This window comes from Lissotriton vulgaris, chromosome 12 (assembly GCF_964263255.1).
Source record: "Lissotriton vulgaris chromosome 12, aLisVul1.2, whole genome shotgun sequence".
NCBI lineage: Eukaryota > Metazoa > Chordata > Amphibia > Caudata > Salamandridae > Lissotriton > Lissotriton vulgaris.
The window spans coordinates 729,970,091-730,114,269 of record NC_141700.1 but is presented as its reverse complement, the minus strand read 5'-3'; the positions used below and the strand labels follow the sequence as shown (position 1 = coordinate 730,114,269).

Below are 144,179 nucleotides of genomic sequence, written 5' to 3'. Positions count from 1 at the left end.
ACAAGATGGTGGCACGCTTTTGACGTTGTACGGGGAGGCTCTCAGCACGATGATGCAGCAAACTTTGCAGAGTAACTTTTCTGACGTGGAGAAAGCGTCACAGAAGAAGATGGGAAGGCATAGGAGGTACGACAAGGCGGAGGTCAGAGTGCTCCCGCTGTGTGAGTGCAGGCAGTGGGAGGCTCGAGCGAAGTTTTGCAAATGGCAGGACGGTTCAACTGCCACTGTGCGAAGGCACAAAGAAAAATATTAAAACATGGAAATAAAGTGCCCCCGCTCACCGGATGGTGTAGAAACAGAATCTGGTGCTGAAAGCATATGCCGGCTCACCAGAGGTACCGCAGCACACACGAGAAATACTCTGGCAGTCACTCTTGAGAGGAGAATAGGCACACCTGGGGTGCAGTTCCTCCTGGGACTGATCGCTACATTTGAGTCCAATAGACTAGACTTGTCCTATGTAGGCTGACGACAATGCAGGAAATGTAGCGTAATGTAGCTTGAATTGACCAGACAGCAGGGCAAGTAGGCAGCACGGCAGACTGGCAGAATATGGCAAGCAGGCAGTAGAAAAATGTAGAGGCAGACAAAAGGCAGCAAGGCAGGCAGTAGAGAGGAAAACCAGGCAGGGACTGGCGCACTGGTATTGATGACGACTGGTGTCGCAGGAGCTGGCATGCAGGCAGGAACTGGCATGCAGGCACTAAGTGTGGGAAGAAATAAGAAGGCAGCATTATCTGCAGGAAGGAAGTGGCACTTTGAAGTTGAGGGCGACTGGTGGAAGGTCACTGGTGGAGCTCGTAGTGCCAGATGAGTTGATCTGCTGTTTCAGAATTTTTTTATCTTGAGGAAGCTTTATCTTGAGGTTCCTTGGAAGGTGAAGTGCAGGGCCTTACCAAATCGTCACCAAATGTAATGGAAATAAATGCGGGTAGTCCATTCTATGTAAATTCATAGATGGTATTTATTTAAGTAGTAAATAAGGAGAGCCCCACCAGGAGCATTCTGTGCTCTGCTCAGCCCATTCAGCAACTGGCCAAATCATACCAACATTCTAAACTTCAACATTCTAAAATACACACATCCTGGCTGAGCAGCATACCTCAAATGGTGAGTAACCACTGACTCAGAAACCCAAGCGCAAAAGTTGAAAAGGACGTGGATTTCTGTATATAAAACTCACGAGTCTAAGAAAATCCTGAAATCTTCAAAACTAGGTCCTTTCATAAACTTGTCTTTATTTAAAGCAAGTGTAGTTGTCGATGGGTCCCGAACCTCCATAATTGACCAATAACTTGTATTACTCGTCGCAATATTGTGGTATGGTCCATAATAAAGAAGAGTTCTTGGAAGCTGTAGGTGTATGTATTCCAAAGTTGGGATTTGTTCCAGAAAAGGACCCACACCGCCTGTCACAGCAGCAGGATAGCAAATGAGGCATAACTGTTATATTCACGTGCATGTGTTTTGTTTAAACTTGTCTACGTTTAAGCTTCTCACGTGCCTGCTAGCGGTGAGTATGGATTCCAACAGCAGTTGATTAATTCAGTGTTGGGATCACAACTGGCCGGTCTCAGAGCGCCCTGGACGTTTGATACTGGAATAAACGACTTCTCTTCAACATCATGGTGTAACGCCTTTCATTACACACTGTTCGAGATGGTTACTTAACTTCTCCAAATATCCAGCTTCCTCGACTAGTCCAAACGGCCACTCATGCTTTGGAGAAGTAAACATGACAGCACGAGGCACGAGCAGCTTATCACGTGACAATGAGCTGTCGTTAAGGAGCATTCCTCTAATAGGAACTAGCCACTACCGTAATCATTGGATGAAAAACGTTCCGCATGTAGTAATAACGGTCTAAAATTAACAGACGACGTATTTCGGTCTCGGGGGAATTCTAAGCAGGTGACCGCAGCTTGGGCGCACGGCTGGGCAACGCGTAGAACCAGACCAAGCTGTAAATTATAATTATGAGAAAAAAAAACTCAGACACACAGCAAGTGTCGGTGCATTGTATGTGGGGAATATAGAACCCAAAATTGTTTGTGATCTGACTCCATTTCGTAAGACGTGGTAACAGCGCGGCCCGGACCCTGAGTCCCCCATGAAAAGGTGGCGGCGGCCCGGGGGAGACCCTCCCAGACCAAGATGGCCGCCCGGCTCCCTGCGAGCGGGGCGGGATTACAGGGCCTTGTTTTCCGTGTCCGACGAGTCAGGTGATCCGCCCAGCACGGAGAGGAGGCAAGACATGGTGAGGGGGCCGTAGCAGCAGGGGATGCTGCTGGCGGGGGTGTAAGGGGTGCCACAGTAGGGGGTATAACTGGCAGGGTTAAGAGGAAGCGCCATTAAGCGTAAGTGCTGTTAGGGAAATAGCTGAGCAAAATTCTGGGTACTGGAAAAGTGGCAACTAGCCCTGGCGGGGGTCATTGAGCGAGAGTGAAAGGCATTGAAACACCAGTGGGACCTGAGATGAAGCTCCCTTGTGCCGGAGCTCGAGGCACTGGAAGTTATAGGGGTGGAGCACTGATTACTTTATTGGCACCAAAAGGTGTTGTGCACATTTCTTTCTTTGTAGATTGATTATTTTAATGATTTATTTATGCGTTTTTATATAGCGCGGACATTACCGAGAGTTGTCAGGGCGCTTTACAATAGAGCGAAAGAACGTTACATGAGATATTTATATAGTTAGTAGGTGACTATACTTATATCTACTACAGTTACTCATGGTGACGGCTACGTATTTACAAATTACATATTCATTACAAATTACATATTTAGAAAAGTTAAAGCAATCAGGGTTACGTAAATTAATATTTACAGAGTTGAAACAGAAGGGTCGTATAGGCTCTTGAGGGTGTAATATAACAGTCAGGGTCACGCCATTAAATGTGAGGGTGTGTGTCTGGTGGGGAGCTTGGAGAGGAGTGTTGGTGAGAACAATTTCTTTTTGTAAGAGAAAAGTTTTAAGGTCCGTTTTTGAAGATCCAAAAAGAGGTGGTGGTGCAAAGATTTTAAGTAGTGCGTTCCATATTCTAGTTGAATTACCCGAGGAAGATTGCACCATGAGTCTTTCCCTTTTTACGGTGGAGATTCGAGCAACAGATTTTCAGTATTTCTTGAAGGTCTACAGCCACCTGATATCTTGAGATTATTTTCTAGGTAGCGTGGGGTAGAATGGGCGATATAAGCAGTCATGCATATACTCCTGGTTTCAATATGAAGCTGAGTTAGCAGCATAGGTGTGATATGGTCAGTTCTTTTAGCCCTGCAGACGAAACATGCAGTCTAGTGGAGAAGGGATTTAAAAGAGATAGGTGGGTCTTTGGGAGGCCTGCAAGGAGAGAATTACAGTACTCCAGTCTGGAGAGTATCAAAGACAAGAATGTAACGTCCGATTCCCCGAGGGAAGGCACAGCTGGAAGCTTGGATTCTGGGCCATGGTGCGGATTTGGAATTGGAGGTTGTCTTTTGCCCCGGATGACATGTATGGATTTGGCACTGTCAACAATGTTTAGCAGCCCTTATATTTCAGGCAGTTGTAGCTGGTTCACTTAAGTTCATCCAGTTGAAATAACCCACTTGAAAACAACAATATTTAAAAGAAAACTCTGCAATGAAGCATCGCAGCCTTGCTGATATGATATAGAATTTGGTAGCATAATAGGAGGGGGCTCTGTGCCAGCTCAAAGCTTCATTTGGACCCATGTCATCTGTGACACCCTGAAGCAGCCATAGCTTTTTAGAGAGCCTTGGTGTTAAACCTTGATGTTCAAGCTTATACGTTTAATGTCCATTAAAGTCCTCTACATTACTCTTCAGTGTAACATGCCTTAAGCATCAGGATTGGTGGACTGTAACACATTACATGGGCCTTTTGGAGCTATGGCAGCGTAGGGAGTACTCAGTGTTTTGTTTGAGGAAGAAATGGAATACCTGAGCTGGCACATGCCCTAGTGAGGCCTACTCTGGAACAAGCAATGTGGTCCATTTTCAAGGCAGGAGATGCAAACTAAAGCCAGAATCGGACACGTATGGTTGTATTCAACCAGTGGAAGTTACAAACTGGTTACTGACTTTAAGTGAGGATGCTAGACTGTTTTGCTATCGGATTGTTAGGGTGTGGGTGACATAACAAGGGTCGCTAGTTTGGGAGTGTCACAGCATGTCTGAAGTGTTTAAGGGGCTGCCAGTCTGCACCCATATCTCTTGAGGAGATGTCAAATTACAATTACACTTGAGTTGTGGCAATGCAAAACCTAACCGAACAGAGCATTGAAATAGTGGAACAATGGGAATTAGACAGTCACACAGGGAGGGATTTCCAGAACTTGTAGTGGTGCCAAAATGAGGAGCTACTAAATTCACTTTAAATGTTTTTTATGTTGTGTCTAAGGCTTCCACACTTACTCTTGGACTGGAGCGCATTCCTGACCAGCAGGGCTACCTGATCATCAATGAAGAAGGGGTCATAGCTGTAAGTACAGGATCGCAAGGGGATGGGGCTGTTTAGGAGACCTGACCAGTGGTAAGTTAGGGTCCCAGTGGCGTGTAGGAAGCTGCTCAGATGTTGTCAGGAGTAATCACTGTGATACGGAATTCACAAATATTGCATTTTATTTAGGGATACAGGGATGCAAGCGACAGCTCCTACTTATAAATGCCTGGCGTCCTCTTCCCCAGTTTACATCCTTCTTTCACTCCAGATCAGCACAACATGACCTATTCTTCATGTTCATATGTACACACATACATATCTCTGAGAAACACATTCACACAGTCAGGCGCCTGGATTTCCACACAGCTTTTGACAATTTTTTTAGATCTAGCCTTCCAGACAGTACAAGCTGACTGATTGAAGACCTTTTATGAACTCAACAAAAACCTAAGTGGACTTACAATCTGCCCACTCTTTATCACTGGTTGACTTTATTCATTTACTTGTTTCTTGTTAAGTGGTTTGTCTGCCTCTCCTTGTGTTTGTCTTCGCCTGCCCCAAAATAGCATAACATCTTCACCATTCTATTGATTGGATGCCTTGTATCCTTCCATTGATCACTTTAGGAAACTACTTTTTCCTTTAGGTTAGGCACTTCATGAGAGTGCATGCACTCTCATGAAGCGAAGCTCTCCCTTTTGTATTGTAATTGCATTTATATAGCGCTTACTACCCGTGACGAGGCGTCGAAGCGCTTTTTCGGCGAGTAGCACGCTACTCCGGGACCCATTGAGGATTAGTGTTGAATTAGTGTAGTGAAAAATGCAAGTACATTTTAAGTGGTGGATAGGTTAGTCAGTTATTTGGATTTGGAATGATGGCAGAAGGATAGAGGAGGACAAAGGTTTGTATTTATATAGCGCTTGTTGACTCACGCTATTCAGGAAGCCTACAAAGGATTAGTGGTGAATTAATATGGTGAAATATGAAGTAATTTCAGTGGTGGATATTAGTCAGTTACTTAGAGTGAGAAGGATAGCGGAGGGATAAAAGGGGAAGAAAGATTTGCATTCATATAGCACTTGTTACCCCTGATGGGTGTTGAATCGCTTTCCTGGCGAGTAGCACGCCACTCCGGAACCCATAAAGGATTACTGTTGAAAATTAGTATAGTAAAAAAAAAATTAAGTAATTTGAGTAGTGGATATGTTATTCAGTTATTTGGGTAGTATATTAGTATAGTTTAATATGGAATTTGATTAGTGAACATGTTAGTCTGTTAATTTTAATTGAAAAGGATAGTGGAGGGATAAAAGTGAAATATTATTTTATTTTTTAGGTCTTAGCAATAGGAGGAGGCCTTAGGATGAGTAAAAAGGAGTTTTGGAGGGGAGGACTCAGAGGAAAGAGTTTAGAAAGGTTTGTTTTAGGGGATCGGTATAGTAAAAGAGGTGTCAGATGATGCAAGGAGGGGTAGAGTAGGAGAGAGTCCTTGAAAGGGTTATTTTGGCAATCATAGTAGTGGTATGGGGTTTGGGATAAATGAGAGTGGATGTAGAGGATATATTGATAGATGTATAGGATGAGAGATAGGGTAGCGCATTGGAAGGAGTAGTAGAAGTTTGAGATGAGTCAGAAGGTTGGGCTAGAAGATATATTGAGCGAAGTATAGGCTGAGAAATAGGGTAGTGCATTGGAAATGCTAAATTAGAAGAAAGCAATAAATATATAGATCCATAATTATATTGAAAGTATATAGATACATAAAGGAGGTAAGTATATGTAGATTAAAGATATTGATAGAGGCACAGGATGAGAGATAGGGTAGTGCATTGGATATGCTTTTTCAGGAGAAAAGTAACAGACACACAGATCCAAGTACATGAAAGGTATATAGATGCACAATGGAAGTATGTACATGTAGACCAAAGATGATATTTATTATTATTTTTTCTCTCAACAACATAATTATTTTACATGTTTATACAAAGTAATACACAAAGATAGGTACATATCTATAGTGAAAAAAAATGCTTGTATACAGAGGGATATGCTGTAAATTTCTGTTTGCGTATGGTGCTTATGTGGGGAAGAGCCACATTTTGAGTAGTTTTCTGAAGATAAGGTGGTCGTCGGTGGACCTTATGTTGGGGGGTAAAGAGTTCCATAGTTTGGCTGCTTGAACAGAGAAGGATATGCCACCCATTGTTTTTTTTCTTGTATGGTGGGATTTTGAGGCGAGATGCTCCTTTAGAGCGGAGGTTCCTTTGTTGAATGTGTTTGGTGATTTTATTCCTGATGAAGAGCGGTCCCATTCCATGTGTTGCTTTGTGGGTGATACAAAGCAGCTTGAACGTGGATCTTCTGGCAACCGGTAACCAATGCAGGGCTTTCAAGGCAGGGGAGATGTGGTCTCGTGGTTTGATATGCAAGAGTAATCTGGCAGCCGAGTTCTGAATCCGTGGTAGTCTTTTCATGGTCGTTAAAGGTGATCCGTGGTAGAGGCTATTAGTGTAATCGAGTTTGGACAGAACAAGGGAGATGGTAGCTTGGACCTTGTGTGGAAATCCCAAATGAGGGAAAATTAGTCGCAGCGTTTTTATAGTAGCAAAGCTTGATCTTGCTAGTTTATCCATTTGGTCATTCATCGACAGCTTGGAGTCCATGGTCATTCCGAGGTTTCTTACTTACTTCGATACTTTAGGCAGTGATCCCAGTTCATCAGGCCATGTGGCAAGAGGGTTGTAATGTTTCCAATCGCCACACGTGAGTATTTCAGTTTTTGAAGCATTCAATTTGAGATGGCTCCAGGTCATCCACTGATCCACGGCTCTGAGACAGCTGAAAATTGGTGATTTTCCAATGTCTTTGGGGCATTCCAGTTGAAGTAGTATTTGCGTGTCATGGATGGGGAGATAGGTCTTGGGACGTAGGGTCAGCTGGACCATATAATACCTTAGGGAAAAACAGAGTGCTGGCCCTACCACTACTTTCTACAAGCTCTTAAATTCGAGCGACAAATCAATCTTATTTCAGATTTGTACGGTATTATTTATTTATACCATTTACCTTTTCTTTACTTTGTTGTTTTATCAAACAAATCCAATTGCATGAAAAAGATACCACATTAACATTTACAGTTAGAACATTAACATAAGACATTAACACAACAATTCATTATATATATATATATATTACCTACTGGCTATCGCCAGTAGGTATATATAGTTAGGATTTTTTCTCTATGGGATTTTTGAAAATTCTATGTCTAATAACTTTGGCGTTTGTGGACGGAATCGGCTGAAATTTTCAGGACAATGGCACATTTTGTTTCTGAGCAGCCCCTGAAAATTTGGTGGGGTTTCGTCAAGGGGGGGCTGAGAAAAAAGGGGGGTCCCAAAACGCGTTTTTTACATTGAGTTTTCCATAGGGCGGTTGGACTCACTTTTAGCTCGAACGGCTGAATGGATTTGCACGAAACTTGGCAAAATTGTAGGGACTGTTAGCCCGATGTGCCTTTGCTAGGTCTCAATATATGTGCTTCAGTGGATTTTGAGAAATTAACGTTTAAATCAAGATATATATCTGTAACAGTGCTCCGGGCAGCGATCCGGTCCGCTTACTTTTCGCGTTTCGGAACTTTGCGCGTAGAAAGCTGATTGGCTCTCCGGTGTCTGTCAACATTCTAAACAGTCCGGAGCGGCCGCCATCTTATCTCTCGGTAGGATCGAGAGAGAAGAGGTGAAAAACGAAGGGGGAATTTATTGAAAGGGTGCAAGGTATACCCCTCTTGACCCCCTAGGATTGTTGTTGGGGTTATTAAAGGGTCCCGTGGGGAAAATAAAAAAAAAATTATTTTTCACGGTAGAAGCGTTTCCCGGGCCGCGAACTGGGCCGCAAACTGGTAGCGAAACGGGAATTCGCCATTTTGTGCTTCGTTTTAATTGTTTAGAGACAAAAATTATCGCCGCACATCGGCCACAATGCATGAATATCGTTGAAAAGTCAGCGATATTCATGCATTATCCAGCAAATGCTCTTAGCCGTGTTATCCACCTTCCATTGGATAACATGGTTAAAAACTGCTCTGTGCGTGAGCTTTTTTTTTTTTTTTTTTTTTTTTGCTGCGTGACGTTTGTTAACGTTCGATTCGATGGAAATCAGGAAGTGTTGACCACCATTTTGTCACTGCGAGTAAATATTTTGTTATAAATGAATCCTTATTGATAAACATTGTCTGCGCCATCTTGCGTTTTGTCCAATGCCACAATTTTGTCGTGCACGGCAGCCATTTTAGATGCCTTGACCAGGGCCACTCTCTGCACGCCGCCGATTCTCAGCATGGCTCCCCACCCTCGCACGCATCTCCCCCACGCAATGGTCACCCCCGCTCTCTCTCTCATGCATGGGCCATATACTTCCCCCATCTGCGCTGCTCTTCTCTGAGAATCACACCCTGTGCCCGCTCGACACCTCCCTTTCACCCTATTCACTACCGCACCCTCTGACACTCCTCTTCCTCTGTGTCCGATTGTCCAGGCCGGACCTAGGCTATCACCTAGCCCTGCGGATGTAGTTTATGGCCCCAGCTGTAGAGTATCCAGACATGCCAACCCTCCCGATTCAGGCGTGAGACTACTGATTTCAGCGCTAGTCTTTCGCTTCCCGATTCCTGCAAGGAAAAACCCGGGGGCATATTACCAACAACTAGCGGTAATTTTTGTCTCTAACTTGTTTAGAGACAAAAATTATCGCCGCACATCGGCGAATTTTATCGCACATAAACCTTGCTATTAGCAAGGTTTATCGCAAATGCGATAAAAAACGGCCGCAATGCATGAATATCGTTGAAAAGTCAGCGATATTCATGCATTATCCAGCAAATGCTCTTAGCCATGTTATCCACTTCCCATTGAACAAGCGCATGGTCTTTTAAAGATTTGTGAAGTACTCGGGGCGGCGGTGTGTGTGTGCCCTCTTTCAGGAGCGGGCGGGGGGGCACTGCCAGCAATTTGCAGGCCAGGCAGTGTTCAACACGTGCATCACCCTTTCTCTGCCTGCTATTGCGCTCCATGCTTCGGAAAGGTAAGAAAAAGAACGTGCATTTGAGTTTGAAATGTCCGATCTTGTAGCAGTACACTTGCAAAGCCCACACATGACAATAACCCGATTCAAGGCCCCATTCACCCGATTTTTAAAAAAAATATAGTACTCCAAGACAGTTACATTTTAAAACTTTATTAACATTTAAATATAACGAACGCAACAAAAACTGTAAATATATTTAACCATTTTTTGAAATTAACCAGAACTATAACGATAACAACAACATCAACAATAATATAACTTTTATGCCTAAATTACGCAAACATTTAGCTAATCTGCTAAAGGGGGGAGTCGCAATTTCTTTACAATAATCAATAATGAAAAATCCACATCAATAGGGTTGCCCGTTTTCTCGATGCAGCACTATAGTGCAATATACACAGCACCTGGGGTGTCAAGAGTGAACAGGTCTTTCTTTGTTCCTTAAGATGTTATCTCCGAGAATGCTGATGCATTGGTGTCTGTACACTTCTTTGTCAATTCTGTCAAGATGATAACTGCTTTATAAACAGACGATATCTTTGTTTAGTCATTAGTGTTAAGTGTGTCTGAAACTACAGTGCCCTTCTGTTTTTTTTTCTTCAGGCTCTACAGAGTTTTGTGTGTTGTTCTTTTGAGCGACAATTATTCCAGAGGTTTCAGGTTCACTTGTTTTGTCCTGCAGTGAGTTAACAGCTTTAGAGAGTTCATGTTTATTTGCTATGTCCTGCTGTTCGTCAACTGCTTCAGAGACGTCAGCCTCATTTTTTATGTTTCAGTAGATCCTGGACCTGCCCGGCCGCGCCCAAAATGGCGCCGGTGTGAATGGGACTCGTAACTGCTTGTTCTGTACTGGTTGCCCAACCTTGATATCACGAGATACATATGCAGTTTTGAAGCACATGGCGGAGGCTTGTCTGCTGTAGTGGGGCGCCCCTTTATCGTTTCAGTCGCCATTCCGCCCGCTTTTGCTACACTGTGCCTTTTCCGCCATTCAGCTGTTTAGCGCCCGCTCTTACGGCTACAGCGTCTCGCTCACCATGTAGTTGAGTTGCTCCCACTCTTGCGGTGCAGCGATAGGCGGCTGCCACAGGACTCTTAAAATGGCGGCCTTCTCTTCGGATTTGGGCCTGGTCCAGTAAAATGGCCCTGGGATACCTTGGAACTCGGACGCTTGTCTGCCAGGGCTTGGGTTCCATTCTCGAAAGCGTCCCCTCAGCCTTGAAGATTGTACAAAAGTCTTGGGGGCCCTCGACTCCCGCAGGCTTCCGGTGGGGAGCGGCTGCCATGATTGCTTGCGGAATGGCCACGACGGAGCTACGAGATGGTGGTGCTCTCATGGTGACGCCAGCTTCAGTCTGAAACATCCAGAAACAAGGTGGGGCTTTCATCGTTTGGGGAAAAAAAATGTTTTAATCCAATGAAAAGTGTTATTTTTAGGTCACATGACCTAGTCTTACATAATTAGGAAAAGAAAAGTAAAATGAACCAATGAAAAGTTTTATTAACAAGTCACATGACCTGTTATGCTTACGTTACGCGCTGCGCGGCGCGCTCTGGATCGTTTCCGGGAAGCTGCGCCTTGCGCACCGGAGCACTTCCGGGTGCGCTAACGCGTCGCGTCATATGACGCATTACGCGACAATGCAGGTGCAGAATATAGTCAAAATGTCTCCACCAACCAGCGGTCGGAATACAACCGCTTTCAGCAGTCCAAAAAGTTCGGTCAAATCTTAAGAGCGGGAGCAACTCAACTACATGGTGAGCGAGACGTTGTAGTCGCAAGAGCGAGCGGTAAACAGCTGAATGGCGGAAGTGGCACAGAGTACCAAAAGCGGGCGGAATGGCAACTAAAACGGTAAAGGGGCGCCCTACGACAGCGTGTCTTCAGTCTTCAGGTGAAACGGATTGTGGGACAAGGTCCAGAATGAAAGATTCTTCAAAAGGGAAAAAATTCCGCCGGACCCCGGGAGCCGGCCGCCTATGCCGGGGGCGATCTCAGGCCTCACCAGGGCAACACGACTTGGGGAGGGGGCAGGAGCCAAGCGCCCCCTCTCAGTCCGCGCCATCTCACCGCCTCTCGGGGGCCTCCGTCAAGCGGTTTAGGGAGGCACCGTATCACATTGTTTTCCAATGCAGTCAGGTCCACAAATGGACCCCACTTACTTTGAATAGTGAAGCTGCAGCAGGTGCAAATAAGGTTTAAACAGTGTTACAAGAGCTGCTTAGAACTCTGAAGTATGGCACTCTACAACCAGGACTTATGCCATTTATGTAAGGCAGTGACATGGAAGCAAGTCAGGGACAAAAAGCATGAACGAACATTCACGTATGAAAATCTTATTTGGAGAAGGGGTAGAATCCAAACGCCCCCTGCCAGTTCGCGCCACTACACCGTATGTGGAAAATCTGAAGCCATCATTCTACAAACTCTCAACGCTTGTTATCAGTGCATGAGTTTCATGCTCGATCGATTGAGCTAGCCGGATCGGGCAATAAAAAGTATAAAATAGTTATGTAAATAGTTATTTAATAAAATGTTTTACTCTGTTTCTTTGCTGGTATGTTGTGTATATTTATAATATTTGCATAGGGTTTGCCGTTATTTTGGGCGGTGTGGGTGGCGGAGTCGAGCTGTTTTGCAGCCCTCATGGTGTGGAGCTCAGTTCATTTCACTATTTTCGTATTTCTCATGAAGGGTTATTCCTAATGTTTGTATTTTACCGAGGTCAAAAAGAGATCGAATTAGTGGTCTACTGATTTTGCTCGATTACTTTTATTTTTTTTACACGATTTTTCACTATCTGCAAAGACTAAACAGAGTATTGCGACTTTGTGCTTGTTTGTAAATAGAGAATGATCCAAAGAGAACCAATTGTAAAACAGTAAATGCTTGGATAATAATCAATCAAATGGAGAGACAAGCAGGTACGACGGATTACAACAGGGGTAAAGGTCTGAGTTAACTACCGTTCACTATCTGCAAAGAGAGAGTACTACTAAGAGAAAAGAGGGGAGTGGGGGGGGGGGGCAGCGTTCAAAGCACATCAGCGTGCATAAACACGAAAACGTTTTTACCTATCACGTACTTGACATTTGACAGCTTTTGATATTTGCTATTAAAAAACCATTGAAATTCACAGAAAAAACCATAGGTTATACTCCATATATAGTTAGGAATTTGCATTTACAAAACCTTGAAAATTCAATGAAAAAACCATTGGTTGTAGGCCATATATAGTTAGGGATTTGCATTTAGAAAACCTTATTTTACTCGCATAAAACCATTGAAATTCCATATATAGTTATAAGCGCTAACTATATATCGCGCACCCGCAATCCACTGCTGATGATGTCACATATTACATCATTCATGACATGGTTAGTGACATCACTGATGACATCACTGATGACATCACTGATGACATCACTGATGACATCACTGATGACATCACTGATGACATCACTGATGACATCACTGATAACATCTCATTTGACATGACTGATCACATCACTGATGATATCATTCATGTGATAATACCATGAACCTCTTCAGACTCTAATATAACCTTAGATACAATCAGTGTAAACAGACAGTCACTCATCCATGGAGTTACTCACACACCTAGTCAGTTATGCCAAAAATTAATCACACCTCCATTTTCTCAACTATACAGTTATACACACCTTACTTATTCAAACATATACTAACACATATTTACTTTACTCTTATACAATCTCTGATACATGTTCACAATGATCCATACAGCCACTCACACATTCACTAGCTCTTATGCACAGTTATTTATAGATGTCAACTCTCACATGTACTGTGTTTTACATATGTACTTAATTTGACATGTAGCACTGAGATATCCATTCACTCACTAATACACTCATGCACAGTCAACCGCCCATACAGCTGTTTCCACATGCAGTTTTGAATCTATACATATAGTGAATCAACTACTCATACATCTATGTACAGAGTCACACACCTCCCAGCCACCCATACACACACACTCAGTTTCCCATACAAATACTTGGACAACCAATCAATAACCCATACAGTTACTCATATAGCTACTGATCAACATATGCAGCAGTTTGTAGAACAACAGATATAATGATGCACAAATTAAAACAGTTTAGTCACTAACCCATGCACTCAGTGAGACACATTTAATCACTCACTCAATCAGTCAGTCATGCACCTAGTAAATCCTTCATCCAGACACTTATACATGCACTCATTCTTCAATATGTAAAACATGTTTTAACTTTACAGAAACATACAGTCACTGGATGTTGTAATCAGTGATGTCATCAGTGATGTCATCAGTGATGTCATCAGTGATGTCACTAACCATGTCATGAATGATGTAATATGTGACATCATCAGCAGTGGATTGCGGGTGCGCGATATATAGTTAGCGCTTATAACTATATATGGAATTTCAATGGTTTTATGCGAGTAAAATAAGGTTTTCTAAATGCAAATCCCTAACTATATATGGCCTACAACCAATGGTTTTTTCTTTGAATATATATATATATATATATATATATATATATATATACATATACATATTGCACCATTGCTATTTAATTTAAATTTAATTGCTGGTTTATATAGCGCTAGGATCGACTCCCGGAGGAGTATCTCCGCGCTTCGACCGCTGGGGAACCCGTCCTGGCTCACCATGAGAGATGGTCCCTAATGGGTATCTCTAAGGTGCGACCAAGCATCCCCGGCGGTCTGGGGGGGCCGTTGTGAAGATGAGGCAAGCTAATGCCCAGAGTTGCCGAGTGTGGTCCCTGACTGGAGTAGGCACCGAGGCGAGAATTATCGAACCCGCTGACCCTGGTCCACGACCCTGCCGCGTCGGGAATCGAACCCTGGTCCCGGGCCGTCCTCTGCTTACGGGTCTGCCGCCTCTAACCAGTGAGCCACACTACTTCGCTATGAACTGTAAATGTTAATGTGGTATCTTTTTCATGCAATTGGAATTGTTTGATAAAACAACAAAGTAAATAAAAAGTAAATGGTATAAATAAATAATACCGTACAAATCTGAAATAAGCTTGATTTGTCGCTCGAATTTAAGAGCTTGTAGAAAGTAGTGGTAGGGCCAGCACTCTGTTTTCCCCTCATCTGCATAGTTATAGCACGTGAGGTGAAATTTATTGATCAGTACTGGTAATGACTTCATGTTGATGTTGAACAGCATGGGCAGCTGAGAGGTCCAAGAGGAGTACCGCAGATACCCCGTTGCGGTCAACTGTATTCTTTAGGTCATCCCAGATGGCAAGGAGCGCAGATTCAGTGACTCTTCCCGGACGGAATCCTGTTAGGAAGTCTGAAAGTATGTCATTCTCTTCAATGAATTGTGACATCTGGGCGAACGCTGCTCTTTCTATCAGTTTGCCCAGGAACGGTCCATTTGTAATGGGTCTGTAGTTGTCAGGGTTCAGCGGGTCCAAGTTTGTTTTCTTCAGTAAAGGCAGTATATATGACTTTTTGAGTTCTTCTGGAAATATTCCAGTAATTAAGGAATCGTTGATGATTCTTTTTACTGGAGTGGCAGCAGAGGTTGTTAAAAGAATTGTCTTGAAAGTTTGTGGTGGACAGGTGTCAGAAGGGCTGCCGTTAGGGCTGCTTGCTATGACCAGGTCCATAAATTCATTGTGTGAGATGTGTTGAAAGGAACGGAGAGGCTTCATTAGAACATTCTTGGATTGTTTTGTACAAGGGTTAGTGCTGGTGCGTTGTTTCTGTTTTAAGTACGATTCCAATGTGTCTGCTTTGTCTGTGTAATGATTTGCCAGTTTCTGTGAAATCTTGAGTAACAGGATGAGTTCCTTCTTTGCAATTTGGTTTGCGAAATTCATTGAGTATTTTATAGAATTCTTTATTTGCACATTTAGCGTTTTGAATTCGGTCTGATAGTACCTTTGCTTAGCTTTTTTCGATAGCAGACTTGTATAATCTGTTAATTTTCTGTAGGTGAAGTTTGTCTTGTTTGGCGTTTTTGTGCCAGGTACGTTGCAGCTTTCTAATTTGATTTATGTCTTTTATTTCTATGTTTATCCAAGGCGCTTTTTTTTCTGTTCTGTTGTGTGGTTTTGAGTGGTATCAGGAAAACTTCCTGTAGCCATTCATACAGATTTTTGAACAGAATTTATGCTTTTCAGATTTGTACTGGATGTTGGTTGTGTTTCCAAGTGTTCCAAATTGATTTTGTTCCACGGCCGATAGGTGGATGGATGTAAGGTAGTTTTAGGTGAGTCGCTTAGCGCTGTTTTATGTTGGAAGGCAAGCAAGTGGTGGTCTGACCATGTGACTGCCAAAGAACCCCAGTGCTCTGTGTTTGCTCTTTCCTTCATGTGTTGCTCCCCCTGCCCCATGTTGGTCTAGCTTTCATGTGCTGCTTCTCCTCTCCTCCCCCACCAGCCTCTATTAGTATTTTATTCCACTCCACTCGCTGTTCCTTGACCCTCCCTTTTATACATATATACATATATATTGTTTATTTCATAGGCCCAGGCAGCAAATTGCTGCCAGCCCCTCTGCCTTAAAAAAAGCATGTTGACACTCACTGTATTTTTTATTTTTATTTACTGATCACCATGGATTGGTAAAAAAAAAGAGGTGGTCAGCGTGTTTTTTTTTTTTTTTTTTTGCATAGTATCTTCAATGTCAGTAGGTCCAAAAGACTAGACCGGTTTGCTTTGCCAGGGCATGCTTTTATCTGCCAACTTTAAGCACCTTCTATTGGTGCCTGGTAGCATCTCAAACATAAACAAATGATTGACTGACTGCACTTTTATAGAAATCACTACCGCAGCACTGTCTCTTGGTGCTGGTCTTGGAGAGCCTAATTACCAAACAAGCAAACTGTACTTTCACTCTTTTGTAAAGACAGTAAGTGAGGTGGTCTGTCTTAACCTCAGCCATGCGGTGCCGATTTACCCCCGGTGCTGGGCCCTAATGTAAATGGGTGTGGTCATGACGGAACGGTTCCGTCATGAGCACAGCTCGACCGATGCTCATGACGAAACCGTTCCGTCATGAGCATCGAAAGGGTTAAGTCAGTTGGGAGACTTCAGGACATGAATAGTTTGGACCAAAAAGGAGCAGTCACGTCACTTCACGTTGCGAGACAAAACCTTGAAACTTCTAGCAAACCTTGATTATTGCTGCAAGGTCTTTGAGCGGTGCATACTCCTTCAATTGGGTGGATAAATAAACTGGGACTAATTGATTGAGACATTTGAAGGTATTCTATTTTGAAAGTAATTCATGCTGCGTGCAGAAGCCATTGGAATGATTTCTGGAATATATGCCGGATCTTCCTTTCTCTGGAAAAAAAACCTGCCATGAATGTTATATTCTGCGTTAGCTGTAACTGGCCTGTTAGAAGGCCTGAATGTAAAGGCATTACATGAGTTCAAAAGTTAATGTATCAGTTTTCCAACCAGAGCTGCTCTGTTCGAGCTCTGGAGGGGGAATCCATCAGATTATTTTCAGTTACAAAGAAGCATGACAGATGTGATCTTGGGAGGCAGGGGCATGTCAGCAACTAATATAAAGTCCATGTTTTTAACTTGGACATCTGGTTGTAGAGTCCGACTGAACGTGGGACTGCTGGGGTTGGAGGCAGTTGTTCTACCTCTATCACTAAAAGAGATTGCAATCTCTTGGAGAGCATTCAAATCCATCAACAGTTTGATTTAGCAGGGAGTCCAGTGCTATAGCAGAGTCCGAGTTTCAACACAACCGGATGTACTGAGAGATTTAATTGATTTAGGATTGTGCATTGACTCCAGAGCCCTGGAAGAGTATAAAGAGCGGACATAGATAGATGTTAAAAAAAAATAAGTGATGAGGGATCCCGAAGGCACCTACTGACCTGGTTTATCACTTCAAAGAAGAATGGGCCAAAGTTTGACTCTTTTAATCCAATCCTGCAAAGAGGAATTAAATCAGTTGATGCTGTAGGTTGAAGCCTTTGGCACGAAGGACAAGGGGTGCATTATGATGCTGTGGCCTACCGTATCAAAGGCTGCTAACAGGTCTAGCATGACCAGAAACACTGCCTTTCCTTCAACTGAAAAGTTTTGTGTGTCATCCCAAAAATCTAGAAGATAGTCTAAGTTCCATGCTTGGAACTAAATCCAACTGAATTGGGGATAGATGGTAAATGTCTAGTTAATTTTGAAGTTGTTGGGTTACCAGTTTTTCTAAGATTTTTAGCGGATCTGGCAAGTTAGTAATGGGCCGATAACTGGATGGGTAGAGGCGAAGATCTTAGAGAGGGTTGAGTATATTTTCTTAGCGTTTCCTTGGAATGCATCCATCATAAAGAGATGCATTAATCAGGTGAAGAAAGATGGAAATGAAAGCAAGAGCGTTCAGGACAGAACAGGACCTCCAAGTGAAACGGTGAGTTTGAGGTTTTCCTGCAAGGGTAATCTGTCAATATTTGGCTGGTCTTGTTCTGTAGATATCCCTCTCCGGGTAATCTAAGGCTGCTTGTAGGGTGCTGCTCTATTTTTGCTTTCTTGACATATAGAATTTGTTACATAATTTAAATATCTTTTGTAACTCGTTGTGTTGATCTAGAAATAGGTTGGGAAGGCAAACCCCACTAGGTGTTAGAAAAAGCTGTAGTTGGAATTAAAAGTTCATTGGGAAAAAATGACAACAAAACCCTGTGCCTTCAGCTTTAGGTGACGGGGAGTAGATGCAGCAGTCTCCTTTGTCTCATTTTTTTCAGTGGCTTCCCTGGGGATGGGAATTGCTGGAAAGGATGTATGTGACAAGGGTTCTCTTATCCCTGAAACTTCAGAACAGCAAAAGGCTCCATCGTTAGGAATGTGCTGGCTAAAACTGGACGTCCCCCCCACTCCCACCCAGTGTATCCTTCTCAATCCTGTCTCTCATCTCCTTCTTAAGCAAATCCACCTCCCTGCCTGTGGTGTGATCAGGAAGGATTTACTCCTATAATGGACAGGAGATTGTAGAGATGTTCTGTTTCCAGAAGGCTGGCCCAATGTTATCTACCAGCCCTTCTCATCATCCTCTAGCTGCCTAGGGTGGCGAATCGTCTTGCTCTCTCCATTCTGTTTCCCCATCTTTCTAGTTGGCCATATCTTTGTAACGTCAGCTTTGTCAATGACACCATCTTAGGAGAGGGGATGTGCCCGCTTTCCATCACATTTCTGCGTTTTGTCATCCCCTGCCTTTGTGGTGGTGCTCCTCTGAGGCACATTTTGCTCATCATACGCAATGTTAGGACTGTAATGCTTGCCGTAGCATCTGTACTTGCGACTGTTCAAGGTTTAGGCTGGCTACTCCCCATTTGTTTTGGTTTGTTGGGCTTTATCCAGCCCAATCATTTCCTCCACTTCAGTGCAAGTTAAAGGAAATATTAGATTGCTCCATTTTTTTCTTCTAAATCTCTCTAACTGTTCTTAAATGTAAGCATGTATTGCGTTGGCATTTGTATTGGTCTTTTTACCCTTAAAATACCCACAGCTCCAAGACCACCCGCAAGCTTTGGTGTCTCCATAAGTTCCCTCAGCAGAGCATTGGCATAAAGCTTGATAGAAGCCAATAAAAAAGAGCTTCTGCATTAGCAAGGTCTGACCTCTTTGGAGGGCGTACCATCAGGAACAATTGGATTGGTTGTTTAATTTTAATTAGTATTTGCCAGTGAAGTGGGATCAGTAGCCAAAATAAAGTGTTTACCAAAGAAGTATTAATGGAAATAATCTATACTCCATTTAGAGACAAGGCCTTCTCCTCTTCTGTGAATTTGGAATGCTCTCTGGGAAATACCTTTAGGGCTAGACCGTCTGATCCATTAACATTTGTTGACAAAACAGCAAACAAGCCTGTCATTGAAGCATCAGACTTGATAAAAATCTAGAATTAGTCAAAATCGTCCTCCTCATGGAGGGCAGATTAGAGATGTTGAAACCCTATATTGGGCGTCTGTCAATTAAAAAAAAAAACCTTCTCTCCGCAGGAGGGTTAAGACTTTTACTCAGGAAACTTGGAATTTAACATCAAAAGCAGTTGCATAATTATTTCTTGTTTTGAAGTCTGTACATTGATAGAATTGCATTTACCCGGGCTTCTTGTGCTTGTAATTCAGTTAGAAACTCAATAGCCAAACTGCATGGGTTTGGGGACAGGAAACAATTGTTAAGACTGGCTACGAGAAGTCTGGTCCAGATGCATCACACTATCACCTGAATCAGATAGTTCTCTTTTATTTTAGCAAGTATTTTGAGTTTAGTGTTCAGCAGAGAAATGGGCGGTACAACGAACAGTGTTCGCCCTTTACAGTGTTTGTATAGCAAAACAATAGAAGGTAATTTTAAGTTGATTGGTAAACTATCCTGCTGCCTTCAGCATATCTAACAGCAGTTGAGTGTTTAAATTAATTAATCTTATATATAGTTCTTTTGTTATGGAATTGGTTTACCTGGCTGATGTTGCGTGATTGCATTTTCAACTTTGTCAAAGGTCTTTGTCAAGTTTAGTATTTGTTCCTTAGATATTCGTTCCATTTTACAGTCTGAAACAAAGTTCTCTAGTTCCACCATATCGCACCTCATTTTAGAGTCATAAAAGTGTTAAAATGATCTGCAGAAGCATCTGTCTTTGAGTGTATGTGCTCTGTATTGTCCTCTTATATGCTAAGGCAGGCTATTAATTTCCAGCTTTTATTGCCCGTTTCGTTAAGGTGTTTTGCGACCTAAGGTAATTTGCCCAAACGTGTTATTTTTTTAAAAAAAACTTTATTTATCATTTTCCAGAAAGAGAACAAGGTGTCAGGAGACTGTAGAACAGAAGATTAGATATGAGAGAAACACATTTTTTTTTCAAAAAACATAAGTCAGCAGCAAACACCAAAGAAAAAAAGAGAAAGGGACGAAGGATGTACATCAGATAAATATAACCAAGTCCATGAGCATCATAAAGAGGAGAAAGGGAAAAAAGGTTAGAAAATACAATAGACTAATTTTTAATTAGAGAGCCAATTCTCAAAAGGTGCCCAATTCTTAGAAGCAAACAAACGCCTTCTCCTCCCTCTCAACAACTGGACCGATGACTCTACTTTATACCATGCAAGCATCCTTGCTTTCCAGTGACAAAAAGTGGGAGGCTCAGCACTCAACCATTGTGATGTTATACATAATCTGATCATAGCCATTGCAATAAACCGAAACGCTTGTGTATATCTCGTTCTTACAGAGGCCATTGAATATTCGTACCCAGTTATTATTAACTCCGCTGAGATCTTAACAGGAGTTTGAATTAACTGATTAATAAAAAATTCAATTTAATTTAGAAAAGAACATAGATCAGGACATGCATAGAACATGTGAATAGAGTCAGCAGAAAACAATTTACATCTAGCACAAGAGGTCCCTTTGGCGCCTCTGGCAACTCCCCAACTAGCTAGTTTGGCAGGGGTATGGTAGATATTAAACATATAGCTTTGAGTGCGAAGCGTGCTAGAAACTAAAACAGATCTGGCTAATTCCAATGGAAATTTTAGATCTATAGATGGGACCCCAATTTTACCAGCCCACTTACTATTCTGAACAGCTAGATCATCAGGGAGTTCAGACAGAAGACATTAGTAAAGAGCACCTATTCTAGACTTTCTCCGTATTAATTTGACAATAGTAATTTTATCGAACATATTAGAATTTCTAGGGAGATTCTTGTCAAGGAAGCTTCTGACCTGTAAATATTTAAAGAAGTGATTAGATTGTAAATGAAACTTCTCCTTCAAATAGGAGAATGAAGCCATCTGGCCTAACTGAGCCAAATCCCCAATTTCCTTCAAACCAATAGAACTCCATTTGATAATCATACCATCTTGAAATATTAGGGGTAATAGTCCTGAAGCATTAAATGGGGTATAATAATTGAGCTTTGAGATGAGAAAGTGGCGACGGATTCTTTGCCAGACCGAGAATAAGGCCCAACAAACCTTATACTTTGTTTTTTTAAAGTAGCTTGATTCGAGGACCCGAGTTAGAACTCCATTGGCAGCATCGCCAAGCGGTATTGCATATATAGATGGGGACATATGCAAAGGAATATCAGCTGAGACGCCCAGCAGGGGGATGCCAAAATGTTGTATCAGAACTGTCCAACCGCCACGCTCACGAGGTAGACCAGTCCACTTTGCCGCCCTTCTTGGTCTGCGATAGCCCCATAAAAATCGTTGGCATATCCTTTCTGCTCTTATTAATGTTACCTTGGGAATTAAAAGTGGGATAGATCTAAAAAGATATAGAAATTTCGGGAGGACAAGCATTTTTAAGATGTTGCAACGTCCGAAAAGAGAGAGATGTAGATGGTCCAATCTCTCTAACTTAATATGAAGTGAGTCAATTATAGGAGAGTAATTCAGATCAGGGATCTGATCTACATCAGCAGAAATTTGCACACCTAAGTATGTAGCCTCTTGAACTACAGGAGCCTGTGACGGGGGCATGGCTATAGATTGAATAATTTGTGCCTTTGCGACATTTAACTTGTAGCCAGATATGGCACAGAATCTGGCCGAAAGGGTCTCTAAGGCACTAAACAAAGGACCGACATTGTCAGTTAATTCAACAATGTCGTCGGCATATGCCAATGCCTTGTACTCCACCCCCTGGACGCTAACTGGAGAAATACCCTGGGACCTTTCGATCATACTGAGGAAGGGGTCAATAAACAAGGCAAATAGGAGGGGAGAACAGGGACAGCCTTGTCTAGTCCCCCTGCTGATGGAGAAGTACTCTGATTCCTTCCCTGAGATTCGGATTGCAGCAGTTGGAGCCAAGTAAAGGGCCTGAAGGGCCTGGATAAATTCCGCAGCAAATCTTTTCCAGCGCATAATGGCCCATAGGAATCCCCAGGAGACCCTGTCGAACGCCTTCTCGGCGTCCAACAGGATCACCCCGAGAGACGAACCTGTGGCCTTAGCCCAGTCAAGGAGGGCAATAACACGCCGAATATGATCAGTTGTGTCCCTGCCGGGAATAAACCTGTGTTGACGAGCTGAGACCAAAGGGACTATAATTTGAGCTAATCTAAAAGCTAGGATTCTCGAGTAAATTTTACTATCGGTGTTAATAAGTGCTATTGGTCGGTATGAAGAAGGATTCAACTCGTCCTTGCCTTTCTTCTTATAAAGAACAATTATCGCCCGTCGCCAAGAGTCGGGAACGATCCTGGCTTGAGCAGACCTGAAAACATCAAGCATTTCTTGCTTAAATACTGATGAAAAGGTCTTGTAGAACTCTAGATGAATATGATCAGGACCAGCTGCTTTGCCATTGGCAAGGGATTTCATAGCATATTCAACCTCCTCCCAACTAATAGGTGCCGAGAGGGCTTAATTTTGTTCTTCTGTTACCCACAGAATGTCTAAAGGGTAAAAAAACTGATCCAAACTTGCTTGTTGTTGTTGAGTAATAGTGGGGTCTTCTGTATATAAGCTAGAATAAAAATTCACAAACGTGCATGACACCACTAGGAGTTTCCTGGACGGTACCAGACTGATCCATAACTCGGACAATCTGATTAGCCATAGCCCTCTGTTGTAGTCTCTTCGCAATTACCTTTCCTGAATTTTCCCCAAATTCATACATTAGAGTTCGAAATTGGGTATATTTAACTGCAAGATCTTTATACACTAGTTCGAGCATATTAGACTTTGATATTGCAACCACTTTCTGACTGCTGGACACGTCTTGACCCAACCGAATATTGGTACTCAGATCGGATTCTGCTTGTCGTAGTACTTCTAATCTATACTTGATTTGCTGCTGCGCTTGCTTCCACCGATAAGAAGCGAATCTTTTAGTTTCTCCACGCAAGGCAGCTTTGAATATGTCCCAGACAACACAGTCAGGAGCGGTCCCCCTATTGATATTCATAAATTCTACAATCCAAGCAGCCATCTGTTCCTGATATTGCTCATCTAAAAGCAGCTTTTTTTCAAAAGTCCATGATCTGATCTGTTTGATAGGGCGTTCCCATAAAAGATTAACAGTAATAGGGTTGTGATCAGATATGGTCCTGGGGGCAACTTCAATTCTAGCAGACCCAACAGATTGATCAGACATAAAAACATAGTCCAAGCGCACCATTTTATTGTGCGGGATGGAATAGAATGTGTAGCCGTCCTTATTTTGGTAATGATAATGCCACACATCAGTCAGACCATGTTCTACAAGAAGGGTCTGAAGGGCCTTAAATACTTGGGGCTTCCGACCAGCATAACCGTGATACGTTAATATATTAATTTGACTGGATATATTAATGTTGAAGTCGCCACAGAACAACATTGGATGGGGCCAGCCTGCTAATTCCACATTTAAATTCCTAAAGACTTGGGGGTCTCCAGGTTAGGAGCGTAAATCGAACAGATCAAAAGAGGACGGTTATTTACCACCAATTCAAGAACAACCCATCTTCCAAGATTGTCTTCTTTCACTCTTTTAACCGACCCGACCCCTATTTTTAACAAGATGGCCACACCCCTGATCGTGGATGTTTGGCGAGAGCAGGCAACTAAGTCATACCCGGGAGATCTTAAATATCCTCGACTACTCCAAGGGATATGGGTCTCCTGCAGACAAATTAAGTCTATCTGCATAATTTGAAGAATTTTATGAAAGATCCTGCGTTTTTTAGGGTCATTCAGCCCACAAATGTTCCAAGTCGCACAACTGAGCCTATCCCCCCCCCCCCCATTCGAGATTTGCAAAAACCAGCAGCCTAAGAAACCCACTTTACTAGTATAGCAAATATTTAATTCTCTAAACATGAATTTGCACAATGTTTCAATTAGCACCGTATAGAATATTTCGAAGCTTAAGCATGATCCTAAGAAAAACAAGCATTTACAATGCAATGGTCTCGGCATTATTAAAGATAGAGCTATTGGCATTGCTCATGATTTTTTTTTTATCATAAATAAATGGCATTGTCATTTACAATGCCAATAGTTTAATCGTTAAATAAATGGCATTGTCATTTACAATGTCAATAGCTTAATCGCTCGCTTGCAAGCAAATGCATGACCTATTGCATTTACACCCACACAGAGCCACACGCACAAAGCCACCCACACACACATAAAGAGCCACCCACACAGAGTCATTCACATAGAGCCACCTGCACAGCCACCCTCACACAGACAGAGCCATCCACACAGAGCCACCTACCAAAAATCTATCCACACAGAGCCACACACACATCCACACACAGAGAGCCACACAGACAGCGCCACACACAGACAGCGCCACACACAGACAGACAGAGACACACACACACAGACAGAGACAGAGACACACACAGACAGAGACACACACAAACGCACAAATGCAAATTACATCCATGCTGGAGGCCCTCGAAGCACAGCATGTAAGGCCCTTTTGTCTGAGAATTTCCTATGAAACCCCATGATGGTAAGGTGTTACTGTTCTTATATTCTTAGGCGCTAGCCTGTAGGGACTGTCTGCTCGGGCCTAGATCTCACCCAGGGAGTGGACACTTCCCAAGAGTTGGGGCTTGTCACAGGTTATTGGAGGGAGAGCTGCCTCCAGCAGGGGGCCCGGGGTCCCAGCAGCCTTCCTTCCTTCTGGCCCGCAAGGGAATGCTTGTATATGTGTATTACAGATTGCATCTCGATGTGTATGCTGGCTTGCTGAGGTCACATAAGAGTAATGCAATGAAACCAACAATGTTATCTCTAAAATAATTAGTCATCTGCAACTACCTCAGCGGGCATTGATGATCAGGGGCCCATCCAAGGGATGAGCAGCATGTGTATATTAGTTTACTCCCTCTGGTATGTGTGGTACTGGGTATTGGTTATTGGAACACCAGCTATCATTATCGGCTGCCCATAGAGAGCCTTCGCATTTGAGCCACGGCCGGATCTCAACAGGGCACTAGGTTACTTGAGGGACAGTTGTTGATCTGGGCTGAGCAACCAACCAACCTGTGATCTGAACATTCCAGTTGTATCGATCAGCTGCCGAAAGGCTTCTGGGGTCCTAGACCTGAATGGATCGGGTACAGCTGCATTACAAAATGCACATAACACTCACCCACCTGCATAGGATCCGCTCACGGTGCCATGGGTCACTGTAGAGGAGGCACGGTTTGTAAAAGTGTATATCGAAAACACGGTATTAAAAAAAGATGTGAGCAGTCTAAATAACATTGTAAAAAATGGGAATCTGGGGTCTCCCAACCAGACATAATGTCATGTTGAATAATGTAGTGCCTCCGAGACAGTGAGTCGCGATATAGCGACATATAACCACATAAAAGGAGATCAAACCTGAGTGTTGAACTGAACTGCACATCAGTATGTGCATTTCTGAAATCTAAACCCTAGGAAGATTGCTGGAGGAATCCAAGAATACTACCCAATATTCACAATGCGTCTGCTTGAACTGCACAGAACCGTACCCAGCTGAGACACTGCTTTAACATGGACTGTTCTCATTCTTCACTGGGAAGGCATGATCAGGCGGTATTGACATCTTGCCTGCGAGATTCGCGCATGCGTGTGTGCATTTCCTCTCTAATTGACTTTAGAAGAGGAACGGTTGACGCAAACTGAATTCCCAAGTTTGTGTGTGTTTTTAAAGTTTACAAATATGGTTTGACGCGGCACCGATGCTATTCCATACACAAAAAACGTAGAAAGAGCGCTGCTTTATATGGTTAGCCAGTGTTTCTGAAAGGCTTCGCGGTGTGCGCTGCTGGAGAGAAGGTTGAAGCAGGGCCACAGGGAGAATGTTCGAATTTTCCTCCGATTTCTCTTTGAGTATTTTCCTGGGCGCAGTCTGAGCTGTGGGTGGTGAGTCGTTGTACCCCAGCATGTCGAACTAGGGAGATTACGGTAGGGGAGGTAGTACCTGGCCGTACAGATGAACCGGGGCGAGCATAGAGCGCTGCCAGGCAGGCACAGTACCGCAGATCTATCACAGGGCACTCTGCCAGCCAGTGCCCCCTCCCAGCACGCGTTTGCCTGGAGTCTACACTCTGACTGCTCGCTGCCGCCGCAGAGTTGTGGACTGACTGTGATTCGGGGCCTGCCTGCTCTCAGAGGGTGAAACATTACTCTGCCCGGTGATGTGATAAGCTTTATACACTTCGGGTCCGTCTCCCAGGCCTGTGCCGGCATGTTTGCCTGCACGCTGAACCTGAAGGCGTGCTAATGTCATGCGGGGTGTTTTAGCATATATTGCACAGCTTATTTGCATGGGCTTTCCTGGAAGATGTCGGTTGAAGCAGCGTGTGCTGTTGTGTGCCAGGGGCAGTGATCAGCAGTCGTGTTGGTATCCCACAACTCCGAGCCTGGCTGCTGTTTCACTGCCTCTGGATAACATGTTAATACAAAACACTGCCCAGAAACAAGCATGGTTAACACCAAAAGTGGATGCCCACGTGCCTAGAAAACCGCCACAACACAGACCTCTCCAGTTTAGTTTGCAGAAGCCTGTTTAATTAAATCGCATAGGCAAATTAACCCGTTCCTGGCAACTTGGCTTAGCAGCACCTTTTCCATCAATGGATTCGGCTGTGCTCCCAGTAGAGTTTACCACTGGTTGTGCCTCTGGGTACAAGTACCAGTTTGCGGTCTTGCGAGGACAGCCCGGGCAGAAGGCGAGAGTCGGCGTGCCCTGGGCATAGGCTCTGTGTCAGATATGGCCGTGCCAGGGAGAACTGTTTAGTGCTTGTGCACATAATGCAGATCCGCGTTTGTGCATTTCCGTGTCGGTATACGTTTATATGCACGTGTGTGCGTTTGGGTGGCTCCGCGAGTTATAGTGTCTGAGCTGCCAGCAGTTGGGCATCCACTCCCGTGATGAGTTTGTGACCCGCTGGTTCTAGCAGGGGTCCCATGCCGGGCGCGCTGCTCAGCCTCCCATGCTTGCAAGGTCGGTAACGTAGATTACACGTAAGAAGGTGTTGCCGAGGCCTGTGGTCGTGCCTACAGCAGGCCGGGGGAGGGGCTGACAAACATGATGGGTAGGTGGAGTGTGGTGAAATCGGAACTCGCGGGGTGCCCGGTTATTTTGCTTTTTTTATTTCCATGTCAGTGATCGGACAGACGAGTAAACCGCACCACTGGGGTCACATGCAACAAGGCAGGGGAGGGAACTAATCGACCCCAGACTCATTCTATCAGCCTCGGAAGAGTGAAATGCCGCGTTTGCCTGTCTTTTGACGTCACTAGCAGACCTCAGCAAAGCATTAGCACACGGAGCTACCTTAGCAGATGTTGGCGTATGCCCCGCCGCTGTTAATCGTGAACTCGAGTTCTACTCTGGGGTTGGTGCACGGGCCATGCACAAGGTTCAGTGAGTCTCTTCTGGGACACGGAGGCAAACATGGGGAGGTGGGCCCCACGGGCCGGCGTCCATCCGGTGAACAGCTGATTGCTCATCTGCCGCCGGTCGCGCTCTAACTGTGATACATCTCACCTGTAATTGATATAAATGTGTGTGGCACCCGCAGAATTAGAGCACTCAGATTGTTTTGACATAGCTCAGTGAGCTGAGCGCCAGGTTCAGAGATCTCACCCTCACCAGCTTGTCAGATTTCAAATCCCTGCGGCACTGACTCAGCCCGTCATCTTTCAGACATCAGGCTGGCTAATAATGCTCTTTATTCACACAAGGCAGAAGCCAGTAGTGGGCACCATCAGAGGCAGGCGTGGCGGTACCAGGTGCTGGCCCAGCAGTTGTCACACAGACTAGTGATATAAATGGGCCCATATGGTCGCCTTTCTTCCAGCCCCGCCTCACTACAGATTGGGTTCCAGTTGGGAACCGCGCCGCCATGTTGGATAAGAGAGCCCCAGCTGCTGGGGGGAGGGCTTTCCTGGCAGGCCGTGGGAGGGGCTGACAAACATGATGGGTAGGTGGAGTGTGGTGAAATCGGAACTCTGCAACAAAGCAGGGGAGGGAATTAACCGACCCCATACTCATTCTATCAGCCTCGTAAGAGTGAAATGCCGCGTTTGACTGTCTTTTGACGTCACTAGCCGACCTCAGCAAAGCATTAGCCCACGGAGTTACCTTAGCAGATGCTGTGCTCTGCGGGACAGCCATGTAGCGTGGAGGACAGAGCGACGGGCTTGTCCGCTCTTGGTTTTGCTGTTCGGGGCATCGGCAGTTTGAATTTGCATTTAGAGCAGAGATGTCTTGTTCTTGTTTTATTTCCATGTCAGGGATCGGACATACGAGTAAACCGCACCGCTGGGGTCACATGCAACAAAGCAGGGGAGGGAACTAACCGACCCCAGGTACCCGTCATCTCTCCCTCTCTCTCGCTCTTGACACGCTGCCGGGAATCCATCTCCAACAAATTCTGGGTGCAAGATTATGTGCAGGGGATATTTGGAAGATCCGTGAGTTGCTGTGTCTCAGGGCCCTGCTAACGGCACACTCGTGAATACTGGCAAGATGATCACAATTAAGAGGGCTGTATTCAGGAAACAGTTGGGACAGTCATCTCTATGCGGGGCCGCGGGGAGGGGGGTCGGCCACCCCGGCCCATAGTACTCTTCGTCATCGTCCCCCCGGGAGGCACCAGGGGGCCAGCCGCAGCCACCCACCCCCAAACCCATTGAAAGAAGAGAGAGCGGAGAGCGGGAAACAGACAGGGGAAAGAACACGGACACACGGACAGCGAAAATACACGGAGACCGGGAGGGGGGCGGGAAACAGACAGGGGGCGGGAAACAGACAGGGGGAAGAAGGCACAAACACACACGGACAGCGAAAATACACAGAGAGCGGGAGGGGGGCGGGAAACAGACAGAGGGAAGAAGGCACGGAGGCAAACAAACACGGTCTTACCTTCACTGCGAAGGATAGAAAATGGCGGACACAAGCTTCCGGATTTTGAGGATTTGGGGGCGTGGTTTTGCTGTCCTGAGTGACGGACGACGTCACAGGGCTAAAGAATGCAAAAAATCACGCCCCCAAATCCGAAAAAGACGGGGCTTGTTTGAAGTGACGCATCTCTCCTCCAATGGCTGGCCTCCGTTTAGGAAGCCAGCCAATGAAGGAGAGAGGGGGCACGGAGGAGGGACATTCACCGCTACTCAGACTCATTAAATCTCCGGCCTAAGACTGCGCAAGCGCAGCCTTTTAGGCCTTCGACCTAAAAACAGTCTCCTGTCCACAACCCTCCCCAGTGCAAACACCCCTCACCCCCCATGTGGAGCAGCAGGACCATAGTCCTTATGATGGTTAAGTTGGTGAGCACCCACGCTCCGCTATATCCATGGTCCCCCCTCCCTGGAAATTACAGATGACCCTGCCATCAAGAATGAAAATACTAATCGAATATACAACAATCAGGTCATCTTATGTCTCTGCAGATTTCAAAGATGTTCCTATCCCAGTTTAATGAGTTACATGAGACCATTTGAGCTAGATAGAGTCCAAGAACTCCTTTGCAGGTATCTCAGAGAGAAAGTACTTTGTTTGGACTTTGAAGATAACTTTTAGCTTTGCTGGGAAGAGCAGGAAGACCTGGGCTCCCTTAGCCTGAAATAAAGATATCCGCTGGCAAAGATGCCATCGCCGGTCAACTGTTTCTGAGCAAAAGTCAGGCCGGACAAAAAATTGACACTTCTTGGCCATGCGCTTCTTGTTTGGTCTAGCTAGGTCGAATATTTTCTCACGAGCAAGAAAGTTGTTGAAACAAACCAGAATAGTTAGAGGATAGGCATTTAGTGCTGGATGAGGACTGCTTTTTGTGAAATGGAAACCTATGTGCTCGTTGTATTTCCAGGTTCCAGTCCCATTGCGTGACTTCTGGGAAGGCCTCAGTAAAAAGCTCCACTATAAACTGCCTGACATCCTCGTCTTCTTTATTTTCATCAATGCCTAAGATTCGCAGATTATTTCTTCTTGCTCGGTTTTCTAAATCTGAAAGTTTCCATAGAATATCCTTGCGTTGTTCTTTGATCTCCATTACCAGTTCCGTCTGAGCAACTGCAGCATCCTCTAGAGCAGAGATCCGCTCCTCTGCTTCACCAACCCTTGCTGAGGTGTCAGTGCATGTTTTAACCACTCGGCGAAGGGAATTTTGCATTTTACGACAGGCTCCTTGCGTACGCATATTCTCCTGTCTAGTTGCCTCCCTATGCATAATAATAGTTTGGTAAATTGTTGAGGGACACCTTCTGAAACTTCTGTTGCACCGCCTAGGGAATTGCCAGCCACAGCTCCGTTGTTTATTGCAAATTCCTCTGGTGAGATGGTATATGAGCTTGTATCACTTGCAAATGCCAATGCTTTAGAGCTAAAGGCTTTACGAACTGTATTAGTGGAGTCAGCTGCATTCAGATCCTTAGAAGCCTCGCTAAGACGCCAGTCACCAGCTTCACTGTCATAATCAGACCATTGGAGCTCAGCATCCTCATCCCCCTCCGATAATGAATGATCTGAGACTGAATAGAATTTATCAGTGGCCTCGGTGCTCTCAGACCCGCTCGTATCTAGGAGATGCTCAGCCGGGAGATCATTAGAGTGGGGGGATCAATGAATTAACACTCGGCTCCATAGCAGAAATCAATTGGTTACTAGACTGGACTGCATTTCCCAGAATGCATTGGGGGAGGCAGTTAGAAATACTAGCAGGAGCAGAATTTAACATTTGTGCCGATGAGACCTCCACATGTTTATTGGGGTCAGAAAGCACTGTATTTTGTAGTAAAGCGCCAGCTGTAGATTGTGACACTGTATGAAATGTCTCAGCGCTATTCTGTAGAGCAGCATCGGTAACAGTTAAATCTAAATCTGAAACTGACACTGTTTGTTGCACTAGGGGCATTTTCTGTAATGCACTGTTCTGTCGAGAAAAGTGTCTCCCCAGAGCACTCAAAATCAAATGTTCAATAAATGTTCAATAAAGTTCAAAAAATTCAAAAGAACATGTACCTTCCGAACGCTCACAGTCCAACCAGAACCCGATGAAGATTTAACGAGAATATTTCACCCGACATTTCATTACGCCTGTGTGGCAACACAAACACCAAACCAGAATCGCACAGGGCCCCCGATGAAGGGCACAGCCCGAAATGCATTGGGCCAATGATTTGAATATTTTTACAACATGAGAGGAATCATGAAATGATTAACCAGTAAAGAAAAGCTTTGAAAATCGACTTACATGTTCTTTTGAATTTTTTGAACTTTATTGAACATTTATTGAACATTTGATTTTGAGTGCTCTGGGGAGACACTTTTCTCGACAGAACAGTGCATTACAGATCTGTATCCAACCCAAGTACAGAGGGTTTAACCTCACGGGCACCACCCACCTTTAAAGAACTTACAAATTACATTTAGAGAACCACAGGAGTGCGCATCCCGACTTCCAGTTCTGGATTCATGACTAGGGGCATTTTGCAATAATTCTGGCAACACAATAGTCACTGTAGGATCCCCCTCCTTACCGACCGAAGTTTTGATCCCTTTTAGTCCCTTTGAGGCGTCCTGCGGCTTCTCAGCACCTCCCACTCTGCCTAGCGAAGTCACGGCTTTCTCCTTTGATCCGAGTCGATCAAAGAGCTCCGGTAATGTTTGTCCATTCTTCGCCGTTGCCGCTGGGGTAGTGGATGGGGGGGGAGATTTCGCAGCAGCTGCTACGCGTCCCTTCTCACTTGCCCCCACAGACCGCAAACGCCTTGGATTCCGTTTCTGTATTGGCTCGAGCAGAGCCGCGGGTCTTCAAAGCAGCAACGGCCGCCTTTGTTAGCAACTTCGGAGGCATATTTTCCGATGAGGGTGAGGCGTCGTGACCGGAGCAGCAGTTACTCCTATGGGTCTGATGATTTGTCCGGGATACCGACCCAGCTGCACGCGGACACGAATGGAGAGCTGCCCGCCAGACCCAAAGTAGCTTGACGGTAAGCCCCAGTCTCACAGAGTCCAGTCAGGAGACGAGCGCCATAAGGTGGAGAGAGATCTAAGTTAGAAGTTTTTGAAAGGCGAGAGTATTCTTTTAAATTCTCTGGGATAAGAATGAGGAACGCCAGCCAGGAGGGTAGCCACGGACCAGAGGAGCTGAACACCAGCTTACTCGGCCGAGATCACGGCCGCCATCTTGCCCCTGCCCAAACGTGTTAATATTGAGTTTTGTTCTGTCCATTTTGCGTGGAGTTGTCTTTTTTTGTGAGTGACCCCTGGATTCCTTAGGTAACTTTGTCTAGCTGTAATAACTCTTGTTGTATGTCTGTGCAGTGTGTTCCGTTTCCCTACGTATTGTGGTTGAAATTGGGTGGTTCGGGAATCTCTGGTCTGTATGCTTCCAACACTTTAGTTCTAATTGACACCGATCCCTTATTCCTTAAATTTGCTTTCTCTTGCCAGTTTTCCAAACCACCTGTTTTGTTGGGTACCACCTATCTAGTTTCCACTTCCCTTTGTGTGTGTCATGTGCACCAGAGTTAAAGGAGAACATGTAACTCCTTCCTGAAACCTTGTAGGGGCATGGCTTGGATAAACTACTTCAGTTTGGTGTTGTGGGGGTGGAGTGGGGGGGTTATGGATTCTGGTCCTGTCAATAGTCGAGCCATCAGCTTCTTCTATGCCACGTTAAAGTTCCCCTCTTCCCTTGCAGTGTTTGTATCATCAGTGGAGTCTCCATTATTGCCACCATGTTAGATCTCACACAGTTTGGGACTAATACGTTAACCTAGATTAAAACATTGGAATGTTGAGGTCTCCATTGTAGAGAATAGAATGCACCTGTCTTCTACTGGCCGGTAGAAGCCCGGAGAGCAACATTCCAGTCTTGTTTCCTTTCACAGCTGCTGCTGTTAACAAAGGCCTCTCGGAGCCCGAGGGGATTTAAACCTCCTCGGGCTCCGAGAGGCCTTTGTTTTTACTAATTAGAACATTCTGCCCTCTAGCGGCAGAATGTTCCAATAGCCTTCGAGCCCTCCTAGCTGGCCTTCAACGCTGGAGAGGGCCTTTAATGGACAGTAGAGTCCACTAGGTCGGGCTCTAAGGCTGTAGTATGCTCTTATCTTCCCAGACTCAGGCCAGTTCTTCCCTTCTTAGTGTAAGAACACACAGGCTCTACCTAAAAAGCGGGCACCAAACCATGCTCCTTTTGAGGTTTTGCCTAGACTGAGCATGCATTGTTCTCTGCAAGACTTTTGTTTACATACAGTGGGCTTGCATTTGTTAGCTTCAGCTTCGCACTCCTTTCCTTCGTCCACATTTATCACGACATGCGGGCCTTATGTCCTCTTTTTGTGTGGGGCCCTCTCCAGGAGAATAGACAAGTACTTGTGTCCGTCCCCTGCTTACGTTTTTGGACCTACTTTTGTGTTAAAGCACTCCATATGAGTGCTTGTGTTTTCAGTTTGTCCATGTATCTTCTATTCACTCCCACCCACTCCCCTTCCATGCTGCATCTTTTCTCTCCTACTCCTTACCCTGCACTCTACTTTGTACCACTCTACTCTGTGCCACTGCACTCTATGCCACTCTGTACTACTCTATTCTACACGCATCATTGCAGGCTACTCTGCACCTGCCTACTCTACGGCACTATACTCTGCGCCACTGCAGTCTCTGTATATGCCATTGCACTTTAGACTACTGTACGCTACTGCACCCTCCACCACCCTAATCTACTCTACACCACTGCATTGTATGCCAGTCCTCTACTCCCCTCTATGCTTCTCTGCCATTCAATTGTACGCCACTCCACATAATGCCACACTACCTCACTCCACACATTCACCTCACTCTACACCTCTCAACTCTCCGCCAGCCCACTCTACTCCACTGTGAGCCCCTCTACACCACTCCAAGCCACTCTGCTCCACATCACTGTATGCCGGTATGCTCTCCACTGTGCAACCTGGCTAAAAGACCGTGGCAAACCCTAAGGCTCTCGCGTAGGTGTAACCTATTGACTTTGCCAGTGCTTGTTTTATTATCTACTTACCTAGGCCATTGCCATTCCATGCCTTGCGCTGTAAGTATCTTGCCACATGTCTGGTAAGGTAGAGGCATCCTGGTGCTGCATGTTTTTACTCCCAAAACTTGGATCAATTACAATCCCCCACCTACCGTCCATCTCACTCTGTTGCACCATAAGCCTTGAACTGTCCTCTGCCCCGGTGTGTTACGTCTATCATCCCTACTAAACATGTTTCTTATTAACTCTAGCTCTATTGGTTAAAGTGTACAGAGCCCGTTCTAGGTGCAGTGCTCGAGGGAGTGTTATGGTCAGTGCCAGCCCCAATCCTGTCGCATGCATTCGCGATCGCGAACCCTCATGGACCTATCTGCACATAGCACATTAACCACATATCTCATTCACCTTCCACCTTCCCGAGAATGGCATCCAAGAGTTGGTCAGACTCCTGCAGTTGTCACATATAACATTCTTGATTCTCTGTTGTCGATAAGAGACTGATGGGAGGCTGAGATGTTTGGAGTGATCCATTTTCAGTCTCACAGAATGTTAAACCTTGGACGCTGTACACCTGCCAATGCCTTTATAGGAGTCGCACAAGATGGTGTTGATCCATTAGAATGTAAACTGGGCTGCGCCATTCACACTTTGTAGCAGTGTCCCTCAGGTACAGTCAAAGCCAGCAAGCACAAGTGTGGAATGGCTGCCAGCATGCCCGACACCACAGGAGGCTTCATTCACTCAGCCTTTTGCTTAACCCCTTCGAGGCTAATGACGAGCTGGGCTCGTCATGGCGCTTACCTGCCGTGCGCTGATGACAAGGCCAGCTCGTCATAAAATAATGTAAAACAATAAAACCCAGCGCAGGACGGGAAAACGCCTAGCAGCCATGGGGTTAAGTTCTCTCTGAACATTCAAACCATCAGTCATAACTGATGAAGAGCCCAGGACTGACTTCCATTCGTCTCCTAGAGCTCTCACTACCACGCTGTACCTGACCAGGTACTAAGGCAAGTCACAGTTTGCTTTACTTAATGAGCGCAGGATGTATGGTTCTACTGACATCTCTGTACCCCATGCTCCCAACTGACGTGTTTCCTGCTTCAGTCTGCAGGAGACCTCGAGAATGATGAACGGACCGCCGCAGTGATCATAGAGATGGTGAACACGGCCAGCGGCTTCCGCATGCATGGCAGCAAGGAGCTCCCCTTCAAGCGCCTGTCTGGTGAGTGCGCCTCAATGAGGGACTGCGTGGTACAGCAGAGGAGTGAGGTTGATTGCGCCAGCTTGGTGGGTTCTGGAGCAGCAGCCGTGGTGCAGTGTGATGTTAGCAGTGCTGTGAGTGGGCTTGCAGTACGTGTGCCATGTTTGTTTGGGAGGCGGGATCGATGGGTCATGCTGTAAAAAAAAAAACACCCAATGTATTATATATTTAAAATAAAATATTGATCCTCAAGGGCTGGAGCAGGGCCGGGTTTCCGATTATGTAAAAGAGTCCAATATGTACTAATTGTATTTAAATCGGTCTTGTGAATAGCCTGCAAATCTGGCATTGCTATGGCATTATTTTCGACATTGGTGGGCACTGACACCAAGCACTGACTTGTCAATCCTCACTCAGTGCATGGGTGCCATCAACTTGGAAGCCACAGTGTTCTTTGACTTACTAATGTCTTAGGGGCAGGGAAACCATGATCTTGTTTTATATTAACTGCAACCCGAGGAGTTATCTGCCATCCTTGCCAGCACATTATTGCTGAGCATTTGTAAAATCCCTTTTAACCCGCCCTCTAATTAAAGAAGCAAGAAACTAACTCCATTACAGAGAATGAATGCTATTCATTAAAGTCAAGAAAAAAAGTGCCTTTGTGTTTTTGGAGTGAAATTTTGTCTTGGTGTGAAGCTCATCACTTTTCTTCCTTCTGCTTTCCCTCTTCAGTGGTTTTCGGCGAGCAGACCTACCTGGTCACCGTATCTGGACAGAAGATCTTTGTGGTGAAACGACAGAACCTTGCGCGGGAACCAGTCATTGTCTAGGGTGCTGCATTTGTCAGTTTTGATATAACGCGCACGACAGTCGCCCACTTCAGAGGGCTGAGTGCCCACGTTTTGACTCCATGGGCATGGGATGTGCTTCTGCCTATATGTCTGTTGCTGGCCTTGTGTGATACCAGATATGAGGGTCAGCAAAGACAAAAGACTGCGCATTTATGCCGCGGGATCCTTACACCCCATTATTGTGAGCCACTGGGATAACCGCAAGAGAAGGAGATAACTTGGCTTACTAACACTTTGAAGTGACAATGTAAAAGTGGTTTGTGCCCCTGTCTTTGAGAGGGCAGAGCCTGCAGCGTCATAATGAAAACCCAACAAGTGCGTACCACGTCTCAGCCGCTTTTGAATTCTATACTGCTTCAGTTTAAAATTAAATAAATTAAAATGCTGTGATAAAAGGTTGTCTATTTTTTTGAAATTAGTAAGGTTCTGCACACAAGATGTCCACCCCCTTCATTTACTTAAACCCACTTCCAGACCTGTGGACTAGGCCAGCTGTTACCCTGGCCAGACCCCCACATCTAGGAACCACTTGCTCATTATGCACACTGCATATGCATAATAATGTAAGTGCCTCAATACGATGGACTTTGAGATTCAAGATATCAGACCATAAGAAGAGAAGACATTCAATGTCACATTTTCGTGGTAAAGAAGGAATTATTTCCACCCTGTTCGACTTGCATTCAGGTATAGCATGGTGTCTTTCATCCTGAAAAGTTCTCCCCCAGTCCATCTTTTGGGCCCATTGATACTGCCTAGCCAAAGGTGTCGCCTTATTTTTGTCAGTTCAATATGTTGGACAAAATTTGTTATTGTCATCTGCAAAATATGCAGCATAAACTTTAATATGCAGCACGTGGGGGGTACACTACCCGTGGTTCATTGGTGGGTACTTCAATGCAGTCATGATATAAACCGATCTCACTTACAGAGACTCGGTTCGGGTTACTAGAACAAGAGATGGTGCTGGACGATATCCATGCGGACAATTTGCAGGAAGTCCGAATTAAATATGCTGAACTCCTTGAGCACCTAAGGGTTATCGACTATGCTGCATAAGCACACAAAAATGCATGCTGAGGGAGACCAAGCAAATGAGCTCCTGCCGCGCAGGTCAGACCGCCACCAGCGTTTGTTCTATCTGTGTTCACACCTACGCATACTTTTTGCACCACTCAATTAGATGTTGATGAAGCCTTCTGTGAGTATTACCCTGAGTTCAGTCCCAAATGTACTACTAACTCAGTGCACCATAATTCATTGCCACATGGCCGTATTCAAGCAGAATTCAACAGCTCGTCATGAGGCACGATTGAGCTGAGCTCGTCATGAACAATGGGAATGAAGGGAATGCAGCACAGGAGGAAAATATCTCTAGCACCCAAGGTGTTAAGAAGTGTGACTGTACAATTCCTGCAATTTATATATTGGCAAAAATCCTTTATATCCTCCAGGGTATCCCATAGTTTCATGCTGTAACTCTATCCTAAAGTCCTTTAGTTCAGCATCTAGATTTTTTCATTAGACCCTTTGTCAATTAGAACTCTTCAAACATATGAGACATCACTTCTGTTATCAATAATGAAGGCTTTCCATTTAAGGAAGAAACGGATATTCAAGCCACTATGAACATACCCCGAGATGCATCAAAGTTATGTTTTGCGAGTCCTTAATAGCAAATGTTAAGGAATCGCTATTAAAGATTCGCAAAACGGGATGCATGTAGGAGTCTCAATGTTATTTGCGATTCCTACTGATTAATTACTTGCGATTCGCTAATTGCAAATAAGGAATGGCTTTCCCATTCATTCCTATGGGTTAAAGGCCCATAGGAATGAGTGGGAAAGCCATTCCTTATTTGCAATTAGCGAATCGCAAATGTGCCGCAATTTCAAGGGTGCCAGGGTGTCCAAAGGACACCCTGTTGCTCCCCTGAAATGGTAATGTTCACTGGTGTTGCGCACACACATGTCCCAAGGACGTGTGTGTGTGTAATATACAACTTAGAAAAATGCACTAAAGTGCATATTTCTAAGTTTTTGCTTTTTACCACGTAGTTTGGATTTGCGGTAAATAGCGGCCCCAGATTGCGATTTCGCAATCTTGGAATGGTTCATGCATTGCATTTATGGAATCGCAAATTACGATTCCTTAAATGCAATCGCAATTTGAGAACTCGCAATTATTTGCGAATTCTTAAATTGCGAGTGCATGAACCCTTGATGCATTTCAAATGCCATTTTTGCGGGCTCAAAAGGCCGAATTTTGCAAATCGCACCGCTTGTGCTCGCAAAAATGCTTGATGCATCTACCTGATAGTCGATAAATTAACATTCAACAATCAGAAGCCTTAGACATTATTCACAATCTGTAAGAAACGACCTCGTCCTCATCAAGACCCTAAATCATTCCTAAATAACTGTGCTAACATTGCCCTCAGCAAGTACTTCCTTTTATTTGAGGGATAACTGTATGAACAAAGTAAATGGGTTGTCACACGTGTAGTTTGTGCAAACATAGCAAACCGATATGTAGGAAACTTTGAAGATTTACTCTCAAACTAATCCTTACGTAGCCCATGTAGCTGCTCACAGCCTCAGCTCCACTTTGAGGCTCCAGGGTTCTTAGGCGTGAACCAGGGGCCTGCTGTCCTCGCAATCCTGGTGCAAACCGGAAAATATTTATACCCTGAAATGAATCGATGCCTTGTGTCTTCACCTGTAAGAGGCCGAGCAGCCAAAGACGAAAAGATGTTAAAATATACAAAACGCAAAAGGACTTGTAAAGATCCCCAGCTCCAGGACCCAAGAGCCCAGCCCTTCCCAATAAGTTTTTGATAACTTTGGCAACAAATCATTTCTGAAGCCCTCCTAAATTTGCAGCCTTAACCCATGCCTTACTTTGCTTGTCAATTTATTCTTCCAATTAGGAAGCATCAGCAAGCGACCGCCACCTCCACCGGCCCCGTGGTACCAGGAAGAGTGACAGTGGCTTCAAATTCGAAGACAAACTCAAAAACACTATGAGCAGAATCTCCCTAAACAGTAGATCTTGAAGTTCCAGCTGGTACATGAGGGGCACTCCCGTCTACCATGGACGCAATGTCTTCAGCAATTTGCCACCAAGCAGACAAACAAACTTTAGGGGGACCTCCTTAACATTTTGGCAGTACATATAGTGGGCATCGACAAGAAACTCCAAGCCCTCAACAATCTGATACTGAGCGCTCAAAATTATAATTACACTCAGCAAGTCCGCGCTAAAAAAAAATGTAGGTGACAAGCTCCACGTCCTACCTTCAATCCATAATGACATTTTGCTGGAAGTAAGGTCTCAAGCAATAAGACCGCTTGAAATGCTGTTGATCCAAGAATATGATGCTAAAGACAGCCTGCAAGCAACAGAGGCCCCCTCAGCTACAGCTAATGCGACCAGCTCCCAGGAAATTGGTCTGCCATCATATGCTAGGGATGCAAGCTATCTGCAAGTGGGTAGTAGGAAGATTCCAGCCCCTGAGGTTCAGGAATTAGCTGATCTAGATACCATTACAGAAGACAGTGGGAGGAGCTAACCAGCCCCAACAAAAAGGGAAAAGAAAAAGCAAAGAAAATCCTGCAAGAAAGGCAAAGCTGTACATCAAAATAGCTTTCCACAGCTATTTTCCCAACTTAGAACACTAGTGGACTCTGACACTGAGGAATCCAAAAATGAGAAAAACTAATCAAATGAAAAAGCCCAAGGTCAACACACCAGGGCCAGCAACTGCTCAAAGCTTCACAAGTACACAACAGAGTGCAGCGTAAAAAAAAAAGCCAGAAACATCCACCAACTGACAAGATATAGCACACAGGATATCAGGCAGTCGGGTCGTGTCAATAACCCAACAAGATAAAACGGACACCATGGGTCGATGCCGATTCGGGAAATAAAACGTCCGTACGATTTGTATCCGGAGCCCTCTCCGTACAAATCGCACCCGTCTGTCCGAGTCGCGTAGTACGATCCGTATTCCGTGAATCCGTTCCGAATCGTCGCGATCTGTATGTATTGCAAGGCTGAAACCGTGAACCGTACGACTCGTACACATGCCGTACGACCCGACGAGTACGATCCGGACCGGGGTATGAGGACGCGATTCGACCGGTCCACGTCAGGTAAGGGCGAGTCGTACGGAAAAGCACACAAACACATACACACCGTACAGTCCGTCCCCCCCATGATCGCAGGGGTACGCACCGTACCCCTGCGATCATGGGGTGTACGAGCCGTACCCCATGTACGATTGGTGTACGAGCCGTACTCCATGTACGATCACCCAGCTCGTCATGACCACACCCATTTCTATTGACCTTCAGCACAGCAGAAGATCATCTCAAGCAGCCAAGGTGTTAACAAGCCAGCCTTTTGTGTGCCTGAACGCAAACAAGGTTTTCTTCCCAAATGACCTAAAACTGCTGACGAGGGATCATTTGATGATACTTGGCACTTGCCGCCTCAGCACTACATTTTTTCGAGTCGAGGCGCTGTATAGTACTAACCCAAGACAGTAAACCCAAGGCCACATCCTGTTGTATGCAAATCCGCCAATGCTAGGATATGTAATGAGGCCTGCTGCAGGGTACCCTTTCGGAGTCCTGCATCTGATAGAAATGATCGGCTTGGGCAGTCATTTTGAAGCCTTCACTCTGTCACTGCTGTGAATGTGAAAGCTTTGCTGGAGCAGGGAGGGGTGGAAGGTGCAGGTTTACTGTAGGATTCTTTGTGAGAATCGTGGGACGCGGGTGCCATCCCAGTGACTGGGGCTGGCCCTGGCTGTGCACGGCAATGGCTCTTCGAAGTTTTTAAGCCGGGTATCAGAAAAACAAACTGGGGAGCGGATATGGGGACACACAAGTCAAACCCCCCGCTTTGATTAAGGGGTGGCTGGGGACCCAGGTCGACAGGGGCTGCAAGCTGCAGCTGCACCCTGCCGCTGACAGCCAGGGCTGAGCCTGCAGACTGGAGTGGCATGAAGATCAGAGGAAGAGGGCTGTGCAAACACAGACCGTCGAAGGGGGCACACAGAGGCTAGGGAAGCTGTAGTGCACACCTGGTAAGAGATGTGCCAAGGTGAAGCGATTCTGGGGTGCTTCAGTGTTGTTTAAAACACACTGCCCAAGGACAGGATGCGGAGACGTTCAATCCAATTAAATAAGTGCTCCGAAGTGACCTACGTGACGTGCGGCGCTTTCCGAAAAAACGACAGACATACAAGCAGTGCGGGAGAATCGGATGAATGTGGAATAAAACCTGCAGAGTGTATTAAAGGGCCCCTTCTGGAGAAAGCATGGGACATCACAAACCAAAAAGAGAGACAATTACAAACACAAGGGTACAGGAAGAAATGCAACAATCCCCTTTCAAAGCACTTTCTCCAAGCAGACATGGCGAAGAGTCCAGGGCCAGATCATACCTGCAAGTTTTAGTCACAGGGAGCCCAGCTATCTGCTGCGTCCGGAGAATACTCGCCTCTCCCGGTGCGCCAGCACCATATCCCTGCAGGAGGCGGGTAGTCACCGAGAAAAGGCAGAGTATTCAAAACAAGATCTCTGCTGAAATGGAAGGCGAGGTGCCTCTCACTCAAAAGAATGCCCGTAAGTACAGCGAATACTAAAACAAGACGGGCAGCCGCGAGACATGCTCTCTGGCAGGGGAGGGGCTGTTAACTGAGAGGGAGAGCAGGAGGTGAGCCTGCTAGTGGTGCGCACGGCAAAGAAAAGCCATAAAGGAAAAACAGATGGCGCCTGATCGGGCGCTGAAAGCTGGCGGCTTCGCGCGCAAGCGCTAGGCCAGCTAAAGCGTGTGGCAGCACTTTTAAAAGCCACTTACTAAATGTCTCGCAGGGCAGCGCATGTGCTGGCTCAGGCAAGACCTAAAAACTACTGAAACCACTATTTGTAAATTTGCAAATTCGCTCATTCAGGCAAGCAGTAATACCATGGCTAAGCGGAGCCTCAATACTCTTAGCCTGCAAGGGGTCCAACATTTCTAAAACCCCTTCTAAAAGAACAGAATCAGTGAATAAGTAAGGCGAGGTTACTCTTCGGATCATTCGGAAGTATAATGTCAACTGCACTCTAAAAACAACTTTAAGTAGACAACAGTCAATAATGCCTAGAAGGAAAGGTTTCTGCTTGGGGAAACGAAGAAGCAAGGATAGGCAACTTCTAAGAATGCTGGTTAGCAAAGTCACAACACAAAAAATTGAAACTGTAAAGACTTTTAAACAGTCGATTTTACAAAAGGTTTTCTTATGTGTTATTCTTGTGACCACAAAATAAGTGTATTAGAAAGTGCTTTTTTCATAGCTGTTTAAATGGCAGCACATTTTTAAATTGTTGATTACCTTGGCATAGACAAGGTTTTTAGTTTTTTCCCCCCCCTCTCTACATTTTAAATGAACCTATCAGAAAGTGTCTCTTTTTAGCATTATATGCAATGTCTTTTCTGATTTGTAGCAGTCGCACTTTAATTGTTTCTGATGTAGGGTGTGGGACCCTTGTTTAATCAGCTGCTCTTTTTTTGGCAACCATGAGGAGAATTGGGGCTCTGTTTTGCACTGAAGTGCTTCTGATGTAGGATGTTAGCATCTCGTATTATCCAGCTGCCATGTTAAATGAGTTGATGATGACACACAAAGTTTATTTAGACCATAGTCTATAAACCATACATAGAACAATGGATCGCATATTGTGATAAGACATTTAAAACCACAATTCATTTTACACATTTACAGTTGGGTTCATATGGTTGAGTACCCTTCATTGTTTTTCTTGCTACTTTTGTACCTGTATAAACTGCTTGTTTTTAGTGAATGATGATGAGATTGGGTCTATGCTAGCATCATTTAACTCCTTCACTCTGTGTTCTTTCTGACATGTATAGTATCTGCTTTGACTGTATTTGTACAGTTTTTTAATCTATTATTTGCAATGATTTTGATTAATCGCGCAAAATAACTAAAGAAAGGAAATATTATGCACCAACTCAAACATGAATCCAACAGAGTCTTGGCTTACCTCCAGTAATTGGCCATTTCCAATGTGCAGGCCTGTGCCAGTTGCAGTGTGCTAAAAACTTCTCTATCAAAGGCATGAGTTTTTAAATTAAACACTTTCCTACTGCAATACAAAAAATGTCATTTACTGCATCAAATGTCCAAGTAATCTTCCTTATATCGGGAAAATAACACACAGGAGATCTGCAAAAAGATTCAGCATCAATCACATATCGGATGCGGCCTTGAGCAGGGTCTTTTGTGGATCGTTACTTACAAAACGAACATGGACCAGGAGAAATTAAATGGTGGGTGATTGAAGTTATCAGAGCCATAGCTGGGAATAATAATGTTGGTCACATACTTTCACGGTCCGAAAATAAATGGACATGGTCACTAATGGTCTAAGTGTTCTAGTTGAACGGATATCCTTAGCTATGTTATGATACAACAAACTTATCGGACCATTCATCACGTCTAAGCCTGTTGTTACTGGATTCCGCCATGAGTCAGTTGTCTGAAACTAACAGTAAAAACTTTAATCAGCATAGTTTTAGTTACTATGATGATCAACTGATTGTCTGTATTCTTTTTACTACTGCAAAAGATGTTTTTGAATGATTTAGTTGCAATTCTTTCGATTTGAATATATTTATTTTATTTATTTATTTTTAGAGTTTTATATAGCGCGAACTTGAACCGATTAGGTTATCAGAGCGCTTTACATAGCACCAGTTCCGTTACATGTTATCAAAGCATTTTACATAGAATCAGTTACAAATACATAAAGAACACATTACTGTTTTGTTCTAATGAATAGGGTATCTCTTCACACGAGGGAAGGTATACACCTGGCTTTACTCCGACAGTCACACAGGCAACTAGTCGTTAAAGCTATATCTCTAAACACAGGGAGGGGATACACTTGGATAGTTCTAGTGAATAGGGTATCTCTTCACACGAGGGAAGGTATACACCTGGCTATACTCCGACAGTCACACATGCAACTAGTCGTTAAAGCTATATCTCTAAACACAGGGAGGGGATACACTTGGATACAATCTACAAATCACATAGGATCCTAGTCATTAGAGTTATCTTCAATCTACACAGGAGGGATATGACTGGAAATACTCTAAGGGTCACATAGGAGTGGTAGAGAGTATAAAGGTCCACGGCACACACTAGTGATAAGAGTCAACTAAATACACAAAGGAAGGGATATGACTGGTTAAACTCTAATAGACGCATAGGGGTGGTATATGGTGTAGGGACTTCAGCGAATACCAAAGCTTAGCATTGTTGCAATAGGTCAAAGATGCAATCACAGCATAGAGGAATGGTGGGTGGGATGCAAGGTATGGAGGGAAGGGCTAGAGTCCAGCGAGAACTGTCCGAAGAACAGCAGCAAAGTGTCATTCAGGGTAGCACGCAAGTCGAGCAGTCCCGGAGGGAAGGTGGGAACCCAGGGGGGAGATGAAGAAAGAAGTCCAGGAGAGAAGGTGGAAGCCCAGGTGGGGGACGAAGTTGGAAGCCAGCCGCAGGTGCGTCGCCATCCTGGAGAGCCTGCGGTTATCCGGCTCGGTGGGCGCGAGAGTGCGCAGGGTGGTGGAGGTGTTGGTGCGGTCACGCGTTGGCCATGGGGCGCTGCCCAGGCATGTTAAGAGCAGTGGTGGCCATCCTCGCTCTGCGGTCACTGGCGGCCGCCATCCAAGGTCCAGGCGAGTTGCAAGGAGGGTGGTGCGAGGGGGAGCCGCTGCAGCACTATGTTAGCGGGAGGCTCCGCTAGGAATCAGCGAGCAGCCAGCGATCCTACCTCCCGGGTTGTTGTCGTCGGGTGGCAGATCAAACGTCCGGCAGATCGCAGATGCAGGCGAGGGTCACCGCCAGGGATCCCTGAAGAGGGCTCACCCCCGCAGGCAAGAGACACAGAGAGAGCCTGCGGGGTCGCCCCTGGGAGAGGCAGCAAGCGTTGGGGCCAGATGGTCAAGCAAAGGTGCCGATCGTTAGCTGGGAGTCACACCGGGCCGCCATTTTAAGGTCAGGCAGGCGGGGGAAGGCAGATTCTAGCCGGGGCCACCCCCGGTGTCTTGCCGCTACAGAGGCCCCCGGAGACTATCCTCAAATAGAGACAGCCCCTGCATTTAATGAAATGATTTTCAATTTGTTCATTTGGTCCCTTGCATCATATATACTGCACACTTACCCTAAAAGACCTTATACCCTTCACTTTTTCTCTCCTAAGACCAAGGTACTTCAAAATCAACCATCAACTCCAGAAAATCTACCTAAATTTTCTTGCAATGCAAGCGATCCTCATACTGCACAAAGAAATCAGCATTGGGAAAGTTAATAGATCTTACTTTTTGAGAAAATGGATTCTGCCATTGTCTTTTGTTCATGCGGTACAGCATGGCCTTTGTCTACTTTGGCAGTGATTTGTAGCCATGCTTTATATCAGCTTGGCCACTGTGCAGCATGGCTTAGACTAATAAACAAGCATTAAAAAATGCAATAGGTCTCGCCTTTCATTAAGTTAAAGCCATTTGCTTTGCTATACAATACCATTAGCAAAGCAAATTGCTTTAACTTAATCAAAGGCGAGACCTATTGCATTTTCAATGCTTGTTCTCATTCCCCCCACCCCACCCCTACCCTCGTGTGTCTCTCTGCCCACCCTCAATCCCATTTTTCCACACTATATCCTCACCCTTCTCTTGTGAGGTGGTTAAATTATTCAGCCTTGGGAGTCCAAGCCACCTTGGCTGTACGCTCAGTCCTTTTCAAAGTTCTCCAGGCATACGTAGTCCTTGGCTGCTTGTTTGTGCTGGTAAGGCTTTTGTGTGTATGTAACTTAAGTGAACCACATCTGACCCCTTAAATACAGTGCTGACCATATTCGGGGTAAGTACAGGGTCAGCCCAGGGGTTTTGGAGCAGGTTCCTCCTGCCTTACCCTCTCAGACAGCCTGTGTCTCTCAGTTTAGTCCGGTTGGTTACTTTCTGGTCCTGTGTGTTTCTGTGGTGAATATCTACGTCCACAACTTCTCTGAAGGAGCATAGTGAGCCCAACAACCTCGTGCATGGGAGGGAGAGGCATGCCTCTGCAGAGCCTCTAAGTGCGGCTTGGGCCCAGCCTGTTGGAAAACCGGGCAGGTGCCAAACCTGTAAAATATTCATGCCCGGCATCCGTAATGACAGCTTCGTTAGTGATAATACGACCGAGCCGAGGCTCCGTTAACCCGCGGTGCACAGCCAATTATTTTATGGAAAGTTGTTGCAGCGACGCACTGCCTGTTCATTTTAACTCCTGATTATACGGTAACATTATTTTAATATCGTTTCCTTTAAGGCTATTGGTGTATTATAAGGCACTTCTAACATCATAAATGCCTTAGAGCATGTCGTTGTAAGTACAACGCTTTATTTCCTGTCACACTGGGAGCTGGTAATTGAACGGACAGTCAGTCCCGTCTTCCCGCCACGTCACTAGGTCGGGGCTTTAAAGTAAACTAAAAACATTGTGCGTGAGATTCTCTGGCGGGTTTAACAAGGCGCTGCTGGCGCACGACACAGCCCACTGAACGGGAAAAGCAAGTCCAAACAAAGATGGGGTCGGCGTGCAGTCTACTATTAGAAAGCATCGGCCACTCGAAGAGTCTGTCCGTTGTCAGGCAACCCGGATACAAAAGCTGCGTTATCAGAAGCGAGAGCGCGTGCGCTCATTAAAGTAAACAAAGATGCCGTCAGGCTGTCCACTATGGGCCGTCCTAAAAGTGGACAAGGCGGGAACCCAAAAGCCCGGTTGCCAATCATGCACCCTTGTTTAACATAAACGAGGAAGCGAGCCAATTAAAAAGAAGGGTGTGGCTTAAAGCCCCCTCCTGAAATCGTATCGATTCCAAAAGCCCTCGCATTGCGAGAGCCGCACATGTGCGCTGCTAACTCCAGGTGACACCTAAAAAGGACTATGATGCATTCAGCGCTAATGCACTTCTATTTTTAAAAAAAAGAAAACCACAAGAAAAAATGCATTAGCCCTGGCTGTGCCCTAGCACTTTAAATATTAGTTTTAGCCACACTGCAAAGCATCTGTGCTACGTACAGAATGCCTAAAAACATTGCCATAGCCAGTAGCTCTACTAGGTGAGTCCTATTTGCTTTGCCAATACTTATTTTTGGAAGCAGGCGGAGGGGGAAGCAACATGGGTGTAATCAATACTAAGATGTGGGTAAAGGCCAGAAGCATCACAGAGTTCGATGGACGGAAGCAACATGGGGGAACAGGTGGGTTTTTAAAGCAGGGTTGAGTAAAGTTAGGCAAACTGATGGGGATGGAAGCCACACGGGTAAGGGAGTGGAAGTAACACAGAGGTGCAGGTGGGGGATCAAACATGCTATAGACCTTAATGTGGGAGAGGCGGGTAGAAAGCTCGTAGGTGAGAAGGCAATACAGGGAGTAGAAGGTAGGCACACAGCTGAGATGCAGGAACAAGGAGTGTGTTGGGGGAAGAGGAGCACATAAGGGAGACAGTGGGAAAACATCTGCACTCTCGTAAAGGTTATAAGCAAAAAGAAAACAATTGAACCTGTAAAAGAGGCAGTGGAAGGACCCAGTAATGCATCTACAAACACATGGGGCCCGATTCACAGAATGAACTTAAGACTCAATCCTAAACTTACTACTATTTTGGTATTCACAGACGAACTTAAGACAAAATCCTAACTTAAGTCTGTCTTAAATTTGTCTTAAGTCTGTCTTAAGTTTGTCTTTAGACAAACTTAAAGGGCTTTTGCCAACATGGGTAAAGGACAGCATGTCCATGTTTGCTTCTATAAAGCATTGAATGGTTATCACCTTCAGGGGGCAGCAGTAACGATTCACAGAGGGTAATCTGCCTAAGTTTCTCAGTTTCCACTCTGAATGTTCAGGCTGCAGACATTGGGATTGGCCTACACATATACTGTTATTTACACACGGTCTCCCAGGGAGGTTGTGAAAGGCAAGGTGAGCTACAAACCCCCCACCTAATGGGTGTCCAGTTTCTGTGTGGAGGATCTGGAGAGCCAAAGCCCATCAGGGTTTCTGCAATCACTCTGGGACATGGACGGCAGCATTGGATGACTTTGTTAAAGTCTTTGTGGAGGGGACAGGGCTTTAAGCAGGGCGAGTCTCTCCGGGTCTCAGACCTGGACGCAATTAACAGTAACCGCTCCGCCAAACTCTAAATCGGGCCCTTACTTTGAAATGGGTCCCTATTGGGCCCTATCTTCACTGATCAGTTTCTCAATAATCATAACGATGACTATAAAATGATCAAGCTAATCCATGTCAGTGAGCTACTTCCTGTTTACATTTCACATCTTTTGCTAAATTTATCGCCCCAAGAGTTGCTTTTTTTTCCAGGCTACTGTTTTTCTGTTGTTTTTTTCGTGCATCACATTAATCTTGTATTATGCCTACTGTGAACTGGGTCATCTGTAGGCAATGGAGCGAGCTCAGGTCGCGAGTGAGTTTTTAATGGGCCATGATTGAGAACTCTGGAGTTGAGGCTGAAGGCAGCTCAAGGGTCTCACAGTGTCTGCCAGTAGGTCAAAAAGGTGTGCTGAATACATACTTATCCAACTCTTGGAACCGCTGCAGAACACACAGAGCAATGGTCAGATGCCATATGTAATTGTGATTTTATGAGAAAAGGGTAAAAGTGGAACTGAGCTATTGAAATATTAACAGGGCAAAAGTAGAAGGAATTAACTGCTTAAAGGTGAATGTGTGTGGGAGACGCAGGCATGAAGGGGTGCATGGAAGCACATGTAGAAAGTAAGGGTTAACAGAGGGTGCAAAATATACAGAGAGTATTTTAATTAGACATGGGGAGAAAAAAGATGTAAGTGCCTCACAGAGAGGCTGTAGAGGAAAGTGAAGGGGGAACAGGAGTGAATATCACACTAAACCACTACACTTTCGACAGACCTCCTTAATGTTTAATTCTGTGTTATATTTTCAGAACTGAAACATTTTCAATATTTTTTTTAAAGCCAATTGGCCTGGCTCATTTTAAGTGCAGTTCTGTTATCGTGGGATGTCTGGATGCAATATAACCAAGCATCTACAATGCAATACGTCTCGCATTTATGCGAGTTTGAGCTATTGCCAATAGCTGAAACTCTTGCAAATGCGAGATATCGCCGAGTTGCCCCCTTCTGGCTCTCCTGGCCCCAAGGAGTTTCCTGTTTGCTACGAGTTAAAAAAACAAGCTGGGGGTCACGACTGCACACGAGAGACCATCCTGCAGTAATGAAACTCATTAAAGAAAATAGTGCTCACAGACTAAAGAAGATGTACCGTGTAACTAAAAAGTAAAAGGACCATTCCTCGTGGGAGGTTACAAATGAAGACAAGGCGGCACTGAGGAGGGACTAACAAGCCAAATAACGGATCAGAAGCCAGCATTTACGAAGGACAATGACACAAGCCAATGACAAACATGGGCGGAGAGTGGGCTGGGCTTCAAGTGCATACTCCAATACAGCATGGCTTGCAGAGCAGCGCATGTACTGCCAGGCTCCATCTAAAATGCTGAGAGGTGTCTTTGGGTGGCACACTGTGAAACACAGGAGATTACATGTTTGAAGTCACAGCCTTCAGTACAAAGGCCACATCTCTTGGAAAGTAGTCTTAGTTCTGCTTTTTTGTCATGGCCCTTTTAGAGAACCCCATCTTTCATCGTCATCCTACTAAAAGCCCTGGGGGTGAACAGTGTCTGTTGAGGTAGTGCCAGGCTCTAAGCAATGCCCCTCTCACTGGACCCTCCCCCTCCAATGCCCCATTTTCCATGGCTGGTGAGGCAGTAATAGGCTCAAAGTTCTGAACCTCTCTTGACCTCACTCCATCCAAGACCCCTCCTCTTACACAGTGAAAACATTTGATAGGTTGGCAGCTCGCCACTGCATGTACTCCGGGATGCCACATTCACAATGCACTGCGGTTTGTCTGTGATCACTATCCATATAAGGGACAGGTTCGCAATGCACGTTGCCAATGTTAGGATGGAGGTTTGCTATGAAATGCAGGCCATCCAAGCATTTTCTACTAAGGTGTCACAACCCAGTTTCTGTCTCAATAATATTCATGTAGCAGACCGCTTGCAAATTCTTGTGAAAATACAGTTTATTGTGTAAAAGGTTTGCACTTCCTGGCATTGCTTTTTGCAGTGGAATGTGAAATTTACACTGCAACAAGCCATTTTTGTGCATCAGGCTATATGTTCAGGAGTTGCTGGTTCTTGAGCCCTTACAAAGGGGCACACACCATAAAAACTAGACTGAGCCCCAAATATATTAGAAGGATTCATTTCAAACCAGCATTGGCAAAGCCAGTAGGTTTTGCCTATGCAAGATCTATTGGCTTGGTCAATGTTTTTTTTTTAATGTTGCACAGCGGTACAAGCTGCTGTGCTAAATAAATTAAAGTATAAAAAAAGATATGGCATAGCCAGGCCGTGTCATACAGCTTTTTTCTTTTTTTACTTTAAGCTGTGCAAGTACAAGTTAAACTTGTTATTTTCCTCATACTTAACATGCAGTTAATATCAGCAAATGTCCATTGCAGTTACCAGCGTGTCAAAGTGTAGCTTCCTGGAACAGTGAGCATGGAGAGGTTGTGGCTTGTATTTCCCGGAGCCTGTAAAAATATGTGTCCCCCAGTGCTATGTAACTGGTAATCAAGTAAAGTCCTTCCAGGTCGACTTTGCTATATGAAACAAGCTATGCAGGGTGGGGAAGGGGCATGAAGTGAAGGAAAGGAGGTGGTGGTAGGGACGGGCACACAACAAACTGAATGCAGACACTGGGAAGTAAAAAAAAACTGCACTTTCAAACAAGTTAAAATTGTTATTTTCACTAGACTGAATATGCAATTTACATTCTTTAACAAATGCCCATTGCAGTTACCAGTGTGTCAAAGTGTAGCTAGCTGGAACACTGAGCATGGAGAGGCTGTGGCTTTATGGCCAGAGCTTCTGATTTTGGAGCTGTTGAACCAGGTTCCAGTTTCGGCGCTGGCTCAACATCTCGTGATTCTGGGCAAATCACTTTATCTCCCTGTGCCTGTAAAAATGTGTGTGTTTTTGTGTAATGTAACTCGCACTCCTGTAAAGCGATCCAAGTCCTTCCAGTCTACTTCGCACTGTGGGGAAGGAGCATGCAGTAATGGGAGCAAGAGTGGTAGGGGCAGGCCAGTAACATGCGGGGAAGGTGTATGAAGCAGCGGAAGTGAGGTGGTGGTAGTGGCAGGCAAGCAACAAACAGGATGCTTGAAAGTAGCAAAAATTAGATATGTTACAAGTGTGCGGCCAGTGGAAGGATATTGGTCGCCGGAAGCAGTACTTGGTCCAAGCTCCACAGCAAGGACAAAGACAGGAAGCTGAAGGCAGTAAGAGGTGCTGACCAACTGAAGAAAGTAAAGATGATGATGTGGGAGTCAACCAATGGTAAGTAATTGGTGGGCTCTAAGCCCCTTGTTGGTTGTTAGGTCGAGCCTAGGCAGTGCGCATGTGCCGTCATCGAGACATGCTGTATTCGCTATGAGGGCTTTCATTCCGCCGCTCACTGCGGATTGGTTAATATGCAAGTCGTTCTGAATAGCTTGCTTCTATGTGGTTTGTTTTACTGTCGTCCCTCCTTCTCGTGGCTAGTCCCCAACCCTCGAGTATTGGCCAATTACTAGTCTCCTTTCTCTGTAGTCTTTTTCCCTTGTTCTACGGTTTTATTTCTATAATGTGCTAACTTGTTTGGATTGTCCACGTGACGCATGCCATAAAGGCTTCACATAAACACTACATTATTCCTGACCGCCGCACTTGATCTTTGCGGCCGCAGCTCCTGCTTCGTTTCTTGTTTCTGTTGGGGTATATTACGTTTTTACTCTTATGGATTGTCTTTACAGCATGCCATCTAACATCAGCCAGCTACACCCTTACGTTAGCAATCTGGCCCAATATTGCAGTTTATTTTTACATTAAGTTTCCTATTTACTGCCTCTGCCACCGCCATATTGCTGTTACTGTTTTTCCTTTCTCCTCCATCCCCAAACACTGATCCACCACAAATTTAGCTTTTACCTATCTGGCTTCAGCACCTCATGCCCCAGCTCAACCCCAACAAAAAACGATCTTACATCAATGTGAAGCTGTATGCACTCCTTCAGTTTCTCACACTTCTTACCTGGACTTTTGATCGGGCCCTCACTGAAGCCGGGCGACCTGCCGCCGACCATCCTCAAATACGGACGCCTTTTCATTGTGCCTAATGGTTCTACTGCCTCCTGTAGCACCCCAAGCTCGTTCACCAAATCAGTGTCCACAGGCATTCCACTGCTCGGCACCAGCACTTAACTGTCAACACCGGCGCTTGTGACAGTCCCGACAAGGGCCTTGGCACTTATTTATTTACAAATTAAGCACTGCCTTCGCCGGCCACTCAAGTCCACGGACGCCATTAATAATCCCCTCACCCTGCCGTTTGGTAAGGAATATGCTACTTACCAGTATGCATCTGTTCTTGGCAAGTTGGGCTGCTGACATTCATATCTGTGCATAGATCGCCGCCTAGTGTTGGGTCCGGATGATTGCACCTTGTTGTCCTGGAAGAGTCTTCGAAGTATCACGAGATAGGTGACTCCTCCCCTGGACAATAGAGCGCATGGGCATCTTCTCCATCCTCAGATTGTTTTTCGCCACTGTGGCAGAGATGGAGGTAGTAAAATAAGAGATGGCCATGCAAAAGATAATGCTGCAGCTGCAACAGGCACCGGGGAGGAGGGCGATAGATATGAATGTCAGCAGCCCTACATGCCAAGAACAGATGCATACTGGTAAGTAGCATATTCCGTTCGAGGCATGTGGGCTGCTGAATTCATATCTGTGCATAGACTGTGTAGCAGTATCTCCGCTAGCGGTGGTTACCTGTGCCAACTGCCGCAGTTTGAAAGAGAGTTTTGAGGACAGCCTGGCCTACAGCAGCTTGCTGCTTTGCTTGTACGTCTACACAGTAGTGTTTCGTGAAAGTGTGTATAGTAGACCATGTGGCTGCTCTACATGTCTTCAAGAGGAATATTCCCTAGGAAAGCCATGGATGCCCCCATTTTGCGCGTAGAGTGTGCCCTTGGGGGGACGGTTAACGTGCGTTTAGCTTTTTGATAACATATTTGAATGCATTTAACTATCTATCTGGCTATTCCTGACTTTGATATGGGATTTCCTTTATGTTGTGGTGAAAAAGCAACAAATAATTGTTTTGTTTTTCTGAATGATTTAGTTCTGTCCACATAATAAAGCAGAGCTCTCTTTACATCTAGTGTGTGTAGGACTCTTTCAGCTACCGACTGTGGATTTTTGCAGAACACTGGCAGTTCTATTGATTGATTAATATGGAAAGTGGATATGACCTTTGGCATGAACCTAGGGTTTATTCTAAGTACTACCCTGTTAGCATGTATCTGCATGAAGGGTTCTTGAATTGTTAGTGCTTGTAGTTCGCTAACTCGCCTGAGTGAAGTAATGGCAATCAAGAATGCCACCTTCTATGTTAAGAATTGCAATTTGCATGAGTGTAGAGGTTCGAAAGGAGGTCCCATGAGTCTGGTGAGTACTATATTTAGGTTTCAGACTGGTGAAGGTGGGTGTTTTGGAGGAATCACCCTTTTGAGACCCTCCATAAATGCCTTGATTGCTGGTACCCGAAACAGTGAAAGGTGTTGTCTGTTTTGGAGATATGCTGCTATAGCAGCGAGGTGTAGTCTTATAGAAGAGTATGCTAGGTTGCATCTTTGAAGATGCAGTAGGTAACATATAATGTTTTGTATGGAAGCATCTAATAGGTTGATTTGGGTATTGTTGCAGTAAATAACAAATCTCTTCCATTTAGCTGCATAGCATGCTCTAGTAGTTGGTCTCCTTGCCTCCTTAATGATATTCATGCAGTCTGGAGGAAAGTTAAGGTATCCAAATTCTAAGACTTCAGGAGCCAGATCGCTAGGTTCATCTGATTGGGATCTGGGTGTCTGATTTCTCCATGGTTCTGAGTTAGAAGATGGGGTGTGAGGCTTAGCCTTTGATGAGGAACTACTGAAAGCTCCAGGAACGTTGTGTACTATGGCTGTCTCGCCCATGTGGGAGCAACTAGGATCATTGTGAGTGACTGTTGCCGTAGTTGGCGTGCCACCAGCGGATTCAGTGGTGCTGGAAGAAAAGCGTACGCAAATCTGCCTGACCAGTTCATCCATATCGCATTGCCCTGCGACAACAGATGTGGGAACCTGGCGGCAAAGTACTGGCATTTTGAGTTTTCTTTTGTGGCAAACAGGTCTATCTCTGGGTGACCCCACTTTTTGAAGAATGGCTGGAGAACTTTGGGGTGAATCTCCCATTTGTGCAGTTGTTGGCTGTGTCTGCTGAGCAGATCCGCTATTTGATTGTCTTTTCCTGGGAGGTGTTTTGCCAGGAGAAAGATGTTTTTTGGAATTGCCCACTTCCATATGCTCTGTGCCAAGTGGGACAGCTGTGGAGAGCGTATTCCTCCCTGTTTCTGGATATAGTACATGGCTGTCATGCTGACCGTCCGGATCAACACAGTCTTGCTGTACAAGTATTTTTGGAATGCTTTCAGGGCTAGGAATATTGCTAGCAACTCTAGTTGGTTGATATGCAGTTTCTTTTGTTTGATTGTCCAGAGCCCTTGTACTGTATATTGAAGTAGGTGGGCTCCCCAACCGGTCAGTGATGCGTCCGCTGTTAGTACTAGTTGTGGAACTTGCTCTTGGAACAGTCGCCCCTTGGAAAGGTTTTGTGGGTTCTACCACTGCAGAGAGTTGTAAGCGCGACTGTCTACCAACACTAGGTCTTTTAGTAGTCCTTGAGCTTGGTTCCACTGTCTTGCAAGGCACTCTTGCAGTGGACGCATTTGAAGTCGGGCATGGGGGACAATGAATATGCAAGAGGCCATCATACCTATGAGCTGCATGAAGACTCGAGCTGGCAAAGAGTGTTGTGGCAGAAATTTGCAAATGAGCATCTGCATGCTGGCTATCCTCGCTGAGTGTGGATATGCCTTTGCCACTGAGGTATCTATAGTGGCTCCCAGATATTGTTGTGTGTGGGATGGTTGTAGGTGGGATTTTGGGTAGTTTATTGAAAAACCTAGGCTGTGTAGCAGCTGAAGTGTTTTGAGACGTGTCTCTTAGACACGGTTTGTACGATTTTGCTTGTATTGGCCAATCGTCTAGGTATGGAAACACATGGATGTGTTGCCTCCTGAGATGTGCAGCTACTGTCGCTAAGCATTTTGTAAACACTCTTGGAGCTGTGGAACCATGAATTGGTAGTGTTGACCTTCTATTGTGAACCTGAGATATTTTCTGTGAGCTGGATGGATGGGTATGTGAAAATACGCATCCTTGAGGACCAATGTTGCTAGGAAGTCTCCTTGCTGGAGCAACGGGAGCACTTGCTGTAGTGTGATCATGTGGAAGTGCTCCAACAGTATGTATTGATTTAGGGGTCTGAGGTCCAATATTGGTCTGAGAGAACCGTCCTTTTTGGGAATAAGGAAGTATAGTGAGTATACTCCTGTCCCTTGGTGTTAGAAAGGGACTGGCTCTATGGCCTCCTTTTCCAGCATGCATTTCACCTCTTGTTGTAGCAGGGTGATGTGTTCTTTGGACATAGGACGGTGTCTGGGTGGTATGTTAGGTGGGTGAGACAAATTATCCAGTATGGTTATTGCCTAGAACTCACTTCTACTCCACCCGTCTGTGGTAATTGCGTTTCAGACTGGTAGGAATTGTTGGATTCTGCCTCCGATGGTGTTAAATGGTCTGGAGGTAGTGTGATGAGGTCACTGTTTTGCGGCAGTGGAGGCTCTGGTGTTATTGCCGCCACGTCCTCTTCCCTTATTATTGTTGCCCCTATAACCTCCTCTGTTGGAGTTCTTGTTAAAGTAACCTTGGGTGTTGCTTTTGTATGTAGACGAGGTTTGTGAAGTATTGCCCCGTGTAGCTCCTGTGTCTGAGGAGCGTCGAAAGGAACCTCTGTGTTGTTGAAACTGCAATGCACCCATTGATTTTGCAGTTTCTGTATCCTTTTTCATTTTTTCTAAAATGGTGTCGACTGCAGGGCCGAAAAGGAAGTCTTGATTGACTGGTTGGTTAAGAATGGTGGACTGCACCTCGTTCTTAAAGCCAGAAATACGTAGCCATGCATGTCTTCGTAGTAAGACACTAGTGTTAATGGACCTGGCTGCAGTGTCAGCTGCGTCAAGCGCATTTAATGGAGGTGTTTGTAATACATTTCCCCTCTTGTATGAGGTCATTAGCTTGGCCTTTGAAAGGCTCAGGCAGGTGTTGCATTAAACTTTCAAGCTGGTCATAGTGTGCTCTGTCGTAACGAGCTAGTAGAGCTTGTGTATTTGCAATTCTCCATGAATTGGAAGCTTGTGATGCTACCCTTTTACCCAAGGCCTCTAGTATTTTGGACTCCTTATCAGGAGGTGGAGCTTCTCCTGTTGTCTGTGAGTTGGCCCTTTTGCGTGCATTAGCCACTACTAGTGAGTCTAATGGTAACTGACCTCTGATATAAGTAGGGTCTGTAGGGGCCGCTCTATATTTCTTTTTAACCCTGGGATTGATTACACGTGCCCTGGCTGTATCTTTAAATATATCTGGCACATGTTTTAACACCCCTTTCAACATAGGAAGTGTTCTGACATTATTTCTGAAGTAGGGAATGTGTCAAATAGAAAGTCATTGTCTATAGGGTCATTGTGCAGGTCTACATTGTGGTACTGCGCTGCCCTATCTATTAGCTGGTTGAAGAGCGCTGGGATGCCCCGGGGTAACTGCGCGCTATATAAAATTTTAAATAATAATAATAAGACAATGGTGTTGTCAGTAGGTGACGGCTTTGTTGGGTATGAGGAGGTGTCAGGGATGGGATGCGTGTCATATGGATCAGTCTGATCATCCCATGGTTCATTTTGAGGGTTAGGATCCTCTGGATAGTCAAAATCATGTTGAGGATCTTCCCCTGTGTCATCCTCATTGTAACCAGAGTGCGTAGGAGAGTAAGGAGCAAAAGGCGTAGTCGGCATAGTGGGATAGAAAGGATTGAAAGGTCTAGAGGGAGAAGTCCCAAAGTCCTCTTTCTTTTGAGGAATGGGGGAATGAGAGTCTGTGCCCAATGGCCTCTTCTTCCTGTGTAGGATTGTGACTTTACCAGTCTCAGGGTTGATATATAATTTTGTCTGTTCCTCTGATGGATCTGGATGGAAGAGTTATTCTTCCACTGTCCGTGGCTGTGTCGTTTACTTCTTTGGCTTAGTCTTTTTTGAATCGGCTATTGCCTCCGGGTCGATAACCTTTTTTGGTTCGACGACTTTCGTTGCCTTGTTGCTCTTTCTCGGCTCGGCCTCTTTGTCCGGGTCGACAAGTGATTGCGGATCGACCGGATCTTTAGGTTCGATACGCTTTCTGTGCTCGACAGGTTTTTTAGGTTGACTGTCTTTTGTTGAGTCGATTACTTTTTTCGGATCGACCGGTCTTTTAGGAGCACTTGTCTTTCGTTCAATGCCTTTCTTTGGCTCGATAACCTTCTCTGGCTGGACCACAGGCTTCGGTGCGATGCCCTTTGTGTCGACGACCTTCTTCGGTTCGACTACCTTCGGAACAGCGGCCTTCTTTGGGTCGACTGCCTTCTTCGGTTCGGCGGCCTTCTTTGGCTCGATGGCCTTCTTTGGTTCGGCGCTTATTGGCTCGACGGCCTTCTTTGGTTCTGCGTCCTTTGGCTCGACAGCCTTTTTCGGGTCGACGCCCTTAGGCTGTACGGCATTCGGTTCGATGCCCTTCGGGACGACGACCTTTTTGGGTTATATAACCTTCTTTAGGATAACGTTAGTTGGACCTGGGATCTCTGAAGGCTTAATCTTTGTTTTCGGAGCCGAGCCAGACGGCGGGGCTGTTGAATGATGTTTTGGATCTTGGCTAAGGCCTTTAGGCGATGCCTCGATTGGAACCTTCTGTAAAGGGGTAATTGGTGTCGGGGGCAATGTACTCACGGTTTGCCCCGGTGGGATTTCGTCATCGGAGTCCGAGTGGTCCTTGACGGTGACTATCTCTAGATCCGAATCCTCCGCTTCTGGAAGTTCTTGTTCATCTTCGAAGATGTTGTCTGGTTCCGGTGCATGTCGCTGCATCTCTTGCCTAGCGGCCAGTCGAATCCGGATGGTTTAATTCTAACGGAATTGGGCACAGGCTGGGCAGGTTTCTTCCTTGTGGTCTGGTGATAGGCACTTGTTGCATACTGTGTGTTTGTCAGTATGCGGGAACTTGGAGTGGCACTGTGGGCACCTTTTGAACGGGCTCCTTTCCATCGACAGCAGGCCCAAGTGGCGTCAAAAAGGCCCAACGGCCCGCGTCGACGACCGGGTCGAGATGAAAAGTTTGATAGAGTCAAGAAGTACCGAGCTAGAACAATACCGTCGCAGTCGAAGGCCTTTTGGCCTCTAAAAAAGTTTAGTTTCGATTCCGAAGTTGGAGTATAGGAATAACATCCGAACCCAATGGCGGAAAAAAACAATTTAAGGATGGAGAAGATGCCCATGCGCACTGTAGTCCAGGAGAGGATTCACCTATCTTGTGATACTTCGAAGACTCTTCCAGTACAACAAGGGGCAATCATCCGGATCCAACACTAGGCGACTATCTATGCGCACATATGAATTCAGCAGCCTACATGCCTCGAACATGTGCTTTTCCTTCCTCCCTCCTGCTTTGAACCCAGTACTACCTATCTGGCCACCTACTCAGGCAATTTCTTTCTTTCTCTGCCAACCCACTTTGAGGCTGCATCTCTCCACCCTTTCCCCATTTCTGCCCGACTGCACTATTACTGCTCTCTATTGGCACTCAGATCCACTTCCATGTATTCATTCACTTGCCAAAGACTCCTAATTGAGAACCAAGATCGTCTTTTCCTGCGCTCATCCGAGGCTGCATTGTCTTTAATTAGTTTAATGGGTGGAAAAAGGGACAGTTTACAGATAGTCGGCAGAACATTTGTGAAAGGCATTAGTGAAAGGTGGAACAGCGCTTGTAGCGGCCGCTCTGTCTCTCAAAGCGGAGGCAAAACCTAGCCTTCTTTTGATAGAGGAACAGATTCCCCCTGCAGGTAGTACAGTGCAGTGCGTGACCATAGAACCCCCTTTTAGAGTGCGCTCTCTGGGGGCTTTAACACGGTGCTTTGGGCACAAACAGGGATGATGTGGCCTATTACATATGGCAGCCTGAGGCAGCACATTAGCGAAAGGCAGAGTGGTTCTTTGAAGATCTGCCTTTCACAACGCAGGTGGCTCTCAACTTTCACCCCTGGAGAGACAATGGTCCCCATGCAAGAGGAATGCTTGGGTGTTGGTCCACTCTCTTTTCCCCTTTTCGGAGGGCATACTAGTGGGGTGACCTTACTGGTCACCACCTTTTTGTAATGCACCTCCTGGAGGCCTCTTAATCTCTGTGCCCGCATCCTTAACATGGAGTGGGCACAAAAGCAAAGTGTTTCCCACAATTTACATGTAGACATGTCTCTTTGCAAATGGAGTGCCCACTTGAGATAATGCCAGCGCTATATGTGTGATGACACTGACTGCATTACTGAGGGAGCTGCACAAGTGTCTGCGGCCCAGTCTGTAAAACTACAGTGCACCAGGGGTGCAGAAATGGGCGCGCACACACTCCTCAAGTCCCCAGGGCACTGTATGTTATACAGCCTCAGGTGTTCCCAGCTACCCTCTATGACAAGTGCTTCTCCCCTGTAACCTGCCTCACTTTGTAAAAGTGATTTTTCCACGCCTTTCTGGCTCCTCGGTCAGTGTTGCTCTTCTAAAGACACCCATGCTCTTCCACTGCACCCAGTGGTTTCAGTGTCTCACCACTCCTCCCCTCTGCCAATTACTGCTCTCTCCTGCGCCCCGGGGTTCCTCTGGTGTCACAAGCGACCCAGTGCAGCTTCTCTGCCAGTGCTCCACCGGCTACTTCTACAACATCTTGGGCCTACTGTCCCTTCGTGTCACCACTGCACTCTTGCGCCAGGTGAAGCTATTCTCCTTTCCCATCCTTTTTTATTCATACATATATGAACAGAATATCTATGACACCTCTGCATGTTCTCCAACCTTACTGGGAATGTGGTTCTCTCTTGAACAATACGAAAATTAATTTAATTTTAGGAATCTTGGGATACTTGTGTACCGTTGAAGGTACCCTGCCAAAGCATGACTATCTGTCACTTATGGAATCATTAGCATCCTCTACCATTCCTGTGGTTGATGGACCCTCTCTAGATTGTGCTCAACACTCCAGGAGATCAACATTGACAATCATGTCCCTCCCTGAAACACAGATCCTTAAAACATAAGCCTTCCACACCATGGTAAGATCAATAACTGATCAAGAGGAAATGAGCCCATCTGCAAAATTTGACTTACCCAAGCCCTCGTACATCTTAAAATTTCCCACTCAGTCAGAAGTTCTCCTGTTCTCAGTCTACAACCAGAGACGCACTCACAAATGGAAAGTCACCAAACGTTCACTCCACATGAAAATTCTTGCAGTGGACTAGTCTAACACTACCAATGTGGTCTTCATTAAGAAAATAGACAAAATCAGTCATCACATTGACAGAGATGCAGTCAGTGCTCGCTCTACCAACATAAAAAGTGTCACAGAAAAAGCACTAAATCCACTTCTCAACACAATCAATGCAAACGTCATCATCCCAATTAGACTTTAGCCAAAGCATTGGTAAATCAGACACCCACCCTTGCTTAGAAAGATTTCTGAGAAAGGGATCAGCACTTGATTCCCAAAATGAATCAAATACAACTCCTTTCTGACTACCAGTCAGGCTTCAAAAAGAGAGTGCAGTACTGAGACACCACCTTTCCAAGGTATCCATGACACCATTATTATGACAAAAAACAACAAACTGCACTTTCTGGAAATGTTTGGTTGCTCAGCGAGCTTCAACACTCTCAACCTCAAACAACAAACACTATTCAACCCCTTGTAGGGAGTCATCACTCCAGATTCCTCTCCAAATGACAACTCAGATGAGTCCGGCAAATCCAAGCAATGATCAGTGAGCTGCAGGGTATCACATGGTTCCATCTTTTCACCTTAGGTGTTTACTCTCTTTATGGAACCTCTAGGATCCTCCTGCCAGCCATTTAACAAAGATCTTCTCTGAAGGAGGGCATTTTTCCAGCCTCCTGGAAGCAGGCCTTCAAAGTGCCGCTACTGAAGAAGCTTAACGCTGATCCAGGAGTACCAAGTAATTTTTGTCCAAACTCACTCTCCTGGCACCGGCTAAGATGCTGGAGAAGCTAGCCCAGCGACAGCTAGCGGATTTCGTCAAGACAATCGGTCTCCTACATGCCACTCTATCAGGCTTTTGTATTGGATATAGTACGGAAAGCGCATTGATTCAAGGGGCAGAATCGGTGAAGATGTCTGTCGACAGTGGTGCCTCTGCTATGCTAGTGTTAGACCTGTCTGCAGCATTCGACACAGTCTCACACTCAATTACGCAGGATACACTCCATCAAGCCGGTATTCAAGGAACGGCTCCTGCCTGGATCCAATTGTATCTCGAGGACCGTGCACAACAGGTTTTCTTGCTCCCTTTTCATTCTACACAGAAACTGTTAGTATGAGGAGTGCCTCAGGGCTCGGCTCTGAGTCCGCTGCTTTTTAATTTATACTCGGCACCTTTGTCAGCGCTCATCGTGGAAAGTGGGGTGAAAACGGTTTCCTACGTTGACGATACCAAACTGGTGTTCTTTTTCAAAGAACAGTCCGCTGACGCCTTTCATAACTTTAAGGAATTCCTGGCAAAACTCTCCAGCTCGATGAATAATAACTGCCTGAAATTATGTGCAGATAAGACGGAGGTGCTGCTGTTTGGCGAACTACCATCTCCTGCAGCTTGCCTCTGGTGGGCCACTGAGATGGGTCCTCCGCCGATTCCAACAGTCAGCCAAAGACCTTGGTATTAAGTGGGATACGGATTTATCCTTTTCTGCCCAAATACGTCAGATCTCAACATGCTTTGGGAAACTATGTTACATTAGGAAATTACTTCACCTGCTCCATGAGGGGAGCCGCAGGATTATAGTCCATGCGTTAGTAACTTCTCAGTTGGACTATGCCAACAGCTTGTATTTGGGGCTACCTGCTTATCTAATACATAGATTAGATGATTCAAAACGCAGCAGCTAGGTTCATTCGCCGAGTCCCTTTTCGGAAGCATATATTCCCCCATCTGAAACACTTACATCGGCTCCCAGTAGCCCGGAGAACTAAATTTAAGACCTTGATCTTGGCCTTTCGAGCAAGGGATGACAGAGGTCCTGACTACCTTAAGCACCGGCTCAGGCCATATCAACAGGAACGGTCGCTGAGATCTAACCTCCAGCAGCTACTTTGCGTCCCTCATTACGCTAAGGTGTGCCAGATGGTAGATCCTTCTTGGTGAAGAACACAAGAATGTGGAACGCTCTACCAGCATACTTGCATCAACTTGACTCGGAACTAGAGTTCAGGAAGGCCTTAAACACGTGGCCTTTGAAGCAGGGCTAATACAGATCACCTCACCTATGTGATCGCTGCTGTAGTCTGTGAAGCACAGGGAAACCTCTGTTTGAGGTGGCTGAGCACTTTAGAAATGCTTTATTTGTATTATTATCTATCAACAAACCTCAACTATCAAAATGTCTCCTCAAATGTTGACAAACTCAACACAAGAGTCAATGAATATCCACAACATCCTTCCAAATTTAAAATCACCAGCAACAACTCCAAAAAGCGAACACATCCAGAACTAGTCGCGAACACGAAACGGGAGGAATATACTCTTCAATTCACCCAACACAAAAAGAAACTGACAGGCTTGTGTCAACTTTCTTGTTAAAAACGAAACCTTATCCCCTCCACATAGCTGGCTTCCTTGCCACTAACCAAGTTCTGTTCCTTTTGCATTCAGCAACACTAGACACACACATGGACCCAATGAAGTTGGTTCTATAAGCTGCTGCCCGCCTCATTAAACTTCACTTTAACCAGGCAAGAAAATGCACTGGCCATTCAGCTTCCAATACTGCGTCAAAGTAGTATCCACATTCTTCCCAGCCTCATTTTAAGAGGCCAACACAACTCAAGAAGCCATGACATCGCCAAATTGGAAATCAATAATAATAAAATTAAAAAAAGAAAGCCCAGAAAAAAGCCTTTCTTAAGGTATGCACCAAGAATTAGGAGCGACTTTCTAAAACATTAGGCTCACGTGTCCACTTCTGAAGATAGCTGAAACATCTCTTCAGAAGGCATCTTCTCCATTACCAGTGCAGAACCTCAAGCTCCTCTATGCCGGAAACCAAAAATCCTCTCCCTAAGTCTACATGCCCTGAATCGCCCACCACTGCTCCCACCTATAGCTCTCTGTTGCACACCTTCCTTGTTTGTGCTGAACACTTTCCATCACATACACTAGGTACATTTTGCCAGTGTTCTACTAGACGCAGCTACTGTAAAATATCCTTAATATAAAAATGTTAATATCAATGGTCTGCATCTTTCGACTGTTAGTGTATCACGGGTATGCAAACATATAATCTTGGTTTTCGTATGGTTTCTCGCCTTCTACGATTTAGATTCACCACTGAACTTGCAAATGATTAACTTAATTTGAAAATGTTTATTTTAAAGAATACTTTTGTATTTGTATGATATTTTTGCAACTTGTGATGGCGTATCCCTGAGGATTCGGACCAATAAAGAATAAAACTTAACAAAACCTCTGTGATTAAGCACACAGGAGTGAATATTAAGTGCAGTGAACAAACAAATGCAAAGTTCAGGAAACAAGTAGAGTCGCAGACAAAGAGTGCCTCCAGTGCATTTTAATCATGAAACATGATTGCCTTTGGGCCAGAATTTCTTTTCCCAGCCCGCAGGAACAAGTTATAAATAAATTAACAATTAAACTTAAATAAAGTGCGTTAACTCAACTGAGAAATCTAAAACACAACTCTAAGACAATGATGTAAGACTTAAGCGCCCAGCACACATCCTTGTTGGTGCCTCAAAAGGGTTTAGGTCTCCAGTGTAGGAAAAATAAATAACTCTGGGTGGTGACTAGGAATGTTCCCTTCTCCCTAGTCAAGCTACCCATAAAGCTTCAGCAGGAATTAAAAGGCTTTCCAGAGTTACAGACACCGCACCATGCATGGGCTAGTGCATGTTGTTCATGACTTAGTGCTTTAGCATGCAATTTAGGCACCTCTTTTAATGAAGTGGCTTTGTTGCGAAATGCACAAGACCACTGGATACCAGGAAGTGGGGCAGTGAACATTGTACAGCTTCCCTGCAATTACACAATCAGGAATGTATTAAGAATGGTTGGACTAACTGCTTTCTTTCCAAGGAGGATCTGGCAATCAAGTGACATACAGGTTTTCCATTGGAGGAATGCCCAACACACAAAGTACACCCAATAGCATTTCAATAGAAGTCAACTGTGGCCGCAGACTGTAAACATATGGCACTGGGCCAAACTATCCCAAACTTCTGCCCAGACCTATTTCAACAGTGGCAGGTGGCTGGCTGAACATGATTTATAATAATCAGAACAATTGAAACACACAATGGCTCTCTCAATTCAATCCAGAACATTAGGATGCAATCCTGTGGGTGTCTGGATTAATAAATGCTTTCATTACCCCATCATTTTACAGGTACATGTAACTGTCCAATGGTAGCCTGCCTTTCTGAGAACTCAACACTGGCGTAGTACCCTAATGCAGTCCTGTGTGAAGGCCAGAAGTAATGGAGCAATGGAAAGAATGAAAGGGCAGCTGTATGGGGGACTCAATGCCAGTTCAGCCATTTAGCTTACCACTGAAACACAGTTTCCCACCACAACCGCAAAAAACCCTACTAACAACTGTGAGAAAATATAATAAAGTACCACAGAATATAGTCGATTTGTAAACTTCAGAAAGAAAAAAAAATCACAGAACTTCTAAAAGATTAAGCAGACATAGAGGCCACAACCACGGCTACCTGTGGTCCATGACAGAGTCATACACAATGGGTAGGGTGGCCGTGATACTGATATGTCAAAGCCTAATGTGTGCTTCTACACCAAGACCTCAACTTCATGTACTTCAACCCTAATGCACAAGGTGTGAAGAGAACATATTGGCATTTTAAAAAACAAAAGAACATTTAACATAAAAAAGAACTTATTAGAAACACTTCTGTAAACTCTTGTACAATTATGACAGAGAGAAACACACTCAAGAATGTGGATGGGGAACAGCAGTAAAGATGCTACTTTTCTCAGGGTGGAATTGACTGTCAACCAAAAAAACCTTGCTAGTGCTTAGAGATTCCACACAGCCGACTGGCTGAGTTTTTCCAGTGTCTGTGGCAAGGCCGGTTTTCAGTCCACTCACAGGGGGCTTCCTGAAGCGGGACCTTTTCTTCAAGTTACACCTAAATATTGCTGTACCAAGCACTCTCCGCACCCTAACATAGCATGTGCCTCAGAGGCATAGTTATCAATGGCTCAGGCAAAGATTTCCCTAAAATCAAACACAACATAGGGACTGTTAAACCAGTTCCGAACATAACATTTTATGATGTGGCAGTAAAGACTTGTTTCATCCGGTCCTACAATACCCAATGAGGGTAGCATGAAATCAGAATTAGATTGGTAAAATAGCATGCAAGTGCCTTTGTGGCACAGCTGGGCGTGAGGGGAGGGGTCGAAGTAGAGGTAGCAGCAAGAAACCCTCTGAAGCTCGCTAGTGGTGAGAGCAGCTATTAAACAGTATGAATGGGCATTTGTCCCCTTAACACAAACTACGGCAGAGAAAGGTAGGGATTAAAAGCAGGCAACCCTAAATGGAAGGTTCTATAGTTTGCGCCTCTGTCCTCCGCTCAATCCACCACTCTCAAAACACAATTTTTGGGAGCTGTAAATCATTAGCGCAACATTAAAACATAAAAGAGGAGTGTCCAGAAATCTTAAATGCTGCACAGACATCAGTAGAATCGAGGAGGCCTAGAGTGGAGCCTGCACAAGTAAAGGGAGCTGGCATGACCACCACTATCAGGCCCTGCCTTAATGGAGGGCATGAAGCAGCCCCTGTATGACACAGGCCCTGGAGATCTGCGTGCAAAAAACATCCCCTAGGAAGGGATTTGGTGAGTGCTGCCCAGCTTCATGCCAAGGGATAAGGGAAGAAACACTCTTCATGACCCAACTCCAAGCCTCTACTCATGGCTGATAATAGCCCACATTTCCGAACAGCATCATAACCTGGAATCATGGGATCACACACCCTTTTCGATTTAATTGTGCTCTGCTCCTTTCAAAAACGAAGACATCAAACGACAAATCTTCTGCAAAAATACAGCCCTACCTGCCTGCTCCATACTGTTGTGCCCTTGCAAGCACAGAGTATTTAGAAGAACGTTCATCACATAAGTTTGGTCCTTATTGTAAACATGTGTTCTAGATCCATGCCCCACACCCACTGGCAGAACCTTCCGCAGCCATGTCTACATATTATGGCATTAGTCGTGGGGCTTTGTACCAGCAAGAGCAAGGAGAGAAAAAGTAAAATTGCTTTGAAAAATAAAAGCAAAATGTTAAAACATGAAGAGGAATGATGGTTTGTCCCATCACGCTTCAGTGTGTACCTAAGGGAGCTACATAACTGCCTAAAACAAATCTGTACAGCAGCTGGCGGCAGGTGCAGTCCAGTCTTGCAATTACTATAACTATACAGGATAGTGGACATGGAGGGCTTGTCCTTGGCATCTTCTGGACGTCCCCTGTATCCAGACCACCGCAGAAAGAGGAAACATCTGGACGTCAGCTGCTACTTCACTGGCTCCACTACCAGCACCTTGCACTCCCTCTTGGCGATCTTATCCAGTGACAACACAGCCCTTTCCGGGGGCAGGTAGAGGGGGCGTCCAACAGGTGACCCCACAGGAGGCGTGATGGCCCGCCGCTCCATCACACTGCCAGTCCTACGTAGAGAGAAGAAAGTTGAGAAAGTTAGAGAAGTGTAGTAATGTCTACTACTGTTTTGATGTAGGCCTTTAATATTTAGAATGTTCTTTCATCTTAGATCTGATACAATCTTTGTACAGCATGGATTCTTACTTTGTAAGTTAACCTGTGGCTGGCGAGTGGAGCATCACATTTCCTCTGGCTTCGTTTAATTAAAGGTTTCTCTATCTTTCTATTATTAAAACCATAGTACAGATTTGTAGGGGACAGAGTTTGGACCGACCTTCAAAGGCCTTCAGGGCTGGAGGAAATGGCTCCATATCTCTGTGATGATCCTCCCTGGCTACCCGGCCCTAGAGCTGACCGGCTCGGTTATCGTTGCCACACAGAGCTATAGGAGACAGGCTCTGCATCTCGGTCAATTCCCCCAAACAATACAGTCCTACATGTGACTCCCTCTTTATCCTCTGCTAATCCCACACGCCACTCTCAGTATTGGTAGGGGGGGCTGTATCTAAGTCCCCACTAGCTCACCACACTCTACAAGTGACAGGCTCAGCATCGGTGTCAGTCTCGGACACATTCAGTCCTAGAAGTGACAGACTATGCACCCTGTGCCAATTTCTTGTCCTGGAGGGGAAAGTCTCCACTCTCTCCAGAAATATTTTGTGACACAATCAGCCCTGATGAGAGAGACTATGTACCCTGTGCCAATGTCCAAGACAGTCTATAATTATTCTCTGTGTTTAAGAGACATCTCACTCACAGTTTTTGCTGTAGTCGAATTGCATTATTTATATAGTGCTTGAGAACCCTCATGAGGTCATGAAGCGTTTGGATTTGCCCTTGGTTACGGAGTCATGGAGAAAAGGGTGTTCCATGTGGCCTGTCTAAGACACATTAAGTGTGATGCATGAGAATTGACAGTTTGGTGGAGTCAAGATGCTTTGAATGTTGCATTGCATATTCATGGTGTGTTGAGGTGCCTATTAAGAATAGATGCAGTCTCACACGCAGGTAGTTACCATATTTAGGGATGAAAAGTATTTTATGCTAAAATCTCTGTAGATTCCAATATCTAGGAATCTACACAAAATTGGCTCAGGAGAGATTCCTCGAGTGCAACCTAATAAAAGCGTATTCCATGCAGATGCGGACCGTAGGAGGGCACTGCCCTTAATGATCATGGGAAGGGCGGCTATGTTTACGATAGTCAGCCTCCCAAAGTTTCTATACACCCTACAACATACTTACTATAAGATCCCTGATGAGTACTTCGTTAAAATAGACAACCAACTCAGGAAATTGCTATGGAATAACGAGCACCAGAGTGACCATAAAGATACTGCAGCAAAATCAGTACAACGCGGTACTGCTCTTCCTGATGTCAGACCCTGTTTTTGGGCGTCCCATCTGATTGCCATAAACAATTGGGGCTAAATGTCTGGCGATCCTCCCCACCTATGCACTAGAAAAGGCCAAATATTAAACGCGTCCCTTCCAGCATTATCTTTATGGGGGGAAGGGACGGGACATTCTTACCAATGACTCGGGTGGCGTTTGAGGCATGGTTCAAAACTAACAAGTGTATAGGGTGGGCACGTAGAGTTACTCGGGAGACCCTGTTATGATTGGAACGAGCTTCAAGGAACTGGGAAAAGTTTAGGGTTTGAAGCATGGGGCCTCATCAGTATTTCTAAAGTAGGAGTTCTCATTGAAGAAGGGGGCCTTATATCCTTCCAATCGCTTCAGAAGGACTATCAACTTCATGGTACACAACGATTCAAATATCTACAGCTTAGACATGAATGGGGAGTGGAAAGCGTCAACACGGACCTCCCTGAACATGCATATCTAAAAGGCAGGCTCTTAATGGGGGAGTTAATGGGAAAAACGGTCTCCTCTGTCTACAAAACCATTAACAATAACGTACCAGACACCTTGAACATGTTGAGGGCTAAATGGGAAACAGATGGGTGAATTAAACGTTTTGGGTTGGAACGCAGCCTTGATGCACCCGAAAGAAGAGGCGGTTAAATCTAGACTGAAGCACATCCAATTAAAAATCCTCCATTGGGTATATTTTGACCGAGCATGCTTACACAGAATTGGGAGAGTGGAGTCCTCAGAATGTCTGAGGTGTAGAGGGCAGATTTCTGTCAAGCCCTGCAGACACGCCCAGCCATACAAACATATTGGCTAAAGATAGTACCCGAGCTGGGTAAAGTGGTAGAAGCAACACTACCTGCTAAACTCAAATATGTCCTTCTTGGTATACCCACTGATGTGGATGTCCCACAGGCGAAGTTACTCCCTGTAATTTGGGATTTGTGTTGGCGAAGAGGTATGTGGCAAAACGCAGAGGGGCTTCAGAAATACAGTCTATGTCAGAATATATATGATAGTAGAAAAAGTTATTTATAGAAGTAGAGGGCGCCCACGTAAATTCTAGAAGGTTTGGGGCAGGGGGATTAAATACCATAATCTGGAGATGTATTGAGACACTGCCTGATAAAGCATAATGATATATCGGACTCCAATGACTGTAACTGCCTGATGTTTATTGCATACCTAAATGTTCTCAGCTCACTATTGATGATGTATGTGATGATTACTGCTGCATCCGTGCCCACCTGCATTGCTTATTTGTTTGTCATGAGTACTTGTTCGTTCCCTTCTGCGCTGTTTTCTCAAAAACGAAATAAAATTACTTTGGAAAAAAATAATCTCCGTTGATATGCATAATTGGAGTACAATATGGTATATGGAGTCCACGCAGTAGTGTGAAAGACCCAAACCACTGGAGGTACCGTTAATCCACTAAAGGAGTGTTATATGGAGTTCATCCAGAAGCAACAGAAGACCTTTCCATAGTGGCATCGATAAACTACAAGATTACTATAAATAAACTAATCAGAAGCAACCAAGCAACTACATTTCATCATATATTGTAACAATGACTTGCAGCTGGATGGAGACAAGCTGGCTGGGTCAGTGTGCTCTTTATTTAAAATATTACAATACTGCATCTGTCATAATCTGGTGGATGTCCCAGCCTCAGTATGTAAGTGTTCAAGGCTTGGGGCATTTACTTCTACTAACAGGTTTTCTCATGAGAAGCTGCTCTCTAGTCCTCTAGGGATACACAGCCTTTTGCAGACCCTTGGCCACTACCAGATATTCATTAGGTCTTGCCTATGCTTTACAAATACACCTTTGCATCCAAAACAAATTTCCAGTGTCCTGTGATCCAAACTGGATGGTAGTCTTACTGAAAGTCAATATTCTTCAAAATGAAGAGCAAATCTTTATAGCCATTGTTCATTCAACGTATTATTTGAAGTTAATATTCCTCCAAGTCGTGCACTGGTATTCCATCATCTGGAATCTAGTCTGTTATTTTGGAGCTGATGCACTTTCATTTTGGAATCAGTAGTCAACTAATTTGGGAAGCTGACTCATTTCAACGTGCATGATCTACAACCCCCCAAAATACAAAATAGCATTCCTGAAGAGGGAGATGTTATTAACCCTGTTTTTTTCAAGAAGTCTTTCTCAAGCACCAGAAGGTAGTTTTCTTTCAACTTGGTTCCATATGCTTTACTGGAAATAGCTATGGGAATTTACTGTAAACATTCTGTAAATATTTTTGTCCAGAAAGTTTTTTCTGTATCGCACAGGTTTGCCAATTACTTGTTCTCTTTGCACTTTCCATGCACATCCACTCTGCGAAATTGGATTTCTCATGAGGGCTTAAGGAAGGATGTCAGTATGAAATCTTCCCAAATGAGCGTGTATTGTATGGAAGTAGTTTTATTTACCCTGTAGTTAACTTCCTTGGGAAAAGGTCATACGACCTTCCATCCAAACTTGTATGGAGATAAACATGTTTGGGTTGTCCATGTGTGGTGGTAAATCGCAATGGAGATTTGTAAATGCCAGCTGTGGATGTGTACTCTTGCTTAGGGTCTCGCTGGACTGTGTTCTGAACAGTGTGGAGATCTACTCTGTCTTACCTGTTGGTTGAGTTGTTTTCAGTTCCTCTTTTAAAGTTTACTTTTTTCTTACCTGCAGTTCTTCACACTCTTAACCCTAGCCACTACTTACTACTCCCTCCCCTTCATGGTCTGTACCACTGGCACCTTTTTTGTAGTTGTTGTCAGTTTAGGATATTGAGTTGGGCGATTGTTGTAGGGTGCTTGGTGGGAATGTGTTGCGTCTTATTTGAGAAATTCCATTCTAGAGTGGTGGTTGTGCGATGTGATGTTATGCCCAATATGATGTGGGTGTGCTGTGTCATGTTGGGTTTGCAGTGCAGTGTTCATATGTGGTGGAGACGTTGCAAGTGGGGAACTGAAAGATCAGTCCTTTGTTTTACTGACATTTCAACCAGAGGATTTTGACATCAGGAGAACTGGGACAGCGTCCACAGAGAGATATTTCATAACCAGTTTACTATGTCGGGAAACACTCCAAATAATAGATCACAAGCCTAAATTTTATAAAACACTGAAACATTGCACCATTTCTTGTACATTTTTAGGTCTGGTAATAGCCAAGACATTTTGTTTTTAGTAAAACTACAAATCCTTCTTATATAAAGACTTTCTATTGCTGCTCTTGTTCCATTGGTCTACAGTAGTGTCATTTAGATTTTGCCTCCACGGTGCGAAGGTTCAGCCCACATCAACCACTGGTTTACTGGACTGTTAGTAACAGTATTCTGTTCTTACACAATGTGTATATCCCCACAATAAGCAATGCCACTCAGTATCAGGTACTACTGGTGCAATGCGTGGTTTTATGATGATAAAAACCTGGCTTTTAGACATTGCTTTCTTTACTTAGATGATGACCTAGCAACTTCCCCAACTCTGCTACCAGGCCCACTTGTGTGTCACTTGTCTTCAGGCAAAAATATTCACAAATAAAATAAGGAATGGCAAAGCAAAAAGGTGAGCAGCCAACATAAGTCCTATTGGGTGCCAACTGTCAATTAAACTTATCTTCATATTGTGTAAAAAGCATTTTAGCATTAGGGACATGTTTGGTCATTTTCTTCAATAAATGTAATGACTTCACCATTGTTTGTTTCTGTGGAAAGCCTGGGTAAACTACCCCGTTGTAAGGGAACTGATAAAATAATGGTCTTTCAAATCTCTGCAAGTGCTACGTATGTCGGCACAATAGGCCAGTAACACTAGAAGCACAACAGCAGTATTTTAATGTCTTTATTAGTAGAGGGTTCAAATACATCAACTGTTAGAAGCACCCTCTTACAACTGACATTAGAAAGCATTAGGCTGCTTGGAGCAAGAGAAATGTGTTGCGTCTTATTTGAGAAATTCCATTCTAGAGTGCTGGTTGTGCAATGTGATGTGATGTTATGCCCAATATGGTGTGGGTGTGCTGTGTGTCATGTTGGATTTGCGGTGCAGTGTTCATATGTGGTGGGGTCGTTGCAAGTGGGGAACTGAATGATCAGTCCTTTGTTTTACTGACATTTCAACCAGAGGATTTTGACATCAGGAGAACTGGGACAGCGTCCACAGAGAGATATTTCATAACCAGTTTACTATGTCGGGAAACACTCCACATAATAGATCACAAGCCTAAATTTTATAAAACACTGAAACATTGCACCATTTCTTGTACATTTTTAAATCTGGTAATAGCCAAGACATTTTGTTTTTAATAAAACTACAAATCCTTCTTATATAAAAAGACTTTCTATTGCTGCTCTTCTTCCATTGGTCTACAGTAGTGTCATTTAGATTTTGCCTCCACCATCAAAGTATACAGCACGGTATGAAGGTTCAGCCCACATCAACCACTGGTTTACTGGACTGTTAGTGACAGCATTCTGTTCTTACACAATGTGCACATCCCCACAATAAGCAATCCCACTCAGTATCAGGTACTACTGGTGCAAAGCGTGGTTTTATGATGAAAAAAACCTGGCGTTTAGACATTGCTTTCTTTACTTAGATGAGGACCAAGCAACTTCCCCAACTCTGCTACCAGACCCACTTGTGTGTCACTTGTCTTCAGGCAAAAATATTCACAAATAAAATAAGGAATGGCAAAGCAAAAAGGTGAGCAGCCAACATAAGACCTATCTGGTGCCAACTGTCAATTAAACTTATCTTCATATTGTGTAAAAAGAATTTTAGCATTAGGGACATGTTTGGTCATTTTCTTCAATGAATGTAATGACTTCACCATTGTTTGCTTCTGTGGAAAGCCTGGGTAAACTACCCCATTGTAAGGAAACTGATAAAATAATTGTCTTACAAATCTCTGCAAGTGTAACGTATGTCAGCACAATTGGCCAGTAACACTAGAAGCACGACAGCAGCATTTTAATGTCTTTATTAGTAGAGGGTTAAAATAAATCAACTGTTAGAAGCTACCTCTTACAACTGACATTAGAAAACATCTCTTGCAAACTAAATCAGCAGCAGGTATGTCCATACGTCCAGCTGTAGCATGCAAAATGGTACCTGCAATGAGTTGTGTGAAGGGAGGACTAACAAAGTTCTGGTTTTGCTCTTGGGGAGGCAGCTTGCCTCTTCTCCCCCAACGCCCATCTAGGCCACTGTCTAAACCAGGAGTTTCCAGGCTTTTTAAAAATAAGATCTACTTAGGTTTATGAACAAAATCATCCCTACCTACTAATATTATTTGTGTTTCTAACATCAGACAAGAATGCGTTAGTGGTTACTGCGCGCAAGATTAAGAGCCATGATCACTTCAGTGTGGGATTGCCAGCTGTAGAGTAAAAACAAGGCATGGCCAACGTGAAATACTTCTACAAGGATAATACAAACCAGCGGTACCTGCAATGCTCCCGGTACCAAGGTAATAATGTTAATAATAACTCTCCCAATGCTGCACGATTTAACATTCGAATGTCAGCTTTAAATATATTTCAGATAGTACGGATTTTGAAAATACACACATTTTCAGCTCTAATACACATTTTTCAATTTTGGTATGCATATACTAATTTAACCAAGCAAAAGCTTCGAATTTAGTAGGCTGGGCTGCACACAGAAGAGCTACTGACAGGTAGCTGGAGTGCTACTCCTTGAAGAAGCCTGTGCTAAACAGACCTCTTAGTACATATTGCTCTAGTGACGCCATGATAGGTCACCCCATTGCAAAATAACGGACTCTCTGCCTCAGGGGGCTGGACAGTACGAGAACAGATATGCTCTGTTCCTCTCAATGTGGCTGTGGGTGCCAGGGGAGATATGCTACTTGCCGCAGGGGACTGTCTACGAGGCAGGTCAGACCCCCTATGTTATAGTTTGACTGAGGATTCCAAGAGAAGTCACAGCCCCTACCTCATGAGATGACTGCGCGACGGCTGTTGGTGCGAGAAGGACTGCGAGCGCCCCAGGTTGGCTTGGTTCCTCTCCACTAGATCACGCATGGCTGGGCTGCTTGGACTGCTTTTGCGTGACACAGGTCGAGCATCTGGTGGCGGATTGGAGACGCTGGCTGTAAACTGGAGTTTAAGCTTCATGTGCTGACTGAGCTGGTTGACCACGAAAGAGTAGAAGGCAGAAAAACAGGCCAGTGAGCCAAAGCAGAATAATTGAAGGCAGTCTTAAAAAAACCACAAAAAAAAACCAACAGAAAAAGTATCAACCAACCCTTACCTCAAACAGCCCGGTTCGCAGGATCTGAAAGCCTACACTAAAGGTGCGCGAGCTCCCTTTTCTGCAGTAGCCGAGGTTGTTTAGTGGAGTGTGGCACACAACTGAATCCAGGGCAGACTGCATGGCACGTTTCTCCTCCTCCGAAAGCTTCTTGCCTAACAAAAGATGGAAACGGGTAAATTAAAATCAAGGAAAAAAGTTATTAACCTGTGACAGTAGTTTTGAAGCTTAACTATTTCCTAGATTCAAACACTGACAAGAGCCGAAAAAAAGTACGCTTTTACAAATGACGCAAAATAAATATTTAGAACTGGAATTTTAAATTCTATGGTACTACAGTGGTCCAGCAAATGCTGAACTGAAAAATTAAATTAACTTTATTTTTTGCAAATGATCGGAATGTAGCTTTAAACTCTAGTTTATGCCGAGCACGGACACATTCGTAGTACAGCCTTCCTAAGGTTTGTATATCTCAATTGCTAGACCAAGATTCATAAATAGCAATTAGCAAACTTTGTTCATTGCACCTAATGCTTTTCCTCCTAGAAAGTGTGACGCACTTTTAATTTCATGGAACGTGCTTGACGGTATGTGAGGATCAGGCGATCGAGGGAAAATTTGACATATCGCTGGAGCAGAACAGAGGGATAGATGACATTAGCTGAGCTGAAAGGCCATGGGAGCTCAGATATAAGAAATAAAGAAGCTGGGTGAAAGAGGTACAGCATTGCTGACCTGGATACTTAACCAGCATTCCTGTGGAGGAAACTAGAGTGTGACAGATTCTTCAGTCAAATAGCTTAGGAGGCACTTGTTGACATCCCAAGCTAAGGAAAGATCCGTCAAAGTCCTCCATCGCGTTTTGCTGTGAAGGAAACCGTCAGCCCAGCATTCAGGACCTGAATTATATTTAAACATGTATCCATAAAATCTCATTAGCACAAAATACAGCATGACTCAAAGGAAACATCCTGGATAATCTGGACGAGGCAACAAAGTGAAAAAAAACGAACAGAACAGTGTTTAGTGGGGTAACTGAAAGAACTGGAAATCCATAATTAAGTGTGCGAAGAAACCAAGACGCGATTAAAGTTATTAACTGCACTTAAACTTCATTTATATGTACAGTCTGACTACATGGTAAAGACATACATGCGCCTCGTATGAAGCCTGCATCAGGATGAATGCATACCTTTTACAACTGAATGAACACGGATTCATTTACTTGGAAAACATCCCCAGCAGCGGTTTACAAAGGATTAAATCATTTCATCACAGCAGCCCACGCAAACAGATTACCAAGGGAATTGATTTTACACTATTTTACTTACTTTCTCTGCAACGTAGTTCTCAAGCTACACCTTGTTGGAGACGGGACACCCATTTCTGGGTAGCCTTTGTGTATTACAAATACCGGTATTATTACAACAAACTTTGGATGCAAAGGACAATCCTAGATTTGTAACTTAGTTCATACAAGTAGGACTAGGTCACTGAACCTCATACCTCATTTACAGCTGAGAAAGTGAGAGCCCCTCCTGTTTTACACCCACAGCACTAAACTACATAGAAAGGGGACTGTCCTAGCTGCTGTTGGGAAGCAGTTTGCAGAAGTGGGTGAAGGTTCCCCAAAGATATACCTGAAGCACCACACTGGTGCTAGATGTGCACTGTTCTGACATTTATTGGGTGGAGTCGGAAAAGTAATTAGTTTTTTTGCCTTTAACTGTAGGCAGAGTATGAATTTAACGATGATGGTGTCTACCCGCAGCTTAAACTATCCTGCAATATATACACCATCTTCACAATTCTGATCCCCTGTTGGTTTGTTGTGAGGAGTAGAATTTAAAAGTGATTCAATACAACATTGCTCCTGACTGGAGAGGCCAAAGGATGTCCTGTGAATGTAAAACTGTTGCAAGGAGCAAAACGAGTTACAGAGAAGAACTTTTCTTTTGTAGCGTGAAATGGTTCTAGATTTACATTCTGTGAATGATTAGAGTGCGGTGTTCCATCTAGGGTTGTGGGGCTGAAGCGCAAGAAGTAGCAAACTGTGTTTAATATGGTCTGTCATGTAACGGTTTACTTATCTTGCTCGAAAATCCACTCAGTAATATTTGTGTGAACAAATGACCAGATAGCACACATAGTTTTCTCCTGGAAAGTACTTAGCAATTGACAGTACCCAGTCCTGAATCCAATATTGCTAAATGGTTTGAGCAAGCCATTATTGTAGGAAAAACTTCACCCCCTACCAACTGTGGTACAGCCAGATTCTACAAGTGAGGACTGGAACGACATCATGGAAAGCCCTACTATCTTGGTTGGAACCACTCACTCCTGAGGCGGAAGCCGGGAGTAGGACCTACACTTACTTTTAAATATTGAGAGTCACTATATTTGTTGTACTTTTTAATAACTCACCTTACTTATTTCCTGACATCCTCAGGACTAAAGCTAGTTCCTAAGAAGCTCGCGCAGTGGAGTTCAACGCTGCCGCGGACTCGAGAAACTGACACACCTCTTGCCGCCATTGCCGGCGTTACCAGAGGCCACGCCCCCCCCCCCTCAGACCTTAAAAAGACACTGACTGCGTGCGCCTTGTTGGAACCACTCACTCCTGAGGCGGAAGCCGGGAGTAGGACCTACACTTACTTTTAAATATTGAGAGACACTATATTTGTTGTACTTTTTAACCCCTTCGATGCTTGTGACAAGGTCAACTCGTCATGAGTGTTACCTGCGCTGTGCGTTTGACGAGTTGACCTGGTCACAAACAATGGGATTTTAAAAATTGCAGCGCACCACGGGAATATGCTGTAGCACTGATGCGGTTAATAACTCACCTTACTTATTTCCTGACATCCTCAGGACTAAAGCTAGTTCCTAAGAAGCTCGCGCAGTGGAGTTCAACGCTGCCGCAGACTGGAGAAACTGACACCTCTTGCCGCCATTGCCGGCGTTACCTGAGGCCACGCCCCTTTCGAGGCCCCGCCCCCCGCCTATCATCATCTCACTCTCCCTGTTTAAGCAAGTGTATTTTCCGGACGCGCCGCGGACGCGCCTAAGGCAAGCCCGTCTACGCCCGTCATCGCCAAGTCATCGCCTCTCGCCTGTCCCCCTGGCCAAGCTCCACAGGAACTTCGCCACTATGACAGGGAACTCCTTGTCGCCCTGAACCCTGGCCAGAGCTGTGAGGAAATATCAGGCCACCTCCGTCAGACATGCCTTCAATGTAAGTCTTGTCATTTCACTACACCCAGCCCTTGCCTATCTGGGTTTACATTAGGCTCGCCTAAGTATACCCCTCTCACCGTTCTCCAACTGAATGTTAGATCCCTCGTTAAACACCACTTAGAGGTAAACACTATCCTACTGGATGAAACCCCTGACATTCTCTTTCTATGTGAAACCTGGCATCGTGATGACATGACTTGTATAACTAACCTCACGTTGCCAGAGGGCTATTTAATGAAGACTTTAAATAGAGACGCTAGAGGCGGCGGCATAGCAGTCATCTATAAAAAACAATATAGCTGCTCCTTCACTAAGGATGACATCTGGGGCTGTGAAAGTGCTCAATTCAAGATCACGACGGGCCCGCATTTTGCCCTGTCTGGGCTCTACATCGATCGACCCCCTGGACCTGCCTCAAAGTTTATCGAAGCTCTCCTTGAGGTGGCTAATTCCTTGGTGGTGGGCCTGGCCAACTTCACCATACTTGGAGATCTCAACCTCCACTTTGACTCGTCTCAAGACCCTACCATCAAAAACCTCCTGGCTGACTTTGCAGCCTTACAATTCAAATCTTTAATCCAGGGAGGTTATAACAGAAGCGCCCAAACCTATGGGATGGACAGACCACTAACTAATCAAAATCACCATGATGGTTAGGGAAAGGTTTAACAAAGACGAGCCAACTCGACGCCTAAAGAGGCCGTGGCATAAACTTTTAACCAGCGACCTCCACACCACTCTAGGAGAATTCCAACATGAGGCAAATATGGATATCGATATGATATACGCTGCCTATCATGATTGGATCACTAAAGGACTAGATACCCTCATCCCAGCCAAATGGACTAAGGGGCGCAGCTCCCCCTACAACCCATGGTACAATGATACGTTGAAATCCATGCGAAAAGAGTGCAAAAAAGCCAAGTGAATCTGGAGAAGGGACTACAATGATAGGGATAAAGCATCTTATTCAGCCAAACATAACCTCTATCATAAAGCTATTTGCTCCGCACGCGCATCCTTTTATGCAGAAGAAATCAACTCTAGCCCAAATCCCACCAAAGTGATTTTTAAACTGGTGCAAGAACTGCAGGGTAGCAAAACCCCAGCCTCCAGCATCACCTCCGCGCAGCAATGTGAGGACCTTGCCACTTTCTTCGTAGAAAAAGTGCAAAAAATCTACAGATCTTTCCCACAGCACTCTTCTGACCCGCCTAACTCCACTAACCTCACTATTGATGGCAGCACATTGAGACTTATACCAGAAATCTCTTACGAGGACCTAACTAAACTCTGCAGGAAGGGTAAGTCTGGCTCCCCAGCAGACCCTATGGGCCGGCTCAATTTACTGAATCCTTAGAATTTTTTCTACCTTCCCTGGCCTCTATACTCAACCTCTCTTTTTCCTCGGCTACTGTCCCGACTGTTTGGAAACAAGCCTGGGTCTCCCCCATTATTAAGAAACCCACCTTAGACCCTTCCAAACTGGAAAATTTCAGACCCATCTCGCTGCTCCCATGGCTGTCTAAACTTGCGGAGGCTCATGTAAACAACGTTCTGTCCCAACATATGGACCATAACAACACCTTGGACCCATCCCAAAACGGGTTCAGGCCGGGCCACAGCACTGAGTCTGCCCTCCTATCCTCGATTGAACATCTCCGGACTATCCTCGATGCCAGTCAGAGTGCTGCGCTGATTCTATTAGACCTCAGCGCAGCCTTTGATACGGTCTCCCATAACATTCTCTTAAATTGCCTGGCAACAGTAGGGATCACCGGTCTTGCCCTGGAATGGTTCCGCTCATTCCTGAAGGATAAATCCTTTCGGGTGTCAGCTCCCCCATTTCTCTCCCAGTCCTCACTCTGAGGGCCAAGGCGTCCCTCAGGGCTCTGCACTTAGCCCATCCCTCTTTAATCTATATGTGCAGCCACTTGCGGCAGTGGCTAAAGAGTGGGGCCTAATGCTGGTGTCATATGCAGATGACACACAGCTGGTCATCACTCTTACCGAAGGCCCGTCTACCTCGGCCTCGAGATTTAGGGATGGTCTGGCGGCAGTAGCCCAGTGGATGACATACAATTGCCTGCAGCTTAATGCAGGCAAGACAGAGGTGTTGCTCCTCGGGAAGAACTCCAGCTATTGGAATGAACACTGGTGGCCCTCGTCGTTGGGCACCATCCCACCACCTAAAACCGTGGCAAAAATCTGGGTGTCTGGATGGACTCCTCGCATAGTTTCCAGACCCACACAAAAAAAGTGGCCGCTTTGTGTGTGGGCCTGCTGAGGAGCCTCAACCCGATACTCTGATTCTTTGACTCTAAAGTCTGCCAACTCATTGTTCAATCCACAATCCTCTCCCGCTTAGACTATGCCAATGTCTTGCTTTTGGGCGCCAACAAAGTGGAGACAGCGCAATTACAGCGCGTGCAGAACTCTGCGGCAAGAGCCTTGGTTGGTCTCCCCCGCAGATGCTCGGCTCGAGCCACCATCCGAAATCTGCATTGGCTGCCCATTGAATCAAGTATTCAGTTTAAAACCCTCATCATGGCATTTAAGATCCTCAAATTCGGTTGTCCAGAACTTTTGTGCCCGCTCTTAACATCTTACGTGCCACAACGCAATTTGCGCTCATCAGGCCAGCACCTTCTGACTGTACCCCGTACAAAACTCTGCCGAATCGGCGGCCGCTCCTTTAAGGTGCTGGAAACCAAGCTCTGGAACTCCTTGCCTCTGAACATTCACTCTCTGGAAAACCTGTCTGCTTTCCGGAAAGCTATTAAGACCCATCTGTTCCTCTCTCCTTAGGACCCCCCCGCCTGTCTTCCTCCTCTTTCTGTTTCAGTTTGATTGTTTCCTTAGCACCGGGACGCCTCTTTGCTGGGGCAGCTGTTGCGCTTTATCAAAATGTTAACATAACATAACATCTGCTGCTCTAGGACACGGGCAGGTTCTGTCTGAGACCACAGATCCTGGACTGTGCTTAGAATGGTAATAATAGAAACACATTTTGTGGTGTCCACCATTGCAGACTCTTTACCATCTTCTGCGACACTCAATCACTCCAGAATGGGAGATCATGCACTCACGAGCCACTCCTGAAGCGCCTTAATGCACACAGGTGTGTGTAGTATTAGGTGAGTGCAGGGTGCCATTATTTCTAGACTGTTGTCTCTTTTAGACCCGAAGACATCTGCCAAAAGGGGAATTGTGTTTATTTTGTATTTTTTTAATTGCTCTTTATTGAAATGTTTACATGTTATAAACACAAAACTCACAAATACCATTGCAGTTGCTACACAAACAGGGAAAGCCTGGCTTTGTACCAAAGCTCGACGAAGGGGAATTGTGTTTATAAATGCCAGTAGTCTCGCTTTGAGAGGAACCACCATTTCCAGTCTTGATATCCTACCCACAGATATTAATCTATCATGTGGAGATCAGAGATTACTTCTGCATGTGAGCTGAGAAGTCCAGCAGGTACAAAACATTTATGATGTAGTTGGTACTTCTGATGCATTGCTCTGACCTGCATCGTCTGATGTTGAAGATGTGCTGCCACAACCAACAGAAATGTTATGATCACACCTGGCGCTGATGTTATTCCGAATGGAAGTACAAGGACCTGATGTTTGACAACTGTTATGTTATGTTATGTTATAGATGATTCAGAAAAGGGGGTGGTGATGAACAGAGTGCCTGAATTAAGCAGACAACTCTTACCCAGTCCAAAGATCAGGGCTTGATCCATCACCGTTTTTTAGCTCACTGCACCATCCCAGCTCAGAACTTGGCTATATGCAAATTAGTCTGACCCTGGCCCAGTGCAGCATGGGAACAGGGCAGACCAAACTACCAAGCCAATTCTTATACTGGGAAGGAAACAAGCTACCGGGGACCGGTTTCTGGCATTTCAGCCGTCTTCGGCCCGGCTTGCTTGAATCCTGATGGTGCAATGAGCTAGGGACTCACATCTGAGTATACCCTTCCACGCTTATGGTGGACAAAAATGATTCAGAAAAGGGGGTGGTGATGAACAGAGTGCCTGAATTCAGCAGACCACTCTTACCCAGTCCAAAGATCAGGGCTTGATCCATCACCGTTTTTTAGCTCACTGCACCAGCCCAGCTCAGAACTTGGCTATATGCAAATTAGTCTGACCCTGGCCCAGTGCAACATGGGAACAGGGCAGACCAAACTACCAAGCCAATTCTTATACTGGGAAGGAAACAAGCTACCGGGGACCGGTTTCTGGCATTTCAGCCGTCTTCGGCCCGGCTTGCTTGAATCCTGATGGTGCAATGAGCTAGGGACTCACATCTGAGTATACCCTTCCACGCTTATGGTGGACAAAAATGATTCAGAAAAGGGGGTGGTGATGAACAGAGTGCCTGAATTAAGCAGACCACTCTTACCCAGTCCAAAGATCAGGGCTTGATCCATCACCGTTTTTTAGCTCACTGCACCATCCCAGACAGACTGATTTGCATATAGCCAGGTTCTGAGCTGGGATGGGGCAGTGAGATAAATAACGGTGATGGATCAAGCCCTGATCTTTGGACTGGGTAAGAGTGGTCTGCTTAATTCAGACAGTCTGTTCATCACCACCCCCTTTTCTGAATGTTATGTTATAGAGCATTTTATTACGCGCTCTGCTACTACAGAGTATCCTGGCGCGATGTGTAAGCACTAAACTGACCCAATCCAAAAGGAAAGAAACAGAGAACTAAATACTAAGATTAAAAAGATGGGTTTTTAGCCCTTTCTTAAATCCTGCCAATGTAGTTGATGATCTCAAAAAAAGTGGCAAGGCATTCCAGGCCCGTGCTGTTTGGACAGAAATTGACTGACCACCCAGTCTCGCATATCTGACTTTAGGCATAGACATCAGACGGAGATTGGCCGATCGAAGAGCACGATGAGGAGTGTAAAAGGAAAACCTCTTGTGCAAGTATTGTGGGCCTTGCTGATACACGGCCCGAAAGGCCAGAACCAATGATTTGAACATAATGCGATGTGCCACTGGGAGCCAGTGGAGCTCTCGAAGATGGGCACGTGCACTAGTTCTTCGTGGAAGATGGAACAGAAGTCGCACGGCCGCGTTCTGAATGATCTGCATTCGCTTTATAAGGTATTTAGGGAGACCACTGTAGAGAGCATTGGCATAATCGAGCCTTGACAGGATCAGAGCACGCAAAACAGTCTCCTTCGCCTCCCTGTGGAGAAGTGGAAGGAATCTCTTGAGTGACTTGAGGGTCGCAAAACAGGTCGCAGTAAGTTTTTTGAGATGAGCTTCAAACTTAAGATCCTGTCCAAACCAGACCCCCAGGTTTTTGGCCGGGCCTCCGTGATAGCTAGGGCATGCAAAATCAGTCGGCCAAATAAGCTCCCTAAAATTGGCCGGAAAATTGCCATAGAATAGTAGCTCTGACTTGTCCTCGTTGCATTTGAGCTGGGCTGAGACAAGCCATCGGAAAACATTGGTCAAACAAGAACAGACAGCCTGAGCGTCTAAGCAGTCCTTAGGCCAGGTGAACAACAGCTGCGTGTCATCAGCGTATGACATTATTTTGGCTCCCCACTGCTCAGCCAGATAGATCAGCGGGGTCATATAAACGTTGAACAGCAGTGGGCTTAGCGTCGAGCCCTGTGGTACCCCGGTGGTGAGCTTCTTGGGTGATGAGGCAAATGGGGGCAACCATACCTGCTGAGACCGCTCAGACAGAAACGAAGACAGCCAGGCCAGAACCGCACCCGACAGCCCCACCTCTGCCAGCCTAGTCAGCAACTGGGCATGGGGTACCGTGTCGAAGGCAGCAGATAAGTCCAGCAAAACCAGGACCGCTCTGCCGCCTCCGTCAAGACACTCCCTAATGGCCTCTGAAACTTCCACCAGAGCCGTTTCAGTGCTGAAAGCAGCCCTGAACCCCGATTGAGCCGGGTGCAGGGCCTGAGAAGACTCAATGAAACTATTCAATTGCCTAAAAACGACTTTTTCAGTCACTTTCGCTAGTGCCGGGAGTAGTGATATCGGACGATAACTGGAGGTAGCCAGGGGGTCCAGGCCGGATTTCTTCAACAAAGGAAGAAGCTTCGCCTGTTTCCAACAAAGAGGCACTGAGGCAGAAGCCAGAGACATGTTAACAACCTGGGTAACCTCCTGATACACCAGGCTAGCCGCTCCCCCCAAAACCCTAGCAGGGCACGGGTCAGAGGGTGAACCAGACTTTAGCGACTCCAAAATGGCCAGCACATCAGCTTGCTGAGCAGGCTCAAAGGTGGAAAATTGGCTAACATGTTGCTTCACATCCATACCAGTGATAGGTGGTGAAAGCAGAAGAGGATCACCGGAGTTTAAGAGCTCCTCTTGAATTTTTTTGATCTTATTATCAAAAAAACATGACAGTTCCTCACACCACAAGTCGGAGGCCGGGAGAGCTGGGGAGGCAGCACATGGAGAGAGGAAGCTCTGAACAATGGAAAAGACTTCTCTGCCATTGTTATCCGCCTTCTCAATCCTTCCTGAAAAGTAGCTACTTTTAGCAGCCTTGATTTCAGCATAATATACCTTTTGCGCCCTCCGCAGCTTGCTCTTAAGTTCAGGGCAGAACTCAAGGCGCCAGGCTCGCTCCAGCTTTTTGCACCCTAATTTGAGTTCTCTAAGAGCATGGGAGAACCAGGGTTTGGAGGGAGACAACCTCGTCCGCCTGCTACCACTCTTATTAGTATGTAGAACGGCACTTTGTTCAACCCAAGCGTTGAATGATTCCACCGCAGAATCAAGATTTAATGGCAGGGTCGGCCGGTTAGACATAAGAGAGTCCGAAAAGGTAGACAAATTTATTCGCTGGGCATGAGCTTGAGAGGCAGAAAATTCCTTCGGCCCTTTTGAATTTATGGGCCAGGTGAACAGAATTAAAGCATGGTCCGACCAAATGACCCGCCTTGGGGGTAGCATAGTGATCTCAAAGTTAGAACAGACCAGGTCTAACCAATGGCCAGCCGCATGGGTGGGGAAGTTCACCCATTGTGTAAGATGCGCCAACGAAAAGACTTCTGCCAAGCCGATCGTTTCCGGTAAATCCACCGCATCCATATGAATATTAAAATCCCCCAGAAGAAGATAGAGAGAATTTAAGGGCGCGGGGGACGATGACCTCCTCAATATTACCAGCAAAACAACCCGCATAGCTAGGGGGGCGGTAAAGCAGAGTACCTCCTAGGGTGAAATGAGGGGAGAGGACCACGGGGAAGTGTAACGATTCAGTCTCGCCAAGTAGTTCGGGCGGTTCGCTCACCACTGTCCATTGGTCTCGGTAAATTACTGCCAAACCGCCACCCCTACCCGTCGGTCGATCCATCCTGGTAATCCTGAAGCCGCGTGGTATAGCAAGTTCAACCACCGGCATACAGGACTCAGAAAGCCAAGTTTCGGTGACGAAAAGGAGGTCGAGCTCCTTCTCATCAAGCAGCTCAAATATATCAGCCGCGTGTCTGACCATTGATCTAGCATTGATCAGGCCGGCTTTAATAGTATCTAGGTTGGTCCTGGACGCAACGGCCGGAGATTGACGGCTAGCAAAGCAGAACCCACATGCCGGGCATTGGCGATGCATAGCCTCTAGCACCTCCCAAGATTTGGCGGCATCGCAGCTGTAGGTATTGAGGGCACACAGCTCCTCAGAAGAATACCTCAGAGAGCCAGCCTGAGAGCAGCGAGGGAGATAAGAGGGTGCCCCGGCCCTGGGCCCGCCCGGGACACGGACGGGCACAGACGGGCCCTCCATTGGCGCTCCTTCGGCGCGCAGACGGCGCGCAGACGGCGCGCCCGCAGCGCGCGACCGCTGCGCGCTCGGCGCATTGCTGCGTTAAGTAGGGGGGGCGAGGCAGGAGACTAGAGCGCCAACCCCGGTGCAATGCGGTCCCGCCTCACTTCCGGGAACCGCTGGGGCCGAGAGCTGAGGGCGGCGCTGGTCAGAATGTGCAAAAAACGCGATTCGAAAGTGCAGCGTGCAGTGGACCCAGGCAGAAAGGTAGGCACGTTAAAACAAGTCAATACAGAGCTCGCGCTGAGGCGGCAATACAATAAAATGAAACAATTGATTTTTAAAAGCGAAGATTGTGATGCGTCCGGTACATTGGCATGTGGGTGTACACAATTTACATAAGTATGTGAAGAGAATCTCTGAGGAATGCTATGACGTGTTGCAAAGGTGACATCTTGAATTTGTGTCAATATGTAACTATTCAGTTGATCTTCTAGTACACTTCCTAACTTTGCTCATGTACTGATACTTCCTCCTTGGCAACTTTCGCAGAAGTATGACAACTAAATCTAGCAAGGAAGGCATGTGATCTAGTAAAAATGTCTCTTTTCCATATTGTGGCGACAAGGATTAGTGGAAAACTGAATCTATTATCCATTGTGAACCACCTGCAGACTATATTGATCCAGTGGTATCTCTTTCCAGAGCTCTGTGAAGAGCCTCAGATGTTTTCCACAGGGGTGCGATTGTCACAAGGAATTAAGGAGTTCAACAACTGGAGCTTTTGGCTTCTTCTATAGATTTAAAATGACTACCAGAGTCGTGTAGTTCATGTGTTTCCTAGCCATTGTTGGCTGTTCTATGTGGCGTAGATGGATGTAGTGGATACCTCTGATTGATGTAGTGTGGCCTGCCCCGCAGTCTGTACTGTGATGTCCGTCCCTTGTAAAAAGTGTCTTTACAGGAAGGAACCCACAGCTCTATCTGTTTCAATGTAATTTGTACTCCATTTCAGTAGTTCAACAATTCTGCGGGTGGAAGTATCCATCAGAAATGCCTTCACCCTCAGGCTTCAACCTTGAAATGTGGAACCATGAGCAATGCTGCAGGACTACACGCACAGATAGCGTCTGCCGTCAGTATCCACTGCATCTAATGTTCTTTAATATTAATCAAGTGTCAGCTTCCACGCTTGGGTAACTGAGGCCTTCTGTTTTCACATACAGCACTTGCCTGCTCAATCAGTTCCTTAATAGTGTCCCATTGCTGAGGAGCAAAGCGATTAAGCAATGCCTTGGAATGGAACAGATCTCTCACAATCAGTGATAAACTTGGCAGCAGTGGCAGATACAGGCCTTTTCACCATAGTTGACAACGTTTTTAGAAGGAAAACTAGATTCCCCAGCAATTCTGCAGTTAAAAAGTGATGCAAGAGAAGTTTTAGAAGAAACAAACTTGTAAAACAGCTGTTACAGCTGGTCAAGAGCCCATCTCTGCATCACCCAGTAGATATTGCTCTCCGCGATCCCAAATTCAAAAGTCTCTTCCGGATGTCACAGGAGGGCACACAACATTGCGATATTGATACTATGATCCTTCCACCAATCACCACCACAAGCATTTTTCAAAAGTAAAAAAATGGAAACAATTTAAAAAATCCAAGTGAAACTGTTTAGAAATAACACAGATGAGAGGCTAATTAAGTAGTCCATAGTTACAATCTTAAAAAAAATGCTTGAATAATTCAGTTACTTCTAGAATAACAATGCTCTGAGAATATTTGCTAGTTTTCAATCCCTGAAGTAGTTTCTGCCGAGTCCAAAAATAATCTACTCAGACACAAAAACCTGATTATACTAGGCCCTCCTGATAAAAGAACTTCACAATTGGTTCTTCTCATTTTTTCTTCACACATTACCAAGAAAATGTAATGATGTAGTGAAAATCAAAGTTTGTTTCCTTAGCGGTGGGACTTCGTTTTGCATCCAGGAATTGAAGAAAATCAAATGTATTTTTGACAACACTATGCAACAAACAGGTTTACTTTGTTTCTTTTTGTTTGTACAAAGAAAGGGACTTGTGTCAACTTTGACTACTGTCTGCATACATAGATATTCTGTGTATATATATTGATAGAGGGGCCTTTTTAATCGACCCTGGTAGCCTGAAGGCCCTACATGGCCCTGCGTGATAGAAATCTGAAAATATGCTAAAATAACTAGCTTTCCTCATTAGTAAATAAAGGCCCCAGGGCTCACTATGCTTAAGGCTTAAAAACACACGTTTCTGTGCATTGAACTGAACAAGGTAAAATTAGGCCTTCAAAGATTAGTTAGTTTCATTGCCAGCTTCAAGACGAACACACACACACACACACAGACGGGGACCCGTTGGTACAGCTTCCTGAAACCCTTGCTAACGTTATATTTTGAAACATAGCTTGCACAAGTATAAGCAGCAATTTCTAGCAATAAACAGCATCTATCATGGAAGTTCACACTTTCAGATATGTAGAAATGTACGTGACAGAAAAATGTCCTTTTTTAGCAATGTACAACATGTAACCATTTTTTTAGAAATAAGGGACGAAAATGTTCTCTTTCTAAGGTACAAGATGTCCTGAAAATGTTCTCTTTCTAAGGTACAAGATGTCCTGAAAATGTTCTCTTTCAAAGGTACAAGATGTTCCGTATATTTTTAGAACAGAACATAATGTACTGAAAAGATTTCCTTCCGGTGTAAACCACCTGCACTGAAAGGGCGTAGGTCAGCGTCATCATAGAACCCTAGTTCCTCAATTTTGGGTATATCAGGCCCAAACGTCAAATCTGAAGCCAGAGCTCTGCTGATGCGACCCTTTCATGCAAGCTCTCCGGCTAGCCGATTGTCTGACTTGGGACTTCAAATCCTCTCTCTCAGGTGGTAGACTTCCTAAGCCAGATAATACTTTTGTCTTTTTAAATCTCTGTCCTTGCTCTGTATTTTCCATTCACACCCAATTCCTTGCATTTTTAGGTTTCCTTAAACTATTAGGCCCTGCTGGGATAGTCTCCATAGTTAAAGTGCTTCAAGGCACTAGACTTTATAAAGTGTTCTGCTTTCCCTAACTAATTTCAATTGTGCCTTTTGAAAGATCCCAGTCCTTTTGCACCTTGAATCTCTTTAGAATGTTAAACTTGCTTGGGTTATTTCTTCAGAAAAGCACCTTTGTAGGCGCTATGTTTTCTTTGAATGTATTCTGAGCCTTTTTGAATCGCCTACTGATTTAGATTATACCGGTTTACAGGTCCTCATTCCAGCCTGTTTTCTAGGACATAATGAATGTGAACTTGCGTTTTGTTTTTATCCTGACAGATTAAAAGTCAGACTTTCAAACATTTCATTGCTCAGGCTGATCAATTAATAAATGTATTTTCTGATGTACTTAAGACTTAACAAATAAAATGCCACTTCAAATGTGATCTTTGTCATCTCATATCATTGCTCCTTGTTCCTCAGTGAAGTGTGCGTCGGTGACCTGTGACCACGGCTCCTGACCACAGCAGGGTTGTTTGTGGGTTGTGACTCGTGACCACACCCCAGAGGGCTTTCCTTCCCCCTCAACAGCTGGCGCCCAACGTAAAATCGTACTACGTACTGTTTGCAGCGGATCCGGTGCACATCCACGACAGGTCCCTGAGGGGTCCGGGCTCCGCTCCTTTGCGGCAGAGACCACGGGTAAGACAAGGTTTTTTTTTCCCTTGAATCTCCTGGGTCTCTGCTGCCTGAGGGTGCGACTGACTCTTTTTGGACTGTCTCTGGCTGCCACCTGTCCCCTGCAGCACTATCTCTAGTCACGATTTGAACCCTCTCTCTCTCTGTCTTTGTGAGGTCACGATTTGTCACTTTCTTGTCAGAGGCCAGTATAGGCTTTTCTGCTGCATATTGGTTCATAACAGTTGTGCCTTCGAGGTTGGGGGTTTTCCTGTTTTGCACTCTTGTTTGCCCTGCTGGTTCCGGTCCGGAGGGAATGATTATAGCATCAGTATTCTAGGTTTTTGATCCCTCGACAGTTAAGGTCTGTGCGCAGGGTGTCCCCCGGAGCCTCTGTGTCCGGGGTCGGAGTTTGAGTCTCCCCTTCTACAGTTCAAATCTGTGGGCAGGTTTATGATCCCTCTCCAGTTCAAGTCTGTGTGCAGGGTGTCCCCCGGAGCCTCTGTGTCCGGGGTCGGAGTAAGAGTCTCCCCTAGTTCTCCATTTTTGCATTATGGTTTGACGTGCAATCGCATTTTGTTCTGTGCCATGTTCTAGGTTGATAACACATTACTACTTTGCATATTGTATTTTTTTTATTTACTTTTTTTCTCTCCAAACTGTTTATTGCCTATTTACATAGCATATTGTGCTCTTCCTCTGTTCCGGTCTGTTCAGTCCTCATCTTCGCACTTCCTTGTTGCCCATTCTTCTCTCCGCGCCCTTCCTCTGCCACTTGTGCCCCTACGTTCTCTTCCATGAGGGCTGCCTTCACGCCCTTCCATTGTTTACTTTCTTCTCCTCACGATTTATTTTAGCAAGGTTTGGGTGTCCATATCTTTTGTTCAGTTCCACTTTTAGTCTGCTTTACTGACTGGCTTTGTCAGTTGCTGCCGTGTTCTCTCGTTCCGCGAAGGTACAGAAAGAGGAAGTAACTTGTGGTATTTTCAGATTCCCCCCTCCTTTCTCGCCCATTCTTGCACACTGTGGTGCTCCACCGTGTTTAGTGAGATTTAATATCTAGGTCCTTTGTACTGTACTTTCAGTTTTTATGACGCATCTTTTTATATCTTTTTGATTTGTCTTTGAATATGTTGTCATGGTTGATATTTGTTTTTTGCCTTGCTGTTTGATTTGTCTTTGAAAGTATTGTCATGGTGGATATTTGTTTTTGTTCCATGTAAACTGTCCATTGCTTTGCTCTGTGTAGTAGTTGTGCTTTGATGGTGCTTCTCTGTGCGTCCAGTGACATAGCGTCTCAGTCCTAGTTGCACCATCTCCCACAGCCGCCAGGTGCCCTACCTGGCCTTCCCTTTCCCATTGCTGTCTGGGTTGTATCTCCCTTTCCTTATTGCAGCCCTGCTAGGTAGGTGGCTAGCCGTCTAAAGATACGCACTGACGTTGCTTCTCCTTGCCTCTGGAATAACGAGGGTCTTTGTCTATCATTAGCCATAGCGACTGATAGCCAAAAAGGGGGGACGTGTATCCAAGTATTCCTCCTAGCCCCTTGACGTCCTCATCACATCCTCTATATCCGTGATGTCCAACACCACCCCACGTACTATAAATTGCTCTATCCATCTGGTACATGACGTCCCTATATCAGTCCATAACACCACTTTTAACACGTTAACAGAGCTTGATAACAAGAGCCGAGAGAGACTAGCCACTGCTTGGGAACTTCTGGGGTTCATCTTCACTCCCAACACCCAGGTTCACATCTCTACCATTTCCATGACTGACGTATGTGCAACCACACATACATTATTCTGCAACTCTGACAACTCGTCTAGTTCTGACGCCCTATCCACGTCCCACTCAGCTCATTCGATCCATTCCGGTCTCTCAGACGGCTCAAACTCCATTGTCATCACTGATGGGGAAGACTCAGATTCATCATATCCTACGCAGTCTGTTGTAAGTCCACCCATTCGTCACCACCAAGACAAAAATCCCCATGCAGATGCGTCAGGCAGTGTTTGAGAAATGAACACTAGATCGATTCCCCAACTTTCCCAACATCTAGGATAAAGATACAAGCAGGGCACACCCAAGCAAGCAAATAACATTTCTCCTCACAGGCTCACAGTGAACAACACAGATACTAGTGTCCCTATGAATAAGATACTGAGTTCTACTATATATAAGAATACCTACTGACTTTGACATATATTTTATCTTAAAATTGAAAATTGGGAAAGACTGCTAGTTCTATCAAGCTTTTGAACAAAATACCCATGTCAGTCTAAGATTGCCTATGCCAGTTGTGGCAGCCAGCTCCACTACCCTGGTTGCGCCGCTGCACAGGACCAAGAATTATAAGACGGTATATACCCCTGTGTCATTAAGGGTATAGAAGAGGGACCTATACAAGATCTCAATTACAGCAACTAAGAAGGAAGAGTATAGGCAGAGAGTGTCACACCATAGACCCTCATTAAAAGATTATCCTGCATTTATACATTTAACTGGGGGGGGCGTTTAACATGGAATGCTTCTAGGTGGGCAATAAATAGCAGCTAAAGCTTCAATGACCCTAGCACCAAGGAAATAGTATGAGGAATAAGACTCCCAATGCTGCATGATTTATTACTCCAAAATAAGCTTTACAAATATTGGCAAATTCAAAAATTGTTTCTTCAAAAATAACATTACGCGTTTAGAATATACCAATCTTTTATATCAAATATGTGCGTTTCAATTTTGATATACATACATTAATTCAACAAAGCACTAAATAGGTTTTAATTTCGTAAATTGAACTGCATACTGGAGAGCTACCAGTAGCTCAAGAGCTACTGGTTGGAGAAGCTTGTTGCAATCACAAAGCAGTGGTGGTTGACATGAGCATGGAGTGTGTTTTTCATTGTAGGTTACATTTTTAAGTAGTTCCATTGATTTAAGATATTATTCTTTGCATTTTGAATGAGTCTGATTTGCACTCCAGAGATGTGCATGTAAATACCAAGACTTTGCCAAATGCCCAGTGTAATGTTGAAAACAGTTCTTCTACCATATAAATGAGGTATTTTCTCTATAACGTGCACATCTATTTATGTCATAAATTTGCAAAGCACCCCCTCAAATAAAAGCCGCCTTGGTTTAGTGCCACAGGACCATGACAGTTCACCCTTTCATTGCATTTTTATGTGCTTTAAAGTTGTAAATTCGTGCACGGTTAAAATTTCCGCATTTAGGGATTTCTGACTGATTGCTATTGAACTTTTAAATAGTCATTCTGAACTAATAAGTTGTCATGATAGCAGCACCTGTCAGTCAAATGACGGCAGTCAATATACCACCTGCGCTGCTACAACAGCTCACCATGCAATACATCCAGGCCCCATAACAGCCTGCCATATTATATGTAGCGACCCAGCCACAACAATATGCACAATACGTTCAGGCCCAACGACAGCCAGCTGATCAGTACATACAGCCACAGCCCCCAGTACCATACATAGCAGCACAGCATGCCTACAGAAATGACCAACAAAATTATTATATAAATAACAGAAAGAATGCCACCAGAAAATCAGGTATACAGGGAAGAGTAAATGGAATGGTACAACTGAGGCTCCAATCACAGCCAACACAGCGCACTTGTTATTATTGCCACAGAATAGGTCACATGCAAAGACAGTGCCGCAATAGGCTTCGAGACCAAAGCCAGCAACTTATGAGTCCAGCCCAACAAGGACTAAGCCCCTATGGCCCCTATGAATGTGGCCCAAGTCCAACAATAGTTCCTGTGAATGCACGTTCCCATGCAACAGCAACAATAGACACCTATACACAAAATAATGCCCCAAAAAGAAAAAAATGCTGCAGCACCCAGGTACTAAATACAAAATAATTTATTCTTACCAGCATCCGAATTCAGTCCCAGTTTAAGTAGGCAAGTAATGGTCTGAATGCAGGAACAGATCGGGGAGGGTGTTACAACAGGGCACTGACAGTTGATGTTCGCCATTACAAAATAGGGTTAGTGAAATTTTGGCTTGCGTTCAAGTTGAATGATGCCAATGGCCTTAGAGCAACGTAGATGTCGGAGCAGATAATAATGAAATAAAAGAATCTCCCACAATTTCTTATGCACAGAAATACTGAGAGAATAGGGGGATAAAATTATGGAATGGAATATACGGCGTTTACTCAGCATGCACGACATACAGAGAACATGAGCCTGTGTTTAATGTGATGTTAAATATTCTGGTCAGCATAGCCTACAAATTAAAAAAGCACATGTTTTTAGATGTTACAAGGTGACAAAAGAGTTAACAGGCTTTCTCTGCCGTTGGAAGTAACCAACCACAAGATTCTGGGCATTGAGCCAGGCAGGAAATACATTTCCTGTGGTCTGTAACGAGGCAGTTGGAACGTCGATGATCGCAGGATCACACAAAATGAGAAATATATACATATGTATATATACAAATATATATATATGTGTATAACAGAAGTAATATGTAGGTATATTAATAATTTTTTTCTAGGTTCTTCAAAATTGCAGGAAATACTGTAAGGCGACTGTGCTAAAATGCTTTTTTTAAGCAGTACATAAGCCAGGGACTGAAATACTGATTGTGCATTGACAAAGCCAAAAGGTTAACAAAATGTTTGAGGCCTACTGGATTTGGCAAGGCTTGTTTATTTTTATGCTGCAAAGAAATGGTACGTTCCTGATTCAAGTAGTTTAGTGAAATGTTTTAGAATTTCGGTTTATGAGCCTGGGGCAGGTTATGAACAGGTGTCACTGTGACAGAGATTTTCAAACATGTTTGATGTTGAGACAAGCTATAGCCCAACATTTTTTAAGTTCCTTTTTTAGATAATGGATTTTTCTTTAAAGTATCTTACACAAACAGGCAATATAATTCCCAGATTCTTTCCTTCATTTGGAGTTCCCTCCATACCCCAGCTAGCCAACACACAACATATAGCAGTGAATAGCACTACTATTGCCAGGCCGGTTGAAGTACAGTTGCAGACTTCAGATGGTTGTACATATTTTTTACCTGCTTTAAAAGTTTAAATACCCTGGAATTATGACAGTATCATGTTTTAGGTGTTTAGTGTATTTTTTTTAAAGTAATGGATGTTCCAAGGTTTCACAAAATTATTATTTATGCATCAACACAAGTGAAAAATCTTCTGAAATAATGAAAAATATTAAAAATAACAGAAGTTTGTATACACTAACATGCACTGCGAGGTTTCTTTCAAAGTCAGGTTTCCAGGAAGAAGGGCCACATCAGTTCTGGGCTTTGACATATCAATAATGGAACACAGATCTTGGCCCAAAGACTTTTGAAATAATAGACTACTAACCAGCAGCTGTCCCCATTGCCAAGAGGAAAGAAATAACAGAACAGACTTCAAGGTCAACTCTGCAAATCAGAGAAGACTAACTTGTTTCCATTTGACTGTCCAAGAGGAAGAAGGCGGTGACAGCTTGGTCGTTTATGGATTCAGACGTAACCACAACACCTGCCGCACAGAAGTGTCTTATCTAAAGTTATGTATTTTGTATTATAATATTTTGCAGTACTGGCAGAAGTGGAATTAGATAAATTGAATTGGTTTTGTCTCATTGTGTTAATAGGAAGACTTGTATTGCTCATATCTTTGAAGTTGCCAATAGCAACAAAGTCACTTCCAATATATCTGTTAGCACATGGAGTAAATAGCCCTTGCAAGCATGCAGAAAGGTTCAACACCCCCTCTACCAGCACAGTTAGCACCCCAGAATAAGTGTATTTTATTGCAACATGTGTCCTCATCGCCCTCCTCTGATGGAAGTAATAATGCAATAATAAGAAATAGTGCCCAAGCAGCTAGACAGCATCCTGCTCACGATTCTCTGCAGAGTATGAGGTACAGTCAGATGACAACAATAGGTAGACAGAAGACTAAGGCACTGTTACATGACTCATACACTCCCCATGCAGGGAGAACAGATAGATTTTCTCACCTAGGAAGATACGACCACAGACTATAGAACACCTCCTGCAGGATACACAAACTAATGTCAGATTATTGAGGCCACTGTCCCTAAAGTGTTTATACCTAGAACAGGAAGGGACAACACCTCCACCTCACTGATGCATGAGGTCATCACTGACACATGCAGAATGGAAGTAAAGGCAACAAGGCTATTTTAGATCACTGTTCATGATATGGCCCATAGTGTAGTTTTTTTGCAGCATCAATGGGTTTATGATAGCGGGTTCTATGTTAGACTAACATTGCTCCGTCTCCCACACCCTACATTGCCCATAACAGATTAGAACGGCGCTGTTGTTATTCGCAAAATGTTACGCCCATGGCAAAATTCAGTGCCCGGGGTCAGTTAAGGTATAAAGAAGCGCTCTTAGGGCAACATAGGGTAGACTAGGATTATAAAATAAGATAGACAGGTTGTCCACTTAGGGTGTATAAAATAAAAATGTCCAAAAGCATGAACTGATTTCAAACTAAAAGACACCTCTTCTCTCTTTTCTAGAATGGCATGTTACCTGTGGGGCGACACTCAAATTGAAAACAGCAGTTTTTTCAGACAATAAATATGGCATCTCTGACCGAATTGACTTTTTCTGGGCCTGCAGAAAATGGCTCTATCTCCAACAGCCCTAACGAAGAAGCAGCCTGAGCTCAAGAGAACATTGCACCACGTCTCCATGATGGTTCCACCAGCAAATATCTCCAACATCGATGCCCATCTCTGGCTCTGTTATCTGGCTCCACGGACAAGAGCAGTGTGCTCAGTTCTAAGGGTGGACAGTGTTCAAAGTCCCACCAAAGGAGGTTTGCTGTTTGAGCAGAGTCCAGTTCTTTTCCCTTTACCATCATTGTGATGCTCCAGACTAAGGCTGAAGGACTCTGGCTTCGAAATACCAAGAGGAGAGTATGCCTTTGGATAAGGAGTGAGCTGTACATTACTAACAACGAAGAACATGGCTCAACTGACCAATGCCATCAACAACTTGAACAAGATAGAAAAGAAATGGATTGCTGGAGGAGATGCCATAGTAGAGAGCCACAGATTTGTTGAACTTTGACTGGATACCTTTGTGGCAGTTCTAAAAAGTTTTTATTTTTTGCTGTTTCTTTTTGTGTTGCATCCCGCAGATGAGTGCCATTGTAGGAAAAGAAAGCTAGCACCAAGATAGTGGGGACAAACTACACTAGCATAGGTATTTACAGGTAGCTGAGTATGAGGACAAAGATCGTGTTCATTGGGATGGGACTGGAATACGAATGGAGATGAGCGAGTTAGCAGCACCTAGCACCCACTATGGAATACAAATAGCTCCTCCACTTCTCCCAGGTAGAGACCGTCTGAGTAAGAGCCCAACAGCAGCCCAATATGAACGCCTGCTTAATGAGCAAGATGCAGAGTATGCGAAAATACTCATTAGGCCAAATGAAGACAAAGCCAATGAAATAGATCAACAACAAGGTAGCTTTAAGTGTTATGTTAATGACATGCCCTGGATACCGCCACTGGCTGAAGGGCCACAGAGATACTCAGTTAAAAGAGTGTTCATAGAATGAACAAGAGCAGGGAGATGATAGAGGGGCCTTTTTAATCGACCCTGGTAGCCTGAAGGCCCTACATGGCCCTGCGTGATAGAAATCTGAAAATATGCTAAAATAACTAGCTTTCCTCATTAGTAAATAAAGGCTCCAGGGCTCACTATGCTTAAGGCTTAAAAACACACGTTTCTGTGCATTGAACTGAACAAGGTAAAATTAGGCCTTCAAAGATTAGTTAGTTTCATTGCCAGCTTCAAGACGAACACACACACACACACAGACTGGTGCCCGTTGGTACAGCTTCCTGAAACCCTTGCTAACGTTATATTTTGAAACATAGCTTGCACAAGTATAAGCAGCAATTTCTAGCAATAAACAGCATCTATCATGGGAGTTCACACTTTCAGATATGTAGAAATGTACGTGACAGAAAAATGTCCTTTTTTAGCAATGTACAACATGTAACCATTTTTTTAGAAATAAGGGACGAAAATGTTCTCTTTCTAAGGTACAAGATGTCCTGAAAATGTTCTCTTTCTAAGGTACAAGATGTCCTGAAAATGTTCTCTTTCAAAGGTACAAGATGTTCCGTATATTTTTAGAACAGAACATAATGTACTGAAAAGATTTCCTTCCGGTGTAAACCACCTGCACTGAAAGGGCGTAGGTCAGCGTCATCATAGAACCCTAGTTCCTCAATTTTGGGTATATCAGGCCCAAACGTCAAATCTGAAGCCAGAGCTCTGCTGATGCGACCCTTTCATGCAAGCTCTCCGGCTAGCCGATTGTCTGACTTGGGACTTCAAATCCTCTCTCTCAGGTGGTAGACTTCCTAAGCCAGATAATACTTTTGTCTTTTTAAATCTCTGTCCTTGCTCTGTATTTTCCATTCACACCCAATTCCTTGCATTTTTAGGTTTCCTTAAACTATTAGGCCCTGCTGGGATAGTCTCCATAGTTAAAGTGCTTCAAGGCACTAGACTTTATAAAGTGTTCTGCTTTCCCTAACTAATTTCAATTGTGCCTTTTGAAAGATCCCAGTCCTTTTGCACCTTGAATCTCTTTAGAATGTTAAACTTGCTTGGGTTATTTCTTCAGAAAAGCACCTTTGTAGGCGCTATGTTTTCTTTGAATGTATTCTGAGCCTTTTTGAATCGCCTACTGATTTAGATTATACCGGTTTACAGGTCCTCATTCCAGCCTGTTTTCTAGGACATAATGAATGTGAACTTGCGTTTTGTTTTTATCCTGACAGATTAAAAGTCAGACTTTCAAACATTTCATTGCTCAGGCTGATCAATTAATAAATGTATTTTCTGATGTACTTAAGACTTAACAAATAAAATGCCACTTCAAATGTGATCTTTGTCATCTCATATCATTGCTCCTTGTTCCTCAGTGAAGTGTGCGTCGGTGACCTGTGACCACGGCTCCTGACCACAGCAGGGTTGTTTGTGGGTTGTGACTCGTGACCACACCCCAGAGGGCTTTCCTTCCCCCTCAACAATATATATATATATAAATATATCTGCATACATAGATATTCTGTGATATATATATATATATATATATATATATATAATTAGTCTAGCTTCTTTAAATATATAATATTTAGATTCAGTTCATCCAAAAAACGATGACAGAGAATTGTGTTGTTACGAGCACTGTAATGTGTAGGTTGTGATTTTATCTGCATGTTGCTTGTACTCCTGGGCATATTTTGTTTGTAATACTGTGAGCAACAAATTGCGGAGAGGCTTTGCATTTAGTCACAGATTGAAATGTACATGGTAAAGGCACATCTTAGAAATATTTCTAAGTTACAGCAGATTTCTGATTGCATAGGAAGAAACAGTCCTTTTTGTAGTGTTAGGATACCATGTACCTTAAGTTTTGAGGAGAAACAATTGTTTGTTGTTAATGATAGAAATATCTGCACCACTTGTGTGTCATATGTCTTCCTAGTTAGGCATCCAGGAGGCATGTGGAGTATAAATCCCCCTATTTTTTGTGAAATCATTCGGTTCAACATACAGTATCAGGACTGTTATCTCTTTCCCACCTGAGATTCTCCTGCGTCATTCCCTCTGGTCACTGCACTTCTTACGTTGACTTGATGTACATGTTCTAGGGTCCTCTGACCAGATCTCTTAACATCGAAAAAACCCCACCCATGCTCCATCGTGCTCACCTGCTCCCGCATTCTCCGGAGTCCATACGAGCCGCACAGCCAGGAAGTCCTGCAGGTCGTTCAGCAATGTATAGGTCACGTTAAAGCGTTTGTGCACTTCCACAGGAGATTCGCACGATGCAGTCATGACGAAGCGAGGGCGGTCCAAGCGAATGTTTGGCAACCTATGGAAGAGCGAAGGAAAATGAGCATTGTACATCAATAGTTTCGCATAGCTGTACAGACACATGCACAAACTCACAGTCAGATCAAATGTTATTGCACTTCAATATTACTAGGAGTCCAGCCCCTTATTAATACGCCAAAAGCTGTCCAGGAAGTTTCTAACTGCTATACAGACTCCAGAGGCACCTCAGTAACCATACACCCGCTATACAGACCCCCAGAGGCTGAGCAGAGAGAATTTAACTACTTGAACTTGAAAGCTGCTCAGTGAGAATCCATCTCCTCAAACACAGAACCTATTACAAATTGAGAAGCAAGGATCCTGTTTGGATATCTTTCAGTAACTGGCAGCTCTCATTTAAGCAACCCAAAGCAATGGTGAAGTGGTTGGTACTACTGCTTAAACAGGCTAGGCAGTGCCAGCCCTATACTCGATAGCTGGAGCGTCCTGGTCCTGTTCAACAAACATGCAGAAGAAGCGGTCATAGGAGGACCCAGGCCTTAGGAGCTACCACTAAAGGACCTTTCATGTTTTCAGATACTCGGTGGCAATCCCACCCTTTACAGGGAACCCAAACTCTGCGTGGTGGTCTCCTGAACCCCTGCACAGACCAATAGCTGCTCATCAATTATACTAGTAACTGTATAGCACACACACATTTCTTAGTAATAGACCAAGCACATGTACAGGTTACTAGGAGTTAAATCTTAAAGATTAGAAATTAATAAGAATAAAAACAGGGTTGAATTTAATTAGATGTTCATGTTAGTGTTTTATGTGTTTCCGACAAAATACATACTTGGTTAAAACAAATTTATTTGATCAAACCCTTTTTGACTGGTTTTTCTTTAACAATGGTTTTACCCAATAAGACAAAAAACCCATGGTTAAGGGTGGAGACAAAGTTAAGTCAATGCTAGAGTCAGGGTTAAGATTAAAACAGAGTACAATTTGGCATGCGGAAGTCAGTATCACAGAACTATGTATCAAAAGAGTTAAGAATCAGGGTTATAATTTATGGTGAAAAAGTAGTATTTTACAATTTACATTTTCAGCTAATAGTAATTACATGTTTTTAGCATGTTTGAGATTATGCTTCCAAACTAAAATTATTTTAAACTGTAATCTACAACAGAAGCTGCTAAGTGATGGCTCCGAATGGTCCTACAAACACAACAATCATCGGCTAAGCATATAGGTCTCAGCTTTGGGACACCTTGGCTTTGTCAATCATTTTTAGCCGTGCAGCACAGCATCTTTGATGCTGTGCAGCATGACTAAAGAATACGAAGAGAAAATAAAGCTTTTGACTGAGGCGAAAATAGAAAAAAAAAGTGGTTGTGTCATTTTGAGGGCATGCGTAACCAGGTATGCACAGGCCTACAAGCAATTTATGGGCTCCAAGCCCAATGCAAGCAAACTATACGTCCTGCAACAGACGGCGAATATCCGTTCTAGTAGGCGAGATCGAAAAAGCAGATCGGTGACAACCACCTGTATGGATCCAAAAATGTGTACACTGATCATCCAACCGCTTGCAAGGACTAATGTCGATCCCCTCATACATATTTCAAAACTGCTACAGACTTAAGACGCTGATCTGTGATTGACCTGCCATTTGCACATCCTCAGTTCGAAGTCAGTGCCAATGTGACTTCTGATAATGTTACCATTCACTGCTGCAACCAGACAGCAGATCTCACCTGTAGTGAGTGTAGATGCTGGAAGTGAAAGGTAGCTTTGGCGTTGACCACTGGACTATGGCAACTAAGGGTACTTCCAGACCCTAAGAAGAGAAGCAAAGAGATCAGCTCAAATTAGAAAAATCAGCAGCAACGTCTCCAAAAGAAGAGAATCTTTGTAAGAAATAGAAAAAAATGGCAGTGGTTATAAAAGACCAGTCAGCACTTCCATCACAATCTAATCCCTATGACGTATTGGTATATATTATCTTGGTGTGCTCATGTCAAACACTGTGCCATTTATTAGTGACCTTCCTGTATATGAAAAAGGAGGAACTCTTTCTCAAATACAATATAACTATCAAAATTTAACAGAGCACAACCACTTGCATGTCTTGAGTCTGACTTAGTAGTCAATATGATTTTAATAAACCTAAATTCATTAACAACAACAACAAGAAAAGCAGTCAAAAACAGATGTCGGTGGTAATTACAACAAAGAATTCAAACAGACTTTGAAGGTCTTGTGAGTCCAGATGGAGTTGACTCGAAGTGCAATTTTGGAAAACCACAGGCTGTGGTTTTCCAAAATTGTTGTTTTTGTTCATGAATTTGGGTTTATTCAAATCATATTGACTACTAAGTGAGACTCAAGACATGCAAGTGGTTGTGCTCTGTTAAATTTTGATAGAGAATCTTTGTATACAAGTATCACTAGGTACCAATCTGGCAGGCCAATGTCCATCAAGTGAAAGGTTTCTTTGTCATATTTAGGTATTACTAAAACAACAATGCTTCATATATTCAAGACAAGACTCACTCAAGTGGACTCTGTTTGCTTCTCACCTCTTTTGTGTCCTCCTGCGGTCGCTCAACCACCTGCAACTGGAACAGGTAGTTCTGCTCTTCAAGGGCACTGAGCACGCTGGGAAGGCAGGAGGAGACACTATCCACGCGGTAGAAGGATGCCATGGACACGTCGCCAGACTGGTGACTGCAAAATGAAAACAGAGATGAAGAGTGAACTAAAAGAGATTAGGCCCAAAAAATGGCCAGGGTCTCAACCCAACCTCTAGGATATAGGTATACTTTAGAGACCATCTTAAATGTTAACTCATTTAATTTTGGGCATCTATCTTTCTTCTCAGATTAGCAGGGACCCAGTACTCCACTATCAAAGTTGCATCAAAAGCCAGGCATAAAGAGTGTGTATGTGTGTGTGGGTAGAGGGGGGGTACTGCAACAGAAACCCACTTTCTTACAATCTGGGTACATGTGAACGTGTGACCAGTGTGAAGATTAGAACGAGCATATGTTTATTCAGTCTGGTTTGGAAAAAGTGGATGCTGGAGCCATCGCAAACCTTCATCTTCAGCAGGATCATGCATCTCTCTGACACCTGCATAGTTAACCTTCTGAAAGTTGATTGAGATCTGCTCACTATCGGTGGCAGGTGGGAATGTCTGTACATGAAACCATCCTCTGATATTGGAGGCTACGACCGAGGACTGCGTTTGCCTTGCTGTAATGTATATTTGGGCCCAAAGAGCTGCCTTGAAGGCATGGAACCAGACTAAGCGAGATCTTGGCTAACACAGGTTTTTATTTTCTTATTTTACATGTCACCCATGCTTTTTGGCGCTCAGTGAAAACATGCAGATGGAGAGGTGGAGATGACCTGCAGTCAGCTAACATTCAGCCCTCATCCTCATGGTGCTAGTCATGATTTTGAAATCCTTAGTTAGATGTTGTGAAAGCTAAAACAACTTGTTCTGTTCCGATTGGGGAGAGACTGGGACCAATACAGTCTCACCCACCCAAACATCCTCCTGTTACACAGCAAGGGATGCACGAACTAAACGAATGTCCTATCCAGCAACACCAGGTTTGCTTGGATTCATTACTCAGATGAATACTGAATGTAAGTTTGTCCTCCTTGGAACCGCGATAAAAAAGGCTTTGCACGAGGCATGTTTAGGTGGATGATTGAAGTTATAAAGACAGACCTGCCAAATCCCCCCCAAATAATTTCTAGCTCAACGTGCTAATATAAATTTTAAAAAAATGTTTAAAAAAACTTGCATCCAAACCTCTACCTTCCTAGTTCTAGGGTGGGGGTGTGTGAGGGAGGTGGGGAGGGGCGAGAGAGCCAAAATTAGCGCTGGAAAGTGTTTAATGCCAGAGCTATATTTCACTTAATATGAAGGCACGATGAGCAAGTCTTCTCTGCGGGGATCTGGTGGGGGGCATTGTAGGATTCTCCAATAAGACAAAGGCTACCAATAGCCACTGATTATAACAACAGCTAAGTCAACCAGCTCTCGAAATATTCCAGTTCTTCTGTGTCCGGCTCAACACCTTGGAGCATAGCTCTTTACAGCAGGAAATCATCCAGGTGCTCATTATATGCTACTCCCTCAGGCTGCTTCGAGGGTTGGATAGATACATTAGCTTTCAGATCTCAGCCCCCAAAGCCGGCCCCCCCAAAGAATTTGGGCCCCCAGAGCTGAGCCCCAGAGACCTTGGGGCCCCCAGAGAAATGACGGCCCCAGAGACGCGAGGCCCCCAGAGACCTCAGGCCCCCAGAGACCTCAGGCCCCCAGAGACCTCAGGCCCCCAGAGCCAGCACCAAGATACCTTAGGCCCCCAGAGCCAGTACCCAGACCTTTAGCACCCAGAGCCGGGCCCCCAGAAACCTTGAGTCTACCAAAGCTGGCCCCCAGAGACCTCTGGCTCCCAAACCTTTTGGCACACAGAGCCGGAACCCAAACCTATGGTTCCAAGAGTTGGGGCCCCAGAGATCTCAGGGCTCCAGAGCCATCGCTGGGCGCCTAGAGCCGGGCCGCAGGCCTTTGGCACCCAGGCCCTGGCACCAGAGACCATGGGGCCCCAGACACCTTGGGCCCCGTAGAGGCCTCGATACCCCAGAGACCTCGGGCCCCAGTGAGCTCAGACCACCAGAAATCATGGGCACCAGAGATCATGGGCCCCAAAGAGCTCGGGCCCAAAGACCTTGGGGCCCTCCAGAGGCATGCCAGGTCTCGGAGGCACCAGGCCCCCAGAGACCTCGGGCCACAGAGCCTGCATCTAGAGACCTCGGGCCCCAGAGACCTCGGTCTACAAAAGCCGGACCTCTGGCACTCAGAGCCGGGACCCAGACCTCTGGCACCCAGAGACCTCAGGCCCCCAGAGACCTCAGGCCCCCAGAGACCGCCAGGCACCCAGAGACCGCCAGGCACCCAGAGACCGCCAGGCACCCACAACCAGGACACAGACCACTGGCACCCAGAGCCAGGCCTCCAGAGACCTCAAGGGCCCCAGAGATCTTAGGGTCCCCAGAGACCTCGGACCCCCAGAGCCAGGACCCAGAGACCTCGGGCACCTAGAGCTGGTATTCAGACATCTGGAACCCGGAGACCTTGGGCCCCCAGAGACCTCGGACCCCCCTGAGACAATTGTGCCTTAGAGACCTCGGGCCCCCTAGAGACCTCGGGCCCCTGAGCCGGAACCCAGAGACCTCGGGCCCCAGAGCTGCTGGCCTCCCAGAGACTTTGGGCCCCCCAGCGTTACAGGGCCCCCAGACACCTCAGGGGCCCCTAGAGTTGCCGGACCCCCAGAGACCTAAGGGGCTCCCTGAGACCTTAGGGGCCCAGTGCTGCTGGGCTCCCTGAGACCATGGGGGCCCCAGAGCTGCCCGGCCCCCTGAAACCTCGGGTGCCTCCAGAGACATCAAGGGCCCCAGAAGCTGCCGCCCTGCCTCCCCCCACCCCCTGAGCTGACAGGCTCCCTGAAACCTCAGGGCCCGAGAGCTGCCAGGCCCTCAGACACCTCAGGTGCCGCTGAGACCTTGGGGGCCCCAGAACTGCCAGGCCCCCAGAGACCTCGGGCCCCCAGTGACCTCCGGGGGGGCCCTCGAAACCTCAAAGGGGCGCCAAGACTTGCTGGGCTGCCCGAGACCTCAGGGGCCCCCGGGGACCCACCCTCCCCCCAAAACCTCGGGCCCCAGAGTTGCTGAGCCCCCCGTAAACTTGGGGCCCCAGAGCTGCAATGGCGGACCTCCAGGTGACGGTCAGTTGCGGAACAGCAAAGGATGCTGCGTGGTGTGAGAGATGCATTGGCAGAGCTCCAAGTGACGGTCAGTTGTGGAACAGCAAAGGATGCTGCCTAGTGTGAGAGATGCATTGGCAGAGCTCCAAGTGACGGTCAGTTGTGGAACAGCAAAGGATGCTGCCTGGTGTAAGAGATGCACTGGGGGAGCTCCAAGTGACGGTCAGTTGTGGAACTGCAAAGGATGCTGCGTGGTGTGAGAGATGCATTGGAGGAGCTCCAAGTGACGGTCAGTTGTGGAACTGCAAAGGATGCTGCGTGGTGTGAGACATGCACTGGGGGAGCTCCAAGTGACGGTCAGTTGTGGAACTGCAAAGGATGCTGCGTGGTGTGAGAGATGCATTGGAGGAGCTCCAGGTGACGGTCAGTTGCGGTACAGCAAGGGATGCTGCCTGGGGGGAGAGATGCACTGGGGGAGCTCCAGGTGACGGTCAGCTGAGGAACAGCAAAGGATGCTGCCTGGGGGGAGAGATGCACTGGGGGAGCTCCAGGCGACGGTCAGTTGTGGAACAGCAAAGGATGGTGCGTGGGTTGAGAGATGCACTGGGGGAGCTCCAGGTGCCGGTCAGGTGTGGCGGAGCAAAGGATGCTGCCTGGTGTGAGAGATGCACTGGGGGAGCTCCAGGTGACGGTCAGGTGTGGCGGAGCAAAGGATGCTGCCTGGTGTGAGAGATGCACTGGGGGAGCTCCAGGTGCCGGTCAGGTGTGGCGGAGCAAAGGATGCTGCCTGGTGTGAGAGATGCACTGGGGGAGCTCCAGGTGACGGTCAGTTGTCGAACAGGAAAGGATGCTGTGCGGTGTGAGAGATGCATTGGCACAGCTTCAGGTGACGGTCAGTTGCGGAACAGCAAAGGATGCTGCCTGGTGTGAGAGATGCATTGGCAGAGCTCCAGGTGACGGTCAGTTTTGGAACAGCAACGGCTGCTTCGTGGTGTAATGAAAGCATTGAAAGAGCAGTGATAGAAAAGCAAGGGTGCAGCAGGCTACAACTGGCGGGTATGGGCAGAGCTGTGTGAGGTGTTAGTACACAAATAGGAGGAGCTGTGCTAGGATCCCAGTACTGTACTCCCAGGGGTGTTGAAGTCTAGCAGGAAGTGCTTTAAGAGCAGAGTATGAGGGGCATTTATGGGAAAAGCAGTGGAAAGTATAAGGGAACAGCTAGAACTACCAGGAGAAAATCAGAAGATACAAAATGGAGGACATAAAAAGGGGCATATTTTGAGATTATGAAACAGGAAGCAAGTGAGCAGAAAATCAAGAGACACGCCACTGCACTACATTAAAGGGGAAATCCACAGTCCTCACAAATGATTGAAGCTCCCTTTAATACCCCATTGACACACACTGTGGGACAGCACCCGAGTACAAGCACACAGGGCTGCAGGGAGTGCTGGCACACAAGTAGAGCCCACAGCTATACAACCGATCAGAAGGCGCTTGCTGCCCATGCTGGTCACTCTCCCTTTTACACACTCACCAGACATTGTCCACTAGCAGCACAGAACCGTCGGGCATCATGGGGAGGTAACTGGCGTTGAAGTTTGGCAAAATACGAATGTCCCAGACAGAGATTTCCTCCTGGCTCGAACTGTTTAACACTGCAAGGGAAGCAGGCAAGACCATGAGGCCAACACCAAGCCAGGCAGCCTGCCCTGAGAAGAACCAGTCTGCAGGCAGGGCAGCACCGGACTCACCTGGGGTAAAAGGACTGCGCCACTTACCTTTTAAGGCTGTGAGATACTTTCCGGAGACAGTGATCTGGCGACATTTCAGTGCAGGCGGCGGAAGCACCGTTAACAAGGTGCTCACTGCAGAGAAAGAAGGGGATGGATATGAGTGTGGTGCACCAGGGCCAGGCTTCTGTTCACTCTTTAGCTTCAAAACCAGGACCCTTTAGGAAGCTATGGACAGGCTGCATTAGAGTTTCAGTCGCACTGGGTAATCCATTCATTATTTCTCAGAATTGACATAAATTATTTCTTTATATAATGCTTCCTACTGCACTCTTGTCGCTTCCCATGGACAGGTGGTTTATAGATGACCTGAAATATCCTATCCCCCGTAAACGTCTATATCTGCTTTATTAAATAATAGCCCTAATTTGCCCTGTTAAGAACTAATTAATAATTGTGTAAAGAGTTTGCCTAATGTTCAAGCATGGCTTATAAAGAAAACCACACAGAGTTGTACATTTTATTATTTTGAACCGAGTCAGTGCCTCTGAAAATGAACAAGTGTTCTACATTCATGAACACTTCTTCCTAAAAGGTGTCCCATCCCTCGTTTCTTTAATGCCTACTAGGGGCTAGAAGGAATTCATACTCACCTCTTCCTGAGGAGATACAGTGAATCATTTATGGAAGAATATCATTTTCTGGCCCATGTTACTTTAAGTAAACTGCATTGACTTGTGAAGAGAGCTGGGCATTGCTGATTGTTTTTACTTAATCACTGATGCCCAACAACCTCATGCATACAAGATTTTCTGCACCTCTATGCAAATAAACTACACTATGCACCACACAATCTTAATTAAAATAAAGCTTTGTTTAGCTTTTAAAAATGCAGATTTTGGCATTTCTAAGTGATGCGTTCCATGAGGGCTTGGAAGCATTGCGTATGCCAAAAATCCTGGTGCAAGAAAAGTTAGAATTTCTAGTTAAACATATGATCTGGGTTACTTGCCCACAAAGCTTGCAAGAGCGATAGAAGTCGCTAACAATATGCTGGTCTGCATCTCTGAGGAGGGATGCAGTTCTTTTTATGTAGGACCATTGGATGTGCTGCTATTTTGTTTAAAAAAATAATAATAAATCAGGGGACCTGCCTACTGTCGACAATGGACGGTGTTGGTGTAAATGCAGACAAAGTGACTAGTTAGGAAATCATGGCACGGCTTGTACTCTAGGTTACATTAATATTTTATTAATGGGTCCTGTTCAGATACATTAAATGCGGATATTTTAAAGACCTGGGTTTTTATTCCATTAAAATAAGCACAATGCTTGAGGCATTCAACTATTCTTCAAATCAAATAGTGTAAACATTTGTTATTCATGGTCACCTTAAATTGTTTCCAGAAATACACATGAACTGTTTTCCTAAGACAAGCAGTTTAAAATGTAATTAAAAAATGTATTTCAAAACAATGGAATGCTGAGAAGCTCCACTGAAGACAATGAAGGGGCGCAGAGACAATAGTAGGGGATGCATGCCTTCCTTCTGCTCTATCAATCCAACCTTTGTCTTGCTGTGTCTCCTCTTTTAATCTATAAGATTCCAGCTCCCGTGGGCCGTTGAATGTCCTGCCTGTTTGTAGATATAGAACTTTGGTTGGGGGCATTGAACAACAGTTATTGACCTCGGTAGCATGCTACAGCACTTAAATATTATTTATAACTATGCTCTAATAAAGACATTTTTAAATAACGTTACATAATATGATTTCGGTTACGCAATTCAACACTACTCAAGTTATCGACCACAGAAGGCTAAATGACTGTGCTGACGTTGCCAAGATTTACATTTAGGACCTGTATATCACAGGCATTGGCGACAAGTGCTTACTTCGCTGAGCCATTTAATTGGCATTCATAACCGCCTGGAGCCCAGCACAACAACCTATGTAAACCAATGCAATTTTGCAACAAAAACTACTCTGCACCCAGTCCCAAAAGGTTTGCAGAGGACTTAGGAACAACATCTGTCAATTTTCATGCAGTTAGTTGGGTTTTCTGCAGGAACGGAATATTGTGAGGGGTGATGGAAACCCTGCATGTCAGAGGGCAAACCTCAGAAAATCAATGGTTCAACATGATCATTTCTCGCTGACTGGATATAGATTACAGATGCCAGGACAGGGGTCTCCAGCCTTTTCACTAAGAGCTTCTTATTTTCAATGAAAATCATCCTGAGCTACTGATATTACTACTGTCGAACACATCAGACAAGATTACATTAGAGAGCACCCTATGCAAGGGTTTTTGAACCGTGGTCACCTCAGTGCAGGATTACTAGCAGTAACATGTAAAAGAGGCCTAGTCGATTTGGAAAGACTCTAGAGGGGTAATACGGAACAGCCACAATGCCCCCGGGCACCAAGGTATGAGTAACAAGTCTCCCAATTAAACCTTGGGAATGGTCTGCAACGCGGAGGTTTCTATACCTCATCCTGCATCTAGTTTTCGCATATTATGAAAAAGCTTATTTTTTAACTGGTAACAATTTTTATGCTAATATACTATGTATTCCCAATTACAAATTTTTGTAACAAAATGTCGAAGTTTTAAAAAATGTGTATGTATTTATATGTTTGTGCTTTTATGAGTGTACAACTCGAATAAAGCTTTCAAATCTAAAATCTAATCTAAAGTCTCCCAATGCTGCAAAATGTATCATTCAAATACCAACTATAAAAAAGTTTGGAAAATTATGGCTCTGAAAACACACACATTTTCATATAAAATACACACTTTTCAATTATGGTATACATATATTAATTCAACCAACCCAAAACTTATTTAGTAGGCTGAGATGCACACAGGAGAGCTACTCACAGGTAGTTGGTGAGCTACTTGTTGTGGAAGCTTGTGCTAAAATTAGGACATGGCCTTCTTTGTGGAAATAGGAGGCTGACACTAAGCGTGGGACACACACTGCTTTCACTCCACCTGGTGGTGTGACAAACTTCAACGTGGCCAGTGTGAGGGAGAAAGGGGAGAAATTATTACTGTTAGTGGGTGTTAAGCGAGAGCTGGAGACCAAACATATATTACAATGATGCAGCAGGCATGAAAACTAAGCAGAGGACCCAAGCCTGGTGAAATGTACATGCTGTCAATGTCTATGTATATTTTTTTTTAAAAGGCTCCATGATGGCTTTCCCCTCAGATCTCAAGCCAGTCAGACCTTGTCCCACCACTCCCACCTCCAAAGCTCACCATTCTCCAAGCTCCTCACCTACCCTGGGCTTTGAAGGTGTTCTGCTCTTCCCGGAAGATCTGCGTGGGGGAGCGGTTCTGCAGGATCGCAAGGTAGCCACACTCCCGCACCTCTGCCTTCTCGGAATCCCGCTTCCAGACAGTGACGATGATCTGCAGAGAGATGATCGAAAGGCAGCTGAGTAGATAAAAGCAGCTGAAAACTCAAGCAGTGGGTCTAATTAGAAAGATGTACAGATGTTAGGCGAGGTGCCAAGACCAGAGGTCTGCTTAGCCATCCGGTGGCAGAAGAAAGGAGTGTAGCTTCCTAGGTTATAAATTGGACGCAGGAGTGCTCAGGCCACAACAAATCCAACTTCTCCATCAAGGAGGATGATGGACCATTCTAATGTTCCAGCTCTCACACTTCATGTTGCATTGGTCCTGGCCTCATACCGTTATCAATAGCTTTCTACAAGCACCATTAAAAATAACATGCACAAGTAGAAAGATGGGAGTTAGATCTCGGCTGTAGGCTTAAACTTCATCTAATGGGTGCCAGGTCTGCTATGGCATGGTATGCTTTGTGGACAGCGCCTGCAGGGCAGTAGTGCAAGAGGCAGATACAGTACCCTCGCCACTCAAATAAAATTGTCACTTTGCAGCCTTCTTACTAGCCCCTTCGGCCAGAGCAGCTTACTAATGGGAGGTATGTAGCTGAACACATGCTCAAGACACCAATTTGTAATGGAACATAAACCAAAACAGAATCATGGTTATATAAAACAAGCAATGAAGGTCAGCACCCCGCATACCTGGCTGACAAGCTCACCATCTCAGGTGGCTCTCCGCACACCCACAGCCAGGATATCATCAGTCTGGAGGCAAATAAGTGCAAAAAGTAAACGACTATTGGCACAGCTAATAGGTCTTGCCTTTCTGACCTACTGGAATGCCCAATTTACCAATGCTTTTTGCCGATGCTGTGCAGCAGACAAAAAAAATACAACGACTAGTGCATGTATCATGATGTACGTGCTTGCAAGCATCATCATGCGTGTGGTATGATACCCGGCTGCCATTTTACTAATATATATATATATATTTTTTAAATAAATGCAATGGGGTGCTGGGAGGGGCAAGAGCGCTCTTGGGGATCACTTGAGATAAGCTAGAAAAACAAAAATTGACAAAGCCATTAGGCCTGGATTTAATGTACCAATAAATAAATAGAGACACATTTACAAATGTCGTTTGTTGCATTTTATGCACAAATGTTGTTTCTCACATTTAAGCCTGTCCTACTTGCCAATTCTGGGGAAAAAGGAGCAAAAAAAGTATTGCTTTCCTTGTTGAATTCAGAAATAAATGTGAAATAGTATAGTTGAGTTTCTTTTTCAGATTTAGAATAATCCCTTCTGTAGTCTAATGGAAACACTTCCTTAAAGGTGGAATGATCCATTTCCAGCTAATAGCATGAGGCGAGACTAACGCTACTCTAGATGGAGCCAAGCCAAAGCCCACTCTAATGATGCCCTGGGGTTTGCCCTAATACCCTTCCGCCATCTAGGCACAGAAGCATCAAACTATACAAAACAATGGTGTGGAGGAATAAATACATTCATACTAACAATAGGATACATTACGTTGGCATTGATGGGTATGTAGGAGTTTTTAGGATTCAGGGAAGGAACATTTTAAATTATAGTATATTATATAAGTACATTAAATATATTACATTTGGAGCAAGTTAAATATAATATTAGTAATATAATTAAAAATATAAATTACATTTAATAATTACATTCACTTTTGGGAGACTGGGAGCTTTAAAAAAATCCCCCCAGTCCATAAATCTTAAGACTAGGAATGAGAAAGAAAAACAAACGGAATTTTCTCAAGTAGTGCCATTTTAAGGTATTTCTGAAGTGGATGTCGGGAAGTAAAGTGGCAGGGACTGCAACACAGTGCTCCCGACTACACTCTTCCCATCTGTGCTGCTGTCAGACAAGAACAAACACCCTAATTTCTAACTATTTAGGAGCCATATCATTGCAGTGGCATGTGTCTGACCAAAAGGTCAAGCTCTATCGGGACACAATAGCTTGGCTTCATAAAGAGCTCTGGTTTGATTAACAGTGATCACAGTTCTTGAAGGGTAAGCACGTTTTAATGGAAGCACATAACTTCTGCCCAATTAAAACATGTACTCCAGCAGATCAAGATTTGGGCAGAGCCCAAGTCCTTTTCTGTAGTACTCCTAAAAGCTCTTTTTTTTTGTTTGATCACATAAGGTACAGTAATAGCTGCACTGTCAAGCCAAACCTACAAAAGGCAGGGATGAGTGGTGGGGGGGGGGGAGGGGAGGGGGGGGGGTAATGGACGAGTTGAGGGAAGGAGGGAGCAACATGGGGCAGGGGGATTTGAAGGAGAAAGCAGCACACCAGAGAGACTAAAGCACAATCTTGAACTCGGACGCAGATGCTACTCAGGCATGCAAGTCTTTAGAAAAATATGACATTTTAGGTGTACAAAAGTGCTTTTTGTGCAGTACAGCACCTAGCAGAAAATGACAGTTGCGAGGCCCTCCAAAAATATTAATGTTAAAAAATGTAAATAGCTGTAAATGGGTGAACGAGCAATGGAAGAGTGAGTTTGGGCTCTTAGAGGATAGCAAAGGGGAATGGGCGGGAGGATGCAGGAAGCAATCCCAGATTTGGGTGGAAGGGGGGGGGATCACATAAGGAAAAGCACAACACGGAGTGCAAACTGGGCTTTGACAGGAAGAGAAGCATACAAGACAGAAACAAACAAGATGGAGAAAGCTTGAAAACATGTGCACTCATGGAGTGCTCAACAAAAAATAAACAAGCATTTGCAATGCTATAGGTCTTGCCTTTGTGAGAGTTCGAGCTATTGGTGCTGTCTATGCTCGACCTAAAAAATGAGAAAATGCCAATACCATGCAAAAAATTCTGAAGAACTGCTGATGGTAGTTAGTGTTGCTGAAAACTATTAAAGATTAATGCTGTGAAATCTCCATGCTTCATGTTGCTGGAGGAGGGGAATCAAGGATTTAAAAATGCAGAAAATAAAACGCTAAGGGGTCCCAAATTATGTAACACCTTCTCATAGTCTGCTTTAGTAACAATATGTATTCTGGGATCCGTAATTTGACTTTAGTCATTATACGTTTGGTGTCAAAAATCAAATAGAGTGCTGTTTTGCAAAATATCAGGGCTGCATACCGGTGCCACATATGAAAGCCTGTGTGCGGCTACATATGGTCTCTTGAGTGTTTCGATGGTAGTATGTATAATGACTAAGCACGTTTCTGGGCAAAGGGCTTGCAGGCATGTCGCATAACGTCCCAGCCAGCGTTTCATGTACACAGAGCTTGGGCGCATCTCCTCCTCTGCAATTGGAAACTGGCAGTGATTCAAAATCGCTTCTGTTTGTGTTTGTAGATGATTATGTATGAGCCTAGTATCCCCTTACTTGGTTGCTAGTCGGCGCTGTTCTGTGTCCAGTTCTGGGCTAGGAAGCTGCTTGCAGTGTGGTCATTTCAAATGTGTACAGAACTGGCAATGATTAACTAGTTTTATGTTATAGAAAGATCAGAGTGAGAAACAATATCTGTAATATAGTGTAAAATTCCACTGTTCCACGAGACATCTCCTTGCAGCCTATTTAGGAGGGATGTCAACCCAAAGTCAAATTTAGTTTGCTAGGAAACACAAATTTAGTCTATGAAAAGGTTACATGTTTTCGTGATGACCCAAGGGTGTGAAATGACAGCTGCATGAGCAGTGTGGCGTTTTTAGATCACAAAGGGGGTTGCAGATTTACCACAAAAAAAATGGCACCAAGCTGTGGGTTTTGAAGAGTAATAAACATTGTTCTCTCACCAAATCTATGACTTCCAGGCATAGACGATGACATCGCTATAGAAAGAGGACTATGGGGTGCTCAGGATCCGTACCGCATTGATGCGGGCTGCAGGCTGTTGGCTCTGGTGCGGAGGGTGATTTTTAAGCATGAGCGAATTTTGCGGATCTCGCGTTCGCGAATTTTGCTGATTTGCGGATTCACAATCCGCAAAATCCGCGAATTCCCGCGAATTTGCGGATTTTTTTTTTTTGTGTGTTCGCCCGTGTTTCTGCCAGTTCGCGAGGGTTTTGTACACTTTCGCAAATTGCGAACTTACCTGTCGGGTCGCAAGTTTCGCGAACTTGTTGTTTCTACGTGTCCAGCCTGTTTGGGACACTCTTCTTCATCACTGCCACTCTCTGTCACCACTGCCACTCTCTGACTACTCATGCCACCCTCTGGCCCACCCATGCCACCCTCTGTTTCATCACCACACCCTCTGGTTGTCCAGTGTACATTATTTTCGGCAAAGGAAAGCACACCTTCCCTGCCTCAAGTGACCTGAATGAATTTGGGGCTGATTAATGTGTCACAGAATATTTTTTTAGCTGGCACCTGCTTCCTTAGTGCGCCCTGATTAGTGATCTTTTGCACTTGCTAAGTGCTTTCATTGTTGCAAAATTAGTTACAACACCTGCCCTGCCCCAACTGACAATAATGAATTAGGGGCTGATTAATGGATTTTAACTTCCAGCCTGGCTCCTGCTTGTCTCCCTTAGCTGTAATTCAGGACCTTTGTGGCATATGTGTAACTATTCTGAGGTTCAGAGCAGGGTCACATAATAGTTTCAACTGGCAACTGGACTCTGGAGGGGCCCCTCAGGAAGCACTACAGGAAATGGCTACTAATGATGAGCCTGAACGTTTGAACCTGGTAGGTAGTTACTTTCAGTTTTGCTAAAATCGTATTTCTGCAATTTTGCACTTATTCGCGGGGCGCGAACTCACGCGAACAGTGCGAGCAAAATCCGCTGCTCGCGGATTTGCGGATTTTGCGGGAGATTCGCAAATCTCGCGGATTGCGGATTTCCCGAAAATCCGCAAAATCCGCGAGCGGAACGGATTTTCCGCCCATGCTTAGTGATTTTCAGAGCTGCTACAGATTCAGCTATTGTTTTAATGTTTAGATTACTGGCAAAAGACACTACACAGTGTGGTGGGAAGAGTGAGGAGGTGGCTGGGCGGTACGGTGAGAGTAAGTGGATGGAGCAAAACATCAGCAGACAAAAAAAAACAGTCCCCTTCTGATCACTAACAAGCAGTGTTGTGAGGGTGCAGTACCATAGGATGTCACGAAGTATCCCTTGGGACCTCTTTTGGGCACATATAGTATTGCATCCTGCAACATGGTTAGGGAAATGAAATGGCTCATCTGTGAGAGCTGCCGACTGGGAAGCTGGGGATAAGGTACAGCAGTGTGATCTGCCGACTGGGAAGCTGGGGATCTGTGTCCGAGTTTGGTGTCGGCTCAACCTTGAGCGCATGGATAGGTGCGCTATATAAATAAAAGCGATTACTTTGAAATAACATAAGGATTCAAAGCAGTGATCTCGGGACAGGCAAGTAGTGTGGGGATAGACTGAGTAAATTAACCAAATGAGCAAACAGCAGTGGCCTCAGAGGGGTGGTGGTAGGTCTGCGAGCATTATTGTGTGAGGGTTGAAAGGGAGGCAGGAGAGTTAATAGACCAAAGTAGTATTGCGGGAGGGGAGAAAGGGAGGCACACGGCAAGCAATTGAATGGACCTTTCAATGCACATGTAAACAGAATAGTTAAGAAGAAAAGAGGCAGGCCAAATAAATAAAAGAGTTCTCTTAAGTATAAATACCCGAACAGTAAGAACACATGCAAGAGGGCCAGTCCTCATGGGAGGATACAACATTCTAAAAGGAGGGGCTACTGAGTATTTACCAATGAAAAGCCAGCATTTCTAAAGGACAGCCAGAGGACCCAATGAAACAGATGGGCATTTTTTCAAGCCCATTTCCTAGATATAGCATTTCTCAAAGAGACAGCGCAAGCACTGCCTAGGCGAGACCTAAAAAGTAGTTCTCTAAACAAGAGCAGGATTTGCTCCAGGGAAGGGACAAATGTAAGAAAAAGATGGAAGAATATGTAAAGCCACTGAATTAAAAAAAAAACAGGAAAATGAGAGTGGAAAGAAGTCAACCAAAGGAAGCAACTAGACAACGAAAAGCTGTCTGGTAGGCGAGACCTAAAAATGAGTTTCCAGAGAGTGAGTCAAACAATGGTAAACAGTGGGTTGGCTGTGAGCAGACTACGTTTTTTTGGATGTTCCACGAGAGGTCTTCCAACAACAGACAGGTAACCTGTAGGGGAGACCTAAAAACAAGGCAAAAGGCATTCTGCATCTAAGCACTCAGAACCTTGATCAATATCCCTCTGTCCTATTAGGCCGCCCAACCCTGCTCCATTTTAGCAAAGGACCGAAGGCGCACCTCTTTGAAGAACACTACACTATCACAATGCTGTAACAGACCACTTATGCTCTCAGAGCCCAGAACACCACATACATGCATAAACTGGAGACATCACTACCACAGACAAAACAAAGGCACTAGGAAGACAGGTTTGGAAGAGCATCATACAATGCTGAAGAAAGGCACAGTCAGAGACTAGGAGTCAATCCCAGACTTTAAATAGGCATAGTGCAGTACAATAGAACCTCTGAAAAGATTTAGAGTAATTGACAAGCAACTCCCTAAAGTTCTCCACCATATTAATTACCTTAGCTTTGAGAGTTCCAGGAGGCAGCCTGTCCAGTGAGATGGTTAGTGGGAAAATGACCTCATCGCTGGAGACAATGGGATCCTCATCAGACACCTGGGCATAGGAAATACATTGAATTAGCAAAGCGGAGTCTGCGCACCACGCACACTTTAGTAGCATATATCTCTTAGTGTCAAACCCTGACTGAGAAATGGTGACGCAAATCAGTGTGCTGTGCCACATACATTCCTATTATTGATTTGTATGCCTCTTCATTGACTGCCCTGGTTTCTCCTCTTTAACAACATGCTTTCACTTTGTTAGTATCAATTACTCAATAGTGGCCAATCCATCTAAACCATTGGATCTTTGAGGGCTCGGTTTATAAGGTAACATTTGTCTTACACATGCAAATGGGAAATATATGGATGCAGCTTAGCAAGCACATAATATCAGGGATATAAATGTCCACTTCATGGCTTCCCAACAGACAATTCAGCTATCTGAACAATGTGTGACAATCAGAACTGCCATCATATGTATAATTGTACTGTAAAAAAAATATATAATCGCCAATATTAGAACTTGCTGCCCTTAACTAAGGAAATCTATTCAACTGATACTCCTAAAGTGGGGCCTAAGAGAAGAAGTTATAAGAGTTTTCTCATTTGCTTCCTACTCCCAGGGTGCCTCTAAGGCTGCTGTGGTACAAGGAACACTGCTGATGCACACTGCTGCCGTACTGATCCTATTTCATGCAAATCAGTACTTAACAGGAAACGGGAAGCTTTCTACTGGCATTTGTGTACCATAAAAATGAATCGAGCTAAGAACCAAGTGCATATGTTCTTCATCATTCTCCTGAAACACATTACAGCGCCAAAGAATACTGCATTTGTTAATGCCATTTTTTTATTACACAGTAGAAAAGCACAGATGTTTAAGCCACGGAGTGACTGAAAGAAGGAGGAAGAGGGAATCTGTTTCCTACCAGCGTTAGGTTAGTGGCTATGAAATAAGGACAGAGTTCGGAAACACAATGCATTTCAAACATCATTAAAACAATGCTTTCATAAAGCTGCTTAACTTTTCCCTTACAGGAGAAATTATTTTTACACTGTACATGAAAAGAACCATGCCTTTTTGTCTTTGGGAATTCTGCTGCCCAATGCTGCACTTCTACAGTACCTAAGGGAAGCTTGCACTGCTGTTAAGAGTCTAAGGGCCAGATGTGTCAAAGGGTTTTGCCCATTCTGTGTCTATGGGGAAATGTGTTGATACATATGGCCCTTTGTGTTGTACTAGTTATGTGCCTGAAGGACACTTACCCTTCTGCTACTCATGTCATTTCTGTTCTGCGCAAGGGAAGCTTGCACTGCTGCAAAAAGCACTTTTTTTGCGTAATACTGAATGGGTAAGAAAACCTTTCACACACAATTACCAAGGCTAATAACTTTGTCAATGCTGGTTTAGCAAGCAGCTGCTCAAACCTTTAACTCTAAGAACATCCACATTATATTGGAGACTAGGCATCTTACTTCCTTTTGAGTTTGTTAGTTTCTCTAGAAATAGTGACATTTCTAGGGTTCTGTCTTTTTGGAAAACATCTTTTCTTCTTTCTTGCTTGTATGGTGAATCTTTCACTGCTGGTAACTGAGAATCGGAAGACAGCCGGCATCTGCCTGCACATTATAGAAGGATTTCCAGTTTGACATTGGTGCACGTTCAGGATCAAGCTCGGTCTCTCTGTGTTCTAAAGGTTTATCCAGGTCACAGCTCCCCATTCACACTCGTGGAGCCCAAACATACCTCAATCTCACTCAATGTTCGTCTGCTCTACTCCTCACTTAGGGGTACAGAGTCTGTTATGCTACGTGGCTATCAGACGTGACACGGGTTTGGAGCTACATTTCGGCGTCGCTCATTCATTACCAGTTAAACCACAGAGACAGAATAAGGCAGAACGGATAAATGTAACAACGTACTGTGACAAAGTCTAGAAAACACAGAAGCCACAATTCAGCAAACCTCCCACGTGGACTCAGCAGGGCCACAGAGTGGGACCGTCCTGTCTCACAGACCAATAGCAGAGACGCAGATCAAATTCCACATTTAGATAGCTGTCTTTCAAATACTGACAAGTAGCTTATAAATCTGTTTATTACTTGACTACATCTGAATTGCCAGGTGGTGTTTATTCTAGCATTCATGGATTTTGTAATTCAGATGAGTTATGACTTTACATTGCTGTACAACTACGGGGATTTTTTTTTTATTCAATTTTTATTGCAGCATCAGAGTTATACAGCATACATGTATCCTTGCCCGTCTCCATGTATCACCCACCTCCTATGAGCACTTCAGCATCACACAGCCATTCAGCCCACATCCCGGAGGCAGGGCGGCGAGAGTTAATGATCCGGGAGGGCGTCAGGCAATAAGACAACAATGTTAACAATGATTCGATATCAGTCTATGCAGGCTTGTCGAATGGAGCTGCTTTTTTTTTAAACCTACCCCCCCCCCCCTCCCAAGCCCCAAACCAACAACTCACCCCTACCGGTTAGCATTGAGGAATAATGAACAAGGCCAGCGCCCTCATTCTACCAAAGGAAACTGGACCAAATAGGCCCATCTATCTGCCGCAATCCTCTGTCCACACAGTAAGCATCCTCACGCCTCCCTCGGGGCCACCCCAAACCTCCCGCCCCCCACCGATTCCCTGAATTCTCACTGGTGTGAGCCAACTGCCGGAGTGTAATCTGTTATGCAGGAGCTAAGGGAACAACACTCATGCAACTGTGCGCCATCCAGGAACCCACTACCGGCCTCACTCTGCCTTGTCCTCGTCCTGTGACAGGTATTCAATCAACGCTTGCACCAAACACTCCCACGCCCGTTACAACTACGGGGAATGTATGTTAATTTAATTTTTTTACAGAAAATAAAAACAAGCATTGGCAAAGTCAACATGTCTGTCTTTCACAAACTTGTGCGATTTACTTAATTGCAAGTTTAACCCACAAGATAAAGAGGAAATAAGAAAACATGCAGCCACCTAACCACAACCACCACATGCTTACAATAAAAACACATTTAAAAACTAACTGCTGTGGCCCTTTTAATAGTGATTTTGTCTTTAAATTACAAGCCTCTCAGGTGCGCCATGCATTTTAAAATCATTATTTGTGAAGGCAAGAAGAACAAATCACTGCATGATCAAGCACTCAAACTGTGGGCAGGTACAATGTGACATTGTTACTTATATACTTTATAATAGCAAAGTTCAGAAGAAGGTGAAAAATAAATCACCATATAGCTTGGCACCCAAAGTGCAGGTGAAAATAAATGCTGGTATTTAAAGTTAATATAAAAAAACTAACTACAACACACTTTGAGCCAGATGTGTCAGTGAAGACAAATGAATTGCTTTAAGTGGATGTGAACAATGTGCAATAACTCAAAGTGATGGGAGTAACTGGTTAGAATGGACTGACCTATGTTGTAGGTGGAACCAAAATGTGAATGACAATTTGACAGACCAAGATGAAGACTGCAGACCAAAAGCTCCTCTATTTGCGTACATTATTTGTTTATTTTTTTAGTTATTTTCAAAAAGTCTGGCGAGGCAGCTAAAGCCATCTTAAAAGGTCTGGCCTATAAATATCCAAATTATTTCTGTGGAGCCTGAATAAAAACAATACAAGATCCCGTTTTTCTGGAATTGCGTATCAGCCTGATGTCTCACAGTGGCCTATGCCTCTAAACACAATCAAGGGCAACCCGTTGCCTGCTTCCAGACTTTACAGGTATGATGTGGTTTGTTTAAAGGCTCTTGTTTGAACAATAACGTTAACTTTCAGAAAATGTTTACTAGACTGCTGAGCTTCAGAGGCAAAACAAATCTACAGGGCGGCCGGTTCCTCTTTATATCTGTGCCTCGCTACGAAAGAGGAAGTTGCCCAGTACACAACAAAACACTTCACACATCCTGTATCCGAGGCCCCTCTCGTCCACAAACGCCCAGGAAGTTGTGGCATGGATTAATAAGTCCGTCAGAGATGCATTCTGAACCCAATTTTGAAAACATCACAGAGCTGGGTAAGAAAAATTTATCTCAGGGGGCTTCTATCAACCCTACAAACTAACATGTGTGACCCATCAAGATGCCCTCATAGAATGTGTCTTACAAATAAGCTGTAAAGTCTCACTTCTTGTGTGGAAGACGCACATGCTGACCCACAGTTTCCCTCTTTTTACAATTTTTTTATTTATTTTTGCAAAATACATGAATTAGTCGGTAAAGAGTCATAATTTACACAGTACATATACACTGTTAAAAATCATAGCATAAATAGACCAGGAGCGAGATAAATGAAACACAGAAAAATCAATAGCAATACATACATAAGGATGCCATAAAATGAACCATACAAAAAAATAGTCCAAGATTCAACAAATATCTATAAAACTGCATGGAAAAGCGAATAATGAAACAAACAATCAAATGACGGGCTCTAAATGATTAGTGACACTGGCCCAAATTTGTTGACCAAGCTTCTTTTTTCTATGCCCCTTAAAGGCATATAAACTATACTCCATATTATGTACTGCAAAGAAGCGTGCCCTCCATAATTCAAGGAAAGGCAGTTCCTGCTGTAGCCACCAGAAAGCCATTACAAGCTGATATACAGCTGTAACTAAGAATATTAACTTTGCATGTTGTTGTAATAGATCTGGCGCTGTCGGCCCCATTTCTACACCTAATAATATCTGCGTAGCACTTAATTGTAATGGCATACCCAGAATGGCCGATAAATAATTCTCCATCTGTGTTAATAAAGATGTTAGCCGCGGGCACCCAAAAAAGATATGAAGGTCATCCGCAGATGGATATCCACACCGAAAACATTTCCCTATAATATCTCCCGCCGCAGAGCTATTTATGCCTAAAACTGGGCAGATGGAACAGGAGCCTACGATTTCGATTCAGAGACGGAAGCATCATAAATTTACTTTGTTTTCCGTTGGGTTTTAACAAATGTGTGGAAAGTATGAAATGCCCTTGTAATCTCGGTGGTACACAAAGTTTGCTCCATTTCATTTTCTTCTGTGGTTTTTACAGATTGCACACTTTGCACTTTATAATGCCGTACTGTAGGAAAAATGCTCTGACTGATTTTAATCTAGCTTTTAATGATATTTTAAATGTTAAAAACTGATGAAGCCATCTTCAGAGTGAGCAGCTTTCTTAAAGCAGCTGTACGATCACATGCTTCCTTGCTAATTGATTGACATATTTGCACTATGCATATTTTTTGCACTTCTGTTATTGCACAAAGCATATTTTTGCACTGAGAATTGTATTTTTGCACATGATTATATTGTACGTGGATATGAGCTTGGACATGTGGGACGGAATCTGTATTTTATAATATTGATGAATTTTATGCTGTACTTTTATGGATATTTTTACAATCCGAATAAAGATCATTTGACTTTGACTTGACTTGAATATCTCCCTGCCATTTGGAGATCTTATCGGGTGTATAATATAAATTAAAGATGGATTTATAATGCTGTGCAGATAACTTTGCCGAAAGGAATAGATTCATGGCCATCTCTAGAGAAGTTTCTATCCATATATCCTGCCTCCCTAGTTTATTCCCCCATTTAGAATTTTGTTGCTCTAAATCATTCGCCTTACTACCTAACATGTGGCTATATAACACTTCTATTTTTGCAGCTTTTATTTTATCTTCTATCAAGGGGTTAGCTTGAAGATTTGTTGCTTTCTGAGACAGAAAATTCCTGATTTGCAAGTACTTCGCATAATTCTCCCTGGGAAGCTGGTACTGTTCACGGAGTTGCTCGAAGGATTTAAAACAGCCATCGCTATAAAAATCCCCCAACAGCCTTAATCCTTTTTGCCACCATACATGCACCATCCGATCCCATAGGTCGATTGGCATGAATATAGGAGATGTCAATGGTGTACACCAAGAAATTTTCTCTATACCAATCATTCTCCTTAGTGTTCTCCAAATCTTATATGCAGCCATCAGAATCTTAAAAAGTGTACGTTTATAATAACGCCATTCCTGGTGCAAAAACAGACAGTTTTTAGTCTTCACGCCCAATAGCATCTGGTAGACTGACGGGCTCTCTGCCAAATTCGGAGGACCTATCCCTATTAACAGGACATTCATACCTTGAAGCATACCGGCATAATAATGAAGAGTAAAGTCTGGTACCGACCAACCTCCTAAATTTCTTGGTAAGATCATATAGCGCCCGGCACGACGGGCCTTACCCCCAGCCACATAAAGCGCATACAAAGAGCCTGAAGCTGTGCCAAGCTTGCTGTAGAAATTTCTAAAGGGAAATACCTGAAAAAATATAATATTTGTGGCAATATCATCATTATTAATAGACTACAGCGCCCAACTAACAAGAGATGTAGACATTCCGCCTGATCCAACTGTTTCCGCACCCCTGATGTTAGATCCTCCCAGTTATACTTGACCAGGGCCATTGAAGAGACCCTTAACTTAATCCCCAAATAAGTAACCTCTTTACAAACCAGCGGATCAGAGTACTTTGGCAGGTTGGCACATAATAACTGGGTTTTTGAAGCATTCAACTTAATGCCAGCAACTGCACCGAAGTTGGCGGCTAAACATTTGATGTCCTCCATTGCGGCTGCAGGGCATGGCGTAACAATTGCCACGTCGTGCGCATAAGCTAGGACCTTAAAATGATAATTTTGCATAGCCACCGGAGAAATCCTTGAACAAGATTCCAACATTCTTAAAAAGAGCTCAATGTACAATGAAAATAAAAGAGGAGAACAGGGGCAACCTTGTCTAGTACCCCTCTGTATTTGAACCAAATCGGACACGAGTCCCATGGTACTGATATGGGCCGTAGGTTGAAAATAAAGTGTCTGATGTGATGTTATAAACTCGGGGCCAAACCCCCTTCGCCTCATTACGTCCCATAAAAAGCACCATGAGACCCGGTCGAAAGCCTTTTCGGCATCTAATATAATGTAAACATAATGGCTCCTGAGTAACATTGACAAAATCAAATAAAGTGATCACCCGGCGGACATGATTCGCCGTTCCCACAGTTTCCCTCTTTAGGCTAGTGTGTAGCAACATTTAGCACAGAGGGCTGACAAGGATGTGAGCCTAATCTCGTGGAACTGTTTGACGCACTGGTTGTTGAGTCGCAAACCATGCCATATATTCTCCCTCAAGGGGTCGAGTATCATACCATGGAGCACAGTTATGCTCCAGACAGTGAGAGTCTAACGCATCAGCCTTCAGTACTATCCATTAGGCATGAGACTCAGCTTGGAGCAGTCATAGTCAATATAAGGGGAACTCCTAAGAGCTATGTCATTCACTGGCTTTAAAACTCAGGCACTGAATCAAAATCGTACTTATTAAGCACAAATCTCATACCGTGGAGCACAGTCTCCTTCAGATTAAAGTCTAATATCACGCATGTAGTCAGTCACTGATAAACATCTCACTTTCTTGAGTCTGTTTCACTGACTGTGGAGCTCAGCCTCACTCATTGTGAGTTACACTCATTTAGTCACATTCTGAAATCAGCTCAAGTTGTGTGGCAGCTCTTGGACTCCATAATGTCTTAAGCATACTAAGTGGATACTTATCCCTATACAACCCCCTTCCAACAACCACTGACCACCCCAAACCTCCAACCCATGGATTGCGCCATCTCCTGACAACCTAAATGCCATATTGACCTTCTTACATGAGGATCAAGCAGTCAGTTTGCAGAGGGCCAAAGTCATCAAGTTGTCACAGCTGTGACCACAAACATGCACTGTTCGTAGCCATAAAGCAGAGTGAAGTGAAAATATAAAGCTATATGCCCCAACACTGAAAATGATTCTATTTAATAACAGTTAGCTGCAGGCAGAGGGAGAAGGTACCTGGTAACCTGGATCACAGGACCATCGGTGCAAGTCTGCTGCCAAATGCTTGGTCCCAGGTGTGAACTACTCTACTGAACTTAGCTATAACTAGAATAAACCCTGCAGAAACACGTTCGTCATATGCACCTGTTATCACCAGTGAGGGCTGCCCTTACCTCTGCTCCAGGTGCCACGGCGGTACCGGGGGACCGGTGATGGGTCAGCAGCGGCCGGCACTCCCGGTAGCCCTCCGGTGCTGGGGTCTCCGGGTCTTCTGCCGCAGGTTCCTCTTCGGGGCCCCCAGCACTAACGCTGGCCCGGGCGCACAGCGCCCCTCCCAGGGCTCCCCAGCCTCCCTCCCCGGGCCCCACCCGCAGCACCAGCAGGAAGCGCACAGTCTCGCCCAGGTACAGGTGGTTGCGACGCGGGAGCGTCCGGTACCGGCCCGGCGCCTGCGCCAGATCCCGCCGCACGAAAGGGACGGCAGGGAAGTACATGGAGTACTCGCACTGAGCCTCCATGGCTGCCGGGCTGCAGAGGAGCCCAGGCGCGCCGGCCGAGTGCAGAGCCCGCGAGCCCGCAGCCGTCAGGCGCAGGCTCGCGAGACTCGCTAGCCGAGCCCAGAGCCGCCGAGCGCCTGTTCGAACTGTTCAAGTCCCCCGTCTGTCAATGCCTCCCGGAAGTGGAAGGGAAGCTTAGAAATACTGCTGCATCCCGTATTTTGGTGCCTACCTGTTCTCTGTTTTCCCGAAACAGATGACATGAAAGGCGAGGAGACACAGAAATGCTGTTTCAGGCAATATGGTTAGCTGGGTATGCTCTTCTGTTTCCCTGAATCAGCTTTGTAATGATTCAAATCTCTGCATGAAAATATTGCTGTAAAATATGTTTTAAAGGACATTGGGCACTCTTAAAGCACATAAGATGCATAAATGTAAGTGCATCTTTTCATCGTGGAAATTTGACCTTTACAGCAGTGATAGAAAACTGGACGTCTGAAGAACCCCGGTGTTAAATTATTGTTTAAGCTGGTGTACAGCAAGTTTTGTGATTTTTTTTCTGTGCATAATAGCAATTGGCCAGCGTGTCTGACTTTGGAACTAGAACACTAGGTTCAAAATCACTGATGGGGCTATTCATAAAGGTAAATTGCACTTGTGAGTAATTTACATTTGTAATTTACTCATACACTTTTCAGTTACTACTATGTGGTATCTTCCACCTTCTTCACCCCCCGGCGTCTCCGCGTGTGATGGAGCTGCTCACGGTGACATCACTTAGAATGTCACCGCGACCAGCGTTCCAAGGCGAGCGCCGGGGATTACTGTGTGGGAAGCTGCGTGAGCGTAGGCTGTGGCTGAGGTCGCAGTGAATATCTTGCACTTAATAAATACTTGTGCTCAACCTACGTGACGTCCTTGTCATCTGTGGCCGTCACTACACTGGCGACGAGGGAAAACACAGATGCGACCTCAACACGCTTTAAAGAAAGTAAAGTGATCAGCTGACCCCAGCAGAAAGAAGTATTCCCACGAAGAAAAGGAGACAGCTGTGCGGGAAGTATCCGGAAGCAGCAGAGGCAGACCGCGTCGCAAGGAATCTTCAGGAGGAGGAGCAGCAGCGGGGTCGTGAGGTGAAGCGAAGCAAACAAGTTTGTAGACTCTGCAGAAGAAGGAATGAGGAGGAAGGCGACTGCGGGTCAGTGAGTAATGCCACCTGTCATGCGAGCAAGAGCGAGGTGACGCCTGCCAGCCTTCCCAGCGCGCTGCAATGAGACTGTGATTGTCGACCCTGATGGTATGTGCTGGCGTCTGTGGTCATTTGAGCATGCGAGGCGATTTGATGCGGTGGGTGTCTGGCAAGCGGGATAGTGAAGCACCTTCCGACTCGACCTGACAGCGAGAGCCAGGCGCGCAGCACTCTCACCCAACAAAGAAATCAAGGGGGAGCTTGTGACAGGCAGTCACGGAAGCGCAGACCTGTCACCTCTGACCTGACCTCTTACTCTAGCACAGTGCGGCGCATCCAGAGATAGTGTGAAGGTTCTCACGGATAAAACTGGTTGGCAGGCGCTTTTCATCCTTCCTTGTGGCTTTGCCGATGATCGAGTATGCGAGGCACAGCTGTTTAGGTTCAACGCAGCGTGGCGCTTGTAGTGAAGGGAGCTCTTCTGCCACGTAATTGGCGGTTAATGCATGACATTGCCAGCAACCCTAGTCAGAGAAACGGAGTGTAACGCACGCACTGACAAAAAGGAATGTGAACATTGTCAGCTTTTGGAAGTCGTTCTAACAGGAATTCGTCTTGACTGTGTGTTTCACTAACGCATTTAGGGGCATTTGAAGAAGGAGTTTTCTTTTCCTCTGTCACCACGGAGTGGTTCAACTTGGACTGTGCTGGCATAAAGAATAAGGAACACGGTGTGGCGCACCTAACGAATGCAGGAGTGACATTTTGAAGGGGGGAGTAACATCTAATTGGTAGTGTCAGTGTTATTCCCAGTCAGTCTCATGAAGAGTGCAGTTTGCTCCGGGGAGGGTGGGCTGCGCAGGGGAAATTGAACCAAGGAGCCTTATAAGAATTTTTCTTTTTCACTGTGGGCTACATATGGACTGCACGAAGTATGCATGATTTAACTGTCCTGTAGCATAGAAATCTTGAAGCCCACTCACCCAGGACTCTCAAAAAAAGTTCCTGCAGGAGGGTTGTTAGGAAGCTGACACTAGGAGTGGAAGTATACTCGCATGTAATTTATGATTGTTTCTGTGTTTGGTGCAGGAAAATTGTACATTTTCTAAGGTTACTGTTATTCCAGCTGGATCTGTACATTCTCATCTAGGTGGTATATTCCAAGATAACCCTGTGACTAATAACCATGCAGAGTGTGACGCCTCCACCATTTTTCTTGACCAACCCAGGGGATCCCACAATCCAGTGGAAAAAATGGAAAAAAGTGTTTTTAAATTACGCTACTGTATGTGGGCCAAACCTTGGTCTAGAAAGGAAAGTTGCATTGTTAGCCTATTACCTAGGTGCAGAAGGAGAGGAGGTTTTAGACCATCTTCCAGACTTAGGGGCACAAGAAGCAAGGGGGCTCAATTAGTTTGAAGTAAGTCTGAAGAAGTTAGATTTGCATTATCTCCCCAAGACAAGCACAATCATGGAGAGATACCACTTTGGGAAAAGAGCACAGAAGGAAGGGGAGTCTATTGAAGATTTTGTTTCTGAGTTGAGGAAATTGGCAGCTACTTGCAAGTTCGGAGGGGCGAGTGAAGAAAGGATTAAGGACCAATTTGTTTTGGCTTGCAGGATGGAATGAGTGCGTGAAGAGTTATGGCTTAAAGATGACCCACCATTGAGGGAGGTTCTTATCATAGCCAAGCAGGTGGAGCACATGCTGCAGTGTGACAGAATGTGAGGCAGTGTCAGTGATCAAAGGCTAGAAGGTAACGGGAAAGGATCAGAAAGAGAGCAAACTGGGGGGATCGTTCAAGGGTACCTGCTATAGGTGTGGCAAGCAAGGACACCTAGCTAACGGCAAAGAGTGCCCCGCCCTCATATTCACATGTAACAAGTGTGGTAAGAAAGGCCATTTCAAGCAATACTGCAAGAGTGGGCAAGGGGTCAGTAGACAGAGTAGAGACAGGACGAATGTAGTGTGCGATGACATTGTGGTGCAAGTAAAAGAGTTACAAGTCTCAAGTCCCAATGACCCATGTGTAAAGAAATAGTGGTGCAGATGGAAGGTCAGGTCAGCAGTCCTAAAGACTCCATAAAGGTAGGGGAAGTTGACCTAGAAGCACTGTTCGATTCCTGTTCTAGGATAACTATTATCAATGCAAAGGAGTTCTCTCGAGTGTCTAAAGGAGAAATAACCTTGAAGAAAATGGATTTGAGGCCAGGGGCGTATGCTGGTCGCCCCATCTCTATGAAAGGATATTTCTTAGGGAAAATTGAATACAGCAACAGGGCAACAGTGTCCAAAGTGTATGTGTCCACGGTAGGACACAACATCTTGGGGTGGCAAGCACAGAAGGAGCTAGGAGTCTACCTTAATCCCAACAGCAATCCCCAGATCCTTATACAGGAGATACAAGGACACAAGGCTGACATAGTGACCGAGTTCAAAGGAGTGTTCAGAGAAGAACTTGGATGCCTAAAAAACTACTGTCACAAGATAAGGTTGAAAGAGAACGCCAAACCAGTTGTGGCTAAGGTCAGGAAACTCCCTATTGCCATCGAAGAAGAGGTGAAGTCCGAATTAGAGAAATTGTGCAATACTACTTTCGGCAAGTCAGAAAATTTGAGTGTGAAGTTACTCAAAAGTGTAGACTTACACAACTCTGCCCCTGTAAAAGGTGGCATGGGGTGTAGTCAAAGTTACAAGTGTAAGGTACTACTGCCAAACATGCATTGCAACGCCAATAGGTTTTACCTATGCAAGATCTATTTACTTCGCCAACGTTTTTAGACCTGTTGCACAGCAGCTCAGGCTGCTGTACAACATGGTGTAAAGTTAAAAAAAAATCCTTTTTGATGTGGCCAGCGTTGACTGCGTCATAGCGCTTTTTTAAAAAGCCTTGCTGCACAGCAAAACAAGTTGATGTGCAATATGTCTAAAAACATTAAACAAAAGCCAAGTACCATCCACAGTCGTGATAGCGATTTTGGTGCAGCACAATAGCAGCTGGATTAGCAAACCAAGAAGCAAATACAAAGTAAAGCAGTGATCGTAACATTGAAGGGGGTCGCACAACCTCACTGAAACTACACGCAAGTGATCCAAAACAATTGTAATTTCACTCTGTGGCATGCAACAGCAGTCCCTCAAGAATGAATGTTTTCAATTTTTAACTTAGCATTTTATGAAGTTTTTATTACATACTATAGCTTCCTTAACAGTAAGATGGATTTATACCCCATTTCTGATTGGTTAATATAGATCCCTGAAAAGGGTACATCCCAAGAGAGCAATTTCAAAGTTTCTCCGATCAGCGAAACCATACACTGAAACAGGATGTGCTAAAAATCTAGAAGGCATTGTTTATACATTGTTCCTTTGACTTTTCAGACACTTAACCCAAATAGCAGGCATTTATATCGCAAGAGTTTATGTTACCGAAATCAATAAAGCTACATTTCTAGCATTCCATGTGAGGATTATTTTGAAGTGAGAGTTACACGCTTACCAATGATTTTACTATTGCTTCTCCCTATCTATTAATATTGAGGCAGCACTTGTAGGGGATGGGAGGTTTGGAGGAGGCAGTGGGAACTGGAGGGTCAGCAACACAATGGTTATAGGGTGGAGGGCGGAAGACTAGCAACATGAGGGAGTTATGGGAGAGGAGAGAGGGAGCAGTAGCACAATGGAGGGCGGGGTTTGTGGAGGGCAAGCAATGCAGGGGAGATATGGGTGGAGGAGAGGGAGAAGCAACACAACGGAGTGCTGGGGGAGTAAATTAGTTTTAATTTCCTCTATGCATCACTTTTAATTATTATTAATGGATAATAAAAACATTACTGTAGGTGGGAATATTTCAATTACATTTAAGAATCCAGAAAAATAATTTGTATTACATTTAATAAATGTTAATTATTTGATTTAAAATTACGTTAATAGTGCTGTAGCAGTTCTTCTTTTGATCTACATTTAAAATAAACATAAATTATTTTACATTCATATTTACTAACAAAAATATTGTTACAATTTTTTTCTAATTAACTAGGCTTTTTACTTTTACCTATGTTTTACTAAACTGAGATCTCTGCCCTGACTGTGAAGTCTCCCTATGGTAAAGTAAGGAGAAAAGTAAAACTGTTTATTTACCTAAAACATTAGCAAGAATAGTATTGTTTTAAATATTCATGTAAATACATTGTATATGTTTATACTAAATGCAGAACAAAAGAAATGCTATAGCACTATTAACTTAATTTTGAATACAATCTTTAAATAATTGACATATATTAAATTAGATAAAAATTATTTTGATGACATTGAAATCAACAATAAATTCCCACCTAATGTAAAAACTCCGCATTAATAATTATAAACACTGATGTAAGAAATGTATTACAGTAATGTAATTATATTTTTATAAATATTAATGTTCAGTTAATTTTTACATTAAAAGGGTAATTAAAATGTTTTATAATTAAATATTAAATATGTATTTAAAAAATGTGTGTAACCTTAAATTAGATTTATTTATATTTCTAACTATTTTACACAATGTAATTTAATTTAACATTATTTTTAAATGTGTTTTATTTAAGTCCCTATCTCCATTCTTGTTCATGGCAGGATGTTGCAGTCCCTGTAGTCGAGCATATGTAGTGCTGGACTTACGGCAGCTCTGATCTATGTTATGTTATGTCAATATGTAGAGCACACTAATCATCCGTGAGGGTATCCAGGCACATTATAATTTACTACTGTTTTGAGTCCCCTTTCAGCCATAGTAACTTTAGAAGTGCAGTTTGTGAATAGCAATGGACTTACTCTTTTGTGGATGGGTGCATGTGATGGAGTGAGGTACAGAAGATTGTGTGTGTACCCCATTCAGATCAATCACCCCCCCATAACAAAGTTATATATTAATTTTGATTGCTTAATTATTATAATGTGTATTCATAAAAACACACACATTACATGTAGGAAATGCTTTGCACTAACAGGTATGATTAGCATATTAATTAATGATGTAAAACGCATGTTTCATCTATTTTGTACATTTAAGTGGTGTAATAGTGCATGTCTATGTTGTAGTGTACATTGTGCACGGCATGCTGCTTTTCTGCTTCATTTTTTAATGACTTGCAGTGTGATGCTTTTCTGCTAGGTAACAGTTTTAAAGGATAAATATTAGCACTAGTGGGTGGGGGGATGGAAAACTCTTATATTCTGTGTATTTACATTTTCTTTTTGTGTTTATCGTAGTTTTGGCTGGTTGCCAGTTCCAAAATGGCTTCGCGCTTCCCCTTCCTTACTCCTCTCTGAGCCCGTCCCATTTAGAAGTAAGTATGCACCTTTTATCAGCCACTCTCCCTGGTGCTACCACATTTACTACTAAGTGCCTGATTAGGATGCAGTAAGAAATGGCTCTGACAGTCGGTCGGTGCCATTCTTACCGCATGGTAATCTCCTGTTTGGAATAATTTCTGACTGATCCATTTTAATGGAGTTGGTCAGAAATTATTCCAAACAGGAGTTCTGAATGGCTCACCAGGGGCATGGAGAGCCCTTCCGGCATTCGGAAGGCCTACAGTAATCCCTCGGCCAGCTCTTTTCGGCCGAGGGATTACGATGGCAGCTTCCCACTGCCTTTCTCCGCCGGCCTTTCCGACACAAAAAGGCATTGGGAATCTGTTTTTGGGGGCCCCCGGCAGGGTCCCCATGGGTGCAAGGTCATTGAATGGTGCACACCTTTTGATCCATGCAACCAGGGGCAGGCACCTTGAGGTGTCTGCCATGGGGTGCAGGGATGAAATGCACCTCTTCTCTTTGCAATGAGAGCATCCACTCCATTCGCAATGCATGCTCCCATTTATAAGTATAGGATTCCTTCCGAACAGGGTTTGGTCGCATCCTACTTCCTGGTCTGGAACCGACTTAAGGAAGTGGTTCGGTTCCAGTTCCAAACCAATGTCAGACGGACTCCGGTCCATCCAACATCGGAATCAAGCCCCGAATAGTAAACTTACATGTGTAAGGTCTTCCCCTTAGAAAAGATAGGAGAGGTGGAGATTTATATTTGCAGTTTTGTGAATAATCTTTTGTCGTTCTTTACTAGTAGTATTATAGAACTACTGAATGTATTGCATAATACAGTTTGTAAATAAGTATCTTAATTTTGCTGTGCCCAAAAACACACAAATCCTTCCAATAAAATAATCTGTCTGTTTTTAATGTAATCTGGTGCTCATGTAAAACACTCTAATGTCCTTGGGCCAAGTGCACTATATGAAACAACAAAAAAAATCAAATTTTTAAGACTGCAAAAGCTATAGCATATAAAGCACTATTCCATTGAACATTCACACATGGGAGCGCAGGGTGATAGACATTGTGTTGATCCCTGCAAATTCCAGAATGTTACTTCACAGAAACATTAGGCAAGAGCATAATTTATCCCTGCTCTGACGTATTGACTTAAGAGATCCAAGCAATTTGTGGATTTAAGGGAAGGATAGTAATCTTGAAAAGAGATGAGATGGAATGTAACATAGTTATAGACGTGGGAGGAATATCAGTTTGGGGAAAGCATTATTACCAGATTGTGAGGTGAGGTGTACATTTATGTTTATTCATAGTGTGGAACTTGTGTGAAGATGAAACGAGTTAACTAGTAGGTAAAATCTGATTTTGAGAGAATGACCAAGATCGGTGAATTACTACTAATTTAAGATCTTGTATTATTATATGTCTATTTGTAATTATTATAATAAGAGGTTTTTTTGCAACTTTAAAAGAAATATTTTGTTGGATTTTAGGAGAATTGTCAATGTAAACAAATTGACTGCTGTGGGGATTCTTTACATTAGTGACGATATGACGTTTAATTTTTTGACTGCTTTGTGTTCCTTTAGTGTTGAATATATGAAAATTGCTAGAATTATAATGTGTTTGATAAATACATATATGGTATTTGGTTTTGAATTAACCCAAATGGTCACTCATCAACTAATATGTAATGTAATGACTTGAAATGAATATAATAGTTGAGGATTAAATGTATATATAGGACACTGATGTTGTCAAATGGGAATAATGAACTGAGCCATGTAATTAGGATATTGAGTGGTTATTTAAGTGTTTTAGTTATGTATTGTTTAACACAATCAGAATGAACTTTATATTCAAGATGATCTTCGAAATGACTGGGTACTCAAATGATATATGCATGAGGGTTTGATGAACATCACAGTAGAAATCATCACAAAACAGCATCTATTGATTGATATGTGTTTTCTTTCAGACCGAAGAAGCGGTTGGGTATACCATGAAACACGTGTTGGCTGAGGGTGGTTATGTGCATAAGGCTGTAATTGTTTTGATGACTTTGGTTTTAAATAAATGCGGATGTGGACTTTGAACAGCACAAATCAAGAGTAGCATTTTAATGTTAAACAATACTCGCTTTGGATATAATCTTCACGAATGAGAAGACGAGGACATTATAATAGGTCGTGTCCATCTTTTTAGGTCTCGTTGAGCCAGCGCATGCGCTGCACCGAGACATTTAGTATCGGGATTTTCAAAGTGCTTCCACAGCAGGCTTTTGGTGGCCTAGCGCTTGCGTTCACGTGGGCAGCCGCCATCTGCCTCCCTTCCAGCGCTTCCCGGCTGACCGAGCTCAGCCGTTTATGATTCCCAATGAAGCTCCTGCAGGTGCACATCACCGTCCTATCTCCTCAATTATAATATACGTTTTTTCTGTTGTGATGTCATGAATTGATGGGTCTTTCATGGTTTATGATGTCAATTAGCACATATTACCGACAGACATACAATCTTTAATTATTTATGCAATTTCAGTGATTTTTTTTGAGTGATTACTTGGTGGCTTTTGCTAATCGAGTTCTCAATTGCAATCTTGAGTGCTACCTGCTTTTGGGCATTGTTATATTGCACTAAGGCTTTCCATCTATTACTGTAAATTAAATCCTGACCCTACTCGCCACTAAAGAGCCTCTCACTCTCACAAACTCTCACAGACACTCTCTCACAGAAACTCTCTCACAGACATTCTCTCACAGACACGCTCTCACAGACACTCACAGACTCTCTCACAGACACTCTCTCACAGACTCACTCTCACAGACACTCATACACAGACACTCTCTCACAGACACTCTCTCACAGACACTCTCTCACAGACTCTCTCTCACATACTCTCTCTCACAGACACTCTCTCACAGATGTTCTCTCACAGACACTCTCTCACAGACTCTCTCACAGACTCTCAAAAACACTCTCTCACAGACTCTCTCACTGACACTCTCTCAAAGACTCTCACAGACTCTCACAGACACTCTCTCACAGACAACCTCTCACAGACTCTCTCACAGACACTCTCACAGACACTCTCTCACAGACACACTCTCACAGACACTCTCACAGACTCTCACAGACACTCTCTCACAGACACTCTCTCACAGACTCTCACAGACACTCTCTCACAGACACGCTCCCAGACAATCACAGACACTCACAGACTCTCACAGACACTCTTACGGACACTCTTTCAAGACTGTCAAAGACACTCTCTCACAGACTCACACTCTCTCACAGACACTCTCACAGACTCTCTCTCACAGACACTCTCTCACAGACTTTCTCACAGACTCTCTCTCTCAGACTCTCTCTCACAGACACTTACACAGACACTCTCTCACAGACACTGTCACAGACACTCTCATAGACACTCATAGACACTCTCATAGACACTTATAGACACTCTCAGAGACACTCTCTCACAGACACTCTCTCACAGACTCTCTCTCAGAGACACTCTCTCACAGACTGTCTCCAGACACTCTCACAGACACTCTCACAGACACTCTCACAGACACTCTCACAGACATGCTCTCACAGACAGAGAAGATGAGGACATTATAATAGGTCGTGTCCATCTTTTTAGGTCTTGTTGAGCCAGTGCATGCGCTGTACCGAGACATTTAGTATCAGGATTTTCAAAGTGCTTCCACAGCAGGCTTTTGGTGGCCTAGCGCTTGCGTTCACGCGGGCAGCTGCCATCTGCCTCCCTTCCAGCGCTTCCCGGCTGACCGAGCTTAGCCGTTTATGATTCCCAATGAAGCTCCCGCAGGTGCACATCACCGTCCTATCTCCTCAATTGTAATATAAGTTTTTTCTGTTGTGATGTCATGAATTGATGGGTATTTCATGGTTTATGATGTCAATTAGCACATATTACCGAAAGACATACAATCTTTAATTATTTATGCAACTTCAGTGATTGTTTTTGAGTGATTACTTGGTGGCTTTTGCTAATCGAGTTCTCAATTGCAATCTTGAGTGCCACCTGCTTTTGGGCATTGTTATATTGCACTCAGGCTTTCCATCTATTACTGTAAATTAAATCCTGACCCTACTTGCCACTAAAGAGCCTCTCACTCTCACAAACTCTCACAGACACTCTCTCACAGAAACTCTCTCACAGACATTCTCTCACAGACACGCTCTCACAGACACTCACAGACTCTCTCACAGACACTCTCTCACAGACTCACTCTCACAGACACTCATACACAGACACTCTCTCACAGACACTCTCTCACAGACTCTCTCTCACAGACACTCTCTCACAGATGTTCTCTCACAGACACTCTGTCACAGACTCTCTCACAGACTCTCAAAGACACTCTCTCACAGACTCTCTCACTGACACTCTCTCTAAGACTTTCACAGACTCTCACAGACACTCTCTCACAGACATTCTCTCACAGACTCTCTCTCACAGACACTCTCTCACAGACTGTCTCCCAGACACTCTCACAGACACTCTCACAGACACTCACTCACAGAACTCTTTCACAGACACTCTCTCACAGACTCTCTCACAGGCTCTCTCAAGACTCTCACAGACACTCTCTCACAGACTCTCTCTCACAGACACTCTCGCACAGACACTCTCTCACAGACTCTCCCAGACACTCTCTCACATACCCTCACAGACACTCTCACAGACACTCTCACAGACTCTCGCAGACACTCTCACAGACACTCTCTAACAGACTCTCACAGACACTCTCTCACAGAAACTCTCACATACACTCTCACAGACACTCTCAGACACTCTCACAGACTCTCAAAGACATGCTCTCACAGACACTCTCTCAAAAACTCACATAATCTCTCACAGACACTCTCACAGATGCATTCTCACAGACACTCTCACAGACACTCTCACAGACTCTCTATCAAAGACACTCTCACATACTCTCAGACACTCTCTCACAGACACTCTCTCAGACTCTCTCACAGACACTCAAAAACTCTCTCACAGAATCTCTCACAGACACTCTCTCACAGACTCTCTCACAGACACACTCTCACAGACACTCTCTCACAGACTCTCACAGACACTCTCTCACAGACTTTCACAGACACTCTCTCACAGACTCTCACAGACACTCTCGCAGACACTCTCTCACAGACACTATCTCACAGACTCTCTCACAGACACTCTCTCACAGACTCTCTCACAGACACTCTCTCACAGACAATCACTCACAGACTCTCACAGACACTCTCTCAAAGACTCTCACAGACACTCTCTCACAGACTCTCTCAAACACTCTCACAGACTGTCACAGACACTCTCACATACTCTCACAACACTCTCTCAGACTCTCACAGACACTCGCTCACAGACACTCGCTCACAGACACTCGCTCACAGTCACTCGCTCACAGAAACTCTCTCAAAGACTCTCACAGACACTCTCTGACAGACTCTCACACTCTCACAGACTCTTGAAGACACTCTCTCACAGACTCTCACAGACACTCTCTCACACTCTCACAGACACTCTCTCACTCCCTCTCACAGACTCCCTCTCACAAATTCACTCTCACAGACTCACTCTCCCACTCTCTCACTGACTGACTCTCTCTCACTGACTGACTCTCTCTCATGGACTGACTCTCTCTCACTGACTCTCTCTCATGGACTTTCTCTCACGAACTCTCTCTCACGGACTCTCTCACTGACTCTCTCTCACTGATAGACTCTCTCTCTCTCTCACTGACTCTCTCACTGACTGACTCTCACTGACAGTCTCTCTCACTGACTGACACTCTCTCTCACTGACTGACTGACTCTCGCTAAAAGACTGACTCTCGCTAAAAGACTGACTCTCGCTAACAGACTGACTCGCTTAAAGATTTACTCACTCTCACTGACTGACTATCTCACTGGCTCACTCTTTTTCACTCACTGACTGACTCATTCTCTCACTCTCATTCACTCTCACTGGCTGACTGTCACTCTCACTGACTGACTCTCTCATTCTCTCACTGACTCCCACTCTCTCACTGACTGACTAACTCTCTCACTCACTCTCATTGACTGACTGACTGACCTTCACCCTCCAGTTATTTATGCCCCCCATAACAAAAAAAAAACACAACAAGCAACCATTGGGACAGGCAGATACGAGTTGCCAGCATTGAAAGGACAAAAAAACTCAAGACATTATTTGTAATACTTTTTTAATATGGTCGTTTAGTTGTACATAATGCTTTTTTGGACATATCTAAGGTAACAAAAATGCTCTGATACTTCTTTATTATAACTTTTCAGCATGCTGCAAACTTCTGTACAGCACAGCTTAAAGACATAGGTAAAGTCAATATCTCTGGCTAAACACTTATAAGTTCCCAAAGGCGAGACCTATTGGCTATGCCAATGCTTGTTTATATTTGTATTTCTTCTAAATTAAAGTTTGAGAAAAAACTGAATGTATATAGCTAGTGTGAGCTCCCTACACTGTTTGAATTGTTTGAACTTTAACTTATGAGTCAGATAAGGCTCTGACTCGGCAGGTAAGAGATAGCGCAGGGCCTTTGTGATCCCAATACTCAAATTATATAGGTACCACTTCACCTGCCTCCATGTATTAGGGCTGCACGCAGAGGTGGGGCACTGTCTGATACCACTTGTGTCTGGTTGCGCTGACCGGTGACCGGACAGTGATGAGACCAGCACCACATGACACATGGCAATGGACTCCATCTCAACTCTGCTCCAGATCAATAGATTTGCATCAGTGAGTACCAGTATACTACTAGCCCCAAGCAAGAGAACCTCTGCCTGCCACAGTAAGCACTAAGGACCACAGCAGCATCAGGCCCGTTTAGACCACAGCAGGCAGGTGTATGCCACCACTCTCTGGTGGTGAGATCTCCATTGAGACGCGACGTGATACCAAGGGATCGACCCAGGACTTTCTAGATGACAAAAACTCTGTTAAAACGAGAGACGTGTAATTGATCTGAATGAAGAATGTATGAACCAGACTGTGTAACAACAATATTCATTCTTATAAGCCTTGAGGAAACCCAGGTATAATTGATCAGTTTGGGCAAAACAGGTGTCGGCTGGTGAAGCTGTAGAAATGTTGTGTTAGTAATACTTTGAATAACAAGGAAACTATCTGTGTACTGGAGTTCACAAAAACACCAACAAGCACAAAAAGAACACTAAATAAACTGCTCATTGAAAATGAACTGAGACTTCACCGAGCTCACTTGTTCACTAACAAGATGGAGGGGGTTACACTTACAACCAATTCCGACAGTGTGCCATCACTCTCTGCCTGGAAGTCGACCATCGAGTTGCTGTGCAGCACTGAGTGTGCGACTCAGAGGGACCCTCTGCCTGCCTACTCCAGCAGCAGGACACCAGCAGCAACTAAGGCGACATTCAGCAGAGCTGGGCACAGCTGTGGTAAATGGCCTGTCCACTCCAGGAACTAGCTTTGACGTGATGCAACAAAGGCTATAATCAAAAGAACCAGTCCAGCCCTGATCTCACCAAGCGTATATTTAGTGTGGGTGGAGGGGAGTATGATAAGTGCAGATGTAGCAGCCATTTTGAAGCATTCGGCTACCTCAGTTGCTCGCCAGTCAAGGCCTGGTCTGGAGGTTCTTAGTATAAAACTTGTACGGGAGAAGAGCGGTTGTTATAAGCGCAGAGCACTTAGCTTGCCCAGTTGGTAGTGTGTCTAGTCCAACCCTGAATCTTGATATGATGGTGGTGGGAAAGAGGCCTTAAGTTACTCATAAGCTGACATTTATGGCAGCGGCCGACTCTTAGTGTCAGTTGCCATTAGGATCTCATCAGCTCACAAAAGGGTTGCAGGTTAGTAACCCTCCATTTCAAGTTCTTTGCAGCAGTTTAAAGCCTTTTAGAGCTTTTTGTTGCTCAAACCAGTGTAATTTCTGACATTATCTCTTTGTATGGACTTCATGGGTTGGTTTTACTTGCAAGAAAGTGTCACTCTAAGAATCACACATTTGGTCAAGCTCACTCATAAGTGCACTGAGACCATGGAAATGTCACACATAAGCAACCTGAAAACTTGGCAGCTATGCAGTGACACCACTTGTGTGACCTGTGACTAGACAGAGATGAGCACAGCACCACATGCTCATTGCAATGAATCCATCTCAGCCGTGCTCCAGATCAATGGACTAGCAGGACTTAGTAGCAGTTCACTATTAGCCGAAGAGAGCCTCTGCCTGTCCAATTTCAGCAGCGCGACTGCAGAAGCATTTGTGGCCAAATTTAGCAGATCTGAGCACAGATGTGTAAGTGTGCCAGCTCTGTCCAGGAGCTAGCTTTGAAGTGGCAGGTGCAGCTATGTTTATAATCCAAAGTATCAGTCCTGCCCTGCTCCCACATGCCTTCTTTTTATTGTTGGGGGGAGGGGGGACAGAGAAGTGTGGACTTAGCATCATTGCTCCAGCATTTGGCTAGTTCAGTTGCTCGCCAGTCCAAGCTTGGTTTGGAGGTCCTTAGTATAATAATTGTGGAGAAAAGTGGTCATTATAAACATAGAACACTTAGCTAACCCAGTTGGTAGTGTGGCCAGTCCGGCCCTGGAGCTGGTTATCACGATATTAGAAAGGAGACCTTTAGGTTGCGTTTTAAATAATAAAATCTCGGGAGCCAGTGCGGTTCCATTTCTTTATTAGACCGAATTTTAATTAATTAATTAATTGTGGGTTTGTAATGCGCTAGAATCGACTCCCGAAGGAGTATCTCTGCGCAGTAGACCGCTGGGGAACCCGTCCTGGCTTTCCCTGTGAGATGGTCCCTACTGGGTATCTCCAAGGTGAAACCAGGCATCCCCGGCGTATGTGGGGGGCCGTTGTGGAGATGGGGCAAGCTAATGCCCAGAGTTGCCGAGTGTGATCCCTGGTTAGAGTAGGCACCGAGGTGAGAATTATCGAGTCCGCTGACCCTGGTCCACCCACGTATCGGATTTTATATCTCATGGCTCTGCAAACTCCAAAAAGAAACTGGTCGTTCTCTAAACTGATCCTGTTCTCCTGGTGCAGGCAGCTTGATGGGTTTCTCTTGCCAGGAACGTTATCTCTGTTTCTCTTTCTCTCACTATAATGAAAGAATCCTGTTTGGAGTCCCTCGGAAAGAAAAGAAAACCCAGGTATGTATATTACATTCTTCTCTTCCTTTACTATCCTTTCCTGCTGCTATGTAAGTAGGAAGCTTCCCTTTTCTGAGAAGTCTTGACTTTGCTCTTGCTTGTCAATATATCCGCAAGCATTGGCTGCAACCGTTCTAAGTCTTTTATATAGGTATTTCCTCAATTCAGGGTTTGTACCAAAAAGCAAGAATAAAAAAAAATTAAAAAAGGATTGCCACTATTGTGGTTTTAGGTATTTTCCGGTTTATAAGTACAGATAACCCTGTCGGGTCCTTTGGTTTCGTTTCTCTATTTTAGATGCTAGATGTCTTGTTCTAGTCTTTTGTAATATATATAGTATAGGGTTGTGGGGAGGGGTAGAACAGAAACAATTTCACTGTTTGGTGCATCAGGTTCACTGTTCAAGTATCTTCAGTTTCTTTTACGATCCTGTACCCGCCACCCCCAATTACTGGCACTCACCTGGGGCAGCCACGCTCCTTCTGGAGCATGGTGGGACCAAGGGCATCTTGGAGGTTTCCCTCTACAGCAGGCTCTTCGCGTTGTGCGTTGTGCGTTTGAGTCCCGAGTTGACGGAGATGCTTGGGTCCCCGTTGAATACCTTCGCGTAGCGTCTCGTCCGTTTCCTCCTCATCCATGGTTTCTCTACCCGCATCCTTCTCCTCAAACCTCCCCGTGCCCTTCTCTCCTTTCCCCTGCTATGCCCCCACCATTGACGTTTGTCCTTTCTCAATATCTATCCATCGCTGCTCCTCCTGTGGAGAAAATAGAACTCTGTTTTCTATTTTGCTTTTTCCTCTTTGTCCTTTTCCCTTGTTGATTACTGTTTTTTTATGTTTCAGATGCTGGAACGGTGACCTTCCATAGAGGGATTTCAGGTAAGTCATCCTCCTCTTTACTAAGGCTTTGATTACGATGTCGGTCGGAGTTGCCTCCGACTGACATCGCTGCAGATGGGCAACCGACTGGCCACAGATCGGTGGTTCAGACACTGCAATTAGGCATGTGCGGTTGAAAACTTCAGTTTTTCAATCGGAGCTTGTGCGGTGGTCCGAAACTGCCCGCAGCACAAGCGCCTATAAAAAAATGGACGTTTTTACACATCCCTGCACTGTGTGGCAGACACCTCATGGTGCCTGCCAAACGGTGTAGAGATGTGAAGGGGGGCACTATAGGTCCCCCTCAGGGCCACATGCGGAGGGCCAGGGGGGAGGGGGCCCTGCTATGGGCCACTGAAGAAACTTTCCGACAGCAGTTTCATGTCGGAAAGGCCGACATGGAACTGCTGTCAAAAAGTGCCATTGTAATTCCGACGGCGGAAACACCATCCTTAAGGGATTATGATGCCTTTCCGACAGGTCAACAGGCTCCTTGAGCCCTTCGGAAACAAGTTGCATTCCCTGGCTGGTTTAAGCTCCGACCACCGCCATGGTACTAATAAGTCGAAGGCTTTCCGACCAACATTGTAATTAGGCTCTTAGTGTCGTTGTAACAAGGCCTTAAGTTACTCATGAGATTATTTTTGTGGCAGATGATGGCTCTGAGCATTGCATGGCACCTAGAACTGATCAACTTACAAAAGGGTAGTAGTTAGAGACAATGAAGGTCTTCTCAAAATAATACCATGAAAAGAGTTGTAGATCCAAGGAAATGGTTTATTGCAGGAAATGAAGAAACTTCAGCCACAGTCTAGCTACGGCTCCATAAACTAAACTCTCATTGTTTGTTGGAACCAATACATTCCAATACAGAACACATATACAGAATATACCATAAACCTAACAAGGGAGAAAAACTAAACAAGGATATGACAATACATAAAATATATACAAAAGCAAGAATGAAATACCACAGAGACCTTACCTTTCTAGTTTTTTGCAGCATTTTCAAGATCTTTTTAGAGTTTCCTATTGCTCAAAATAGTGTAAATTCAGATATTCATCTCTTTTTGTAGGCTTCATTGCTTGGTTTTACTTGTGAGAAAGTGTCACTCTAAGGGGCCTATTAGGATGGCGGGTGGATCGCCCCCGCCATCCTTCCATGATTGACCCCTCGTCACATTAGGATGGCTGGGGGGTCCGCGGCGGATCGTAAGACCGTCTGCCACTTTTCCGCCGGTCAACACATCGACCGGGCGGAAAATTGCCACAATATGGTGGCGGTGTCTGTATGACACCGCCAACCATATCAGGATGATGGGGGAGAGCAGCCTTACCAGTGTTTGCTCTTGGGGGCCCGTAGTGGGCCCCCAGGATGTTGGGGGGCTGGGGGGTGCACATGGGGGGTACCTATGGTACCATCTTGCATTTGCATGGACAAGGTGGTAGGCACTGTGTGGTGCCCGTCACGTTGTGCATGCCAATACACAACATGCATATATTGCATTGTGGAGGATGCTGCTTACAGCACCGCCTGCCACAATGTAATATATACGGGATGCCACCGCCACTGTGGCAGTGGCATCCTAATTGGCAGTGCAGGACCGCCGCACCACTGGCAGCTGGTCCCAGCGCTAATAGATTGGCGGGCGGACTGGAGTCCGCCCGTCATCCTAATAGACCCCTAAGTGTCACACATTTGGGCGTTGACTCAGTTATAAGTACACTGAAA

At 44.6% G+C, this 144,179-nt stretch overlaps 2 protein-coding genes and 1 long non-coding RNA gene across 3 annotated transcripts; 2 read left to right on the top strand and 1 right to left on the bottom strand.

Annotated features, from left to right (window-relative positions):
* The first annotated feature begins 1,795 nt into the window (after positions 1-1,795).
* On the top strand, positions 1,796-36,985 carry LAMTOR4 (late endosomal/lysosomal adaptor, MAPK and MTOR activator 4). Its single transcript, XM_086946000.1, has 4 exons — positions 1,796-2,257; positions 4,403-4,483; positions 35,640-35,757; positions 36,472-36,985. The coding sequence occupies exons 1-4, from the start codon at positions 2,111-2,113 to the stop codon at positions 36,567-36,569; spliced, it is 444 nt and encodes a 147-aa protein (XP_086802126.1). The 5' UTR covers positions 1,796-2,110; the 3' UTR covers positions 36,570-36,985.
* Positions 36,986-64,613: 27,628 nt separating this feature from the next.
* TRAPPC14 (trafficking protein particle complex subunit 14) lies at positions 64,614-125,977 on the bottom strand. Its single transcript, XM_086945999.1, has 11 exons — positions 125,547-125,977; positions 117,441-117,536; positions 110,807-110,936; positions 107,565-107,651; positions 107,321-107,441; positions 102,583-102,730; positions 101,758-101,840; positions 99,889-100,052; positions 75,424-75,578; positions 75,106-75,299; positions 64,614-67,773 (listed from the first exon to the last, which is right to left on the bottom strand). The coding sequence occupies exons 1-11, from the start codon at positions 125,889-125,891 to the stop codon at positions 67,620-67,622; spliced, it is 1,677 nt and encodes a 558-aa protein (XP_086802125.1). The 5' UTR covers positions 125,892-125,977; the 3' UTR covers positions 64,614-67,619.
* A 70-nt stretch (positions 125,978-126,047) lies between these two features.
* Positions 126,048-134,472, top strand: LOC147678407 (uncharacterized). The gene is made up of 3 exons (XR_015302582.1): positions 126,048-126,174; positions 132,314-132,390; positions 134,352-134,472. It is a non-coding gene; the product is annotated as an uncharacterized LOC147678407 (long non-coding RNA).
* Positions 134,473-144,179: the final 9,707 nt, after the last annotated feature.

Bases quoted from the DNA above. Each gene is read 5' to 3' on its own strand.
- LAMTOR4 (XM_086946000.1), top strand. From the start codon at position 2,111: ATGAAAAGGTGGCGGCGGCCCGGGGGAGACCCTCCCAGACCAAGATGG. The intron at 2,258-4,402 runs GTGAGGGGGCCG...GTTGTGTCTAAG, and splicing joins CGGAGAGGAGGCAAGACATG to GCTTCCACACTTACTCTTGG. The intron at 35,758-36,471 runs GTGAGTGCGCCT...TTCCCTCTTCAG, and splicing joins CCCCTTCAAGCGCCTGTCTG to TGGTTTTCGGCGAGCAGACC.
- TRAPPC14 (XM_086945999.1), bottom strand. From the start codon at position 125,891: ATGGAGGCTCAGTGCGAGTACTCCATGTACTTCCCTGCCGTCCCTTTC. The intron at 107,652-110,806 runs GTAGGTGAGGAG...CTTTCTCTGCAG, and splicing joins GAACACCTTCAAAGCCCAGG to TGAGCACCTTGTTAACGGTG. The intron at 100,053-101,757 runs GTGAGATCTGCT...GCTCTTCCATAG, and splicing joins AGCATCTACACTCACTACAG to GTTGCCAAACATTCGCTTGG.